Source organism: Notamacropus eugenii, chromosome 4 (genome assembly GCF_028372415.1).
Source record: "Notamacropus eugenii isolate mMacEug1 chromosome 4, mMacEug1.pri_v2, whole genome shotgun sequence".
In the NCBI taxonomy this organism is placed as follows: Eukaryota; Metazoa; Chordata; class Mammalia; order Diprotodontia; family Macropodidae; genus Notamacropus; species Notamacropus eugenii.
This window is the reverse complement of record NC_092875.1, coordinates 38546862-38681149: the sequence shown is the minus strand read 5'-3', so window position 1 is coordinate 38681149 and position 134288 is coordinate 38546862. Positions and strand designations below refer to the sequence as shown.

The following is a 134288-nucleotide window of genomic DNA, read 5'->3' as shown; positions in this document are numbered from 1 at the left end:
TACTCTGGAGTCTTTGGTGTCTTTTATGAGAGAATAAAACTTTCATCTTTTAGATTGTTGGTTGCTACATTTACCTTTTCATTTTTAACTGGTAAATGAGAGCACCGGTAGTATTTCTTAGGAAGGGGTCACCTGTCTCAGCTCTAGTTTGTATCTGTATCTGCCCAAGCTTGATGAAGTTCAGGAAATTTCATAGAATCATAGGCCCGTTGATGTTGGAAGGAATCGTAGAGATTCTAGTGATTCCAGATCTCAGGGTGGCAACTAATCCTGAAAGTTCCCTGCTCTAGTTAGATGCATTCTTGGGACTCAAGAGCCATCATTAAATGACTTGATTATTTTTAAAATAATTAGGAATTATTGTCAAACACCTTGCAAATGTAAGGTGTCCTATGGGTTCTTTGTAGGGACAAGAGTTTGTTTCAAATTTGGAAAAGTTGGAAAGATTACATGGATGTCACACTTGAGAATTCTGGGATTAGCTCCAGACAAAAATTCAGGAGAACCCCCAGGTGGCAATTAGCTAATGGTACAGCCTTAGTAAAAGAATAGGAATTCCATCTCCATTATCAAGCTATTTCTTTAACCTGAACTGCAATATGTGTTGGCTAAAGACCAAATACCAGCACTTATCTATCTCAAAGGCTACTTTAGGGCTTGTTAAAATAGCTATTCCCACAAATGTTCTCATAACTGAACAGAATACTCCAAAGTGGAGTCTGACCAGGATAGAGTATGATAGGAATATCACCAATTTCCTAGATGTGATGTTCTTATTGCAGGTTACTTTAGCCTTTGTTTTGGCGACCATGTAGCACTTGATTTGGTTCGCTAAAATTTGTCCCAGATTTTTCCAAATGAGTCTTGGAAATATAAAGCCATCAGAGAACAGTATTAGAATTTAGAAATTGCTTTTGTTCTCTGATAGACAATCAATGAATGTTACTAAGAGCTTACTTACCATGTGTCTAGTATTGTGCTAAGTTCTGGGCATAAAAAGCAATTCCACGTTCATTGGCCTCACTGAACTCTAATGGGGAAAGCAATAGTACGTGACTTGAACTATAGTGCCCATTCTGATAACCCTGCACTGCCGTTGTCCTTACAGAGTTGTGGAGCTGGAAGAGATCTAATCATAGATGGCAAAGTTTTAGCTTGGGAAGACACCTTAGATGTGACTCCTCATTTTACAGAGGGTTAATGGAGAGAAGTTATGATTTGCCCTGAGTTCAACTGAATTGTCCCGACAGTATCCTGTGCGGTAGGAAGAGACAGGCCTGAGATGGCTTACCTTCCCTGGAGACTCGACCAAAAAGTGCCAATGTGATGGCCACACTTGTTAAACGTTAACTGAGCAACTTAACAGGGTTCAGCACTATAAGGCATCAAGTGCAAACAAAAGAGACAAAGCAGTTTCTGGCCTCCATGCTCTCCGAGAGCTTGAAGTCCAGGGGAGATGAGAGATAGAACTAGGGGTGCCACATTTTCCTTTTCCTGGGGTGATAAAAAGCTAAGTCTTAATGGACATGGTGCTATGAGGTCATCGGCAGACGTAACAAAAGCTTGAGGTGTTTGATAAAGACTTCTTAGAAGCTGGCGTTAAAAGGATGGGAAAGAATCTGGTAGAGGGCAAAGGAAGTTTCAGGTAGAGGGAAGGATGTACACAAAAGTGTATAGCCAGCAATGCATAAGACACCAATTGTGCTTAACATGCCAGGCCAGGACTACTTGGTGCAGAGGATTATAAAAATGAAGCCATGTTTGCAAGATAGGGTTAGATCAATATGGAAAGAGAGAGGTCTTACCCTCAAATTCGTGTTTACTAGCTATGTAACTGTGGGGAAGGTCTCTCAGCCTCAGTTTGGTTATTTGAGCAGTGGGGCTGTATGATAGCTAGAAGAAATTAAGTAAAAGCTTTGGAGGAAAGAATTGGAAAGAGGATAAATAAGTTTAGGAAACAAAATGGTAAACTTTACCTGAAAAATGGAACTCCAACCAAATCATACATCAATCAAAGGACTACGTTAGTGTAGAAAGGTGGGACTTGCTATTTCTTATGCTTGGGGGTATTTGAGAAGAGAATACAAACATGGAGGAAGGGGAGGAGTGAACCTCAGATGAATCACACTTTTTCCCTGGAGCAAACAAATGAGGCTATCCTCATACTCAACAGCGGTGGCAGCAAGGATAGGGAGGGAGTAGTTAGGAGTGGGGAGGATGCCTGAAAGGGGTAGGTGTTAGTAAAACAAGGCTCCTGACCCTGAAGGGAGGATCAAAAGCAGGGGAAATGGTACTGGAGTCTGAAGGGGGTGCCTCTTCGACAATTGGGGACTGGGTGAACAAATCGTGCCATGTAAACACAATGGAATATTATTGCTCCATAAGAAATAATTTCAGGTAGTCATAGTTGTATGAACTGACAGTGAAGTGAGCAAAAGAATGATTTCTATAAGCATAGCAACGTTGTAAAGAAAATTAATTTGGAAAGACTAAAGAGCTCTAATGAATGCAACGTCCAGTGATGTCTTCAGAGGACCTAGGATGAAGTACGTTACCTACCCTCCTGACACAGGTAATGGATACAAGGTGCAAAGAAAGACATATTAAGTCAGGGCCCAGAGTCAGGAAGACCTGAGTTCAGGTCTGGCTTCAGAAACACACTAGCTGTGTGATTCTTGGCAAGTCACTTAACCTCTGCCTCAGTTTCTCCATCTGTACAATGGGGGTAATAATAGCACCTGTCAGGGTTGCATGAGGATCAAATGAGATAATTTGTAAAAGCACAGTGCATAGTTAGCACTACATCAATGTTAGCTATTTTTATTAATATCCAAGATAAAGAATTAATACAAAAATGCAAGACCAAGAATCACTCCCCACTAGATGAATGGTCAAAGAATATGAATAAATAGTTCTTAAAAGAATCACAAATTATGAACAACCATTTGGATAATTGCTCCAAATCGCTATTAAGAAAACTTAAATATCTTTCATTTGTCACTTAGCAAATTGCAAAGGTGACAAAAGAGGAAATACCCAGTGCTTTAGTGGCCATGAAACATTAGGCACACATATGCTAAAGGAGCTATAAAGTGGTCCAACCACTCTGGAAAATATTTCAGGTCATGTAAGAGAAGTGACAATTTTTTTTTACTCATTGATACTTCTACTGGGCATATTCCCCAGTCAGGTCAAAGATAGAATTTACGTGCACCAAAATATTCATAGCAGTACTTCAAAGCAGGACATTAAAATAGGTACCCACAGATTGATGTTTGGCTGAAAAAATATATATGAAATAATGAAATATTTCAATACATGAAAGAGCCAATATGAAAAATTATGATCCTTGGGAGGACTTCTATGAACTGAGGGAAGTAAACAATCAGGAAAACGATACACAATGGCTAGAATCATTCAGATGAAAAGGACATTAAAAAGAAGCTGGAGACTGAATAATTGTGATGGTCAGTGGACCTGTCCCCACACACACACCCCTACAAAAAAATGAGGAAGCACCTCCCTTATTTTGGTGGAGAGGTAGGAAACTAAGCATGTGGAATGTACATATTATCAGACAAGGTCATTACGTTTGTTGGTTTTGCTTAAATTACTTTTTGTTGGAGTTGTTTTTGAGAAAAGGGAGAGGATGCATACTGAGATGACTGTAATATAAAAACAAAACATCAATTAAACATGTTTAAAAGTAAATAAAAGGATAATTGAAATAAAGTAGCCCTGTATGTTCAACAAGTATTAAGTGCTTAGTCCAGGCCAGACAGCATTTGCTTTGGTGATTGGGGACATATTGGAGACATTTTATATACACACTCGGATGGTAGTAACGAGAGAAAGTACCAGAATGGAAAAAAACAGAAGCATTGCTTGGTTTTTATAAGAATAGTGTCAGGAGTGCTAAGCTTTCAATGAATGAAAGTTAACAAAGAAAACAGAAGTCCAGAAAAGGGGGTTTTCTCCTATATTGAAGAAAATGGGAGTTCAAGGAAAGGAATAGGACCAGTGTTCACAGTGAACTGAACAACAGAAAATGACTATTCACTTATTTTCTGCCAAGAGGAATGACCTTTGGACTGGAAAAGACAAAACAAAAATAGCTAATAGGAATTGAAAGCCAATACATGAAAAGGGAGAATAGACCATTTTGGTGTCTTCAGTGAATTCAAGTAAGCTGGTCCAGATTAACAAAGTCCTTGGGTACTGACAAAAACTGGCAGATGTGATTGTTGAGTGATTGTCCTTGGTATTTAAAAGACTGGAGAAGTGGAGAAGGTAGCATTGGACAGAAGTGTAGATCGCTTTATTCTTAAAAAAGGAAAGAAAATACAATAAGAAAAGGAACTTTACCTCGATTCCTGGAAAAATTCTAGAACATGTTTGCAATGGGATCTGACACATTCAAAAAGTACCTTGGATAGATCCTAGAACCCTGATAAGAAGATATGGCAGGACTGGTTCTGAGACAGTAAACCAAAGCATACTCTCACACATTCTCTCTGTCTTTATCTGTGTGTATATATCTGTGTGAATATATTATATATGCACATATACATATACTCAATGTTATTTTATTTTGTTACACTGAACTATTTCTTTCCTTCCCCACCCTGCGCTAGAGAAGTCCCCCATTTGACACAGATATGCATATGTATGTGTTTAAAACCAAGCTATGCATACTTCAATTTACCAGTTCTTCCTCTGGAGGTAATAGCACCTTCCTTCATAGGTCCTTTGTAGTTGGCTTGAGTATTTATAATACTTAGAATAACTCACTCACGGTTATTCTCTGAAAAATATTGCTGTTACTGTATACAACATTCTCTTGATTCTGCCCATTTCACTCTTTATAATTTCATACAAGTCTTGCCATGTTTTTCTAAAATCAATTGCTCATCATTTCTTACTGTCACTATATATTATTAAGATCATTAGTGAACGTTTAGGGAGGAATCACAAATACACAAGGATGGCATCATCAAGAACAGGACACAACAGGCCAATCTTATTTTCTCTCTTTTCATAATTGACCCAAAGAGCAAATTAATGGTGCCATGGCCATTTGGATGGAATTCTTCAGATCCTGAAGAATCTGCCCTTGGCCCTGTGCTGTTTGATTCCTATTTTTAGGGATGACTTGAATAAAGGCATGGACAACATCTTTATCAAATTATCACAATATGCCAGGGTGGTGGGAGAGAGACAGTGCTGAGCTCAGTGCTTGGCACATAGTAGGTACTCAATAAATATTGATTGCATTGGATAGCTAACATATTGGGTGACAGAGACAGGAGCTAAAAACAACTCTAAGTGAGCTAAAACTTTGGGCCAAATATAATAAGACAACATTTAATAGACATCTTCTATATAGATTAAATAATCAACTTCACAAGGGCAAGATGAGGAAGGCATGGCAAAACTTGAGTGTAGCCTAAAAAAGAACTGGGTGGTTTAGAAGGCTTTCACAAACTACAAGTTGACTACATGGGGATTAAGAGAATTAATACAGTCCTGGACTTCTTTAAAAGGATCCAATAATAAAGCAGTGATGGTCCCACCAGATTCTGCCTTGGTTGGACTACATCTGGGGTATTTTGTTCCATTCTAGACACCATAATTTTAGTAAGGACATTGATGAGCTTTGCGTTATCTGAAATGGCTGGATAGATAGAGCACTGGTCCTGGAGTCAGGAAGACTTAAGTTAAAAATCTGGCTTTAGACACTTACTAGGTATGTGAACCTTGGCAAGTCACTTCACCTCTGTTTACCTCAGTTTCCTCAGCTGTTAAATGGGGATGATAATAATAGTACCTACTTTGAAGGACTCTTATGAGGGTCAAATGAGATAATATTTGTAAAAAAGCATTTAGTACAATGCCTGAAAGGTATGTACTATGTAAATGCTCATTCCCTTTCCTCTATCCCACAAGGATGCTGTCCTGGCAACAACCAGAATGGCAAAGGCCTTCTCCCTATGCCAAGAACCAAGAATTTTTATCCTAGAGAAGACTTATGGAGGATAGCTAGGCGGTGAAGTAAATAGAGCCCTGGGGCCTGGAGTCACAAAGACCTGAGTTCAAATCCAGCCTCAGACACTAGCTGTGTGACCCTGGGCAAGTCACTTCATTCAGTTTGCCTCAGTTTCCTCATCTGTGAAATGAGTTGGAGAAGAAAATGGCAGACCACTCCAGCATCTCTTCCAAGAAAACCCCAAATTGGGTCACAAAGAGTTACACATGACTGAAACAAAGAAACAGCATCAAGAGCCCTATTTGAGTAACTAAAAGGCTTTGGAAGAAAGATTAGTCTGGTTCTGCTTGGTCCCAAAGGTCAGAACCAGGAGCATTGGGTAGAAGAAACCTGGAGGCAGATTTAGATTTGACATCAGGAAAAGCCTCCCCACAATGAGTGAGGCCAACCCATGTGGGCTGGGCAGCATCAGGAGAAAGCCAGCCCCCTCCCCCTCACTGAAGTTGTTCAAGAAGAGAGTGGATGATGCATGGAGTCAAGATGGTGGAGTAACAGCACAGACTTGCTAATGCTCTTCTTCCCCCAAACCCAGCCAAATACCTGTAAAAAATGACTCTAAACAAATTCTGGAGCTGCAGAACCTACGGAATGATGGAGTGAAGCAAACCTCTAGCCCAAGAAAGCCTGGAAGGTCACCAGGAAGTGTCTATTGTGCCACACTGGGAGCAGAGCGCAGTCCAACATGGGCCGCCCTGGAACAGACAGGACCTGAGTAAGCCTTGGGGGACTGATTCTTGGGCACCTGTGGCAGTTTCTAGACTTTACAATCCCAAACCACAGAGGACAAATTGGAAGGTCAGTGGAAAATAAAAACTATGGGGCCTGCGTGAGAGAGTAAAGTGATCGGGCCCCAGAGGGGAAGAGGTGGAGGTGCACCCCAGAGGGGGATCCTGCAGCAAGGGCAGCAGCAGCAGCCACAGTTTCTGGAGCTCTGGGCCCACAAATGTAGGGGAATCAAGAAGCTGACACTATACCCCTCCACCCCCAATGGAAGTAGAGTACTACCTTGTCAAAGAGCTCAAAAGTCAAGTAAATAGCTGGGAAAATGAGCAAAAACCAGAAAAAGAATCAGACTATAGAATCTCATTTTGGTGACAAGTATATGAACAGAAGACAACAAAGTCAAAGCTCCTCCATCCAAAGACTCCAAGAAAAATATGAATTGGTCTCAGGCCATGGAAGAGCTCAAAAAGGATTGTGAAAATCAAGTAAGAGAAGTGGAGCAAAAATTGGGAAGAGAAATGAGAGAGATGCAAGAAAATCATGAAAAACGAGTCAACCGCTTGGTAAAGGAGACCCCAAAAATGCCGAAGAAAATAACACTTTAAAAAATAGACTAACTCAAATGGTAGCAGAGGTCCAAAAGGTCAGTGAGGAGAAGAATGTCCTATAAGCAGAACTGGCCAGATGGAAAAGGAGGTCCAAAAGCTCACTGAAGAAAGATTAGAATGGAGCAGATGGAAGCTAATGACTTTATGAGAAATCAAAAAATTATCAAAGCCAAAAGAATGAGAAAATAGCAAACAGTGAAATATCTCATTGGAAAAACAATTGACATGGAAAATAGATCCAGGAGAGACAATTTAAAATTTTTTGGACTACCTGAAAGCCATGATCAAAAGAAGAGCCTAGACATCATCTTTCAAGAAATTATCAAGGAAAACTGCCCTGATATTGTAGAACCAGAGGGAAAAGTAGATGTTGAAAGAATCCACCGATCACCTCCTGAAAGATATTCCAAAAGAAAAACTCCTAGGAATATTGTAGCCAAATTCCAGAGCTCCCAGGTCAAGGAGAAAATATTACAAACATCCAGAAACAATTCTGGTATTGTGGAAATATACTGAGGATAACACAAGATCTAGCAGCTTCTACATTAAAAGACCAAAGGGTTTGGAATATGATATTCTAGAAGTCAAGGGAGCTAGGATTGAAACCAAGAATCACCTACCCAGCAAAACTGAGTATAATACTTCAGGGGAAAAACTGGTCATTCAATGAAATAGAGGACTTTCAAACATTCTTGTTGAAATGATGACTTTGAAACACAAGAATCAAGAGAAGCATGAAAAGGTAAACAGGAAAGAAAAATCATAAGGGACTTACTAAAGTTGAACTGTTTACATGCCTACATGGAAAGATCATATTTATAACTCTTGAGACTTTTCTCAGTATTAGGGTAGTTGAAGGGATGATAGATAGATAGATAGATAGATAGATAGATAGATAGATAGATAGATAGATAGATAGATAGATAAAGGGTACAAGGTGAGCTGAATAGGTAGGGATAATATTTTAAAAAATAAAATTAAGGAGTGAGAGAGAAATGTATGGGAGGAGAAAGGGAGAAATAGAATGGGATAAATTATCTCACATAAAAGAAGCAAGAAAAAGCTTTTTCAATGGAGGGGAAGAAGGGGAAGTGAGAAGGAAAGAGTGAACCTTACTCTCATTGGATTTGGCTTAAGGAGGGAATAATATGCACACTCAATTTGATATAAAAATCTATCTTACACTACAGTAAAGTAGGGGGGAAGGGGATAAGTGGGAGGTGGAGGGGATGATAGAAGGAAGGGCAAATGGGAGGAAGGGTTACTTAGAAGTAAACACTTTAGAGGAGGGATAGGGTCAAAAGAGAGAATAGAATAAATGGAGGGCAGGATAGGATGGAGGAAAATATAGTTAGTCTTTCACTATATGACTGTTATGGAGGTGTTTTGCATAACTCCACATGTATAACCTATAATGAATTGCTTGCCTTCTCAGCAGGGATGAGTGAGGAGGGAGGGAGGGAAAGTAGTTGGAACTCAAAGTTTTAAAAACGAATGTTAAAAATTGTTTTCACATGCAACTGGGAAATAAGATATACAGGCGAAGGGGTATAGAAATCTATCTTGCCCTATAAGAAAATAGAGGGGATAGGGATAAGAGAAGGGAGGAATATGATAGAAGAGAGGGCAGATTGGGGAAATGGTCTTGGGGTGGGGAGAGGGGAGAGATGGGAAGAAAATTTAGAACTCAAAATTTTGTGGAAGTGTCTGTGGAAAACTAAAAACAAATAAACAAATTTTAAAAAAGAAATGGAAAAAAAAAGTGAATGACCACTAGTATTGCCTGAAATAAAGATCATTGTTCAGTGACAGCTCAGACCAGATGCCTACTGAAGTGGTTTTCAAATCTGAAATTCTGTGATCTATGACTCTTCCCACCTTGTCCCTCCCCCTCTTCTTCCCTCACTTTGGAGATCTAATCATATGTAAAACCTGTTTCTTTGATATGTCCTATGTGTGTTTATTGTACAACTGGTATTCAGTGGGCAGGAAACCAAGTTTTGGATGTAAAGTTTGTCTCCTCCTTTCCCCTTCCATGAATGACTAGCTTGAACTCGAAAATCATATTCCCTACACTTAACAATGTTTAAAGGAGCAGATAAATATAATTCTGGTTTGGTACCTTCCCTCTCTGAAGACAGCAGGGTGGCCAAGCCTCTGGCCCCAATCTCCTGCTTCTCCTTCTGACAGAAATTAAAGTCTCCTTTGGGCCAAGATGGTGGAGCAGAAGCAGGGACCTACTAAAGCTCTTCCCACCCTCCCGCCCCATACCCCTCAAAAAACCTGTAAAAATAACTAAACAAATTCCAGAGCAGCAGAAGCCACAAAATGATAGACTGAAGCAAATTTCCAGCCCAAGACAATCTGGAAAGTCTACAGGAAGGGTCTATCACTCTGGGCTGGAAGCAGAGCACAGTTAGGCATGAGCCACACCAGCACAGATGGAGCTGAAGCAAACCTTAAGGGACTGAATCTCTGGTGGTGGCTGCAGTTTCCAGACTTCTCAACTACAAACACCAGATAGCTAGGAAGGTCAGTGAGAAGGGTCTATCATCTGGCTGAGAGGAGAGCATGGTCTGGCCCAGACCCCAGCCCAGCTCCACAGTGGCAGCAGCCACTGCTGAAAAGGAGGCTGCTTCTGGAGTCCCTCACTTAACAAAGAGCTCAGAAGTCAAGTAATTGGCTGGGCAGCTGCCTCTGAAGCCCTCAAGTTAACAAAGAGCTCAAAAGTCAAGTGATTGACTTTGAAAATTGAAAATGAGTAAACACCATAGATTCTTACTTTCTCGGTGAAGAGATATTTTCTTATGTCATTGGTGACAAGAAGATCAAAACACACAACCACAAAGAAAACAACAAAGTCAAAGTTCCTGCATCCAAAGCCTCCAAGAAAAATATGAACTTGTCTCAGACCATGGAAGAGCTCAAAAAAAGATTTTAAAAATAAAGTAAGAGAAATAGAAGAAAAATTGGGAAGAGAAATGAGAGTGATGCACGAAAATCATGAAAAACAAGTCAACAGCTTGTTAAAAGAAACCCCCCCAAAATGCTGAAGAAAATAACACCTTTAAAATTAGACTAACCCAAATGGTAGAAGAGGTCCAAAAAGCCAACAAAGAGAAAAATGCCTTAAAAAGCAGAATGGGCCAAATGGAAAAAGAGGTCCAAAAGTTCACTAAAGAAGATAATTCCTTAAAAATTAGAATGGAGCAAATGGAAGCTAATGACTTTCTGAGAAATCAATAAATTATCCAACAAAACCAAAAGAAGGAAAAAATAGACGACGAGATGAAGTATCTCATTGGAAAAACCACTGATCTGGAAAATGGATCCAGGAGAGATAATTTTAAAATTATTGAACTACCTGAAAGCCATGATCCAAAAAACAGCCTAGACATCATCTTTCAAGAAATTATCAAGGAAAACTGCCCTGATACTCTAGAGTCAGAGGGTAAAATAGAAATGGAAAGAATCCACCGATCACCTCCTGAAAGAGATCTCAATAGGAAAACTCCTAGGAATATTGTAGCCAAATTCCAGAGTTCCCAGGTCAAGGAGAAAATATTACAAGCAGTCAGAAAGAAATAAGTCAAGTATAGTGTAAACACAATCAGGATAACACAAGATTAATAATTATTAATATTAATAGCAACATGATAATAATTTTATTAATAGTATTAATAATTCCAGAAGTCAAAGGAGCTAGGATTAAAACCAAGAATCACCTACCCAGAAAAACTGAGCATAATACTTCAGGGGAAAAAATGGAACTTCAACGAAAGAGAGGACATCCAAGTATTCTTGTTGAAAAGACCAGAGCTGAATAGAAAATTTGACTTTCAAATACAAGAATCAAGAGAAGGATGAAACAGCAAACAAGAAAGAGAAGCCATAAGGGGCTTATTAAAGATGATCTGTTTACATTCCTACATGAAAAAATATTTGTAACTCATGAGACCTTTTTCAGTATTAGGATAGTTGGAGGGAATAAATATGTATGTATGTATGTATGTATGTATGTATGTATGTATGTATGTGTATATATATCTATATCTATATATATAGAGAGAGAGAGACAGACAGAGACAGAGGGCACAGGGTGAGTTGAATATGACAGAATGATATCTGAAAAAGAAAAGTAGTGAGAAGAATGTACTAGGAGAAAGAGAAAGGTAGAGGTAGAATGTGGTTAATCATCTCACATAAAAGAGTCAAGAAAGAACTCTTACAATGGAAGGGAAGAAGAGGAAGGTGAGGGGGGGCGGGGAATGTGAGCCTTCCTTTCATTGGATTTGGCTTCAGGAGGGAATAACATACATGCTCAATTAGGCATAGAAGTTTATCTTACCCTATAGGAAAGCAGGGAGGAAGGGGATAATAGAAGGGATACAGATTTGGAGAAGGGGTAATCTGAAGCAAACACTTTGGTAGAGGGACAGGTCAAAGGAGAGAACAGAATAAATGTAAGGTGGGACAGGAGAGAGGGAAATATAGTTAGTCTTTCACAACATGACTGCTATGGAAGTGTTTTGCATGACTACACATGTATAACCCATATTGAATTGCATGCCTTCTCAATGAGGGTTGCTGGGGAAGGGAGATGGAAGAGAATGTGGAACTCAAAGCTTTAAAAATGAATGTTAAAAATTGTTTTTACATGCAACCAGGAAATAAGATATATAGGCAATGGGATATAGAAGTTTATATTGCCCTACAGGAAAATAGAAGAGAAGGGGATGGGGTGGTGGGTGATAGAAGGGAGGGCAGATTGGAGGAAAGGGTATTCAAAATACATGGTGTCCTGGGGTGGGGAGAGGGGGAAGACAGGGAGAAAATTTGAAATTCAAAATTATGTGTAAGTGAATGTTGAAAAGTAAAAATAAATAAATTTAATAAATATAAGTAAATAAGAGAAAAAAAAGAATAACAATAGTCTCTCTTGGGAAAGGGTGGGGGGAGAAGAGGCTAGAGATGTCTATTTTTCCTCCCTTTGGACTTCACAACACCTTCATCCAATGTATGGGGGAATGGTCTCCCTATGTATGGAACACAATTTACCAGTGTGGTATCAATAGATCTACCACTGTGTGGCAGGGAGGGGAATGGGAGGGAGAGGGGCAGAGAGGTGTTAAATCATTTAACCTTTCTGGGCTTCAGATTTCTTATTTATAAAATAATGGGGTTAGACTCATCAGTCGATCTCTAAGATCTTTCTGAATTCTAAATCTCAGATCCTTTGATGATGGGTAAGTACTTTAACCGCAACAAAGCCCCAATGTCCTCATCTGTAAAGTGGGGATGAGAACACTTCCCCAACTTCATAGGGAAGTAATTTGTAAACTTTCAAATAGTAGAGATGCCTCATATTCATGTGATTTATAACATGGCTGCTAATAACACTAAATTAATCATCATTTATTGTGGTTTGGACTTGAGATTTCATTGGTATGATATGGAAACCCCGACCCAGGAAGATAAACAACTCCATTAGTCAGTAATGTAGGATCTTAGAGAATTTCCTGGGGGTGCTGAGAAGTTAGGTGAGTGAGCCAAGGTCACACAGCTAGTGGCCAAGGTCACACAGCTAATGGCCAAGTCAGCCAAGTCTTCCTGCCTTCAATGGAACATGTTCCTATCTTGTACCCCTTCCTTAGAGACAGACCTACGCTGTCATTGGAAATAGTCTTTAAAATACCAACAGGTTTTTCATTTATCCCCTAAATAGCTGGTCTGGGCATATTTGCATGTTTTCTCTCCTATTTGATTGTGACCTCCTGGAGAGCCATGGTCGATTTGGCTTTTCTTGGTATCCCAAATGCTTTGGCACATAGTAAGAGATTAATAAACCTTTACTAACAGGTTGACTGTCCTACCTGCTTATTGAACAAGTTTCTTTCTCCCTAGGGAATGCGGAGTCTCTTCTTTCCCACTAGGGCACTTGGGGGAGGATGGGGGAATGTCCTCATCAGTGCACATACCAACCTTGAGTTAAGCCTACCCAGAAAGAGCAAGGCTTGCTCCATTATCTTCAGGCACTCCCTTCCATGTACTAGGCCAGTGAGCCAGGCACTTGCTGTCCCTTGCCCACATGCACCTCCACAGCTTTTGTTCTGGCCTGGGTGTTCTCTCTGCTTGGCATGACCTTCCCTCCCTGCTCCGCCTGAGCCATTCCTCCCCCCCTCCTCCCTCTGGGAATAGTCACATATCCCCAGAGCCTCCACAGACTGTGGTTATCAAATAAGATGTGTTTTTGCAAGCTTTAGGGTGCTAAATACATACCAGCTCTTAGTATGCTTTTCTTATGTTTTCCTTTACATCCTAGTTCTTATGACTATTTTTAATAGCTGTCACCTATGGAGCATCTTAAGGCTGACTGAGTGCTTCGCATTTGTTATCTCTTGTGTATGAATGAATGAATGAATGAAGAAGGAATGAATGTAGAGGTGTTTATGAAGCACTTACATGGTGCCCAGCACTGTACTAAAGTGGGAGTGAGGGGCGATAAGGGAAAGGGAACAATCATTTATGAAGCACCTACTATGTACTTAGCCCTGTGCTAAGCAGCTTGAACAATAAACCGCAGATGCTATTATTATCCCCATTTTAAAGCTGAGGAAACTAAGGCAGAGAGAGGTGAAGTGACTTGCCAAGGATCACACAACTAAGGAAGTATCTGAGGCTGAACCTGAACTCAGGTCTTCCTGACTCCAGGGTCAGTGCTCTGTCCATTGCATCAGCCAGCTGCCTCTGAGTTCTTAGAGCTCAGACTCTAATTTGGAAAGATGACATATAAGAAAGATCAGCTATAGGATGGGTGGAAAACCCCAGAAGTCCTAAGGGTGTGGCATGGGGTCTGGGGTGTGGAGGGCATAGAAGCAGATCAGATGGTAAGGCCTAGAAAATCTCTTGCAATGTATTCATTTTGCATATATATATATATGTATGTATAATATATACGTGTATGTGTGTGCGCACATGTATATATGTATGTATGCACATATGTGTAAACCTACATGCACACACACGCACACCTATACACACATGATATCTCCCCCTTGGAATGTAAGCTCCTTGGGGATCCTGTTCTGCATCTCTGTTTCTCTCCCTGTAACTCATCATAGTGCCTGGCTCATAGCAAATGGGTGCTGAATAAAATGTTTTGACCAGTTGATCTCCCAATCATCCACTGAGGAATGTGCTACAGATATCAATCTAAGGCGGAGTCAGGAAGACTCTCAGACACAAGTTGTGAAATGAAGACAGTAACTGTAGCCGCTCACAAGGTGGTTGTTGTAATGATCAAGCAGAGATGTTTATAAAGCTCTTAGTACATAGTAGGTGTTAAATAAATACTTATCTCCTTCCTTTCCCTCCCATTTTTCTTCTTTTAAGATCATCAAGGCTCAACAGAACAATTCCCAGGCCTTCTAATCTAATTAGACTCCCTCTTTGACCTGTAGTCTGAGATTTCTGCCTTGGTTATTATTTCTCTGCAGGCGTCAGACTAGGCTAGAAGCTGGAACAGAGACCCCACTCACCTGTGCCCTGCTTTTGAACATGGTTCTTATTTGGTGCATAGGTTAGGGCCCCTGACTGCTCCTTACCTTGGAATATCTCTCCTAGGCTCAGGTCCCCTCCTCAGCCCACTTGGGATCTGTGACCCAGAACCCTAACCTTGTTAGCCATAAGAGTCGCCAGGTGCCACCAGTTCTTCCATCCTATGCAAATCTGGGTCTCTCTGCACTGGATCTCTGACCTCTTCTTGCCTTGGTGCACAGCCTCTCCCTGAACTTTGTCCTGCTTTGTTCTGGCCAGACCCTGTTCCCTCAGTGTCTGCAGACCTCTCTTTCTATCTTCCAGTGCTGACTTGAGCTTCAAATATGACTCACTGTGATTTTATTCTTGGACTTCTCCATCAGGATTTGTTTTGGTGTGTTTTCTAGCATTGTTTGGAATGGTAGCCTGAGTCTTTCTTCGGAACTCTGAGGAAGAAAGACATAGTGGTTAGTGTAACAGGCTTTGGAAAAAATGACTTCAACTTATAGCTTCCTTCCAACTCTAAATCTGTGCAGTTATCATTACCAGCTATCTACTGAACACTCTGATTAGATTTATTATAGGTATCCCAAATTTAACATCTCTAAGATGTTGTCTGAACCCACCCCTCCTCCCCCTTTGCAGGTACAATCTGCTAGGTTTGCAAGTGCAGCATCACCCTCTACCATTCTCTTTCCCTCAGGGAGACCTAAGTTCAATTTCTATCTGCAACACTTACTTGCTGTGTGACCTTGGGCAAGTCATTTCCTCTCTCTGAGTCTCAGTTTCCTCATCTGTAAAATGAGGGAGTTGAACCTGATGACTTTCTTGGTCCTTTCCAGCTTTATACTTATAATCTTATGATAACTCTCTCCTGTATCCATCCCCCTCTTTACACTTGACCAGCCCCCACCATAGGTCAGGCCCTGACATTACCTCTTCCCTGGACTGGCCCTGCCTTAGGCCTCTCCTCTCTCTAATCCAGTCCCAACTCATCTGCATGTCTGAACAGACTGTTTCCACATGCAAGAAGCAGCAGTGGATCCCTGTCTGTCATCTCTAAGAGGAACTACAAATAATTGTTTGCCCTGAAAAGCCTTTCACACTAGCTCCAGGCTTCCTCTGCACATAGATCAGATCCGCACTCGCAAGTCACAGCAGCACTTTCCTGATGCCATACTCCTCTTCCAGAATGAAAGAGAAACAAGAACAAATACAGTCTCCTGCAGGAAGACAGTCCTGCTCCATTCAGTCCCTAGTCCCAGTACTTTGTGTCTACTTTGTATACATAGATTGTCAGCTCTTTCAGGGCAGGGACAATCTTTTGCCTTTTTGGGTAACCCAGTGCTTGGCACACGCATAGTAAATACTTGAATATGTGTTTATTGATTGATTTTGTATGTGATTTTCTGTGTTTGTTGCCCAGTCATTTCAGTCACGTGTGACTCTTTGAGATCTCATTTGGGGTTTTTTTGGCAAAGATACTGGAGTCATTTGCCGTTTCTCTCTCTCGCTTATTTTACAGATGAGGACACTGAGGTAAACAAGGTGACTTGCCCAAGATCACCCAGCTAGTGAGTGTATGAGGCCAGTTGTAAACTCAGGAAAATGAGTCTTCCTAACTTTAGGCTGGGCACTCTATCCACTGCATCCCCTAGTTAATGTCCACATTAGTAAATATGTATACATATTAATAAAAATAACTGATACATAAAGTCTGCAAAGCTTTTTTTTATTTGATTCTCACAACAACCCTGGGTGCCAGGTACTATTAGTGTCCACATTTTACAGATAAGGGAACTGAGACAGACAGAGGGGAAATGACTTGCTTAAGGCTACACGGCTCATATGTATCTGAGGCTAGATTTGAATTCAGGTCTTCCTCACTCCAGGTCCACTACTCTACCCACTGAGCCAACTACTTGTCTCTGATGATCTCATCAGCTTCCATGGATTTAATTATCTCTGTGCTGATGATTCTCAGATCTACTTATCCACTCCAAACTTCTCACATGGCCAACTGCCCACTAGGCCCCTTGAAATGGACGTTTCATAGGCATCCCAAACTGAACCTACTACATGCCAGCCACTGGACTAAGTGCTGGTGCTACAGATACAAGCAAAAAGAGAGTCCCTGACCTCAAAAGACTACTGAAGTCTAATGGGGAGACAACATGTAAGAAGAAGCTACAAAGGTAGGAGTGTGGTGGGGGTGGAGGAGGGTACCCAGCAAAGCAGCATGATGGAGAATTCCTGAGTGTAGACTGGTAAGAAATGATGACTTTCTCCTTACCTCTTGCAAATTTCAATCATGTTTCCTTTCCATGTTTCCTGAACTGACTTCCCCTAGCTACCCTTCTTCTGAACCACTGAGATCTTCTCTATCAAAATTTAGAATATGTATCAGACAATACTGACCTTCATATACTTCTTTGTTACAAACTCTAGGAGGGGATTACTCAAGGTTCCCACCATTTCTATCCCAGCAAACCGTTCTCTGTAGGTGAGAATCAGACAGAGACTACAAGCTCCCCCTTAATGAGGCCTCTTCCTTTTGAAGGCAGATCATACATTGTAGCTAATCTCTACAGTATCCAGCTTGGTACACATACATGTTTTTCCTCCCCTTTCTTTTCCCGGTTAAAGCCCTTTTGATTAGACTTGTGTAACAATTTCTTGCAATATACGGGGCAAATACATTCTTACCAATCTTTGGTAGGTTTACTGCATCGCTGGCTAAGAGTCTCTCATTGTTATATTTTAAGATGTGATTCAGAAATAAAATCCCCTGCTCAGATTTCATTTTAAACAGTTATTTACTTCCTAGGTCTGTTTTTCTCTTTCTGTGTCCCTTGCCTTCAATAGAAACCAGTCCCTGTGCCCCCATGATCCTCAATTTCTTGGTTAAGATTTCATAATCTTTGGCAATTTTTTCTGGCAATATAATTTGTACCCACATGAATGAATCATCAGAAGTGGATATAAGAGTCATCCTTTAAAACTAGTCTTGAATTTGAAAGTCTCTCTCCCCTCTCTCCTCTCTCTCTCTCTCTCTCTCTCTCTCTCTCTCTCTCTCTCTCTCTCTCTTCTCTCTCTCTTTCCAGGAGAAAGTTAGACCACATTAATACAGAGGTCTGATATCACGGTGATAAATAGCTTCCACAGCCCTAAGCAAAGAATCACCAACTATCACTAAAACTGTGTATTTCTTCCTCTCTGATGTACCACCTGATAGCACCTGTGAAGTTCCTTTACCATATCTGGGAGGATAAACCTCTCCTCCTTCCATAGAGCATCTCTCTCTCTGCAAGAAGGGAAATGATCCTACCATTCTGGAAAGCAATTTGGAGCTATACCCAAAGGACTATAAAACTATGCATACCCTTTAGCCCAGCAATACCCATCATTAGGTCTGTATCCAAAGAGATAATAATAGTCTTACCAATAATAAAGAATAAAAAGGAAAAGGACCTATATGTACAAAAATATTTCTAGCAGCTCTTTTTGTGGTGGCAAAGAATTGGACATTGAGGGGATGCCCATCAAAATTGGGGGATGGCTGAACAAGTTGTGGTGTATGATTGGAATGGAGTACTGTTGTGTTATAAGAAATGATGAGCAGGATGGTTTCAGAAAAACCTGGGAAGACTTATGTGAACTGATGCAAAATGAAGAGAGCAGAACCAGGAGATCATTGTACACAGTTACAGCAATGTTGTATGAGCAACTGTGAATAACTTAGCTGTTCTCAGCAACACAATGATGCTGGACAGTTCTAAAGGACTTATGATGAAAAGTGCTCTCCACTTCCAGAGAAAGAACTGATAAAGTCTGAATGCAGATAAAAGCATACTTTAAAAACAACAACAAAAACTCTTTCTTTTTCTTTTTTTCTTGGTCTGCATTTTCTTTTGCAACATGGTTAATATGGATATATGTTTTGCATGAATGCACATGTATAACCTATATCAAATTGCTTGCCTTCTCAAAGGAGAGAAAGGAGGGAGAGAATTTGAAATCCAAAATTTATTAAAATGAATGTGAAAAAGTTTTTACATGTAATTGGAAATAAATAAAAATTTTATAAAGAAAAGCTTCACATTTATCTCTGGCTTCAAATGTACAATACTTTCTGGTTTCCCATTCTTCTCTGAGGCACTCTTCCATCCTCCACCTTCCTGACTGATCCAGGTCAGGATTCTCTCCTCTCTTTTTAGACTTTCTACTTTCTTCCATATTTGTTAAAGCCCCTATTCTCCTTGTCTAGCTTTAACAAACCCAAACCAAAACAACAACAAAAAGCTTCATACATTATCCCTTTAAAATCCCTAATAAGGTAGATTTTTGAGATGGGTCCCTCAGGTCCCTTCACCATGTCTTCCAGGAGGTAGACACCAGTGTGAATTTGGAATCTAGGCATCGGTCACTTAGGTGTGGCAGATATGGGAACATCAGGCCCCCCTCCAAAGCAGGACAAAATCAGCCATGTTCTCCATGCTTACTTACAGTGAGATTCTCAGTCCTTGTCTTCCAGAGTGGGTGTTTACAACTTGTGAGCATCTTTATAGCTTTTCATCTCATCCTCTACCCTTTTTCACCCGTTAGCCTTCAACGATCAGACTGAGCTCCCCTGCCCATTTCTCATAACCCCTGATCCTTGATTTTCCACCAATAATCTTTCTCTTCTTGTCTCCCCTTTCATTCCTTTCAGATGTCCAGCTGTGGTCATCTGCTCTCCCCAATGTTCCCTCTCCCTTCTGGGCATAGTCACCCAATAGAACCATTGCTTCTGGAAAGGGCAGGTGAATGGATTGGCTGAATCGACTCCCCTGTCCAAAATGTTCCATGGCAACCACTCCCCAATATGTGTTGTATTAGGCTTTTGGAAGCCAAGAACTGTATCATTTCTTCTATTTTTATGCCCAGCTCTGGCACTCGGCAAGCAATAAATGTTCATTCATTCATTCCTTTCCTTCCTTCCTTCATTCATTTCTTCCTCAGATCATTCCCAAATCCTTTCATCTTTTACATTGAGCTCCTCTTCAGCCTTCCCCAGAAATTTCCCAAATTTCTCTCCCCTATTCGCTCTCTGACTCTTATAAATTCCAAACCCTCCAAATCAAGGGAACTAGTATTCGTTCTATTGAAACGGAAGATAACACATATCTCCTATATTTCGGGGTTTAAAAGGTACTTTTCTGACTACAATCCGGGGAACAAGAAAACAAGCACTTATACCAGGAAAAAAAATCCAAGGTCTCCCACTGCATGGGGAGCCATCTCCAGTCATCCTGATCTTTATCTTGCCACTTGACCACATGGCTCTGGAGGAGAGAGTGAGGCTAGTAACTTTGCCCAGGCCTTCCTCATTTAGATCTAATTCACTTGCAAGTCAGGGCATCACCTTCCTGGTGTCATGGTCCTCTTCGAGAAGGAAGGCTCTGTGCTAAGTGCTTTACAAATGTCATCTCATTTGGTCCTCACAGCAATCCTGGGAGATAGTACTATTATTATCTTCATTTTTCTGGAGAGGAAACTGAGGCAGAGGTTAATCAACTTGTTGAGAGTCACACAGCTTATATAGGGGTCTAAGGCAAAAATCAAACTCAGGTCTTCTTGATTAGATATCTAAGACTATCCACTGTGCCACTGAGCTGCCTCTGAGCAGCTAGGCAGGCAGTACTTTCAAGAATTATTCCCTACACAGATTTGGCCTATGTTGAATTGCTTACCTTCCAAAGGGAAGGAGTGGGGAGGGAGGGAGGAAAAGAAGTTGGAACTCAAAGTTTTAGCAACAACTGAAGAGTACTGTTCTTGCCACTAGGAAATAAGAAATACAGGTAAAGGGGTATAGAAAGTTATTTGGCCCTACAGGACAAAAGAGAAGATGGAGACAAGGACAGAGAGGGATGATAGAAAAGAGAGCAGATTGGTGATAGGGGCAATTAGAATGCTCAGTGTTTTGGAGTGGAGGGAGGGGACAAAAGGGGAGAAAATGTGGAACCCAAAATTTTGTGAAAATAAATGTTAAAAGTTAAATAAATTAATTAATTTTAAAAAATTAAAAAAAATTAAAACAAGGCGAAAAAAGAATTATTCCCATTTTACAGTTAAAGAAACTGAGGTTCTAAGAGATGACTTGCCCAGGTTCACATAAATAATGAAATGATCACGTCAATTCTTCAGGGCCAAAGTTCTTTCTATTAAATTACAGCTTATGTTAGAATGCACCAGAAAGCCCCTTACCCTAAAACAGCCACTCTGGTGCCAAAGTACTTGAAATTCTACCATTAGAGAGTTATTTGTTCGGACCTAGCATTGCCCTCTCCAGCCTCCTTTTAAAAATGCAGCTATCCTTGGCGTTAGTGAGTCAACTAGCATTTATGTAGTACATAATATATACCAGGGAGAGGCAGCTGGGTGGCTCAGTGGATAGAGTGCTGGTCCTGGAGTCAGAAAGACCTAAGTTCAAATCTACCCTTGATAGCTGTGCAACCCTGGACAAGTCACTTAAACTCTGTTTGCTTTAATCTGCTGGAGCAGGAAATGGCAAACCACTCCTGGTATCTTTGCCAAGAAAATTTCATAGACAGTACAAGCTTGCAGCGGTCCATAGGGTCAAGAAGAGTTAGAAAGGACTGTACAACAATGTACCAGGGACTGTGTTAAATGGTCTACAAAGAAAGGCAAAAGACAATTCCTATTCTCAAGGAACTTACAGTCTGATGGGGAGAACAATAGGCAAACAGCTATGGACAAACAAGACGGAGACAAAAGAAACTGGAGCTAGTCAACAGAGACAAAGCATCAACATTAAAGGCATTCAACTAACTTTACTCCAAGAAAGAGATTGGTTCCTGGTTGGGGAAATGGGATAAAGGGAGTGATGGGGAGATTTAGGGAAATCTCTGGAAACTGGTATTTTTCTTTTTTCAAGTGAAAAGAGGGGTAGAGAAAGTAAAGTCTGGAATCCAGAGGCATTCACAAGGTCAGTCTTCCCTTAGGCTACCTGAGGACCCGCCCCCAGAGATTTGTGTCTTTGAATATTTTATTCATTTGAAATGGAGGGAGAAAGGTTTAACTATTTGAAAATTAAAATTGCTTTTTTTTTTTTTTAAAGAGCTGGACTTTAGGGTGAGGCCTCAGGGAACCCACCAAGAACCAAGGAAGCAGTTGGGTTTAATTCAATCAACATTTATTCTATGTTTACTATGTGCCAGGCACCCTTACTGGGCATTGTGGGTACAAATGGGATGGTTCCTGTTGTCTTCAAAGAACTTATAGTCTAGCTGGGGTTAAGGGATGAAACAAGTGCCCAAATGGATCAAATGAGTGTAAATGAAATTTGTCAAAGTGGTATCTGGAATCCTGTCTCAGAGAAACTAGGAGAATGATAATATAACAATGACTGGAATCTATACAGTGATTTAAGGTTTGGCAAGTGTTTTGATTTACTTGTATCATCTCATCTGAGTTTCAAAACCACTCTGTGAAGTCGTCACTACAAGGATGATCATCCCAGTCTTACAGAAGAGACAGGTCAGGGAAATCAAGGGAGCTGCCAATAGTCACCCAGCTAGTAAGCATCAGAAGCAGGATTTGAACTAGGGTCTTTCTATTCCAAGGTCATTGTTCTTTCCCCTAGAGTAGGGTGCCTGAAAAGTAGACATTTAAAAATGGTTTCAATTGTTTTGGCATTTTAATTGCTAGGCAGTGTGGTCTAAAGGATTGAGAACTGGCTTTGGAATCGAGTTCTCCGTTAGAGGGTCACCTCTGACACCTACTGGCTGTCCCAATGGGCAAGTCCCTTAGTCTTATTGCTCTAGGGAGTTAAGACTTTCAGTTACCGAGAAAGTGCCCACCTGCTATGGTGGAGGGAGTTTCTTCCACTGGGAGTTCTCTGCATCCATCATCATCACAATCCCTATTACTAATTAGGGGGTAAAAACAAACCAGTGGGAGTGATTAGGTTGATTTGGAAGGGGGAGAGGGTGCTGTTTACAAAGCTTTATTGTAAAGTTCACTCAGTAATTTTTCCTCTACAGTGTCCTACTTCCTACCCTCATCCTTTGGAAAACACAGTAGAAAAATAAGTGTGAAAACAGGAAAAGCAATCATACCCACTGTCCATTTTATCCTGTGCCAATGGCACAACTCCAAGAATGAGGAATTGACCTGAGTTCTAATCCGATGGCTAATGTGTTACCTTGGGCCAGTCATTTCATCTCCTTAGGCCTTAATTTCAGAGAGATCACGTTTTTGCCTTTCTTGGTAACCCCAGTCACTGGCAGACAGTAGTTAGTTAATAAAATGCTTGCGGACCGCTCTGTAAGAGGACTGCATGGCCCAAGAAGGTCCTTCCAACCTCTGGATCGATGCTCCTGTGACTTACTACCTGTATCCTCTTTGGCAAGTCACCCGCCCTCTCGGGGACTCGGTTTCCCTTTCTGTAAAACAAGAGGGGGTTGGACGAGTTGGACCCCTTGCAGATCTTCAGCTAGGATCTTCTACATTTTTTTTCCGGTGTGGGTTTTTAAAGAGTTCAAATAGCCATAAAGGAATAAAATACAAATTCTTCACTATTAAAAAAATTAAATTGAAATTTAAAAAAAGCCCCGGCACCCTGGGTCCCTCGTGGCCCCTCCCTCCCCACCCTGCGCAGGAGCTGAAAGCCAATGCCCCCAAAAGTTTGCCAAGTTCATCCTCCAGGGTGGGGAACATCCTCGGGCTGGTCGCAGAGAAAAGGCAGCCAGCACGCCGGGAGTGCGGGCTCGGGCGGGCGCGCGGGGCGGGGTCGTGGGGCCGCGCCCTCCCCGAACTTTGGGGCCCCCGTCCGCGACGATGTATGGAGCCCATAGCGCCTTGTGGGTGTCGGGATAAGGGACGGCCATATTTGCCGGTGCCGGCGGAGCCGTGAACAAAAAGTGCGCTGGGGAGCCAGGGCATCGCGGGACCTGCGGGCACCGGGCGCCGCGCCCCCCCGGGCATGTCTTACAAGCCCAACTTGAACGCCCACATGCCGGGCGCTTCCCTGAACCCGGGTAAGTGAGCCCCCGGGAGGGCGCGGGGTAAGTTTGGCGACCGCCGGGCTCTGCCCCCGCAGCCCCTCGCGCCCCGCAGCCGGACACAAAGGGAGCGCCGGGGGCCGGGGGGCAGCGGGGGCCGGTGCCCGGCCGGGCAGGCGAGCGCGAATCCCCGGCCGCCGGGACTCCGGAGCGCCGGCCGCCCCCCTCCCGCACCGCCGCCGCTTCCCCCCCACCCCCGCAAACTTCCCCCCGCCTGGCGGCTGGCCCCGGGGCCGGGGATCGGGGCGCGCGGGGAGGCAGCCCGGGTGGCCCCGCTGGTGGGCCGCCTGCCCCCGCCGTCCTGGCCCCGGGCGGCCCCTGGATCTGGAGGGAGCTGGCGGGGGAGGGGGCGGCCGGTGCCTCTTTTTCTGTCCCCCCCCACGGCACCCCCCCACCTCCACCCCCCTCCGCTGTAAGCTTTTGGGCGGCTCGGCGAGGGCCCCTGCCGGCGGCTTCGGGGAGCGGCTGCGAGTGCGTGTGCGGGGCCGTGTGCGGGTGGGCTGGGGGCCTGCCGAGCCCCCGGCCGTGCGGGGTGCGCTGGCCAGTGCGTGGGGAAGGGGCCGGGCGGGCGGGCGCGCGGTGGGGGCCCGAATTCGGGAAGGGATGTGTGTGCGTGCGTGTGCGTGTGCAAATGGGAAACGGTGAGACGGGGATGGAAAAGTAGAGTTAAAAAAAGCACGTGTGTAAAAGTGTGTGTGCCCGTGTGTGTGTGTGTGGGGGGGCATAGTCCAGGAGCTGGGGTGTAGGAGTCAGTGTTTAGGCAGGAAGCTGGGGGGGGCGCTGATGGAAGCGGGGTCCCGGTGGTGCCTGGGGCGGGACTAGGAACCGGCGTCCGTGGTGCGTGCATCTCATGTCGGGGGGCAGGCATGCCTTCAGCCCACCTTCCTGGGGCTCAGTGGGAGCGCAGGGTGCTGGGGGAAGAGGTTACATCTTGCCCTCCATGGATTGGCCCAGGGATCGGGGGGGGAAGAGGAGGAGATCGACAGGACTGAAAAGTTTGGAGGATCCCCATAAGTGCCCTTTCTGGTCCCCCAAGGGGAGCTGGGGCACCTTCAACCAGAAAGGGCTAAGAAATGGAGGGGGCCGCCAGTCTGCCACATGCTCCCAAGGAGGGACTTCTGCCTTTCGGGTGCCAGTTTGAGTGGGAGAGGGGAGAGGGTGGAACCCTGGAAGCCTGGGTGTGCCTCGGGAAAGAGTCATCCCGGCTGGGGGTTCTCTCCATTCAGGGGGAAAAAATGGCAACTCTGGAACTGGGCTCCAGCCTTGCTCCCCGCCTCCTCACAGTGGTGAACTCTGACCCGTTATACACCCAGGCTGGGGTCGGGGTAGAATTCTAGCCAGGGAGAGAACCGCCTTGGGGGTGGGGATGGGGAGAAAGCCCCCAGATTTGGCCCAATCCCCGTGGGGGTGGAGTGGCGTTGTCCGCGGGGATGGGTCCAGGTCAGCCCCCGTGGTTCCACCAGGTGTGGGCATGCAGTTGAAGGACAAAGAAAGTGGCCACCATGTTCCCCTTCAATATTCTTATCTCTGAGCTGGGGACCATCTCCCGTCTCTCCCTAGGAAGACAGAGGCAATTGATTTTTTTTCTTTCTTTGCTGACTCTCATTCAAGGTGGTTTTTTTGGGGGGGCGGGGGATGTAGCAGTGCATACAGAATAATCACCCTCAGTCCTGCCCTTGGTGCCCTGCAGAAGGCTGCGGTAGGAGAGGGGAAGGAGAGTGGAGGAAGGATCTTGGCCACCTCCTGCCCCAGCTCTGACAGCGGATCCCAGGATCTCCCAGATGCTGTCACTCTGACCTGCACCATTTCCATCCAGAACCTAATGTTTCCTTCTCCTTCCTCTTTGGGTCATTTTCCTTTTACACGGAATAGTCAGATGCCTCACAATCCTCAAATGACACTTGTTCTTTTTGGGGGGGAGGGGGGTGCCTCCTTTCTGCCTCTCCCTGGGGTCCTTCTTGGTCACAATCCCCATTCTTCTCCCCTGCCATCTGCATCCAAGATGGACTCTCTTTTCTCCTCTCCTCTCCTCTCTCCTCTCTCCCTCTCCTGTCATTATCCCTCACACACCAGCCCTGCCTCCTGCTAGTAGGAATGCCAGCCCGTGGCCTAAGGCCAAGAGAGTTAGACAAAGCCTGAGTCCTCCCCTCGCACATCTCACACTCCCAGTGACGTGACTGCAGCTCCAGCTCCAGCTCGGCCCCCTTCCCTTCCTTTCCTTTCCTTTCCTCTCCCTTCCCTTCCCTTCCCTTCTTTCCTCTCCCTTCCCTTCCCTTCCCCTCCCCTCCCTCCCTCCTTCCTTCACAGCTGCAGCAGCCACCTCCACAGGGGCTCTGCCCCCCTTTCTGGACAGTGCCTGCGTCCTCCCCCCTGGCTTGGCTGGGAGCAGAACTCCCTCTTGGGAGCCAGCCAGGCCCCCAACTGGTCCTGTGGGGTAGCTGGGAGGCCAGTGCTGGGGCTGGGGCTTTGTTTGGGGGGAGCAGGGGGCGGGCACAGCTCTCTCCTGCCCTGAAGATTTTCCTGTCCTTTGCCAACCCCTGTTTGGCTCCTGAGCCCTCCCAGAAATGCTGCGTCTGCCTCACACAGCGATTCATTGTCTGGTATTTTCCAGAGAGGGCTGACGTGGAGTTCAGGGATTTCTTGGTTTCCACTCTCTTCCCATCTTGACCCCCTCCCTTCCTCCCGCTCCTCCCCCCTCTCAGATCCCATGGGGTCATTTCTTTTCAATCTGCCTTCAGGCCCGAGTCCCTGGTGAGCTGTGCCCATTGATCATTGTTTTCAGGGTCTCAGCTTCAGGTCAGGGGGCCCCCCAGGAACCAGCATCCTAATGAGGACCAGACAGGAAAAAAAAAAGCCAGCCTGTTCGCTGTCCTTTCTCTGGGACAGAGGATTATGGGGACTGCTGATGTTAGTTAGGTCTGGGGAGAACTCAAAACTTCTCCCTGTCCACTGCCTACCCATATCCCCATCTGACCCCCATCCCCAGCCTTAGAAGGCTTCCTGACTTGGGTGAATGGGGGGCATAGTCTGGAGAATGCCGGACTTCATTTTCTTTTAACAATTCAGTTCATAGCCTACCCCCTGTCCTCTGAGCAGGGAGGGGAGAGGGAAGGAGGGAGAAGCTGGCTGGTTCTGTGTCACCCAGTCAGTCCTGACTCCCTCCACCTGCACGGGACAAAGTGTTCAGTCAGTTACTAACAGCAAGCATTTCTTAGACTCCTACTGTGTGCTAGGCACTATGTCCAGAGTCTGAAGTGATGGGGGGAAGGAACCAGAATTCCTAACTTTCTCCCATCCCCTCTCCCCAATCCTGATAGTCTTTCTCCCGGGACCATAAGGTTTAGAAGAGAAGGGGAAAAGGGTGAGAAGGAAGGGAAGTAAAGGAGTAGGGAGAAGAGAAGGAAGGAGATGCACCATTTAGGGCAAGCCTAAATTTACTGCCACCACCATCACCGCCCAGCCTACCTTTCCCCTTAGGAAAGCAGATCCTGAGACCAGTCACCCCCTCCAGCCACCTGACCCCATTCATGCCCTGCCTCCTGCCCTCCCAGAGCAGCAGTGAGAAAGCCCGTTCCTAGTTTGAATTGGACACTGAGGAAAGGTCCCTGGCCATGGCAGAGGGGCTAGTGTGGGTACTGGGGTGGGGGGTGGAGAAGGACCCCGGCAGGGCTGAGCCCTAAGGCTTATGGGAATTGTTACTCCAGAGTCAGAAAGACCCTGCAATTTCAGGAGAGTATCATTCCATCTCCCCATGCCCATTCCTAGATGGCACTGTCATCTCATAGAGGTGGGGCCTCAAGGTGTGCCTCCCAGCTTCCTTGAAAACTCAGCTAAGGTACCATCTACCACAAGAGACCCTTGCGCTCTCTTTCTGGTGCCAGCCCCCTCCTCCCCATTTATATAGTGCCTACTATGTGCCAAACAGTGCCCAGAGCTCTATGGTTATCTCCTTTAATCCTCACAACAACCCTGGGAGGGAGGTACTATTATTATCCCAATTTTACAGATGAGGAAACTGAGGCAAACAGAAGTTAAAATGACTTGCCAGGGGTCACACAGCCACTTAGTATCTGAGGTTGGATTTGAACTCAGGTCCTTTTGATTTCAGGTCCAATGCTTTTTCCAATCTACAACTTAACCACTCCCTAACACATAGTAGTTGCTTAATGGATGCTTATCTAATGAATGAACTGACACTTTAAAGTTTACAAGTTTTCCTCAGAACCACCTCATGAGGTAAGGTATTTAAGTACTATTATCTCATTTTGCCAATGAGGACATTGAGATATTCAGGCTCACATAGCTAGTCAGTATCTGAGGTGGGATTTGAACCCAGGTCTTTCCACTCTAGACTAGTACTTGGTACTGCCCTTGAAGGCCACCTTTGAAATGCAGAAGGAAAATTCCTTTCTTCATCCAGTCCAGAGTGAGAGCTCCCCTGCTATCCAGGCTGCTGTCCCTCTGTAGTTGGGCACCGCTGCAGCTGCCCCGGGACTGTCTGTCCCAGTTTGGGGGAGCAAAGTACCCTAGAGATGAGCCCACAAGGTGCCTTTCAGATCAAAGTTCTGCCCACCACGAGGAGCAAAATGGCAAGATTCCTGTTTACCTGGCAGAAGGAATGGTGCCAACATTCTGGTGGGAGAGGCTACCCAGGGTCATGGACAGAAAGAGCCTTGCTGTGTGATCTCAAAGAACTCCCTTTCTGGGTTTCAGTTTCTTTATTTGTTTAAGGGGAAAAAAAAGGAAAAGGAAAAAGTGGTCCCTTAGATAGTCTCTTCAAGTCCCCTCCAATTTCTAAAATTTCCTGATTTTGAACTTTTCTCCCCACCCCCCCTTCATTTTCTCCCATCCCTCCCCGATTCCAAGAGCAGACAGTCAAGCTCGCCTGGCCAGCCCTTGCACCGGGACCTGCCCTTGGGGCTGAGCCCAGGCTCTGCAGAGGCTGGTGGGTCTGTGTGCCTGGGAGTGGTGTCCTGAGTGTGTGTCTGCGTGCGGCCGTCCCACTGCCGCCTGTCACGGGTGGCGGCAGCCCGAGGGGGGAATATCGCTCTCCCGCCCACCCCCTTTGGGCGAGCTGCGGAGGAATAGGTACATTCTCCATGGTTACTGCTGTTTGTGATTCTGCAGGACATCCTTCGCCAGCTGGCTGATGGCCACTCGCGGCTCCATTATGGGGGTGCATATGCTCAGGGTAAAGTAGATCCAAAGGCTCACTCCCTGCCTCTGCTGCTGACAAGATTACACTGATGCAGGAAGTGGCATTCTGAGGGATGCCGGCTCTGCTGGGCCAGGCTGGCTGTGGGTGGGTGGTCTTGGGGTGACTGTGATGCCAAAGGGTCAGTCCTTCATGGTAAGCCAGCTTGTTCCAGGGCCTGAATTTCATACAATGGCCCTGTTTGGGAACAGGCAGGAGGGCCTTCTGGGCCTAGGATAAGGGAAAGAGGGCTGGATTTGGAGTCCAAGGACCTGCCACTTAACTGCCTGTATGATGTTAAGGCCAGTCACTCTATGCCTTGGGGGGCTCAGTTTCCTCTTCCTTAAAAGGGGGAGTGGTTGGGACTGGATTTCTCTAAGGTCACTTCTAGCTCTCAATCCTGTGACCCCTTCACTTTCCTAGACTTTGCCTTTCAGTCTTGTGGGGTTTGGGGCCTCACTTTCCCTAGGAGGAGATACTGTCAGAGCAGACTGAGACTGAGAAAGGTTCTAGACCAGGGATGGGGAACCTTCAGGTTCAGGGCCACATGTGGCCCTATAGGTCCTCAGCTATGCCCCTTTGACTGAATCTAACTCATAGAACAAATCCCTTTAATAAAAGGATTTGTTCGGTAAAACTTGAACTGAGTCAAAAGGCCATACCTGAGGACCTAAAAGGCCATACGTGGCCTCAAGGTTGCAGTTTCCCCACCCCTGTTCTAGAAAGAAGTCTGAGGAGGAATGAGCCTGCTGTCCCAAGACAGGTTACAGAGAGGCCCTCCCTCAAGCTGGGGCTATATGACTTCCTTCCTGCCCCCCTAGAATGATCTGGGGCTGGACTTTCCTGGAAGCTGCCCTGACCAGAGTCCTGGCACGCAGCTCTTTCTAGTGCCATGGGCCTCTCTGGAGTTACATGTGCGCGTGCGTGTGTGCGCATGTGTGTGTCTCTGTGTTGGGGGGTGATGTTAGCTTGGAAAACTGGGTAGGGAATGATGGGGCTGGAGGAGGTGGGGAGAGACCAAAGACTTCTCTTACCATGTTCAGGGTCCTCTCTGATACCCATTTACCACACTGACAGATGAAGGATTGGGAGCTTCTCTCTCAGTAGAATGGAAGCTACATCCCCCCTCCATTTTTCTGTCTAGACAGAAAAGAGCTTACATCTTATTGAGGGAGATTGTGTACATTTATAAGTATATTAAAAATAAATACCATGTAATTTTGGGGGGCAGGGATCAGGAACGGCTCCATGGAGGCGGCAGCGCTTGAGCTGAGTTGGGAAAGATGCTGGGGATTCATTCTAAGGGCTGGTATGAGGAGGATGTATTCCAGGCGTGGAAGAGGCTGGAGATGGAGTCCTGAGTGGAATTGAGTTGGTCTGGCTGTGCTGGGGTGAGAGAGGCCTCCCTTCCTCCACCCCCTCAGCTCAATCTGCTGCTTTAGGGCTACAGTTTCTGGAGAACCATAGAGGAGTGGGAAGGTCCATGACATCCCTTCTCTGCACTCACACCCTGCCTCCCCCTGCCTTCACTTCTTGCCTTGACAGTTGCCTTTGCTCCTGATTTGACCTCTGTGGTTCCCCTCCCTCCCTCTCTAGTGTATCCCCCATACAACCACCATATTGATATTATGAAAGCACAGGTGTCATTCTCAAGAACCTTCCATGGCTCCCTATTGGTTCTGTTTGACATTTAAAAGACTTTACCATTTGTCTTCAGATCCAATGAGATAATATTTGTAAGCAGTGCTGGGCACATAGTAGGTGCTTAATAAATACTTGTTTTCTCCTTCCTCTTCTTCAGTTTAGCCCTCCATCGGATACATTATTCTCTTTTAAATACTTTCCAGTCCAGTCAAACTAACCTACTAGCTGTTCTGTATACCTAATATTCCATGTCCCATCTCTATATCTTTGCACAGGCTGCCCCGCATGCGTGGAATGCTCTTCCTCTTCCCCTCTGCCTGTTGCAAGCCCTAGTACCATCTAAGACCTACTGCCATCCTATACATGGCATTTCTTGATCCTCCCAAAATGTAAGGGCTTTGTTCTCTCCCCCAAAGTTACTTTGTATTTACTTCTCTGTGTTCCACCCTGTTTTCTCCCAATTGATTGTAAGATCCTTGAGGACAGGGCCTGTTGTGTTTTTGACTTTGTGTGCCCAGCACTTTGAATGTAGGAGGTACTTAGCACATGCTGATTGAATTAATTTAATTGTGATGATTAAATTCTAGCATGTCCAAGGAGGGGTGGGGGTGGGGAGGGAGAGGGAGAGGGAGTGAGAGAGGTGCAGTTCAAGCCCCTCTCCCCACCTGGAAGCCATGGTCAGCAGTTGAGATAATGAGAGACAGGTGCCCCCTGAAATGGGAACATCACGGTGTCTGGTGAAGCCACTCCTAGGCCAGGTCCGGAATGTTTTGGCTGGAAGATGGCATGGGGAAGCCTTGAGGTCAATAGAGCTGATGTCTGTTGGCCACCCAGCTCTGCTGACCCCTCTGTTGCTTTTCTGGTTCATCTCATTCCAGTGAAAGACGAGGAAGCCCAAGGGAGGGTGGGTGATTTGCCCAAGGTGACACAGCAGATCAAGCCATGTAAATACCTGGCAGATTCTTGCCCTTATGGGACACATAGTTCAGTGGAGCAATTAAGTTGGGCACAGAACTGAGTGTACCTGGAATGAGTGCCGAGTGAGCCTGGCAGATGCTGGAGGCCCAGAGTGGAGGTGGGGCAGCAGGGCACTTTGGGAACAGCATTGGCCTTGGATCTGGAATTCTGGCTCTGTGACTTTAAGCAGATTGCTTGCCCAGCCTGGGTCTTGGTTTCTTCATCTCTAAGATAAGGGGGTTGGACTGAAAGGCCTCTGACCCTGCTTGGCCCCCCAGCCAGTCCCATGATCTCCTGTTGGGGGTGTCCCAGCTGGGCCTCAGAAAATGGGTAGGATTTCTCCCCTCTCCCAACCATCCTACACTCAGATGCCAATGGGATTCTCCTGAGGTTCAGGTCTCACCCTGGCACATCCTCCTTATCTCCATCTGCTTTTTAGAATCCCTCCTTTCTGTCAAGGTTCATCTCCAGTGCCACCTTCAGCAAGAATCCTTTCTGGACTTCTCTGCATCCTCCCTAAAATTAGGCTCTTCCTTCCATAATTGTCTTCTTTTAGAGGTGGCTAGGTGGCTCAGTGTTTAGCGTATCGGGACCTGAGTTCAAATCCAGCCGTGGACACTCAAATGGCTATGCGACCCTGGGCAAGTCATTTCTTTGCCTCGGTTTCCCCATTTGCAAAATAGAGATAATAATAGCACCTACGTTGTGAAGCTCAAATGAGATAATTTTTGTAAATCTCTTAGCACAGTACCTGGCAAACAGTAGGCACTTCATACATGCTTATTCCCTCTACTCCCTGTATTTTATGTATATATATGCATGTGTACATACATGAATGCATATCCACACACCTATACCTATATATGTACAAATCTCCCCCATTTATGTAAACTGTGTGAAGGGAGGACCTACTGTCCTTTGGTTTTTTGAAGTCAGCATCAAGCACAATGGTACTTGATCATCAGAGGTGCAGATTAAATGCTTTTTGATTGAATAGTTGATGGAAACAATGGCTTTTCAGGTTGAGTGGAGTGGACAAAGGTGTGGAGGCAGGAGTGCAAAATGGTTATTCAGGAAGAAGAAGGTAGCCTGCTCTTGTGGGAACATAGGATGTGTGGAATGAAGGAATAAAACAGCATTTATGAAATGCTTACAGTGTGCCAAGCACTGTGCCAGAGATATAAAAACATGAGTTCCTTCCTTCTAAGACCTTACTTTCTAATAGGGTGTATGGAGGCCTGGGAAGGGTGTCTTGGGTGGCCAGAAATGGAACACTTTGGCCCCGGTCCAGAGGCAGGGATGGTGTTGATTTGATTAGTTTTCCAGACAAAAGGTGGAAATGGTAGGGTGGCGTGAGGTACAGCAGGGTATGGCTGGTGGAGAGAGCTGAGACCCAGCTTTCCCTAAACTGGTCTCTGCTGGTTGGGTGAGGAGGGTAGAACAACAACATGCAAAATGGCTGCGTGGAGGGAGAGAGTGGGAGGTGAGGCTGGAAAGGTAGACTGGGCTCCAAGGGTGGGGTCTCTTGAATGCTGCCTTAAGGGCAGGAACTGGTTTTTTGTCTCTAACAGCTAACATTTCTATAGTGCCTACTATGTGCAAGGCACAGTTTTTATCTCATTTGACCCTCTCAATAGCCCTGGAAGGCAGATGCTGCTATTATTCCATTTTACAGATGAGGAAACAGAGGCAAACGGAGGGGAAGTGCCTTGCCAGGAGTCACACAGCTGGTAAGGGTCTGAGGCCAACTTTGAAGTGCATTGGGTCTTCCTGACTCCAGACCCTGCGCTTTACCCATGGAGCCACCTAGCTGGGCCTAGCACAGTCTGGTATAGGGTGGGCATTTTCATGCATATTTGTTTAATTTCATTCAACTGGCCTAATTAAGTAGGTGAGAATGAGAACACTGACTTGGGGGTCAAATGCTTCTCACCTTCCGGTCAGGCAGGCTCAATTTCTCTTGAGCTGAAGCTTTTTCTCATGACTTGTTTTCACTTCCTAGAAACCAATCTGTCTTTGCTGCCTTTTGGGGAAAAAAAAAAAATCTTACAAAAAAATTATTTCCGTACATGGAACAGAACGTCAAGGATTCTACAGGAAATTGTGAATCTCCATTTCATTCCACTTGCTTTAAAAAAAAGTATATAATACATTATAAACATTAGTTTCAAAACTGCTCTACTGTTACTGTTTTCTTCTTAATTTCTGTTTGCACATGTGCAGTTAAAAAAATGCTACGATGGCCCCCTTTCTTTTTTTGTATCACTATCACACCTCCTCTACATTTTCCTCATAAAACTGAGAAGAAAAAAAAGAGCCTTTTAAAGTTAATGAAGCTGAAGGAGTCAACAGAGGGGCCATGTTCCAAAATGCTGGTCTCTTTCTGTATCTTGTGTCCACCCCCAACCCCGTCTCTCGGGGACATGGGTAACATGCTTCATTGTGGGTCTCAGATGTAATAATTGGATATTACATGGATCAAAGTTCTTCAATCTTCCAAAGTTAGTTTGTTTCATTCCTTGAGTAAACTGCTCTCCTGGTTCTGCCCACTTTACTCTGTCTGTTCATAATACCCAGGATTCTCAGAAATCATCTCATTCATGATTTTTTTACAGTGCACTTGTATTCCATTACATTCATATACAAGTTTGTTCTCTGTCCAAAAGGCAGTACAATGGTGGCATCCTTTCCTTTAGATTGAAATAATTTTCTTTACCCCCTCCCCTACTTCTTTTAGTTAGCCCTTTGGGGATCAGAAAGTTTGTTTCCTTTGTGACTCTTTCCTCCCTAGTATCATCCTCTCTCTTCACCACCCCCTTTCTATCCTGCCTTGTTTCTCTTTTAGGTTTGATGTACTTCTTTTTTTTTAATTTCTAAAAAAAATTATTTATTTTTAGTTTACAACATTCAGTTTCACAAGCTTTTGAGTGTTAAATTTTCTCCCCCTTCCTCTCCTTCCACCTCCCCAAGACAGCATGTTAGTCATGTTGTAAAGAAGAATTAGAACCATGGAATGAACCATGAGAAAAAAGAAACAAAACAAAAAAGAGAGAACAAATAGTCTGCTTCCATCTGCCTTCAGAGTCCATATTTCTTGCTTTGGGATGTGGACAGCATTTTCGATCATGAGCCTTTTGGAGTTCTTAGAATCTTGCATTGCCGAGAAGAGCCAAGTCTATCAGAGTTAGTCATCATACAATGTGGCTGCAACTGTGTAACAATGCTTTCCTGGTTTGGGGGTGTGTGTGTGTGTGTGTGTGTGTGTGTGTGTGTGTGTGTGTGTGTGTGTGTGTGTGTGTGTGTGTGTGTGTGTGTGTGTGTGTGTGTGTCTGTGTGTGTGTGTCTGTGTGTCTGTGTGTCTGTGTGTCTGTGTGTGTCTGTGTGTGTCTGTGTGTGTGTGTGTGTGTTCTTCTTCAAATACTCAGAACAGTTAATCCGCCATGTGAAGTGTCCCTTGAGTGCCACACTTGTTTCTTCTCTATTCGTTTAGTAGTGCATCATCATACAGTTTCTTCCAGTTGCTCAAATACGTATCCCTTTATACATTTCTCTGGTTTCTTGTGTTTCTATTTCAAAATTCCTACTCATTTCTGATCTCTTCATCAGAAATGTTTGAAAGGCCTCTTTATTCCATTAAAGCTCTATTAAAAAAACAAAACAAAACCTTGAATGATGATACTCATTTCTGTAGGGTAAGTTATTCTTAGTTGTAAACCTCTATCTTTTGCCTTTAGGCATATTCTAGTCCAAGCTCTTCTCTTCTTCCTGGTTGAAGCTGCCAGCTCTTGTGTGATCCTGACTGCCTACTTGGCACTTGAATTGCTTATTCCTGGATAATTGCAATATTTTTTTCTGTGATATAGGCCTTCTGGATTCTGACTATGACATTCTAGGAACTTTTCCTTTTGGAGTTCCTTTCATAAGGTGACTGGTGAATTCTTTCTATCCTCACTTTGCCCGAATAGTTGAGTAGTTGTGACTTATAATTTCTTGATATGTTGAATAAAGGCCTTTTTTTGAAGCATATTTTTCAGAGAGTACAACTATTCTTAAATTATTTCTCCTTGATCTGTTTTCCAGTCTTGTGGGTTTATTCTAATATTTCTTGCTGTCTCATATAGTCATTGATTTCTATTTGATTTATTCTGGTTTTCAGAGATTCCATTTCTCAGATAAAATTTACTGCTTTGTTTTCTAAGCTATTTATTCTCTTAATTCTTTCATCTAGAGTTTTTAAAAAATGTTGTATTCCTCTTGCTTCACTTCTTCCAGGTATTCCTGTTGTCCTTGTGGAAAATTCATATTTTCTTTTTAGTCTCTGCTTGGAGTTGTATTCCTATCTCTTTGGGAGATCTGTATGTTTATAATCTTTTTTTAATACTGGTTGGTGTTTCCTTTGACTTACTTCTTCAGTTTTAGCTGGTGCTGATTGCCAGGGTCATGGTTCCCTCCCTGCTGTGCTCTTGTGTGGGGTGCTTGGCCCTCTTGGGCTCACCCTGAGCCCCCTAGGCCTTTGTACTGACTCTGCCTCCCGGAGGTAGCTCCCCTGGATTGTTGAGGTTTGTAATACTGGATATTCAATACCTTCTCAGTATAGAGAGCCCTCTGCATGTGAACACTTACTGGTCACTGCTGGGTACTGTTCTCCAGAAGCCTCCAAGCTCCCTACCTAGGGCCTTTCTTAGGGGAACTTTGCTCATGACATCTTTGGGCACAGAGCCATGCAGGCTGCACCTGTCCTGTCTTCAGAGGGGGAAGAGGTTGGCACTAGCTGTGTTGGAGGGGCCACTTTTCTTGTTGCTGTTGGGCTTCTGGCTGATGTGTGATGGCAGAAACTCATTGGATTAAAAAAAAAATCATTCCTTAGTTGCTTTTTAACCACCTTCTGCCAGGAAGTTTTATGGCTTTTGGAGATCATTGTGATTATTTTGGTCCAGGAAATGGAAAGTCATCTGATTTATCATAGCTGTCTGTCATAAGGAGAGGCAGCAATGGTAGAGGGGGAAGAATGCTGGATTTGGGGTCAAATCCCAGTTTTGTCACTTAATCTCTCCTTGACCTTGGACAAGTCACTTGATCTCCATGGGTCTCAGTATTCTTATCTATAAGTTGGACTAGATGCCCACTAATTTCCCTTCCCACTGCAGAGCTATGATCTATAAGAGACTTAACCTCCCTGTTCTTCATCTATAAAAAACATTTCCCTGTTTTTTCATCTGTAAAGGTTTGGCCAGAATGACTGCCCAAGGGGTCCAGGGCACAGACCTGTAAAAAAAATGTTTTCTTAAAGACCAGACTTCACCCCAAATCACTCTGGCTCTCATTGATTGGCCAACAATAGGTCTCAGGTCAAGCCTTGTTGGGTCATTTTTAACCAGAAACCCTGAGCATCTTCCCCTCCCAGATCGATTTTTAAAAAAATTTTGACTGGTAAAGAGGCCATTTTCTGCATCAATTCTTAATGTTGCCTCAGTCAAACTGAGATCTGTTAAAGACCTTAGCTTGAAAAGGCCAAGGTCTCCCACTGCATTCTGGGCTACCTGTAGTCGTCCTGATCCATATCTGCCCCCTGGACCCAGATGGCTCCGGAGGAGAAAGTGAGGCTGGTGACCTTGCACAGCCCTGCCTCACTTAAATCCAGTTCACTTGCAGGTCATGGCATCACCTCCCTGATGTCATGGTCCTCTTCAAGAACAAAGGATGAACAACAAAAACCACAAAACCCAGCAGAACCCGAACCTGAGGACCCTTCAGCTGTGCATGGGACCCTCAGGGTTTTGCCCAATAGCCATATTTTGCAGAATATAATGTGGGTGCAGCGATGTTCTCTCTTGAGCTAGCTTGTAACATCACTCAGTAACCTTCTAAATTAAATCAAGAAAAACCACATGAATGACAGGGGTTGGGGAAAAGTTGCAGGGTTGGTGATGAGGGTCTGGTCTGAGGAACAAGATCATAGCTGGCTACTAAGAAAGAGCCTGACAGCCTTGAACCTGGCCTCACAGTGGTGCCCAGGTCTCAGAGGCTGTATGCCTACTTGCCAAAAATGAAGAAGAGATTCATGAATCAGGAGGGATCACCGTCTTGTGGTCTCCTAGACCCAGAGGTAGAAGGGATCTCAAAGGCCACTAGTCTGACATCTTCATTTTACATGAGGGGGAAACTGAGGCCCCTTTTGAGAGATTAAAACACTTCCCCAGGGTCACATAGAAAGTAAGCAGTAGAGCCAGGTTTGAAACTCAAATTCTTTGCCTCCCTTGATTACCCTGAGGTCCTTTCACACTCTGTGGCATAATATTTGGAGAATTAAACTCAGAGTCAGGGAGCCTTGGGTCCAAGTGAATTGACAATGTAACCATGGGTAAGTAATTTCACCTGTCTCACCTTTCTCACCTGTAAAATGGTACCCATGTCACAGGGATTCTGGGAACGTCAGATGAGCTCATGTTTATTCATTCTTAACCCAGTCTGTGCCCTGGACCCCTTGGGAAGTCAGTCTGGCCAAACCTATGGACCCTTCTCAGATGTGTGTTCTTAAATGCTCATGTAAAATCCAGAGGTTTACAAAGGAAATCGATTATATTGAAATTCAGTCATCAAAATATAAAAAATCAAGTTTCTAGACCCTGGGTCTAGCTCTTAATAATTTGCCTGATAGTTTTTACTTTTGGGGGCGGGGGGTGGAGGTAATAGGGGTTAAGTGACTTGCCCAGGGTCATACAGCTAGTAAGTATCTGTGGTCAAATTTGAACTCAGGTCCTCCTGACTCCAGGGCTGGGGCTGTATCACTGTGCCACCTAGCTGCCCTAGTTTTCACATTTCAAGAATGAGTTAAGTCAGTTATTGTTAGTAGGAGAGGAGGTAAGGACTTGGTCAAGCCAGGAGCCTCTGGTATGTTTCAAATCTGTCCAGGAACCAGTCCCAGGGTGTAGAGGCAGCTTGAAGATTTCAGGTCAAAGGGGAAACTAGCCTTCATCTGTTAAATGGAGTCTGGGGTGCTTATAATGACTTTCTTAATGAGGTTGTTGTGAGGAAAGCTTTTTTTTTTAAGACTGCACCTACGTTTTCACTGATATTTAAGAAGCTCCCAGTGAGAGTGCTCCCTCTGCCAAGGTAGATCTGTATTTCTGCAGTTTACAGCCTGAGGAAGGGAGAGATTTAAGTGACTCGTCCAGGGTCACACAGCCAGGATGTGTCAGAGTGGGGCTGCTCTGGACTTGAGATCTCTAAGCCTTGAGATCTTCCAGGAGAATGGAACACAGGAAATAAACAGATTAGACCAGAAAAGGAGGGTGGAGTTGGGAGGGGGCGGATGAAGGTAGCCCAGGATTCCAGGCCTCGTGCTAATTCTTGCTTTCGTTTCCTTTACTTTAAAAGCTGGGAGTGTCCACTCTCCTTCAGCTAGCATGGCGGCCTCCACCCAGTACCGGCAGTTGATCAATGACTATGGACCCCCGTCTCTAGGCTACACCCAGGTAAGGCAGGGGCTTGCCTTTACTTTCCTTGTGGGTTATTTCAGGCCTGATTGATGCAAGGGCAGGGGAGGCAGCCTCTGTGCTCTGGGGGACCCTGTTCTGCTGGGAGAGAATGACCACCATATCCTTCTTAAAATGGTCTTGTCTCAGGGGGGAGTACTATAAAGATGGGCCTCCCTGCCAGTCCCCAAGGGATCTTTCGATGTAGGCTGAGAGAAGGGCCGTGAACCTGTAGGGCAGAAGGCACCCAGCAAGCCAGTGAGGGGCACAGTTTGGAGCTGAGGAGTGACCAGAGCTGGGTGGCATTAAATAGAGCAAGCTTGGAGGTAGAGAGTTTGGAACAGAACCTGAAAAGGGGAAGTTCCCCAGCCTTGAGTTCTTGATTTCCTGGAATTCCCACTTGGCTCCTGGTTGGTTGGTGTCCTTTGTTCTCCAAGAGGACCAGAATGACCTCACCATGATAAACTCAAGTGTCAGTGTGTCTGATCAGACCAACAAGATCTCAGAGTGCTCTACCACAGACTGGGCACAGATAGATGGTGTGAATTTTTGGGGTGGATACTCCAAATCTGAGCATCTTACCTTTCTGATGTGCTGTTTCAATTCTGCTTTGCTCATAGAGCACAGCATGCTTTCTAAAATGTGGGTGCGCCATGCTGAGCAGTCCTGTGCCAGTGTCTCCCATGTCACACAATCAAATTCAAAGTTCTTGAGAGAAACCTTGAGAGTGTCCTTGTGTTGTTTCTTCTGGTCACGATATGACTGCCTGCCCCATTCGAGTTCTCCATAAAATAGTCTTTTTGGCAAGCGTACATTTTGCATTTGAACAACATGGCCAGCCCACCGGAGTTGTGCTCTCTGAAGCACAGTTTGAATGCTTGGCAGTTCAGCTTGAGCAAGGACTTCAGTGTCTGGTACCTTATCCTGCCAAGTGATTTTCAGAATCTTCCTAAGACAGTTCAAATGGAAGCGATTCAGTTTCCTGGCATGGCGCTGGTAGACTGTCCATGTTTCATAGGCATGCAACAATGAGATCAGCACAGTGGCTCTGTAGACCTTCAGTTGGTTCACTTGGTTCCTAGTGGACAAAGGAAGGACTGGGTTGGAACAGTTTATCTGCCTCCAGATCCATGGCTCAGGATGGCTGGTAATGGGCCCGTTTCCACATTGGCCAGGATGGCAGCAGAGAAAATAGAAAATGTCGGGCTTCAATTCTGTGTTCATCAGTAGACATTTGTGAACAAAAGGACAGAGGCCTGCCCTCCCCATCTGGCAAAAGTGGCTATAGGCTTGAAAAGTGACTCTAGAACAGATTTTTCCAGTTCATGCTGGAGGTCAGAGACTTGGAGACGGTGGCAATGACCAGGACAGATCCTTTCAGCTGGCACCGTTCCTACAAGGTAACTGAGGAGTCTCCTGTGAGTTGGTGCTGTTCCCTAGGAAAACGAAGGCCTAGAATGGCGTGAGTGAACCTTCAACAGCTTTTGGCCCCTTTGGATATATAGAGGGGAAGGTCTAACCAAATAGGCTCCCTAATTCTAGTATCCTCTTTCAAGAATGGGACCCAGGTGCTCGCACCCCCACCAATGGCTGCAGCTGAGTCCCCAAGCTATAGAAGGGTAGAACTTGATTCCAAAGGCAGGGACATTGTTACATATCCAGCCATTCAGAAGTGGGGTGATTGTTCCTCGGAACACAGATGCCTGTGGCCCGGTGGGGTCACAGCTCACCTCCTCATGCCTCGTCAAGCCTTCTTGTCCCAGGAGGAGAAGCGAGCCAAGGCCAGGGAGCGAGACAGGCTCAAAAAGCGTCGCAGACGGGAGGACGTCGTGAAAAGGAGCCTGGAGAGGCAGAGGAATTCGGAGGCTATGAAACGCCGTCGGGAAGATGAGAAGGAAAGGGAGAAGGAGCGCAAGAGGGACAGAGAGGCCAAGCGGAGGCGCAGGGAGAATGTGGAGGAGAGGGAGAAGGAACGTAAGAAGGACCGGGAAGCCAAAAAGAGGCGGAGGAGGGAGAAGAGAGAAGAGAAGGAGAAAGTGCTGTATAAGGACATGGTTGCCCAGACGCAGCTGTGGGACAGGGAGCAGAAGGATGAGGACGAGGACGAGGACAAGGAAGCAATGAAAAGGAGAGTGAAAGAGCAAGCGCCTGTGCTCCTGGGGACCCCGGCTTCCATGATCTGGGTGCTTGCCTTACAGAACTCTTTCTGATTGAGCTTCAAGGAGGCGCAGAGATGGGATAGATAAACATTCCTCCCATTGTCTGTCAGGCAGTTTTAAAAACAATGTCTAGCCAGGTTTAGAGCCCAGCTCCCCCCACCCCCTCTCAGCTCTGGTCATAAATCTCTGACGTGGGGGGGCCTTTCCCCAGCTCTGGGACCCAAGAGGTTCCTACCTCTAGGAGAGCAGAACCATGCTCCTGGCAGAGCTATAATCTTATTAATTTAAGCCAGGGTGGGAATGTAGGCACAGAGAGGTCTGGAACTTTGCTCAGGGCCACACAGCAGAGCTGGGAATCCTCATCTCAGAGATCCCATAGTGTAGGCTGGTGTAGACCTGGCATGGACCTGGCAGGTGGTCAAGTCCCACGCCCTCATTTTACAGGTGAGAGAAGTGACTTGCCTGAGGTCACATGGGTCTTAAATGACAGATGCAGGACTGGAAGCCTGGTCCCATTCTGGACTCCCAGCCTGATTTCCCATCATGCCCTTCCTCACATACCATGCCCATCCAAAGCTCCGGAGACCATTTGTAATGCCCTGGTCGCCATCATGCTGCTGCCTGGGCTGGGGGTGCATGGGAGTGTGATAGGGGGGCCCATATGGTCCTGTTGTTGGCAGCTGCCAGAGCATGACACAACTCAGCTAGTGGCCCAGGCTGGCTGCAGGTGAAGTCTCAGGCTCTGGATTCCTCCACTGTCATCCTAATTAACTTCTCTCTGACTCTAGGGTACAGGAAGCAGCCAGGTACCCCAAAGCAAATATGCAGAACTCCTAGCTATCATTGAAGAGCTAGGCAAAGAGATCAGACCCACGTATGCGGGGAGCAAAAGCGCCATGGAGAGACTAAAGCGAGGTAGGTGTTGGATGTTCTCTGGGCATAGCCCCAGAGGGTGGGGTTTCATTAAGGGCATTTAGAATCATCAAATCTATGGGCCAAGAGCTCCAGAGCCAGAGGGGGGACCTTAGACCAATGCCCTTTCTTTACAGATGAGGGAACTGAGGCCTAGGAAGATGAAGCGATATAGTGCAACAGAACTGGGATTAAAACACAGAGCCCTTTCCCCATTAACCAGTGGGAATCCTAGTATCATAGTCATCTTGGAAGGGGAGGCAATCTGACCTAGTGGAGAGAGGACCAGCCTTGGATTTGAGAAGCCCCGGGTCTGAATCCTGCCTGAGACACACTTTAGCTCTCTGACCTTTGGCAAGTTATTTCACTTGACTCAGCCTCAGTTTCTATAAAATGAGCTGGAGAAAGAAATGGCAAACCAGTCTAGTATCTTTGCCAAGAAAACCCTAAATGAGGGTCACAAGTCAGACACAACTGAGAAACAACTAAACAGTTAACAACCACCACCTCTCAGGGTGTTGTGGGATCAGATGAGGTCATATTTGTAGACCTGAAAAAGCTGTTGAAATGGGAGATATTATTAGTCTAGCTTCAATTCCAAGGGTGGAATTGCTTCTACCACTGCAGACTGGCACCTGCTCTTAAAACGATTTGACTGATGAGGCAAAGAAAGGATCAGTGATTTGCCCAAGGTTCCATGGACACTAAGCAGCAGAGCCAGGATTTGGACCCAGAGGTCACTGAGCAGAGTGGTGGGATGATTTAGAGAACTACCTCCCTGTCTCACTGCCGACTTGGGCCCATGAGACTGCGTGGTGCCAAGCTCAAGGCCTTTCTCCCCAGCAAAATGCCCTGCGTAAGGGGAATTTTTAGGTCTCTCTGGAGTCCATCTGGTTTTTGCCACAGAAGCTTAACTCCAGCTTGCCTGTGGTTCATTTAGTTGACATTGGTCCCAGCCCTGGAGCAGAGAGTGCCAAGTAAAACAGACCTCCCATTGGAAACAAAGCCCTCATCTTGGCGAGGTGAGTGACCTCTTCCTCGTGGGCAGGCTGGCTTCCTGCAAAGAGGCCATTCACCTGAAATGGGCACAGCTTTCTCTCCCAAGAGACCACGTCCCTGGGCATTGTTCAGGAGGGGATGGGATTGAGGGGTTCTAGGGTAGGTATTTCCTGCTGCACTTCCTTTAGCACAGGGTCCCAGGGGAGATGAGCCTAAGTGTTGGATATGGGGCCAGTAAAACTTTGGGGATCACTTCTCCTCCAAGAGGATTAGATGAAAGGAAGGCATGACTAAAGTGAAAATATGACTGGGTGACAGCAGAGTAGGTTGTTACCTTATGTACCCAAAAAGAAGGGGGGAAAACCCTAATTTAAAAGGTACCAGTTCAGAGGAGCAAAAGTCTGGGACTTGGGAGCAGGAGTAGGATTAGGGGTGTAGACTTTCAATAAGCTGACCCTCACAAAATGACCTAGATCAGGAGTGGGGAACCTGTGGCCTCAAGGTGGCGTTGAGGCTACAGGTTCCCCACGTGAGTCCTAAGACCAGAGAGGATATCTGAGCTTAAGATTTAGGGCTAGTAGGAACCTTAGAGAGGACATCTGATTGTCTCCCCCCTGCCTACCCTACATTTTATAGATGGACATACTGAGGCCCAGAAGGGGCAGGTAAGCGCGCTGAGGTCCCTCCCAATCTTTGAGATACTCAGATACTTCAGAGACTTAAAGAAGGAGAAGACATGGCAGCCCATATTCTGTAAGGAAGGAGTGTGAGGCTATGCCCAAGATGCATTGCTCAGTGACTGCTACTTCCCTGGATAGGTGGAGGGCCCTGTGTGATTGGTATCTTCCCTATTACTTTCTTAAGTCTAGACAGTCTAGAAGACAATAAATCAAACTTGGATTTGTAGCCCTGGCAGATTTTTGAAGGGTAGATGTTCATATTGAAAATTCCAGCTGACTATGGTGAGCCAGTATGAACTGGTTCCAGCATACCCCTGGGGGAGGGGCATGGGCTATATGGGTCACTGGTATAGTGTACCATCTTTGGCACTGGTCTAGATGAAGGCACTGCTTAGGCTGCCACATTTTTACACCTGTTAATGAATCTTGGGAAGGTGATAATATGATAGTAATAGGCACTTCTATAGCGTTTACTGGGACTAAGCAGTTTTACAAATATCTCATTTGATCCTCACAGCAACTTTGAAAGGTAGGTCTGTTATCATCCCCATTTTACAGATGAGGAAACTGAGGCAGACAGGGGAAGTGACTTGCCCAGTCACAAAGCTGGTGAGTCAGGTGGGATCTGAACTCAGGTTTTCCTGATTCTAGGCCCCTAAATTCTATCCACTGAGTCATCTTTCGCATTTTTATAAATGAAGCTAAATGGGTCACTGAGAACAGGACTGGGGGAGGGAGGTGATGACTGAAAAGGATCAAGCCAAATGGAAACAAAAGATGAAAGAGGAGTCTCTTCATTCCAAGTATGACAGAAAAAGAGATACCTCCCATGGTGGCCTCTTCTTCTTCCCCCCTGGATGCCTTCTTGGCATGTGCAGGTGACCTTGGCTGGTGAAGCCTGGGTCAGTGGAATGGGGTGGGACCAGCCTGCCTAATTTGGAAGAGGTTCCTCATCGGAACTCTGGTCCTAGGGGGAATTTTTTTGGATGTAGCAGAGCTATCTGCATTAGTGAAGGGAACAAGCCCACTGACAGCTCCTGGATCCTTGACATGAAATCCAGTGAGGCTAGATGGCTGAGTGGATAGAGTACTGGACCCAGAGTCAGGAAGACCCGACTTCCAGTCTTGTACTTCCTAGGTGTGTGACCCTGGCAAGCCACTTACCTTCCGTCTGCCTTAGTGTCCTCCTCTATAAAATGGTGATGATCACAGCCCCTCCCTCCCAGGGTGGGTGTGACGATCAGATGAGATCTCTCTCAAATACTGTACAAACTTTGGGTGCTGTGTAAGTGCTCGTTGTTATTATTTGCAATAAGTTGCCATCACTGGGAGTGGAGGAAAGAAGCGTATCAGGATCACAGGTTTACCAAGCTAGAGCTGGAAGAGATCCCTCATTTTACAGATGAGACAACTGAGGCCCAGACCAGCTTAATGACTAAGCCAGCAAAGGTCATCGATTGACATAGAGCTGGGAGGGACCTTGGAGGCTGTCTGGGCTGAGAACTGAGGCTGACAGAGACCCCAAGACTTGTCCAAGGATACACAGGTTGGAAGTGTCAGAAGCAGGATTTGAACCTGGGTCTCACTTTAGAGCCAGTCTTCTTTTAGCGTACCATGTGATGTCCTTAATGATGCAGTATCTTATTCAAATGCTGGGGGGGTCTGCCTGTGCCCACTCCGAGAGAGCCTGCCACAAGAGCTACAAAATTGACTTCTTTCCTGGAACTGGCATTTCCTCCACCAAAGCCTTCTGTACAGGGGAAGGGGAGGCTCACTGGAATAGGGAGCTGGGGCAGTGCAGATCTTCTGCTGGGTTTTCCAAAGGAAGGCACACTTAGATGATGTGGATCGAGGATGGATCATACCCTCTCTGAGGGGTGACTTAGGGAACTCTGGAGGAAAGTCCAGAGGATCACAGATCTCGAGCTGGAAGGACCTCAGGCCGGTTAGCCCAGCCTCCTCATCTTTCAGGAGCTAGCTAAGTGGCGCTGTGGATGTAGCATAGACTTAAGAGTCAGGAAGACCTGAGTTTGAATTCTGCCTCTAACATTCCTGGCTGTGTGCCCCTGCATCAGTTTCCTTGTCTGTAACATGTAGGTAATAATGGCACGTAACTCCGAGTCTTGTGAAGACCCAGTGAGATAACACTTGTCAAGTGATCTGCACTGCAGACCTTAAAAATGCTAGTTCTCATTTTTATCTTCTGAACCTTTTTAAAAATAATTAACAAATATTTTCTTCCCCTCATTGAAAAAAAAGTAAGATAAAACCCTTGGAACAAATCTGTATAATCAAATAAATTCCTGCATTGGCCATGTCCACAGATGGTATGTTTCGTTCTGGATCTTGGATCCATCACCTCTCAGGAGATAGGCTGGTTATTAATACAGATGAGGAAAGTGAGGCCCAGGGTATTTGAAGTGAGGTCACTGTTAATCACTCTTCGTTTTTTTTATTTAAAAAAAAAAAGCCAGAAGTAACAGGTAGGCCTGGAGCAGTGAGATCATGGTTGTGGTGAGGTGTCTTTGGTCAGTGAACTGTGTCCCCTTGGGTTCTCCATAGCTTAAAGAATGTGGAATTCGAGTAGAACAGTAGATGTGGTGGAAGGGATGGGGAGGCCCAGGAGGTTAGGACACTTTTCAGCCAGGAGATGGCAGTGTTAGGATTTGAACTCAGAGCCTCTGGTTCCAAATCCAGCCCACTTTGTACCACCCCATCAGGACATGCTTCTTGTCTGGATGGTGAGGAACAGGTAGAAGAAACCCCCAAACCAAGGGAGAACCTCCAGGCTCCAGCTACTTCCCCAGCCCTCCCCAGGGCAGGCTAAGCAAAATAGGATTGACAACCACCTGTTTGGACCCGCTGACCCCTTTGGTTTCTTGCAAGGTCTGGGGATCAAGGCAGGACCTTCACATCCTCTCCTGGTACTGATTTGGCATGAGCAGCCATCACATGAATTCAATCATTTCCATTCTCTTGCTTCCTTTTCCAGGCATCATTCATGCTCGAGGATTAGTCCGGGAATGCCTGGCAGAGACTGAACGAAATGCAAGATCCTAGCCTCCCACTTCGCTTCCAAAGTTTTCCATTTCTTTGTGAAGAAGAAAGAATTACACTTATTCCTCTGGTGACTTTCAAAACATTCATATGAATCCCTTATTTTGAATGGTCTAAAAGTTTGGGTTCTTTCTCCTTTTCTTTCTCCCATCCCCACCACAGTCTGTAAGAATAGAAGACAAGGCAATTTTGCAGTTAAGACTTGCATTTTAAGTAGCTAGGAACAACCTAGGTCACTTTTTTTTTAAAAAGCATTGAGTACAGAAATTGCATGTAGAAAGTTTTGCTTACGTTGCTGCCAAGTCTAGTTTCCTGCCCTGCTAATCTGCCCCAATCTTTTTCTTCCTTTGGGTACACTTAAAACCACCCAAACTGTTGTTCTTTTGCACCTTTTCCAGAATTTCCAATAACTCTTAAGGATTTTTTTATGAGTCAATGCTGACTGGCAGTTGGGTATCTCCCAGTTAGGTCCACATGATAGAGAGAGACCCTGCTTTAAAAAACAACCTGGTTTTTTGTTTTTGGTGTGTGAGCATTTGCATGACTGTTCGTGCTTTGAAGTCAATTTAAAATGCATGAGTTATACAGAGGACTGATCAGCCTACTAAAAAATTAAGAACCCAGATAGTTACTTTTCAGACTAAGACTGTAGATTTCAGGTCTTGAGTTTACCATAGAATGATTAAAAAAAAATCTGGATAAATGACTAAAACTGTTACGTGCATCTTTGTATGTATTTATTACTTGAAGTAATAAAGCTTATTTTCATTAACAATTTGTATCAAAATGTATGTAGGTTTGCTTTCATTTTGGAGGTGCTGGATAAAATGACAGATTGCTGGGTAGGAGGGTCAAGAGTCAAGGAGTCACTTGGACCAGGCACACTAAAGAACGTGCATTTGTAGCATGATCCAGCTTCGAAAGCCTTCTGGGCAGAGGTGGAAACAGACAACATGTCTTTAGTGAGAGAATGATCCCTGTTGATCTGCATCAGTTACAAATGAGAGATGGCGTCTGTTTGGTAGGAAGGAGAGTAGGGTAAGATGCAGCTTTTTATAACTATTGATTCCCTAAATACTACAGGGGTTGGATCTCAGGAGTGGGCTTTCTCAGCTCCTTTCTACTGGGAGGAGGAGGGGTCACATACACTGAAAAACACGGGTGGGGCAGAATGGAGAAGCAGTTCTAACAACCTTCATCGACAGGTGGTAAGTTTTGAAATTTTTACTGATTTGACACCAAACTCAAGCTAATTCCGAAAAGTTAAAATAGCCTGAGTGAGGGCAACCAATGGTACGTGCAACCTTATGCTTTAGGAGTTTACCACTAGACTGGTCATAAATTAGTACCCATAATGCCCAACATTTTTGACACATCCTTCATTTTCACGTTTGGGAGGGGACTGAGCAGGAATGTTTAGTTCAGTTTGTCCCCAAGGCTTGTGATGTTCAGAGTTTCCATTTCTGTCACTGGTGTCCAATGTTTCCTTTGGGTTTCCTCCCACCTCCCCTTACTTACCCCTTCACCTTACGTATTTCCACTTCATATCTGTTGTTCCTTATGGCACAATAATATTCTGTTACGCTGAGGTACCATCATTTGTCTGGTCATTCCCTGATTGTGCTATTACAAATAACGCTGCTATGAATATTTTTGTACACAGGGTTTTTATCTGGCTGGCTGTAGCTGCCTTGGCGGTATATATTCAGTAGTGGGATTGCTGGGTTAAAGGGTGGTAGGAACAATTTTGTACGTTTTGTAAAAATTTCTCACATAATTTCAAATTGTTTTTCAAAATGGTTGGACCAAATCACAGCCCCACCCGCTGTGAACTGCTGTGCCTAGTTTTCCCACAACCCTGCCAACAGTGAATTTTTCCTTCTTTCACCATCTTTGATGATTTAGGTATGAGGTGATGAAGTGAGGAGTCTTTAAAAAAAATTAAAATTTAGCTGTTACAGGAAGAAATCAATTATGGTATGCCCTCTGGAAGTTATAATGAGTAATTATTCAAAATATTATTCTAACCCTAAAGCCAAACAAGAGAGGACATTTCCATAAGCACAGCTTGTTGGTTGACACTACCACTCTAACAAATTGTTGAATTGAATTGATTTTGGTTATAGACCTAAACTTAACATCCAGCATATGATTCGTCTCAGTAGAGGGGGACTTGGTCTGCCGACAGATTAAATAAAACAAAGCCTTGTGTTACTGTTGTCTCTCAGACGTCATTCTCTCCTCCCCCTCCCTTTGTGCATTAATTATAAGCATGTGCTAACAAGCTAAGCCACTAATGTTGCCTAAAACATAAATTATAAGGTGAATATCTCTCTTACCGGATGATCCATGTGGAGTGAGAAGCCAAACGAAGCCTGTGAGCACAGGGGGTCCCAGGGACGTAACCTAATTAGTGTGGACTGAGTGGGCAGCTACACACCTTGGGGAATCAGAGAAGCTACTTGGCAAGGTGTTCAGGTTTTCCATCCTGCTGGTCCTTCATTAGCTAAGAGAGTAAGTAAATGGGCCCATGACACACTAGCTCTCAAAATCTCCTTATCTTTTCTCCTATTCATTCTCTTAACTTGGCATGGAGGTAACTGGTGACTCTTCCACATCCCAGAGACATCTTCTCCCACTGACTGCCATCAACATTCAGCCCCTGCTCCCCAGCTCAGAACAAAACAGGGCTTGGGAGTTTGTCCGCAAACATTTATTGGAAGCCACTAGGAGGGTGCTGGCACCCTGCTTGCACTGACTGGCAGCTCCTGCTGCCCCTGCCACCCTCCCTCCCCCCAGCATCGTCACTCCTCTTGAGGCAATGGGGCCTCAGGCCTTGATTCCTTTAACATTAACTCCTTTAACAGTCTCTTCTTCTCTAGGGTTTCCTTTGCTTTTTTTTTCCTTTCTCTCTTCTTTTTCTCTGCCTCCAATTTGACTTTGTGAATGTGACTGTCTTCTCCTCTGTAGAAGAGATCCACTTTCCCTTGCAGAATCTCTCTTGCCAGCTTTCGATTTTGATCAACTGATCTTGTCTGATGGCACTGGGAAAACATAATGGCATTTTGCTGAGCAGTTGTGGCATGACAGGAGAAGGGCCCTCAGACCTCATTGAGCCTGAGCTCATCTTACAGATGGAGAGACCAAGGCCCAGGGAGGGCCCTGGCTTGGCCAGCGGTCTATCCACCCATCACACAATCTGGTGAACTTCTTAACTGGCTGAGTCGGTTCAGGGGCTGCCATGAGCCAGGGCCTGGCAGAGCACACACATGCAGGGTGGAAGGCCAAAGGGAGGGAGGAAGGCAGGGAGCCAAAAAAAGGGTCTCCCCGTCCGCCCTGAGTCGGCTCTAGGCAGTCTTGGCCAAGCACAAAGGATGTGGGTTGAGTTAATGTGAGGGACCTCTGTGGATGGGTCTCACTTAGCAGCCCTCACAAGGCATTACTGCAACGCCCTCTTGTGGCAGAAGGTACACAACGCATGGCCAAGGAATGGATCAGATCCCTGAAGGACAGGTCCAATCCATCCCAGGAGGGCTTTAAGGCACAAACTTTCAGATGGCTTCTCCACATCCCCCCCAGCTGCAAGCCTGCCTCCCCGACAGGCTTACGAGCCACTTTTTCAGACATAGTTTTGGCAACCAAAGCTCCTGGTACCCTCTTCTCTCCCCCTTCCCTTACCTTCACCACGATGCCAGACGGGATGTGCTTCAGCACCACGCAATTGCTTGTTTTGTTGGTTGCTTGACCGCCAGGACCGTGGCCTCTCACAAACTGCTCTTCTAAGTCGCTTTCGTTCAGAGGAAGGAGGACATGGGAATCTGTCTTACCTGCCACCTGGGGCCCAGAAACTCCTGTCCTGGGGCATAAAAATGAAGGTTTCTTCCACAGCCAGAGCCTCCATAGCACTGCGCTGAATCTGCTCAGTGAGACTGGAAGGTAGGAGAAGCCCAAAGTGTTCATGAATCTGCGAGACAAAAGAGAGGAATGGGACCACATTTTGACAAGTCTGCATCCAGGCTTGCAAAAAAACAAAACACCCAGCTCCTGAAACCTCCACCTCACAGTAAAGGGGATCCTGAGCTTATAAACACATGGCATTTCTCTCTTTTTAAATTAAAAAATTAAATGCTTTATTAGAAATTTAACAACAGCCACCACTGGCATTTATGTGGGACTTTTAAAGCGTACAAAACACTGCATAGGCTATCTCAACTGATCTTCACAACAGTGTAAGGAAGGGGCTACTATCTCCATTCTATAGATGGGGAAACTGAGGTTGAGTGGTGGGAAGTGATAGAGGCAGGATTGGAACTCAGTTTTTCCTGACTTCGAGTCCAGTGAGATAGCCACGCTACACTAAGCACACACACCATCAGCAAGAACAAGTATACTTACTTACTAAGGATATTTACATTTCTTTCAAAACTTTTCTTTGAGGGAAATCTATTTTTCCTTCATCCTCATTTCTAAATATTTCTTTCCTCTCCCCAGAGGTCACTGCGGGTTACAAAGAAAAGAGAGAAAAGGGAAGGGGCGCGATTCCACAAAAGCAACAATCAGAAGAGCCAGACAATAAGCATACGCATTATTCTACCCCCAGGGATGGGGCCAGTCACTGTCAGAGGCCAGACAGACTTCCTCCCAGACCACCTGAACTTCCTACCTCTAAGCCTTTTTTACCAGACCATCTGGCTTCCCTTCTTGTTTTCAAAAAAGAATCACCTGTTCTTTCTGAGGGTGATCCGATGAGTAACGGGGGGCTTTATCAGAGGCATCCAGGGGAGGTAAAGCCACCCAGTTTCTCAGAATTCTCCCAGCCTGTTCTTAAGCTATGAACCTGCCTGCTGCAGAAAATGACAAACCGGGATGAGGACTTCCTCAGTCCCGAACCAAAAGCACTCCGCTGGGGCTCAGATCAGACTGTACCCTTGGGGGGAGCTGTTGTAATCATAGTGACTCCCTAAAAGCAACTCTAATGTTTGTGGAATTGGAAACAAAGCACCAGAATTTTTAAAATAAGAAAGCAGCTTTTTACATCAAATACACAAGTATCCCATGTATTACATCCTTCAGCAATCCTTAAGCTGGGACTGGAACCCTGGTGGGCTGCTAAAGCCAGAACAAGGCCCTGCCCCAGATGTCGAAGTCTGGTTCACTCTGTAACTAGCATCTTTGCCAACTGCTGACAGTCACCTGCCTGTTACTTTTCAATCCCACTGGTGTTACAAGGCTGAATGGGATCTACCTTTTCTCTTTAAAATCCTTTTAGGATGGGCCTGGAGCATTTATTGACAGGGGTTTTAAATTATTGTTAGCGGTGTTGACTCAAATCAACAAGTATTTACTAAACAGCCATTGTGTGCAAAACCCTGAGCTGGACACCAGGGACACACACATTTATATGTGTATAAAGCGATAATATTTAATATAAAATTTTGGAAGAATCTCTTTGTTCTCTCTGAAGCAAACTCAGAGGGTGCCTCTTCCTATGTCAACACAAGCCAGATAGGGCTGACCCGGCATTCCTTAAGAGACCTTTAACCTAAGACACTTTTGCTGAATAATGGGACGTTTTCCGTATCTTAATATTTTGTGGACATATACTATGTTATTGCATGTTAATGGTAAAGAAAACATAGACATCTTGGGTCATAATTTCTATTTGAAACTTTGTCAAACTCTGTTATCTTATTGTACTTACAACCTATGCAATTAAGAAATTCCTTTCTAATGGTCTAGTTAATCACTTATGGAGACCATAAATCTGAAGGTCACAGAACACCTTCTTTGTCCTAAAACAGATTTAAGACTGGCTGTTTTTGGTATCTGGGAGCTAGATTAATATCTAGCTCTGTGGACTTCATGTACTGTTACTTTAAGGGGAATTTAGAATTAATTAAATAATAAAATGTATGCATTTAACCTGTTGCCTTTTCTTTAGCCAAACTTTCAGGTCAACACATGATACAATACATTTTTTTAAAATAATAAGTTTTACTTCTGTCTGGCAAAGGGAACTCACAGAGAGCCCATATGTCCCTATTTTCCTGCTGGCAGCCATCACTGGGGGGAACAGTTACTGTAGAGAAAAGGGCCTACTTTCCTTGGCACTACCACCAACTGCTAACTGACAGTCACTAACTGGTGGCTAGACCTAAGAGCCCTGGGAATAGCAGTGTTCCCCAGAGCAGCTGTCTGCTTATAAATGGCCTTAAAAGATGCATTACTATTTGCCTTGCCTCGGTGGGCTTTGCTCATCTGCCTCTCCTCCATGAGGGAGGAGCAGCTGTCTAGTGTTTCTCTTTCCATCCCTAGAACTCAATACTTCTTCACTCTTTCACCCATTCATATTTTCTACTTTCTATCACCTTTATTCCAAATATATCCAAAATTAAGAAGGGAAAAGCCAGTTCAGCAAAACAGACCCATAAATCAATCAAGTGGGACAGTATTTGCCACATTCTACACTCAGCGTACCCAATCCTTCCATCAGACTGGGAGCTCCTTGAGGGCAAGGCCTGCTTTTGCTGCTTTAGGTATCCCCGGTGCTTGGCACAAAGTAGATGTTTAATAAATGTTTATTGATTGATAATCTCCACCTTTACAGTGAAGGGAGGCAGGTGCAGCATCTCATCCAACTTGGTTATTATAACTGCAGAATTCAGGGTGGTGGCTGTTTTTTAACTTCCCATTTATGGCAGCTCAAATCCAACAGAAGAGCTGCCGGGCTGTTGTTTGGGCAGAGATTCGGGGGTGAAGAGGATGGAGCTGGCAATAATCTGATGTTCAGAGATACACAATCACCCCATGGGCATCTCCCAAGCTCACCAGAGGCCCTTCATAAAAGGATTTGTTCTGTAAAACTTGGACTGAATCAAAAGGCTGCACCCAAGGACCTAGAAGGCCACATGTGGCTTCCAAGCCACAGATTCCCTAGCCCTGGCTTAGGGTTTTCTCTCCCCATTCAAGGCTTTCCTTATGGTCTGTTTGTATCAGAAGGGTGGACCTCCACAAAGTCCCTTCCTAATTCCTCCTCCTGGTGTACAGAAAACCCTGGGTCCTTGAAGACTCTATCAGTGAAGCAGGAGCTCTCACAGCTCATTTGTTCTGGAAAGGCTCTGAATGTGGTTTCAGGCATTGGGCAGGTTTCTGAGAACCACCCTGGGTGGGCTCACAGGCTAAAACATCAACAATCCACTAGCCACTTAGATATTGCCTTTTGTGGCCACGGCTACCCAAGAAACCAAGGAAATACCCAATGTCTCCCTAGTCCTGTGTCCCCACGACAGTGGCTGGAGATGCGAAGAGGAAGTTATAGAAGGATGATAAACAGTAACTGGGCTGTTTGTCCCCTCGAGGGGACTGAGCTCACCGTGTCCTAAGTAACCAGCACGTGGACTACTGCAAGGATTGAGTGGTAACAATCTTGACATTCTTGCTATAAATGTCAGAGGCCAAAGCAAAGTTGCAGCTTCACAGAGGAATGGCTTACAGGTTCTCCTTGGGAAAAACAAATGACAGATGATCCTTAGGAGAGTAGAGGAGAGAAGAGGGGAGGGGAGGAAAGGAGAGGAGAGGGTAAAATAGCAATTGAAAGAATCTACCGATCACCTCTTGAAAGAGATCTCAAAATGAAAATTCCCAGAAATATGACAGCAAAATTGAGAGTTCCCAGGTCAAGGATAAAATATTGCAAGCAACCAGAAAAAAAAACAAGCACGTATTGCAGAACCACAATCAGGATTACACAAGATTTAGCAACATCTAAATTAAGGGATGGGAGGGATTGGAATATAATATTCTGGAGATCAAAGAAACTAGAATTAAAACCAAGAATCTCCTTGGGAGAAACAAATGATAATATTTTGGTGCTTCCAAAGACAACAAGAAATATTGTTTCATGGAACATTTGATCATCTCATACTGCAGTCATTCAGCTGACTAACATTTTATTAAATATCTGCTAAGTGGCACAGTGAAAGAATGCTGGGCCAGGAGTCTGGAAGACCTGAATTCAAATCTGGCCTCGGATACTTCCTAGCTACATGACCCTAGATAAATCACTTAACTCAAGACATGAAATGATGAAGGCTTGCACCAGGGTGGATGCAGTGTCAGAGACAAAGAGGAATATTCGTTTTGTTAGGAAGATGGAAACTACAGGACTTGACAACTGATTGGCAATGGGGGTAAGAGTGCCTGCATGCCTGGGGGGATGGTGGCACTCCTGGGGGGATGGTGGCACTCTCAAAATAATGGGAAAGTTATATCAGCATTTTCCTAAAGTCCATGAGGAAACTTGTAGTGTATATGCCAATGGGCTACATTTCAAGAAAGTTTAAAAAGTCCCTAAATCTAAAAGGTTTTTTGATTTAATTTGAATGTTCTTATCAGTGTCTTCTTAGAACTATGTGTTTTAAATGTGACTTCAAGCTGCTAAATAAGAGCTTTTTAGAATGGGGTGAGTGACTATCTAAATAGTGAGTGACCCTATCTAAATAGGGTGGTGACTCATGCAGAATTATATTGATAGGATTGATAGGCAGCCTGGTGCAATGGAAAGGGAACTAGACTTGGAGTCAGAAAAGCTGGCTATCTGTGATCCTGAATCATTTAACCTCCCTAGGTCTCAATTTCCTCATATGTAAAATCAGAAAGTCGAACTCATGACCATAATAAAGAAGCTTGTGATGGTGGATGTCATTTCAATTCCTTCTGGAGGACAAGGCCTTCCCAGAATTGTTCAAATGCAGAGAGGCATCAATTACAAAGACAACCCAAATATTTCTGGTGAAATTGAGAAGGGCGGTGATCCCTGGTTTCCTTCAAAACTAGAGAAGAGCCAGTTTCTACAATAAGCCTTTCCTGATTCCCCCAATTACTGGTACCCACTCACCTAATGAAATGGAAGCTTCCTGAGGGCAGGTACTGTTCCACAGGTCTCTGTATCCCCAGACACCTGGCAGAAGGCCTGACACGTACTCATCCCTTTGGTATCTGCAGAAGCTGCCTGCTAGTCTCCTTGCCATATCCCTCTCCCTACTCCAGTTCATCCTCCAATCTGCTGCCCAAGTGATTTTCCTATAGTGCAGATCTAACCATGTCTGCTCCCCCCCCCCCCCCCCAACTCCAGTGGCTCCCTACTACGTCCAGGATCAAATACAATATCCAATTTGGCTTTCAATGCTCTTCATATCTTGGCTCCTCTTCCCCTTTTGATTCTTTATTCCCCTGCACAGCCTTATGCTCCAATGGCACCTAGCCATTAACCAGCCTTCTGGCAGGTCCTTGCACCAGACACTCCACGTAGGTACTAATGCTGTGGCTTTTCCCAAGCCCAGAAGGTCCTCCCTCCCAAGCTCCACCTCCTGGCTCGCTTGCAGAATCCTCCTCTTCTTCTTCCTCCACTCCTTCCCGCCTCTCTCCTGGGACCACTTCTCAGTCACTCCATGTCGATCTTTTTTGCGTGTAGCTGCCTGCATGTCACATCCCTCATGACAACGTCCCTGGAGGGACAGAGGCTGGGCTTTGGTCTTCCTTTGTATCCCCTGTGTTTTGGTGATTGACTGGACTTCTAAGCATACAGATCCACTTAAAACTTTATGAAATATATTTGATATTTATATTTGACATTTAATTCATTCTTCAATATGAAAACACATATGGTAATTATTTTATAACCAATGGATCTGATTATGCTTCCTCGTATAAGTTAGAAATCGCTCTGAAATCATCAATAGATGCTTGGTGATTGACTCGATTGGCAGCTCAATACAAAACATCAACAACATGGTTGGCCATAACATGTCAAAAGTGAGGGATAGAAGACAGACAAGCATTTACAGTATTAAAAGGAAAGCCTTTCGCATATCGAGCAGATTCTCTATGAAAAATCCACCACTCAACTACGTGCCTACTCTGTGCCACCGTGGGGAGGGCTGGGATTCACAGAAAGACGTGTATAAGAATTGCAACTAGATAACAAAGGATAGGAACTCAACATTTAAAAAAAAAATGAATATTAAAAAGGTTTTTTACGTAATCGGGAAAAAATATTAAATTTTTAAAGAGGAAAAAAAAAGCAAGAAGCAGGGGTTCCAAGATACAAAGATGAAGACAGAGATCATGCTAGACGTGTCTAGAACGTAAAGGCATAGATGGAGGCAAGAGAGAATGTTACATACAGGGAACAGTAAACAGCCCAGGGTTGGCCAATGTAAAGCATATGTGACATGAAGTAATGTGTTATCAATCTGTAAAAACAGGTTAGAGGAAGAGTATGAAGGGCTTTAAAAGCCTAAAAGAGACCTTTATGTTTCAGACTAAACCGTCTTGAGCAGAAAAACAGATTGGTCCAACCTAGTCTATGTGAAGCACAGTAGCATTTATAGCATCCTCTTTGAATATAAGGGCCAATGAAGAAAAAGAAAAAAGTGAGAAACACCCATAAATTTGAATAAATTTAATAAATTCAGTCCCCTCCCCACCTCCCCCCAGGGTGAATCCATTTGTAGCAGAACCAGTGGTGGGAGTACCCATCCCAATAAAAGCATACAGATGCATTCAAGTTTTGAAATATATTTGATTAACTCATTCCTCAATAGGAAAACACATAAGGCAATTATTTTAATAACAAATATATGTGATTACACTTACTGCTATATGTGAGACTAATTGCTCTAAAGACATCAGTAAGTGTCTGGGTTTGGAAAATTACAAATGTAGCCAACCGCTTGTTAGAAGCCATCTGGACTAATGCCTTGGGGTTCTCAGTTGAACTATTACATCCACAATTTATAAATGGCTTCCTTTCTAATCTGAAATCTCCATTCTGTTCTGGTTCATGGCAACTGGTATTGAAGTCAGACTGAGGTCAACTTTAACAAACTTATAAGGCAACCAAAACGGCATCACCAAGATGGATGGATTGCTTTGGGATCCTTGAGATCCTTGAGCTTTGAATGATAGCTTTCACCGATTGGAGATCATTTCTCCTTTGTGTCCAGTGTTGGGAAGGAAGAAAAAAAGGAGAAACATGAAGGCATGCATTCATTGCTTCTTTGGTAAATATACAGATTTTAAAGTTTTCTAGACCTTTGCTCATTTACGGTGTTCTAATGCCATCCTTTGAATGAGCAGAGTGCGGTACTTCTATTCTCCCTGTTGGCAAAATGGACATGATTGAAAATGTTACAATGAGTTTTTTAGGCATCAACATCTAACTAAAGTCTTCCCGTAGCTTGTGACACATAGGTGATCCTGGCTTCTCAAAAAGGCTGTGTGGCACATTGGATAGAAGGTGGATTTGGGAGTCTGGAAGCTGACACGGCCATGACAAGTCACTTCACCTGAATCTCAGTTTCCTCATCTGTAAAATGGAGATGATACAGACAGTATCTATAACCTCACAGGATTGTTGTCAAGCTAAAATGTGAGGATTGCAAAGCATTTTTCAAACTATAAAGTACTATGGAAAATGTCAGTTATGATGAAGATGTTATGCCAGCAGGGCACAAGCTTTGACAAGTTCTACCAAACTGGGAAGGTGCCAAGCAGAGGCCTGGTAACAGGTGCTGTCTATCATCTAAGGACCAACCCAGTTTACCAAATTTCAGAATTAGCAGACTTGCTGCAAAGTAGTGAGTGATTTCTTGGCAAGGAAAACCATCAACCAGGTTGTGGAAGATTTGTGCCTTCATTGATGGAATTAGTTCTTGTAATGATAAACCAAGGAGGTTTTGAATGTCTTAAGTGCCAATGCTGTTGCTGAATGGAAAAGGAGGTGGGGTGGCTGATAACAGCTCAATAGGCCAAGCATTGTGCTGGGTTCCAGGAAATATTAAAGGACCAAGACCACCACTTTCAGCAATCTGGGTTGATCCTCTGTGGAGGGTTTATGGAAGAGCTTTGAAAATAATCACACAGGATAAGGGGATGAGGCTGGGTTGCAATCTAAACTGGGGAGGAAAGCCCTACGTTGATTAGATAATGAATCCAAAGCATAAAGGTATACCAATGCTATTATTTTGTGTGGCTATTATAATGGTCTGAACCTGTTTCTTTTTAGTTGGGCTAGTCCCATGGGATGCTAATTAGGGCATTCGAGGAAGTAATTCCATGCCTCGGAGAAGACCAACTACAGCCAAATGAAAATGAAGATGACTCACTAAACTGACTGAGGCTTTTCATGAGCTGGTAAGCTGAATGAAAAACTGAATCATGATGCCCTGGATCAAGTAGCCAGGAGATACTGTGGGCAGCATCAGCAGTGCTGTTTTCTTGTAACTTTCACAAGAAAGAACAGTGTCCACTATAAACACATAAAGATGAGATTAGATTGGGTTCTCTCATGTTAGAAGAATGCTGGAAACCTCCCCTGCTCCTACACCCCCACCCCCCCAGCTTATTTTGTGCTATCTTCTCCAAATATTCCTTGTGAAACAAGGATTCTTTGTGGAAACTGCTTGTCTCTGATTGAGGCTGGATGTGGAACACAGGACTATTCATTTTTCTGCAGTTTCTCTTCCGCCCCCTACGCAAATCTGAGCAGGCAGGACAGTGAAGAGTCTAGGGCACTAACAAAGAGGGGAAACAACTCTTACACAAAGGAGGGAGCCAAGAGTGCTTTTATCAGCTGTCACTAGACTAACCCACTGTGTTTCTTCTTCAAGCCTGCACCTTTTTGTCCTGGTTCAGTGCTTTCAGATGCCCTGGAAAGACTCCCACCCAACAGGAGTTCAGGAAGGTCCCCAGTGTTCACTGACTGGTTGCTGTGTTTGGCAGCTAATTCTAGTAGCCAATCAGACTCTTCTAGGCACTCCCAGCATCTTCTGGAGCTGTGGCCTGACTCCAAAGGCTGCTAAAAATGACCCACACACCTATGGTTCCACTTCCCCAAGCCTAAAAGAAGGATCCTGATTGGATCTTGGTTTTTGTGACACTCACAGAGGGAGCCCAGAGTCTTTGGGGAACAATAAAAGCAGCTCAAATTTTTGTTCCTAATGACATTTAAAAAGGAAAAAAGGAAAAAAAAAAAGCTCCAGTAAGAGGAAACCAACACCTATGGCAGCAATGACCCATTTCCTACCGTCTGTGTGGTAGATTTTAGCAGAGAGTTGGTTCTCTACCTGAATCTCTCCTCCCCCCAAAATATGAACACTTCTGCATAAAACAGCTGACTTCAGTCTAAGTTGAAGCTTCTCACATTTGATTATCCTTTTTCAGAAAGTCTGACAGAATCTGCCCTTTTTACCTTGCCTGAGCCTTGAACAATTCTGGATCTATGACAAAGGTGGTTAGTTTTATTTGCAGGTTGAAACTGATTCATTTGGTATACTTATCTGCAAGGCTGCTTGGAAAAAATGATGTGGGATCTCAGTATGACATCATTCACTGCAGAATTGTTATTTGTTAGAAGTTTATCCTGATCCACAACCAAGGACTAAATTTATGATGTCAAGAGCTTAGAACTGTGGTGCATGAGTAAGACAGTCTAGATGGACCACACACTTGAATTGGCAATGGAATCCACTGTCTTTAAACCTTGGGGTAGGGACACAGGTAAGCAGTGTCTTCCATCTCATTTCAGTGTTTCTGAAAGAGTGAAAGCTACACAGGGTTGGAAGAGTCTAGTCTCTGAGCTCCTTATCATCTCTAGAAGCAAAGCCTAACTGCTCTGTTACGTATTTAAAGCTCTTTCTAAGCTTGCTCCAAGCTATCTTTCCAGTCTCATTATACACTGCCCCCATTCATGCAGTCTTATGTCTAGCTGAATTGGTGCTGGTTCTTCCTCAAACAGGCCACTCCATCTCCTGGTTCCTGGGCTGTGCACAGGCTGTACCTCATGTTTGGAACACAATCCTCATCTGTCCTTCAGACTGCTAGTGGCCTTCAAGCCTTAGTTCAAGCTCTGTCTTCTCCCCTGAGTCCATTCCTTATCTATTCAGTTACTAGGGCCTCCCCCCACAAATTACCTTGCATTTATTTTGCACATGAGAGTCCATGCCGCTTAGGGGATAGGGAGCTGACCTCAAAGGCCTAATTCAAGCTTTGCTCTGACAGGCCGGGCTGTGTGATTGCTCTTACCTGCTTGGAGGTAACTCTTGAAGACTGTCAGTTACAGCAGTGTCCACCCATCAATACTGATCCTGGAAGTGAGTTACCTAAGGTCCACAGCTAGAACCAGATTAAATGCAATTGGGAAATGTTTAACAAAGTAAAAATACAACAAATAACAAAGTAGATAAAAATACAACCAACACAGAGAATGTTAATTCCTGGTTTTCTCAGTCGATATTCTTCTGGGGTTTGATACCACTGGCCTAGACCAATCAAATTATAGGTCCAGTCTCTATTCCCCATCCTACGTTTATTTATGTGCACACTAACAGGGTAAAGAGGGTGCGATTTTTGTTTCTCTAGGAACTAACATAGTGCCTGACACATAGCAGTTGGTACGTAATAGATGCTTGCTGAATAAGCCTCCCTTCTGTACACATTTCATTACACAGTCACTTAGAAAGGTAAAACATCACCTTTTAACTTTAACTTTTCATAAAAATGTTCCATCTTTGTAGAAAGGAACTCATCCAAAGCAGGGAGGATGGGTATCTTAGTTGAAATCAAGTGTGTTACAGAAACACAAAGTGTCTTCCACATGAGGGCAGGGACTGGAACTGCACTGTCACTGACTCGCACAATGGAGGGGGAAGGCAGGTCAGTATCTTCTCTGTAACGTATGGGCTCACAGCAAGTGTGTGTCAGAGGTCAATCAATCAATCAATAAACTATTATCAGGCACCTACGGTCCCAAGTACTGTGCTAGATTAGGCTTGAAGCAGATCTTCATTTTGCATGTAGCGGGCATTAATAAATCTGACTTCCATTGCAAATAAAATGCTGAGAAAAAAAGTTATACTCAAGTCAGGAACACAGGATTTAACTGCTTCCCACAAGTGGCAGTTGTTTTCCTTATGGCAGGCTCTGGGATTTACTGGGATTCTGCAGAAGTTCTTAGGACCAAAAAGGATGACAACTACCACATATAAGATTTACAAAGTACTTTCTCCATAATAATCTTGAAAGGTAAGCAGCATAAGCATTATAATCCTTATTTTCCAGATGAGGAAACTGAAGGGGCTGAGAAGTGAGGCAGCTTTCCCACAGTCTCAAAGCTACTAAGTGTGGTAGCTGGGGCTTAACCAGGATCTTCTAAGCCCAAATCCAACAGTCCTTCCACTCAAACACAGTGTTCACAATAAATCACAATAAATCAAAAGGACTGCTGGGGTCCAAGAAAAGCTCAAGAGATTGTAATGGGGTCAAATCAAGTAAGAGATGAGTAAACGTTTGTAGGGAATAGAGAGGGAAAGAAGGATTGATGGAAAAAAGCCAAAAGACATTTAAAATTAATGCAAAATTTAAAATTTCACCAAATGCCAAGTGAAGATAGACAAAAATAAGGTCACCACTGCATTATGGTGCTAGAATGAGTGGTTCTGACAGGAGAACTGTAATAGTTGGGTTGGGTATGAGTTATTTCCTCATATTTAATAAAAACAGCATCGATGCAACAAGCAGCTTTTTCGCCCATCAACTATTCTTAAAGTGACATCGGAAGGTATTGCTACTCACTGCAGCAGGAAGATTTGCTTTTAAAAGATATACAATGCCTTCTATGATACTGTTACTGAAGGGATCAGGACTGGTGAACCAATACAGGGTCAGCTTGGCCTCTGCCACTTCTGGTTCTGAGAGCTGTGCAGAGTAGAGATATCAAACTCCAAGGGAACCAGATTAGTTTAAGGATCCCTGAAGACACACGCTGATTTCAATAACCACATTAACATGATCTATGTTTTAGTATATTTTTATTCGTTTTGTTCAATATTTCCCAACTTCATTTGAAATTGGTTCCAGGCTCGGAAGTGATGTGGGCTACCTGCCTGTGGGTTGCTGTGTGTTTGACCCCTCTGGGGTAGAACACTGAGGCCTGAAGGGATTTGCCCCAGATGTGAGAGAGGTGGAAATGGAACTCAGGTTGTGTTGGCTCTGAGGATGACTCTCTGCTCACTAGGCTATGCCACATCTTATGCTTCAATAATCTTAAAAAACAACAAACAAACCTAATCAATGAAATAGAACCAGCAGGCAAGGCAATGCAGCAGTATTCAGATGAAACAAAATGACCGGCGGATGGCGCCAAAGGCCAGATGATGGGAGGGGGCTGGTTCAGCACTTCCTACAAGCTGTATTTAAAATAACCATCAAGGCAGCCCCATAAAAGAAAAGTCAGCCCGAAGAGATCGCCTCTGCAGTCTGCTTGGAGCTAAGGCCCATCGCTGTCACCGTATAAGCAAGCGTAGGATTCGGATTTTCAGGCTGGGAATATAGCATTTTCTCCCCAACTCAAATGTGTTTGCAGAGAATTTTTATTGAAAATAGGAAAACCACAAAAACTTAACCACAAAATATAGAACTGTTATTTTAAATTTAAATGGATAAAAGGAAATAGGACCACTGTGGCTCTGGTCTGAAATTCACAGCCTTCTAGCTTTAGTCTTACCAAATAGAAGGAAAAAGAACAATTTTGACAGAATTTCCCCCTCCACCCCCCTTCAAGAAAACATTCTGCTTTCAAAATCTGGACAGAAAGCTTGGATCTTTTTGAATTCCAAAGATGATGCAACTGTCCTATTTGAAAGCACTATAGTGATCTTGTCCTATTTAAAGCATCTAACAGTAGCCTTGTGACATATTGACTCAAGTATAAGAACCGAACTGACTAAAGCTCATCTCAAAATATAATACTATTTTGAAAGTCTTATAAAGACTAAAAACACTTGACATTTCTCATATCATCTTCTGATCTCAAAGCACTTTTTATACCTATTATCTCATTTGCTCATATAAATAAGGAAACAGAGCTACCATGTGATCTAGCTAAGGCAGTTACCTTGCTAAAATGGAGGTTGCTTTTTTTTTTTTACACCTAAATTCCTCCTTCCTGAAGGATGAACACAATTAGTGTTTACTTTCTAGCATAAATCCAAAGCTATTAAATTATCTCTTAATGGCCAGATCTAATATTCTTTTCTCAAAGACACAAAGGTCTCTCCTGCTTCTCCTCCTACCTGACCAATCCTTCTCAGTTTCCTGTCCAGGCCTCATCCAAGGCTCTATCCTGGGCTCTTTTCTCTTCTCTCTCTGTACTATTTTGTGTGGTGACCTCACTTGCTCCCATGGACTCAGGGATCATCTGTGTAGAAGAATCTCAGATCTATTTATCTAGCTAGCATCCTCTCCTAACTTCCAGTCTTGCATGTCCAGCTCTCTATTAGACATCTTGAACCGTCCCCTGAACATCTTAAACTCAACATTTTTGAAACAGAACTCATTAGCGTTTCTCCTAAGCCTTGCTATCTTTCAAATTTTCCTGTTACTATTGAAGGCACCACCACTCTCTCACCTGGGCTGGAAACCCAGGTGTCATCCTTGGTTCTTGACTACTACTCAACCCCTACATAGTCACTCAGTGGCCAAGTCTTGTGGATGGATACTACCGCCACAACATTTCTTTTACATGTCTCCTGTCCTAGCACTATTACCACCCTGGTGTAGGCCTTTCATCACCTCATACTTTCCACATTGGAACCTTTCTGGTTGGTTTCCCAAACTCTCCTCTTCCAATCTATTCTCAACTCAGCTGTCAAATTTATTTTCTTTAATTACAGAGGTGACCATGTTATGTTCTCCACCCCCTTCCCCCATACAATATATACCAGTGGTGCCCTATTTATTCCGGGTTCAAATATAATAACCTCTGTCTGGCTTTCAAAACCCTTTCTACCTTTCCAGGCTTCTTATACCTTATAATTCTGCGACACTGCCTCCTCGTTCCTCACACAAAATGTTCTATTCTCCCAACTCTGCATTGTTCTGGCTGTCTGCCATGCCTGGAATGATGTACCTCCTCTTTACATCCTGGTTTCAAATCTCCACTAAAACCCCACTTTCCACAAGAAGCCTTTGCCAGGTTCCTCCATGATACTGGTGCTTTCACTCTGAGATTCTCTCCCATTTATCCTGTGTAAATCTCGCCTGTACTAGGTTGCGTGGGTGTTGTCTTCTCCACTAGATCCCTGAAAGCAGTCACTGTTTTTGCCTTTCATCTTGTCCCTAACTCTCACCACAGTGCCTGGGACACAGTAAGTGTTTAATAAATGTTTGACTTGTTGATGATTCTTTTCCCTCTCCTTCATTAAACTTATTAGCCTGTTTTCCTTAATCTCTGTCTTATATCTCTCCCCACTTCTCAGTCACTTATTTCCTCTTTTACCCAGTAATACCTTCTATCTCTGACAACCTCTATGTGAACAGCAGGAAGCTGGCTCACAAGTGCAGGTAAAGTGACTACAGTATGACTGTTAAGTGGTGGTTTTATAGAACAAGCCCAATCTGCAGAATAACTGGACAGTTTCATCACTTTCTGTGTTGATCAATCACCATATTGATATCTGTTGTGTAAAGATCTCATTGCATTGAGTGTGAGTTCACAGCTTTCATTTTTATTCCTTGAAAATAAATTACCATACAGGGCACACATATGCGTCCAGAAATGGAAGCAGACAGTTATGATAGCTAGAGAGAGGGCTAGCAAACAGATGCATGTCCTGACTGTTGCACTGGTAAACACATTAAAAGAACCAGAAACGTCCTAGAAAACACTGAGCGGATGCCCTCAAGAGGATTTACACACATGGCTAAGAATCACAGGGGATGACGAAGACTTGAAGGCCTACAGTCTGCACCAATGGAGAAAGTACTCACATCAGAGAAATCACTGGCCACTGAAGTACTCAAAAAGCTACTTAGGACAACTTTACCTTAGAAAAGTTTTACTGACACCTTTTATTTTTTAAGTAATTTATATCAATAATAATTTTCTGATACAATCTTCTCACGTGGAACCCTCTCTTGAACAAAGAAAAACTGAAACAGACACACTGACAGCAACTGCACCCCTAGTTCTCCACCCCCTCTACCAAGGGGAAAACTGTATTTAACTAACTGTTCTCCTGGATGAAGATTATTCCCTGGATTTCTGAAAGATCATAATGGACATACTGGGGGTACGTTCTTAGTAAAGGATCATCCTCATACCCCTACTTATCATTTGCTAAAATCTTTGGTCAGATCACAGTTCAATGATTATGAATTCAGTTGCTAAAGAGGTAATCATGGCATCAAATAGAAAGGATCAAGTTTTCTCAGGGATCATACAGGAAGACAAGACCACCAAGATCAATGCAAGCATAGTGGTTTAAGCACTAATTATAAGAAAAATTATGGCATAGGAAATTTCACAATTCACACTTACCCTGAAAATGTCATTTCATGTTTAAATTGTAGATGTCAATTTATAATGTTTTATTTTTATTTTGGAGAGATGAGCCACCAAATAGCACTACTTGAACATGAAAATTAATGAAATCTTTTCATAAGCATTTACTAAACACCTACTATGTGCATGACATTTTGGACACGGAGACAAAAACCCAAGTCCTTCCCTTCAATCTTTTGTTCTTGTTGCATGCTAACAGTATAATGTAGTAGATGGAATGCTGGACCTGGCCCAAGAGATGTGTCATTATGGGTAAATCACAACTTCAGTGTTTCCTTATCTGAAAAATGAGTGTAAATAATCCTTTACCTCACTCTCCAGCCTAACATTTGCTCACCCTCACAGGATTACGAGAAAAGCACTTTGAAGACCTTAAACACGACTTTATAAGTGAGTTACAGGCAACTGAGATATTTCACAATAATGTGTACTTTGCCAATCTCCCAGATGTTGCTTTTAAGATGATCTTCCCTCAGAAGTGGCCATGTGAAGCCTTCAGACAAAGAAAAAGCCTTTCACTTTGAAAAACTTTATTTTGCAATAAAAAAAATTCTATTACAATATGCTAATCATCACCATGTAAAGCCACAAAGTAGTACTTAAGTAATGAAAGTACAAACATCCTTAAGCCTTCTAGGCTTAATCTGTTTAGATCAAGCTACAGTTAGAAATAACTTTTTACAAGTTTTCTTTCAAACTGTATTGCAGCTCTAGAGGCACAGTATGTCTGACTTGGGACTCATGAGTAAATGGGTTAAATAAAAAATTCAGTTAACATGACCATTATTTTCTGAATAAGTTGGGTCAATTAAGATGTTCAGTAAAATATTTTATTGGGTAAGGAGTTCTCTAAAATTTCGTTATAAAAAAGGAATTTTTCTAGTAGAAACTAACCAGTTACTGTACAACCATCATTAGCACTTGCTACAGTTAACATGCATTATAAATTTTATAGACAACATGGGTTTTTGCCACAATAGTACATCTTTTGCTTTTCTATCAAAGTAGCTTACTAAGTCTTTTAGGAGTCAGTGGTTTTGTCTCACTCTTGTATAACTTATTGATGTTTATGGATGAAATGATATATGATTCTGGACTCCAACAGAAGGTACTGGTTGCGCAGCTAACAGAAATGGGAGGTAAAAGAACAAATCTTATTGGCAGGATTCAAACATGTCACTGCTTGGAATAATCTCAGTTCTGTTAAGAATATATATAAAAATATAATGTATTACATATGCTATATAATATTTATAATATTATATGGCATAACAGAAAAAGTAAACAACCTTAGAGAGTCAAGCAGTTAGTTTTGGTTGACTGGTACACACAGACAGAAGTCAAGATAGGACAGTTTATTTGGTTCAGTAACATATTTCTATGGAAAAACCATTTATTGCTTATCTATTGATGTAGACAGTGTCTAATACGGGACAGACAACCAATAAACGTTTGATTTGATGGATAACAAGGCTGCCCCCACTTCTGCGCAGGTATGTCATTCACTGCTCACACACAAAAACGGGGAGTGTCTGACTCTTGTCTGGCTGGACAGATTTCAGGAAAACAACAGGTATTGGACGTTATAAAAAAGTGCTACTTTTGATCACTAAACCCAAAAATTTCTACTGTAAGGAGACTGATTTTTTTCACTGGCCAAAAATACAGCACCAAAACAAACAGGTTTTGCTGCTGACAAAAACACATAATAAAGACTCCACTTAGCTCACAAGTCATCTTTATTATGTATAGGTCTATCAGCAGCAACACCTGATTATTTGGGTGCTACACTGTAGCCATCAAACTTGTCTTCACACTTACATAGTATCTATAAGATGAAAAGCCTGAGATAAGTTCTGCTACCAGCCCGGCTTTCAGGTTCTCCAGGAGACTTGGCAAAAGCCTCTTTCTGTACCGCCCAGAATGTACAAAGGTCAGGCAAGCTTTCAACCCCTCCAGATTCAGAGATCCCTCAGGGTAATAAACTGCCCTTGGACCAAGATGGTTTTTTGGTCGAGATCTGCGATGCCATCAGAGTAGGGAACTCCAAGTGAGGAAATTGCCTCTCCCTCCCGCCGCCGGAAGATCAATAACTGTTCTCTAAATCATAGTTGGAGAGAATCGCCAGGGGTGGTCTGCAGCAGAGGCAGGTGTGTTCCGAAGTGACAGACGTACTTTACACATCAGGCCAATCTCTTCCATATCTGTATACACACACGTATACACACACACACACACACACACACACACACACACACACACACTGTATAGAATGCGGGTTCCTGAAGACTACTTAAATCTCTAGTACTTAACACAGGGCACTGCACGTCAGAAGCGCTTAATAAGTGCTTAAGACCCGAGAAGAAGAAAGGGGCTTCACAACAGCTGGCAGAATAATTCTGGTTAGATATCCAGGTTCTCTTGGTTATTTTTTCTCCCAAACTGACCCCTGACCCACAGCAGGCGCCTTAATAACGGTTTCGTGGCAATGGAGCGGGGGAGGGCTGAGCGGAAATGTGTCTCTTTACCCATCTAGGAGGCACTTCGTGAAGGTGGAGGTTCTGTAGAAATTGGGGAAAAGGAGGGGGCAGGAAGGAAGGAAAGGAGGGGGGAAGGGAGAAGGAAGGGGAAAAGCATTTATTAAGCGCCTACTGCGTGCTAGGCAGCTAACACACACGATCTCCGGACGCAACGTCCAGCGCAGCGCCGTGGGGCGGGCCGGGTCCTAGGGCCCGCGGAGGTCCCGCTACGTGCGGGGAGCACGATGGACGGCCGTCGTCCGTCAGCCTCGACGCGGAGGCGAGGGCCAGCCAAGCTCGCCGCGGGGGTCTCTTACCTGGGCCCGAGAAGGAGCAGCCAGGAACACTCTAATGGGAGCAAGCCAAGCAACCGCCGCTGGGGAAAAAGTCCCGTTGGCGCATGCGCCTACGCATGCGCTCATACTTTCCCCGCCCCCAATTCCTTGACGTCTTTCTTGCGCTTAGGAGCCGTTGTTGTTCCCTCCTACGTGAATGCGGAAAAAAATCGGAGCAGGCCAATCAGAGGGGGGGCGCGGCGGAGCCCCGCCTCTCTTCTGCGGGCCGGTTCCACACTCCCCACAATCAATCCGCCGGGAGTGGGCGTGGCTACTGCGCGGGCGCGCGCCTCCCCTCCGCCGGGTCCCCCCGCCCCTTTCCCAACGCCCGAGCGGCCAATCGCAGGCGGGGCGCCGGGCGCGCGCACTCGAGTCTTAACTGTCGCGCTGGGCGACTCGCTTGGCCCTCACCATCGGCTGGGGTGCTCGCCAGGTAAGGAGGTTCCGCGCTTTAGGAAGTCGGGCATTGGGGGCCGTACCCTCCCCCGCCCCGGGACTCCTAGCGATGGTTAGCGGGTGTGGCATCCCTGGCAGCTGGGCCGGGGGACCGGATAGGGGAGTGAGGGGCGGGGGGGCAGGGCGGAGCGTTGGCCGCCACAGCCCAGCCTCCCCGAGGCTACCTCACGGTGGGGGGGCGGGGCCTGAGGCCCCTTCTCTAGGCCCCTCCTTCCCCCGTGCCTCGAGTGACGTTTCTGTGGTCCAATTACAAGGCGCCTGCCGGGGGCGGAGCTTGCGGAGGAGCCTCCTGGAGGGATTTCCGTGTCTGCGCTGGTAGGAGCTGTCAGTGGTAGCCAGACTCGCTCCTTGGTTCTGTCCTTGGTCGGCGCGGCTGACTGGGCTCTCTCTTGTACCTTACCGGTTCGCCATTCCCGTCCCCCTTCCCCTTGGTCTCTGACCCCTGCTGTGGGTGACCGATGAGGCCGCTCCCTTCCCCCTTCCTGCCCTCTGGTGCGAGGTCAGCTCTTGGGGTGGGGGGTGGTGGCCTCCATTCCAGCCGTCCCCTCCCCCTCCCTCGCCCCCATTCCTTTTCGCAGGATGAGGCAAAAGCTGCCAAACCCGCGTTCTGTGGCTGAGGAAGGGACAAAACCCCAAACCCAGCCGGACCGATTCCCGGATCTAGGTTGGCAGGATCAGAACTTCCAGTCCGGTCAATTGCATGTCGAGCACCTGGTTATTCGCTTTTCTTTCTCTTTTTTCTTTGCCTCCTGACTAGAAAAGCACCTTTGAATTTCAGCTGCATTTACATCTCCATCCACTGCATCAGGATTACCTCACTGGGAAAGGAGTAGCCTGACATGCAGATCCATCTTCTCAGAAGACTTGTTTTCCAGATAGAAATCCAGCACTCAGGAGGCAAGCTGATTTGAATCCGGATTATTTTTTTCTTGACCCTTTTTTTTTCTTTTGTAAATATGGTGTTGGTCAGCTGGTTTGACTGCCCAGGCCGTTGAGAAGAAATCCGCTTAGCTTTTATTTTTAAATTTGTGCCTTCAGGAAATCTCCCTTTTGTGTGCTGGTGTTCTAATCAAGTCCTCTTTGTGAAGAGGTTTCAGGGTGGAAAATGGTTTAAAAAAACCCACTAGATAACATTGTTGGATAACTGTAAGAATTTGCATTTTGCAGTTGTAGGTTATTAATTTGGGTTTTGTGTGTGTCTTTTAAGGACCTAGGGTTACTCAAGGAGGCATATTATTTGAATTGACGTAGCAAATTGAATATTTATATGCCTCTCTTTGTAGCACGAGAAGCCTTTGGTACCAAATAAGTAACTAAACAAAGCTATGTTGGTGTTTTTGCAAACAAGTATCTATACGCAAACCACAGATAGCAAAAGGAGTTACTTTTTCATGTTCCCTGACTAAATAGCTGTTGTTATTTGGTTATGTAACAGAGTGGAGTCTAGGAAATAGGGTGGTTTTTTTAGAAAATTCAGTAATATCACTGAAAAGGTGATGTCATTTTCTAATTCCGTCATTTGAAATGTGGATTTATGTGCAAAAATTAAAATGTTTCCAGTCATGGAGGAATAGAAGATGATATTAGTAGCTTTTAAGTCTTTCTCATTCATTTTTTCAGAATCTGTTGGAAGCTTAAGACTTTATGCTTCTGAATGTTAGGAACTGAAAATGTCCCTAGATGATGAAGTACCTGAAGATGAATCGGATTCAGTTTCTTCAAACAATGAAGTCAAGCTACTTTTTCAGATAAGAGAATGTAACCACATTCCTGTTAGACATAAACTATGGAAGATTTGGACTTGGTGAAAACTAAACAAGAAACCTTTCCATCTTCTATAGAATCTGATGTCAGAAATACTCATGATTCTATTGGATATAGCTTAAATGCGAACAGGTAACAATGGAAAAGTGACATTTTTTTAAAAGCAGTTACATATCGCATTGTATGTTGAGTTAAACAGTTCAGCTCACCAGTTTATTAAACATCTCGAACAATAGGTGTTATTTATTATGTATATTTGGATAGTACCCCAATTCACCCTAAATCATAACCTTTTTGGCCTTTGAATTCTGTAGATTGTTAGTTGCGTAGTTTCTATAGTTATATAATTTCTTATTTATATAACCAGTAACTGTTATCTAATTAGTTTATGCACTTTATCAGTCTGGTTTGTTGCCCACTTTTTCAAGAGATATTTTAAGATCTTACTTTTATCTGGGGAACAGATAAGTAGTAACTTGCTTTTCTATCTGTGGTTTTAAACATGAGGTGTTTTTTTTTTTTAAATCACATTTCTTTGAAGTCTTATGTCTCAGGCCCAAAGATTACTTCCAAATTTTGATTTTAAAGTTACAAAATTGGTGGTTTATATTATAATAATACTTTTCCATGTTTGAAACGACACAATTCAGCAATATCACTTAGCTACAATGTGGCTGAAATTCAAAGAAATGAAAAAGATCTTTCAGCATCAAAAATAGATGTCACGTAGTACACAAACTTGACTCATAAGAGGGTTGGTAGGTCCTCATTTAAAGTCTGTTCTCCTCATTTAAAGTCTGTGTGTTTTATTTAGAACTCTGATCAACTTTGTCAAATCTATAGCAAAATAGAAGTTGAGAGAGAGAGAGTCCTCTGGCAGCCTCATTGATAGTATGAGTAGTGATAGTTGATGTCCTGACACCAGAGGAAGGGGCAATAATACTGCGAAAACATACACACACTCACACACAGACTGTAGGGTGCTCAAAGGATAGTAGGTTTTTAATGAAGCATCTAGTATTCCTTATACCTCAGGGCCCTAAGGCTATTAATCTCTTTAATATGCCATAGGGCAAATGAAGTAATTTATGTAAAATGTTTTAGAAATCATAAAAGGACTGCAGTACACACCAACTATATGACACAGTTCATAATAATTTTTGACCCTGAGACATCAAGAAAAGTTTAAATTTTGTTAGTTTGAAAGGGTGGGAATTGTAAAACATTTTGGAGAGATTTCTACTTAATATGGCTAAAGTAAATATTTTGATACTTAAAAAGGATGAACCCTCAACTTACTGGAAGACTTGATTATCCACAATTGTTCGTTTCCTAAGTGCATAGGATGCTTGAGGTTTTAGTCTACACCTCATGTTGAAAAATATATCTATCATATAACACCTTGTACATCTTAAAACATCATAAGTTAGTTGATTAATTAGCTTTAAAAAATTTCATACTTAAAACTATGCTGTTGTATGCCACCTACTTTTATACAACAATTTCGAATAGATCTGATGTTCAGTGTGGTGAGCTGTTGATTTCATTGATGTGGATGCTCTCTCATTGTAGAGGTTTAGATGGAAACTCTCTCCTGTTATCTCATGTAATTTTTGGCCACAGATTTTCATAAATCTTCTACAAAGGTTCTAACCTATGAGTTTAAGACCTTTAATTGTTTACTACATGTGTGTATATATGTGAAAGTGTATACATATGTATGTAAATATATACCCACTTTGTATGTGTGTATATATACACATATAGGGAAAATGATTAAAATATATTTTGTGAGGGACATTTTTTCTGCTGTTGTTCCCTCATTCTTGCTCATGACTGATCATTTCCTTTTCTGGTCATACAGGTATTTGAAAAAATGTCTCTTTGTTGTTGCCAATTTATTCTTACCTTGTAGCTTTCCATTTTCCTTTTGGATTTATAAATTTGGTGCTTTTGAGGTCACAGTATTCTATGACACACAGCCATATAGTCATGTGGAGGATGCTCGTCTTGAAGAGATGACGTTTTGAAGAACTTGAAGAGATTGTGTATTTCTCAAAGTTAATTCAGCCTAATCTCATACTGGAGTTCTGGGTCCACCTCCTTTTCCAGCTGTAGTGTCTGTCCATGGTATACATATGCATTGGTGAACTAACTTCACTAGTTCCCCATTTGACTGCCTTAGTTTGAGTGATATGCACTTTTGTAGTGTGGATGGTAGGACAGATTTCTTTTGGATGACTGTAGAGAAGGCTTTGTAGTGCTCTGCAGCTTGAGTGATGCAATTAAAAGTCTGAAGCAAGTTATCCTAGTTTGGACTGCAGCACTAGGTTTGAAAAGCTTTTGTGTTATAATAGCTTTTTAAACTAATATTAAGTGGGCTAAGTATTTTTGTTTACACTAGTAATGTGCTTAGTACACCCATTCATAGATAATGCAGATAAATTTCATTTTGATATATTTATTAAACTAAATTAGTGAATTCCAATTGATGAGGTTTTACTGTAATTCTAAAGGATGTTTATAAGTTTATAAGTGGTATAAGTTTAATGATCATTGGTAAAAAGATTCTCATAATACTTTTGAGAAACTGGAAGTTTTACCATACAGTTGCATTGATTTGTTTTGTTTTGTTATTTTTTTATTTTCAGGAAAGCTGACACTTTTGAGGAAATATTTGGGTTTTGTTTTTAAAAATAGAAAGCTATCAGTATTTCTTTCTCTTGTATTCTTATATATAATTCTCTGATCAGATTTTCAGCAAATGAGATCCTTTTAAATAGAATTAAATACTGTGCTTTTGTGCTGCTTATCTTAGTCTGAACTAGAGGATCATTCAACAGTTCAGTAGAATGAAGAAAACTTTTGCATTATTTATATTTCCACAGAAGCGGACCCAATCTCCTTAGTGCCAATGGGTTGTCCTCTTTCTCAGGGAAGAACAGTATCTCTCTAATTCAGACTGCTGTTGAAGTCCTAACCTCTTTTATGCAAGATCTGCAAAACTGCGGCAAGGCGGATTCTGAGATTTGGAGGAAGTGTGAGGTAGCTATGGAGGGTTCCACAGAATTCTTCATAGAGAAGAAAAGAATTTGACTTAATAGCTTTCTTTCCTTCTTTCCTTCCTTCCTTCCTTCCTTCCTTCCTCTCTCTCTCTCTTTTCCTTCCCCCCCTCCCTTCCTTCCTTCTCTTTGTGTAGTTTGTTGGATCTTTAACAAATGAAAGATAAACAAAATGCTTGCTACATCACAATAATTAGATGTATTTTGCAATACTAATTTGTTCTTGTACTGACTTTGTACTAGTATGATATGTTTTTTCAGAGCAAGCATAAAAGCCCTTAAAATTTTAAATTTGGTAATCTAGTTTTTAAAAAATCATGGACTTACATATCTCATATTTTAATTAGTTGAAGAAAAATGACCCAAAGTCTGCTTTGTTTGAAGTAAAAATTTCAAAAATAATTATAAAACAAAGTTTATATTTAGTATCATATCACATTTACCTCTGGTCTTCCTGTTTCTCATGTCACTGAATATTTTTTTCTTTAGAGTGCAGATTACATATAAACTCATAAATAACAATAATGGTCTTAGTTTATTTGCATATTGAATGTTTTTCTCAAAATACTTATTATTAAATTGACATTTAAATTATAGTAAAATTTTCAGTCCAGCAGTGTTAGAGTTGGATTCTTCTTTTTGGCCAAAATAGTGGGTTTGCTTTAAAACACTAATGAGGATTGTAAAATTATTCATTAAATTTCATAAGAAAGACCTCAAGCAGCAAGTTCTTATTATAATGAAAGAGTAGATAAAATATGGGTTATATTGAAAGATCCATGAAAGCCATCACTAGGATCTGTATAAGTAATTATTGAAGTTTTGTCAGTAAAGTGCATTATAAAGTTTAAAAAGCAATATTTTTCAAAAATTTCACATGTGGATAATGGGTTCAAATTGAACCTTGAGTTCAAATTCAGCCTCAAACACTTTATAGCCTTGTGACCCAGGGCAAGTCTTAACTCTGTTTGCCTCAGTTTCTTCATCTGCAAAATATGTGTGATAGTTATTATTCTTAATGTTCCCCATTAATATTTACTAAGGTAGGTCTGCACATCTTGTGGCCAGCCAAAGTATTTTGGGCAGCTTGGGGGGAAAATGTAAAGGAAAACATCCTTTGTATGTAGAGGAAATCCTTTGGTGAACCTCAGGTGGCCAGAGCCATCTGTGGACCACAAGTTGTGGCAGGCCTGTGCTGAGGTAAAGACTTTTCATTTAGCATTAAAAATATGAAACAAAACATCTTTTTATTTGCTTGAAATGATAAGGTATCTATTGAAATGATTTAAAGTAGATGAGAATTTATTAATTTTAACAAACTCCTGTGTGTTTCACTGGGAATTGCTGCTTTTAATTTTTTTGCCCTGTGCATAGCTCAGTTTTAAATCCCAAGGAAGCATCTAAATTCATCAACCATATTGGCATTCAAATTTTTCTTTGTTTCTCAGTGTAGTTAAAAACAAAATAAAAACACATGTTGTTAAAAACAAAACAAAAACATATTGTTGGCATATGTAATAAGCATAATTATTTGAATGTGGGAGAACTGCTTGGTTCTGTGCTTAATTTACCAATTCAAAGAAGAATTGTTTAAAATGTTTTATACTTTTTAACATGAATTTGGAGGAAGTGGACCTTTGTTCAAATCCACCTCTGGTTCAAATCTGAGCCTTTCTTCCCTTCAGGCTGTTGGGTAAGTTTCTCATCCTTTCTGTGCTTCCACTTCCGTGGTTGTAAAATGAGGGATTTTTAAGGTCCTTACCAACCCTAAATTTATGATCCTTTCATATCCTTTTCATCTATTTGAGTGAGATTTTGAGAGTGCTGTTAATGTTTTTATTCCTTTTGTGCAAATAATTGATACAAAGTATAGATAGCCTGTTTTCATTTGAGCAGTGTGATATGATACAAAAGATTGTAAATACAGCAGAAATCTAGTTCAGAGTTAAGTAGCTGAGAATTAAGTGTAATCTGAGGGTACCCAGTAGTTATGCATGTCTTGCAAATATATGTAAGATGGAAATAATGTTAAGATTTACCACAAATAAAGGATAGGCCTTTTAAGAATATTTTTTAAAAATAGCCAATATTATATTTTTATTTTACAGTTTAATTATACCCACCTCTTTACATGCTTTTAATAGCAAGTTTTGTATAAAATATTTAATAGAGGATACTAATAATAGGGAATATAAGTCATGTCTCTCTGAGATATTTCATATCAAATAAAGTCTGATATGGAAAAACAATTATCTTTTCAGTAGTCTGTATCCCAAAGTAATAAATGTGTAGTTGCAATATAGTGCCATGACAAGTGTAGACAAATCATTTTGGTTTGGATAATAATAATAATGATAATCCCGGCATTTTAGTGCTTTCAGATTTACAGGCTGCTTTATAAAGGTATGTTATCTCAGTTAAACTAATGTACCACAGTTATTATCTCCATTTTATAGGTGAGGAAACTAGACATACAAAGATGAAATGACTAACTCATGGACACACAGTCAGTCACCAAGCATTTATTAAGTGCCTACCATTTGCCAGGCACAATGCCAAGTGCTGGGTATACAAAGAAAGGCAAAACTACTGTTCTTTCTCTCAAGGAACTCCTTTTTTAATGGAGCAGATAACAAATGCATAGATTTATAGAGTGGATTGAAGGTGTTAGAGGAGGAAGTGGAAGGTAGTCCCTATTCTAAGATCAGCATGCTGTCTTCTATACTTGCTGCTTTTCCTCGCTCATTTCCCCAGGCCTGAGTAAAATATTGCTGTTCTGACTTAGTTTAATTCACTGAATTTCAATAAACATTAATACAGTTTGGTTTTTCATTTGTAGAAACTCTGTACATCTTACTGCATTATTATTAGCTCCCTTTTTTGTTAAGTCAATCATATAGTCTATATGTCTTTTCCCTATTTTAGTTCATATTGCATACTTAGATTTTAGTCTAGTTAAAAAAAAAATAAGGTTTAATTTGTATCTTCCTGTGAAATATTTTCCCTTACTTCTTATGTTTTGTTGTCAATTTAACTTACAAGTTAGAAAAAATATTTCTCTCAAATTGGGGAGTAGGAGGAGAATTGAGGAAGAACACAAATATGACCAAAGTTAGCCTGAAAGATTGGTTCACTAATACAAAACACCAGAAAAGTTGAAACTGCTGATAAGAATGTCCTTGATTTTCTTATTATGTCATTATTATTAATTGATTTAGTCAAGTAAATTATTCTTACCCCAAGGTATACTCTGCCTTGATCAGATCACACCTACAGTGTGGTGTTCAGTTCTATCTGATACTTTTTTAAAAATTTGATTTATATCATTCCTCAGTTTATTGCATAGAGCTAAAGTGTATATTTAGACTTGTTGGAACAATGGTAGTCTTAATGTTGGAAAGATGAGTTACTATTGAACACATTTTTGATTTTTAACACTTTGTTCTACTGTGGACATAATCATTTAAGTGCCTCATTCCATTATAACAAGGGGTGGTGGAATTTCAGGAAAATGTAAAGTTACTTGAGGGAAAAACCATTTAACAAATAGTTTTCTTTGTAGCTTTAGAATCTGGAACATAGTAGGTGTTTAATAAGGGCTTTTTGAGTTCCGTAGAAAAATCTAAAGGAAGCTACAGGAGCTATCTGTCATTGTACTCCAAGACCATGTATGGCAGGAATTAGATTTTAGAGGGTCCATGAACCTGGATGGGAAAAAAATTGCATCTTTATTATGACTAACCTCTGGCTTTCCTTATAATCCTGTGTATTTTATTTTATGCATTTAAGAATGTTTAAGATATTCTGAGAAGAGAACATAGGCTTCCCCAGCCTGCCGAAGGGGATCTACAGTTAGGATCCCCTGCTCTGTGAAATAGCCTATTTATCTCTGTTACAGCTTGTTTTACTTAAACAAACAAACTCTGTGGATGATTGTATCAACTTAAAGAATATACTTTGGAGTAATTATTCACAATGTAGAAGAATTCTTTGGGTTTATGGTATAGGGTTTCTTTCATTAGGAACATGTAAGTGTTCAAAAATCATTAACTCTTTGATATGAGTGGAGTAAGGAGAATGAAGCTGGAGGAAAACTTCAAGTTAAAGTATCAGTTGCCTCCAATAAGTGAAGAGGCATCAGAAATGGAACATTTCTTATTTTTTAATAGTAATTTATTTTTAGTTTTCAACATTCACTTCCGTAAGATTTTGAGTTCCAGATTTTCTCCCTGTCCCTCCCCTTCCCCTTCCCCAAAATGGAACATTTCAAATGTTAATGAAGGTCATTTTGAAGATATTGTTCTTATTTATTTTCTCCAGACTCGTTTAAAGTATTGTAATAGTTTTGAAGGTTTCCTGTATTCAGTCATCTTTATTTTTAGAAATTCTTTATTGTAGTTTTTCCAGTTATGACATATTTTGGTAAGAAATGTTGCTATTATTGTAGCTTGGTGTGTTGCATTGTCAGAAAACTAAGATAAAGTTTTCTCTTTTGAATCATTCTTTTTTTTTTTTTAAATTTCCTAGGCTAAGTGGTTACAGCTCTTCAGTTTGGTGGAGGAACAGCGACAGCAGCAGATCGTTGCGCAGCAAGAACAGTTCAGTAACCAAATCAAAGTGAGAACTTGCTGCATGTTCAGCTCTCCTTTGCCTTTGTGTATTTTCACTTTGTTGTCCCTCTGAACTACAGTGACTTATGTAATATGTCTTGTACAAATAAATGAGTGTTCTAGAATCAATATTTCAGCCAGAGCATATTTCATCACAATTTGTAAAAATATATGAATATTGTGATAAGTTCAGATGGCATTATTTCATGTGCTTTATTTTTCTTACACATTTTCCTGCATTTTATTTCCAGCATATTGAAGAAGAGATAAGAAATTTAATTAAATTCCAGAAGAATAATGCTCCTTGGCCTTCCGGTAACAGACCTTCCCCTGACAAACTGATAAACAATTTTTCTACATTAGAAAGTCAGATGGGGTTGTGTTCTGAAAGCTGTGAAAGAAATGAGTACGTTGCCAATTATTCTATACTTAGAGAAACTGAAATTCGGCCAAAAACATTTTCTTCACATCAAGACAGCATTATGGATAGTATTCCAACGAACAATGGTGGGTACAGTAATTTTTTTATCTCAGAACGAAATCCTTACAAATCTAAAGACTTGAAAGAATTCAAGGAGCACAAAGACACTTCCAAAGGCAAACATCCAACCCCTACACCCCAGAAGGATGCATTTGTAAGTGATGGCAAGAAGAGCCTGTGCGTCCAGACTACAGAAGAGTATGCCTCAGCACTCAAAGAGGATGTTTCTATTTTTCCTGGCGAATATGAACATAATTTTACCAGTGAAAATAAGATTTCTGAAGCACATTGTGGAAAACCGAACAGGTGAGTAATCAGTGTTCATGCTTTGAAAACAATTTTATTTCTTCATGTATTAAGTTGAGCATAATTTATAAATACTTTCAGTTGGAGTATCATCAAGAGTGCTGATCAATATCTGAAATAATGATTAGATAGAGCCTTTCAAAACAGATGTGCTGGTTGGCAGATTACAGGTAATGTTGAAGTTAAATCAGTCAGATTACTTGAATGCTTCAACGATTTGTGATTTCATGGCTGTAGTTGCTCCCTCCCAAGATGCAGGTGGTACTCTGTCATAAGCCCTATGTTGCTAGCTGACATATACATACACGCTGCCTTGTATCTGAAGCCTTTGCAGCTTAGTTGATACGACTTGCCAGATCTGGCCCTTTGTGCCTTGCTGGCATAGACTGTGAGAACCCAGGATCATTTCTGTGTCACTGTTAGACATCAGAGTAGGACTCTTTAGTAGAGATAGTCAGTCAAATTACCCCAAAGTATCTCTAGCATCTTGATAGAGCTAACATAGTGATTGGATGATTGGCACATGGTAAATGTTTAATAAATGTTTGTTGACTGATTAAATAATTTTTAAAAATTCACCTTATAAAATCTGAATTTCTTCCAGTTTGTGCTAGCTTGTTACAAGTTGTACTCTCAAAATAGGAATGATTAGAAAGTTCCTGTTGTATTTTCCAATAATTTGACAGCATTAAAAATGCATTTCTACATTTTTTCAGCAGTGGAATTTTGTTATGCATATGTTTGAAGTAGAGAGCTGTTTATAAATGTACCTTCCTTTATATACTTGATGTCTTAACAATATGTGTGTAACTATAATTTTTGTAAACTGGATTACATTTCTATTTCTCTAGGGAGTTAATTATTTAATAATGGAACTTTATGGTAAATCTGTTTTGCAAAGCAAATACTCTTGAAAAAATATGAAGTTAATCCCCAATTTATCTGTTTTGTAAAGCTCAGTTTTATATGTGTATATATGTATGTATTATATATTATACATGCATAAATACAGACCCTTTCTGTTGATTAGTATAATAATCTTAAAGACATTATTGGGCAGTGTCAGAATGTATTTTTATTTTAGGTCAAACTTTGGTCTGCATGGACCAATTTGTTATGTGTATTCCATGGCCACAAAATGCATAGTCATCTCCAGGCAGTGTTTTTATGCTAAAGTAAACAAAAAACTACAGGTAGAGAAATGCAAGTTAATGATGCATCATTTCTCTCTCTCTCTCTCTCTCTCTCTCTCTCTCTCTCTCTCTCTCTCTCTCTCTCTCTCTCTCTCTCTCTCTCCTTAATTCTACTTCCAGAAGGCCAACGCTGTTGTTCTCTGTGGGAGATGACATATAAAAAGGCTAAATTTTTTTTTTTTTACTACTTTTTAATAGCAAATCTTTAACATCATGGGCACAAAAATTGAAACAAAATCAACCGAAGAGAGTACACATTGAAGAGGAATACATCACATCTGTTCAAGGAAGTGAACAAAGAAAAAAATCAACAATTGAGAATGTAGGTAATAACTTCAAACTGGCACATTTCTGCACTAGTAATTATATTGGGATCGTGCTATGTTATCATTATTTCTATTTGTTTCTATCCTATTTTATTGTTAATTTGCTCCACTGGCAAGCAGTTCTTCTAGACTGTGAAGATCGGAAATAACAAGTTGCTATAAACGTTTGTTCTGTAGCTGGCTGCCAGTAAAAACTAGGAGGTGAGGGTATTAGTTTTAAAAATCATTTTTAAAGGCACTGTCATTCCATGTGTTACAAGTATTGACATCTAACAATATAGTAGTCCATTTAACTTTGAAAAATTTAAACCTAAATAAAGATTTTTTATTGGCAGGCATATTTATTTAATTACTACATTAAAAATATTTCATTTTTATTAAATAATTTAAAATTGCTTTGTAAACAAGTCTATCAAAATTTTGGAAATACTGAAGCAGTTTGTCTAAAATATGAATGTAATTTATCTGTCCTGTTTCTTGTTGTAGCACTTACTCTGTTAAAAGCTAGCTAATAAGTCCCAGGACTTAGAAAATTTTTAAAATACCTTTTCTATTATACCTACCTTGTCATTTGGATTTCTGTGTATCTCATTTATGTGGTTAAAATAAATAAAAGTTTCTTTTGACCTCAGTGGTCATAAAAGTACCAGTTTTTAGTGTAGTACATATAAATTTCAAAGCTTTATCTCTTTATAAGCTTTTGGAAAATTCCTTAGTTGTATTCACATTACATGTATCAACTTTGCCATCCCTGAGAGCTTTTTTCATGACAGGAATCAAAAAAACTGTTCCCTCAGCCTTCATAAATAAGGCACTATTTATTCTCTTTCCCTCTTGTAATTTTTCTTCTCTTCAGTCTATACAGATTTGCCAGATCTTCTTGGTTTCTAAACATTTTTCATCCTTTTTCAGATTTTTTTTAAAGGGAGAAAAATTAAAAGTATAGAAAGCAACATTAACCTTCCTTTTTGGAATTAAAACAAAGTAATGCATATTCAGAAAAATCCCTTAATACATTAGTGGTTCCAATATAACGTTACATGATATGGGATGAAGGCATTTTGCCTAGTCTAAAGGGAATTTAGATTGATTGAATAATAGCCAGATTGAGAGAACAACCAAAAAAAATGCTCTCTCTGTCACCTAGTGATTGCCTTTTTTTTTTTTTTTTTTTACCAATCTCCAACTTTTGTTGGAGAATTTTCCACTTCTGGCAAACTTTTAAAACAACCTGTTTTGTTGTTTTTATGCAGTTCAGCTGAGGGACTGGATTTTCTTGTGGGTTGTTTCTTGCTGAGTATATATCATAGCGTGTAGCATATCGTAGCTGTATGCTGGTCTGATTGATGTTCCTTTGGTTTTGTGGAGTGTAGATGAGACCAGCTGCAAAATGATAAGGAGTCAGTTACTTAAGGAGAGTCACACTGAATCGGATGGATGAGTTATTAGGCCAGAATTGGCCTTTCTGGGGAGCCCTAATGTAGTTAGTGTGAACTTTCACTGAGAGAAAGATTGAATGCTTGAAGCACTCGGGTGTGGATAAGGTACTAGTTTTGTTCCACTTGGTCCCAGAGAGTAGAACTAGGACCAAAGTACCATAGACAATGCAGTGTTAGGTTTAGGCTTGATATATAAAAATACTTACACTTTATTGTGATTAAAAATGGGCAAAAATAGAATGAACATGCCTCTGAATGGAGGGATGAATGGATTCTCTCTACTAGGAGATGACCCTAAGGGATTGGGAGCAGTGTTGTAGAAGGCTTCTTGCTGTGGTAGGAGCTGGCCTAGATCAGAGGTGTCAGACTCCCTGCCCACAGGTAGGAACCAGACTAAAATATCATTGAGAAATATTTAACAAAATATGTAAAGATACAGTACAACAGAGATCATGTTAGTTTGTGGTTTTCTAAGTCAATACGTGATCTGCAGGAATCCAGATTCTCTCTGAGGTTGAGGGGAACTGTACTAGATGACCTGGTATCACTTTAGGCTTTGAGGTCCTGTGGTTTTGATGATTTCCTTTAGGATTTCAATGAGTTCCAAAGAAAAAGTTTTTGTTTAGATAATGCAAAAGGTATCCTGTCTTTTCTGACCCAAACTCCTCATATAAAAACATATTTTGTGCTGAAGCTGTTCTGAAGCCCATTTTTAAAATGTAGTTTAGTTTAAGGATCTTAAGAGAGTTTGTCTTTGTTTCTGTTGCTGTTGTAGGATAAGCTTTTCAAGATCCTTCATCTTAATGGATGAAGGACTTCGTGGGGGTTTTTTTCTTTTAAACGCTATTATTGAGACTAAGGAAGGGTTCTTCTACTTGGATTGTGATAGCTCCATGGGATGAAAGAGTTGCCCTTTTAAAAGGGTTGTTTATTGCACCATACTTTTATTTCTCATTGAAAGTCAGGCCTTTTTTCTTCAGTGACTGCCCTATTTTCTAAGAAGAGTGAAGCAGGCAGCTCACCTTTCAGTTCCTGCAGGATGGCAGCTGAGCAGAATTCATTTTTTGCCGCAGATTTCCCTAATCCACTTTTCCTGACTTTTTTGAATTATTGAATATGATAATTAGAAAGGTGGTTTTGAAAGAGGCAAAAGATTGCTTGTAAATTTTCTTGACTGATTAAAAAGGGAGTTAGTAGTACCTTATATGGTATGGCTGAGGTATATTAATCCTTCCTGGCATGTATAGAGTTTTATTGATTCAACATAAAAAAATTCTCCTCCTAGGACTGGAGTTTAAAGAAAATCATCTTTAGAGTAAATGGTTAAGTAAATTCTGGATAGTGTGGAACTATCTTCAACTGCTATGCACCTTGGAGTACTGAGATTTATAACCAATTTTGTTTTAAAGTATCAACCATAAGTATTTTTCCATTTAGGCTTTGATTGGCATTGATTACTCCTTTTTTTGTTTTTAAATTTAATTTTGTTTGATGTTTTATATTCATGAAAACAATTTAAATGTTGTTCTTAAGACTTTATATTCATTGCTGCACTAACTACTTTAGCTCTCCGCCTCTCATCCATCTTCATAGAGTGAAACATGTCCCAGTTAGACATTGGAATAGACATCATGTGGAATTAGTCCTAGACTGTTAGGGATGAACAACTTCCATGTTTTACTCCTCTCCTCTTGTGACTTTTTGTAACTGTGCTGAATGAAACCAGATTTTCCTACTCTTTTGCAAACATTTTGGGGGCTTCCCTGTGATACTCATTCAGTGGACTGGAGACTTGGGCTCAGTAAGTTTTAGCTTGATTTCATAGTAACGTTTTGTTTTTTTGAATTGTAGTCTGACTTCAGTGCTGCTGCGTATCCTCATGTTTTTTACCTTAATAAACCAAATGAAAGCCCAAGTTCTTGGGTATCTGAAGGAACAGGTATGGTATCTTCCTGATTTGTTATTTTTAAACTTTTCTATATTCTTTCTTAGTTAAGAGACTTGCCTGTAGCAGGGAATGATATCCTGTTCTGCTTGAATGCTCACTTGTTAGAAATGAGCTTCAGTTGCCTCAAAAACATAATATATTATTTTATAAAGATAAAAGGAAGTCGTGTTTTGGGAGTTATTTAAAGCAACTAAGAAAGGATTGGTCATCTTTTTTTATCTGTTCCTTAAAGGAATTTTGGGAATTTAATAATTCAGCTTGTTATGCATTTGTTAAATGCTTACTATGTTCAAGGCTCTCAAAATCTCTTCTATGTAATTAGTTTTTTATCTGATTTGATGAAAAGTCTTCATTTATAATAATTTAGTTTAACAAACATTTACTAAGCATCTACTATATATGCAAGGCAATGTACTAAGTTTCTCTTCTATAAAATGTTAAATCTGTGAATTTATATATCTTTAAAACATTTAATTTCCTTTTATATAATAAGCATTTCACCTTGTGGATGCTTAAATCTCATTCATTTCTGGGCTTTTGTTAACTATTGTATTCTACATTACTTTTTCCTCCCAAATGTTTTATTTATACATCAAAATAATTTATGTATTCATTTCCTAGACACACATACTTTTCATTTTTCAATGATTTAAAATTTTTTTTCTTTTTAAATTTAGTATTTTGTTTTCCCTCAGTTACTAATAGTGATTTTTTTTTAAAAAAAAGCATATCACCCATTTCACATACTCTGCTGTCCAATGTAATGGGCCATTTTATTTTTCCCTACCCTTGATATCCCATCTCTGGTCTCTATATCTTTGCACTGGCTTGGCTGTCCCTTATGCTCAGAATGCACACCCCTCTCGCTCCTACTCTTAGAATCGCAAGTTTCCTTCTTAGCTCAGCTTAAGCCTAGCCTCCTTCATGAAACCTTTCTGGATCCCTTCCTCCTCATTCCCCAGCTACTAATGACTTCCCACTGAAATTTCCTTGTGTATATTTTGCCTTTGCTTGTGTCTACATGTTGTTTTTCCCTGGTAGAATGTAGACTTCTTGAGCTCAGGAACTATTTCATTTTTGTCTTAGTATTCCCAGTTCAGAGTGGAGTGCCTGGCACAGAGAGGCTTAATAAAATGCTTGCTGGTAGATGGACTGATAGTCTTATAGAATTTCATGTCGGGAAGGGATCAGATCATCTTGGCCATTTTACTGAGAGGTGAAGATGAGACTCAGTGGGGGGAGAAAATGTTCTTAAGGTTAGGCAACGAACTGGTGACAGAGTGCCTAGGTCAGTGTATGGCACATAGTAGCCACTTAATAAATGCTTGTTGATTGAGTGAAAATAAATTATATGGCATGCTATGGTTACATCTGTGATTTCCTATAGTTAAAAAAGCCCCATAAACTAGGAACTCTTCATTTTCTTCTCTCCATGTCTTATTTTTCTTTTTCTTATATACTTTTCTTCTCATCTTCCTTCTCCTTCACTAGCATCGTTCTCTTTTTCACTCATCTTTCTTTTACCTGTTAGGAATGGATTATTGGAAACTAGAAGAAAAGGATATGTATGACGCTTTGCCTGAGACTTTGGAAAAATCATTTTTAAGTATCAACCCCATGAAAGTGTTACCAAACCAGGTATTATTTTGTTGTTCACATTTTTAAATGTTTTATAACAATTCAAATTTTGATTTCCCCCACTATGCTTTTATCTCTTTGGTTCAGCCTACTTTTTAATCCTTATCAACTTCATTCGTTTAAGCTTTGTTATCTACTCAAACTAAAGAAAGATTGGAATATGAATATGCTAGTAAGTTTATGATCTTTGTAACTTTGCTTAAAATAATCTCACTTTTTCAATTCCCTGCTGAACCATCTAAATCACTTATCAGATCAATGAAAGGGCAGTATTCTCATTGGAATACTATTTCTTTTGAATCTGTAGTAACAATTCTGCTTTAGCTTTAAATCATTTAATCCTGACTTCTAGATGTTGTAATTATAGGCCTTTAATTGAAAAATATTTGAACTAATTGGTCTCCCCATGGTGGGGAAATTTCCACCTGGCCACTGAATCAATCAATCAACAAATATATGGGTAGTGCCTACTCTGCTGAAAGTGGTGTGTGTTTGTCCTTCGTTGCCAAAGAAGACCATGCCATCAGAGAAATAATGACATGACTTGCACTTGACTTTGTTTTGAGTGAGGGAGGGCTGTGCAGGTCACTTCTCCTCCAGAGCCATCTGAATCCAGTGACCAGATATTCATCAGGGTGACTGGAGGTGACCCAGGATGAGGCAATTGGAGTTAAGTGACTTGCCCAAGGTCACACAGCCAGTGAGTGTCAAGTGTCTGAGGTGAGATTTGAACTCAGGTCCTCCTGACTCCTGCAGTGGTGCTCTATCCACTGCACCACCTAGCTGCCCCAATGGGAAGTGGTGGTGCAAAGAGAAAGATGAAAGGACTCATCCCCAAAGAGCCCTCTCTCCTTGGTGAGGGCAGACTATAGCATGGCAAGTATTAATGAAACAACACATGATCTTAAAATGTGACTAATTAAAGAGGAGAGGGAGAGGAAATAAAGGAAGTGAAAGTGACAAGGCAAGGCAGAGAAAGACAGAAGGGGGAAAGGAGAGAAATAAGGAAATGGACCTAAGGGCCCAGGGAGAGAAGCAAGTACCCGCATCTGCAGAGAAGTACCAAAGACTAGACAGCCACGCTAAGAGATGGTGGTAGTGAATGTGAGGTAAGGAGGAGAGGAAGGCTGATGAGGTCTTACAGTCATTCTGTCCATTACGTATTGTGGTCTTCATTTTAGCTGTGAACATTGAAATGATGTGTCACAGATTGGTCAGCCAGCCCTAAATGGAACAGTGACTGCGAAATCTGGGAGTGATGAGCCTTTGCCCTCCATAGAATCACAGACCCTAGGAGCTGAAAAGGGTGACCTGTACATATGCTGTACTTGTACAAGAATACCTGTCACAGCATTTCCAACCACTGGTTGAGTAACCTTTGTCTGATAGCCTTCAGTGAGGGACAACCCACAAAGTATTTCACTGTTGTTGGATACCTTGAATCATTAAGACAGTCTTTCTCATATTAAGCCTATATCTAGATCTTGGAAACTTTCGCCCAACCCTGTTAGTTCTTGAACCACACAGGCTTAATCTATCTTCTGTCTGACAACCTTCAAATATTGGAAGATGGTTACCTTGTCTCTTCTGAGTTTTTTTAATAGGGACATTTCTTAAACCATTTGTCCTATAGCATATTCTCCCGTCTCCACAGTATTCTGATCACACTCTTTTGAACATGCCTCTAGTGCTTTTATGATTCCCTGGAAGCTATTTATGGACCAAAAATCTATGGTACATCACAGCCACTCAGTGCTGATGGAGCCATATTGATTAGTGATAAGAACATGACCCTAGAGAGATGGGTTGAATACTTCCATAGCGTTCTCAACAGACCATTGTCAATCAATGCTGAGGCCATTGACTGTTTACCTCAGGTTGAAGCTGAACTTCCAACTCAAGAAGAGGTTTTGAGGGCCATTAGGCTCCTTTCACGTGGCAAAGCACCTGGTGCTAATTCTATTCCAGCTGAGATTTACAAGGTAGGGGGACCATTGCTCATACAAAAGCTCACTGAAATTTCCAGGTTACATGGCAAGAGGAAGTTATCCGCCAGGAGTTCAAGGATGCCTCCATTGTCCATCTCTGTGAAGGTAAAGGGAATAGATTGTCCTGTGACAATCACCAGGGGGGGTCTCTCTCTTAGTCATTGGTGGCAAGATTCTTGCTAGAGTCCTCTTTAATAGGCTGATCCTTTACCTGGAAGATGGTCATGTACCTGAGAGCCAGTGTGGCTTCAGAAAGGACCGAGGAACAGTCGATATGGTATTTGCTGCCTGAAAACTCCAGGAGAAATGTCAGGAGCAGAGCAGAGGTCTGTACACAAAGTTTGTAGATCTGACCAGGACTTGACACTGTTAGTCGTGAGGGCTTATGGAAAATTATGTCAAAATTTGGTTACCTGAAGAAGTTCATCAGTATTGTATGTCAGTTTCATGATGGCATGTTTGCTTGGGTTCTGGATAATAGGCAACGCTTTCGTGCCTTCCTAGTCACCAGTGGAGTGAAAGAGGGCTGTGTGCTTGCTGCCATGCTTTTTAGCATAATATTTTCAGCCATGTTGACAAATGCTTTCAATGAGGACAAACACGGCATCAAGGTCAACTACCATACTGATGGTAAATTCTTCAGTTTGAAAAGGCTACAAGCCAAGACCAAAGTGGAGGGAGTGTTGGTGCATGATTTTCTGTTTGCAGATGATTGTGCACTCAATGCAGCCTCTGAAACTGAGAGGCAACAAAGTATGGATCAATTCTCTGCTTCCTGTGCTAATTTTGGCCTAATAATTAACACCAAGAAAACACAGATGCTCCATCAGCCACCATCACACCATCACCATCCATACTTGGAACCATCAGTTACAACAAATGGAGAAGTTTTGAATGCTGTGGATAAGTTCACTTACCTTCGTAGTGTACTTTCCAGGGATGTACACATTGACGATGAGGTTGATGCACGCATTGCCAGCTCAGTGTTTGGGAGTTTCTGAAGAAAAGTTAGAGAGAAGAGGTATTAGACTGACTACCAAACTGAAGGTCTACAGAGCCATTGTGTTGACCTTATTGTTGCATGCCTGTGAAACATGGACAGTCTACCAGTGCCATGCCAGAAAACTGAATCGCTTCCATTCTGAAAATCACTTGACAGGATAGGTACCAGACACTGAAGTCCTTGCTTGAGCTGAACTGCCAAGCATTCAAACTATGCTTCAGAGAGTGTAACTCCAATGGATTGACTACATTGTTCAAATGTAAAATGTATGCTTGCCAAAAAGACTATTTTATGGAGAACTCACATAGGGCAGGCAGTCACATGGTGGTCAGAAGAAGTGATACAAGGAAACTTTCAAGGTCTCTCTCAAGAACTTTGAATTTGACTGTGCAGCATGGGAGACACTGGCACAAGATTGCTCAGCATGGTGTGCCCACATCAGAAAGGGTGCTGTGGTCTATGAGCAAAGCAGAATTGAGACAGCACAAAGTAAATGTAGGATGCGCAAATTTGGAGTAGCCACCCCAAATAGTCACATGGACTATCCTTGCTCAACCTGCAGTAGAGCATTCTGAGCTCGTATTGGTCTGATGAGCCACAGTTGGACACAATGAAACTTCACTTTATTATGGTGATGTCATTTTGGTCCTCTTTGAGAATGAAGGACAACAACCAACCAACCAACTAGTTCATCTATGTTTTTCTTAAAGCAAGATGCCCAGAATTGCACACTGTACTCCAGGTATGACCTGACTGAGACATAATAGAGCGTTTTTTGATTGCTGCATCATATTGACTGCAGTCTGCTAAAACTTCCAAATTATCTTACATGATTCTCTTGACTAGGCATCCCTTTTCTGTGTATTTGTGAAGTTGACTTTTGATTCACTTATTCCTCATACTGACTGTTCCAGATTTTGCTTCTCTTACCCACTTTGATATCTTCACACATATTTTTAGCAGATAAAGTAACTTGACTGTTGCATTAAGAGAGACTGGGGCCATCAGAAGGCAGTTCTCAGAGGTTTTCTTCTTCAGTCTGTGTAATTTCTTAATCCCATCATTTCATTACCAATACACTCCTCCTTTCCTTAAGTTACAAAGTGTTTGCGCTCTGATCCCGGTCACAGAATCAGAGAATTTCAGGGTTGTGAGGAACCTCAATAGATAGCCAATCTAACTCACACCTGAAGAGGAATATTCCAGTGGCATAATAAGCTTTTATTAAGCACCTACTATGTGTCAGGCACTGTGCTACTTGCTAAGAGGTAATACAGTCTTTGCTTGAAGACCTTTTCCTTAAGCGAGAAACCATTATTCCTCAAGTCAGCTTTCATTATTAGATAACTCAGTGTTAGGAAGTTGTTCCTTTTACTTCAGACCTAAATTTGCCTCTCTCTGACTTCTTCTCCTAATTCTTTCCTCTGTGGCCAAAAGGAACAAGTCTAATCCCTCTTCAAAACATATTCCCTTTTCTAATTGTCAGTCTATCTCCTATTCCTTTGCTACTTCCTACAAACAAGCCCAACTCAGCATTTCTTAAAAAGCCTTAACTTGACCCCACCATCATCTCCTCTCTTTCCATACTTGTGGTCTGTACTCCCTCCCATCTAACTGATTAACTTTTTGCATTTTGGCTTCTAAACTTCTCACTCAACTGACGCTACTCTCTCCAAAGTTACCAGTGATCCCTTAATTTTCAAATTGATGTTTTTTTTCTCAATCCTTATTCTCCTTGATGTTTGGGGTTTTTTTTTTTTTTTTTGGTCTTGCTGTGTTTGCTGCTACTGACCAGCTTCTAGGCTTCTTTGTGTTTTCATGAGACTGTGGTCCTCTTCCTACCTGTTTGAATTCATTTGCAGTCCCATCATCCATATCATGTCTGTTGGTACCTACTATTCCAGGGTTCTTTCCTGGGTCATCTGCACTTCTCTTTCTTTACTTGATCCCCTGGGAACCTTGGCTGTTCCTGTAGATTTAATTATCATCTTCATGCAGAGGACCCATAGCCCTATATTTCCAGCTTCCAACATTTCTCTCTACTCTTGCATCACCAGCTGCCTACTGAATATTTTCAAACTCAATGTGGCCCACAGATATTTGAAACCCATCCTACCCAAAAGAGAGCTCCTTATTTTTCCCCTCCAAACCCACCCTGTCTTCTGAATGCTTACTTTCCAGTCTCCCAAATTAGTAACTTCACTGTTGCCCTTGACTCTTCACTCAGCCTCTGCCCACATTTTAGTTGTCAGATCTTGTCTTCCACAGCATCCCTTGCATCTGTTCCCTTCTGTGTATGTGCATGTATGCACGTGCGTACACACAGTGCCTTCATCACCTCTTGCCTTGGTTATTGTAATAGGCTCCTAATTGGACTTCTTGCCCTCAAATTTTTCACTACATCCTCCATCCAGCTGCCAAATGATTTTCCTCAAGTATAGACTGAATGTTTTACTTCCTGATTCAATACACTACAGTGGCTTCCTATTTAATCTAGAATAAAATATTAATATCAATGTCTCTTTGAAGCTTTTAAAACACTTTACAAATTGGCCCTAAACTGCTTTTCCAGCCTCACTGGATATTATTCCCCTTGTGACACACTGTGGTCTAGCCAAACTAAGCTCTTTGCTCTTCTTCATACACAGTACTGCATCTCCTATTTCCTCCGTTGGCGCTGGTCTGTACCCCATGTCTGGAACGCTCTTCCTCCCCATCCTTCCCATCACTTACTTGAAGATTAAGCTTTTGAAGCTTCTACATGAAGTCTTTAATGGTTATCTCCAACTGCTAGCACCCACCCTTCCTAAACTACCTTGTGTTTATTTTGTATTCTGTATATGCTTATATATTGTTTTCACAGTGAAATGCAAGCCTATTGGGAGTAGGAAATGCTTTTAAAAAATTAAAAATCCAATTTTATTTTTAGTTCCAAATTCTCTCCCTCTCTTTCCCTTCCCACACACTGAGATGCAAAGGGGAGAAAAATTAACATTTCTATGACACTTACTATGTGCCAGACACTATGCTAAGCTTTTTACAGTTATTATCTCATTTGATCCTCACAAGAACCATGGGAGGTAGGTGTTCTTATTATCCTCATTTTACAGATGAGGAAACTGAGGCCAGCAGAGAGGTCCAGTGACTTTTCCGTGGTCACACAGCTAGTAAGTGTCTGAAACTGGATTTGAACTCAGGTCTTCCTGACTCCAGGTCCAGTGCCCTCTCACTGTGCCAGAAGAAAGAAAGCAACAGAATAAAATATGCTTCAACTATCACTAAATAGTGATATCAGCTCTGTTTTGGGGGATGGATAGCTTGGGAATGTTTCATCATGACTTCTTAGAACCGTGGTGGGTTATTGCGTTGCTCAAAGTCACTGCCTTTTTTATCTTTATGGTATTGCTGTTACTGTAAACATTATTCTCCTCGTTTCATTCTGCATCTGTTCATACAAGTCTTCCCAGATTTTTCTGAAACTATACCCTTTCAACATTTCTTACAGCACCATAGTATTCTTTCACATTCACATGTGCTGTAACTTACTCAGCCATGCCCAACTGATGGGCACCTACTCAGTTTCCGATTCTTTGCCACCACACAAAGAGCTGCTATAACTTCTGATCCTTTGAACTCTTTGAAGTATAGACTTAGTAGTGACTATTGCTGGGGCGAAGAATATGCCTATGCCCCTTGGGCATAGTTCCAAATGGCTCCTCAGAATGTTGAGACTAAGTCACAACTCCCCCAGTCTTGAATTAGTATGCTCATTAATGTACTACATCCCCTCTAATGGCTCTTTGACACTCCTGGGAAGGGAATGAAGGAGGAATGACATGGTTCCTCATTTTGGCTTTGACTTTTTCAAGTAGATAAACATGATCAAAATTTGTTATAAACGGTTTTTCATTCCCATATGAAGTTAGGAAGGAGAGGCATTTTTGAAATTCTTTCTCCCATTCACTAAAGAATATCCTTAACTTCCTACTCAGGAAAATGGAGAGTTCTTTTAATGGAGAAAAAAAGTAAGATTCTTTCATGAAGTAACATCCCTTTCTTGTGACTTTTTATGATGCTGCTAAGATTTTTTTAAAGCTTATTTTTATTGTTTTAAAAATGTGTATATTACCTTCATTTAAAAATATAACCCTTCCCAAAGCAATCAGTATGTCATGTATGCATGAGAGTGTATTCAGTTTCACATACTCCTAGTCCCCCACCTTTGCAAAGATGGGTGTATGTGTGATGGTGGTACTGGGAAGATGCATTTTCTTAAATTTTTTCTTTGGGGTCCAGCTTGGCCATTAAAAATATTAAGACTTTTAAAATTCTTTTGTTTTTACCCAACTCTGTGCAAATATGATAACCTCTTTTTGGAACTTGTATTTCTGGCTAGTTAATTGATCTTTCTCTAGTCATTCAGTACAAAATCTTGTCTATTCTCAAATCTTGGACCTTTTTTGAAGGGGAAAAAAATTAATAAGGTTCAGTAAATATATTGGTGAAGATACTCTTGTTTTTTCTTTGGAGATTGCTGAACACTCGAATCAGCCTTGGTTTAAAATAGCACAAAATTAACACTTAGCGAGTTTTTGTTTTTTAAAGATAATTTAGTTCTAATTGTTAGAGCAAGAATTGAGAAACTGTAGAATCACAGAATTGTAGAGTTGAAAGCACTTCCATGGCCATAGAGTATGATTCATACCTGAAAAGGAATCCCCATTTGAACATCATCAAAAAGTTATCATACAGTTTTGAACAAAGGCATGTAACAAGGAGAATCCCATTACATCCTGAAGCAGCCTTGTCGACTCTTAGACAGGTCTCATTGTTAAGGTCCTGACATCCAGCCAAAATTTGCTCCTTTGCAGCTTTTTCTTACAGTTTCTGGTTCTTTTTTCCTGGGACCAAAAGGAAGAAACCTTTCAGGAAAGATAATTTTTCCTTTAATCACAGGCTTTCGTTCACAGTGAATGATGATCTATAACTATTTTCAGTACTTTGCTAATCTTGACAATCTAGTTTCAAAATCTTTAAATTGCAGGCCAGTATTTTGATATAGTGTCTTAACAGCAACAATCGTATAAAAACACTGACACATATTGTTTTATATTTTAAAAGCCTAATTCTACTAATGAAATGAAGCTGCCGTCACTGAAGGATATTTATCATACAAATCAAAGGAAAAATAAGCAATTATGTGAATGGACTCTTGCATCTACTTCTAACCCTACTCATCCACCAGAGGTAATGGCATCAAATGTTCTCCTGTTGTCCTTTGAGTCATGTCCATTTCCAGTTCCATGTCTCATGCACATCATTTCTAGAATCTTATTGTTAAGAAGTTTGGGATTGCTGAAAATGCCTGTTTAGTTTCTTGAATGTGATCGAGCCTGATTTCTTCCTTCTGTACTCAGTTCTGGGCCCAGCTAATTGTCTCTTTGCAGAGTCCATCTAAGATATATATCTTCACTTAGTGAGCGGTCCCTGACAGTTACGTGTCTGAATCTGGGCAGTGTGCTTTCTTCATCCACTTGTTTTTTCCTATATGGATTGCAATCTGAATACTACAGACTTTGGAGTCTGTATGAGGTGCTTCATGATTCTAACTTTTATGATAAGCTCTTTGACTTTTGATAATCTATATATGATATCAGTAAAATGTTTCATTATAAAAAGAGCATTAAATATCACTGCTTCCTCTTGTTTCTTTTACTTTTAGGTATTAACTCTAGATCCAGCCCTACACAGGAAGCCAAATCAACAAATTTCAGGGATTCAATCCAATAACTTCCGATGTAATCTTGAAAGATTGTCTGTCTCACCAGAGTCCATATTAGATCCTAGTATTTCTAGCCATTCTGACACAGACTCATTCTCACAAACAAGTAACCTTACCTCCTCTCAGTTAGATAGATCCCCCAACTATCCTTCAACTATTAAGACTTTGCCTATAGACTCTTGGCCAAGTCACGCACTCCAGAATGAAAACAGGACCAGCTCTGCTTTTCCTTTAGCACATACTGTTGCTAGCAATGAAATTTCTTTCAACACTGAAGATGAAGAAAACAATTCAACCACTGTTACTCATTCCCGAGTTGCAAGTGTAGACAACAGTTTGCCAGAAGGCAGTGTTTCAGTGACCTGCATAGAAGACCCCGTTGCATTATCCAAGTAAGTAGGATTTTTTAAATGCAATGCAGTAGTTACCAGTTTCGTTTGTTTGTTCTCTCGTGTATTGGAGAGTCGATAGTGGATGCAGGCCAGCGTAAGAGTCACATGTGGGTTCGAGTCCTACATCTGGCATGTACTAGCTATAGTAGTGACCTTAGCATCAGTCACTTAACCTGTTGCTTCATGTGCTTGGGTCTCCCATGATTTTGTTATAGGTGAATTTCCTGTTTGTACGGGCAAAGTGTCCCACATCATGGGAACAAAAAAATAAAATGTATGTTGACTGAAGGTAGAAGACAGTGAAAAAGGTTTTAATATCTATATTTTATACCTCACATCTTAAAAAACAATCAAATTTAAAAAGTAATACCTTGTCCATAGTGAATACTGTGTATCCCTTTTCTCTTTGTAGGTCTCTGTCCACCCCTTGTCTGTAGAATGAAGGTATTGAGCGAGATGATCTCTCTATATGCAAAAAATCTCGGAATTTTTAGGAGACATTTTAAAAATATTAACAGCATTTGTGATCTTATAAATTAATTTATCATAAATTACATTATTTTTGTATCCACTGTTGATAGAGAAATAACCTGTGTGTTCGGGTTGACTCAAACTTAATTCTCTTTTGTTCCCTGTGAACAGAATGAGGCAGAACTTGAGGGAGAAGCATGCTCGACATGTAGCTGATCTCCGGGCTTATTATGACTCCGAGATACATAACCTGAAACAACAATTAGAGAGAAGTGAAGCTTCTGCATATGGAGATTTGAAGAAAACTAACCAGAGTCTTGCAGACAGGTAGAGTGTGTTATTATGACTTGCCTGTAAAATGAAAGTTTCTCTAACTTGAAATATACTATTCTTCCCCTAAATATATGTGTCATAGATAGGCACTTTTAATTATAAAACTGGGATGGGGTGCCTGTGGTCTTGAGGCCATATGTAACCCTCTAGGTCCTCAAGTACGGCCCTTTGACAGTCCAAGGACCTAGAGAGCCACATGTGGCCTTGAGGTCTCAGGTTCCCCACCCCTGTGTCTTCTTCTCTTTTTCAGAAAATTCTAGCGTGAATCCGTAAATTTTCATTCAGCAGGGTTAGACTGTTAAGCTTAGTAATGTTTATGATATTTAGCTTTGCTATCTAAAACTAAGAATTGAAAATTATCAAATTTCATTATGTTAGGATGATAGGAATTAGTACTACTGGCATCTTAAATGTAGTACTGACGTCTTACGTAGTTGTTATGGCAGATGATTGCTATAATCACACTTTGGCAGTAATCTTTAATCACTTTTAAGTAAAATTGAGGATAAAATCTTTCACTCTTTCAGCATGTTTTGTGAGACACCTAGCAGATAATAAATTGTTCTGCTTAATTTCTCCCCCCTTTCTTATAAATTATTTTTCTAAATTGACCTTGCAGTTAGAAAATCTGCTTCATGTGGACTCATACTGTTACTTTCTCATGAAACATTTTTTTCTCTTTACTCACAGTATTGGGGTCAGATTCTTGTTTCATTCTCTTAAGATTTTTAGTAGGCTTTTGATTTTGTATATATGAGGCAGCAGATGGGTAACTTTTGTCAAGATAAGAGTCCAGTGATTGGTTGACTTAGACAAGAGTTCAACCCAACTAAAGCCAGTTCTTTGACAGTGCAAATCTGTTCTACATGTGACTTCTACAATGACTTCACGATCCTATACAATTGATGGCATCAGGGTAGATTGATTTGTTATTATGTTTAAGTAGTTTATGGTTTACTCTGTCTCTTAAATTTTGAACAAGATATCCATACACATGTATCAATTAAGTAACACATTGAAAGGTAATTTTTGAAATACATTTGTTCCTCACACCATTAGAATATCATCATTTATCTTTGGAAGTATCTTTTGTTAAAGTAGTGTCTTAGATTTTAGCTAACAGCTGACAGTCAGTTTTAATTCATGCTGAAAATCAACCAGCTTTATGTGTAATTCCTAAGGAAAGAGGTTTCATTCTCTAATTTTTAAATTTTATAGTCATTTTCTCCTGATTGTTTTATGGTTTTAGATGTGATCAATTAGGTGGTGCTCTGAATGAGGCCAACGCTCATATGAAAATTCTGGAGAACAAAAATAATTTGCTGGAAATGGAAGTGGTAAGTAATTCATGTTGTGTTCTGCTAGCTTTATGTTTTCTGTATTACACAGAAGAGAGATAATGAATGAAGGAGGTTTTGTGAGGAGAGCGACTTGCAAACTTTAAAATGTAATTTAAGTTGTAATAGTCACTATTTTTAGCATCAAATCTTTTAGGATGTCTTCTTGCAAAGGCTGATTATTTTGAGTATTACAATCTCAGAATAATGAATCATAAAATTTAAGAGTTGAACGGGATTTCAGCCATTTAGTTCCAACCTTTATGTTAAAGGAACTCCCATGTGACATGTTAGTACTCTAATTTTCCATTGCTTTGAAATAAATCTTTATATCTTTCATGTATTGCCCAAGGTTTATCACTGTAAACATTGCATTTAGGTGTTAGAGTGAAAAATATTTGGTTTTATTTGATTGGTATATGTACTAGCTGGAGATTTTCAATTTTATTTTACATTTTTATAGAAGATAGAAGGGGAGAAGCAACTCTTAAATCCATGGATTCATTTGCATGTAATATGTATGTAAATGATAAGCATCAAATTGCACCATGCATTTAGAATTTCTTTCTGCCCCCAGGATTATTCATTTTCACCAGAGGGTTAAGGAAACTGTTATTTGTTTTGGAGGGCTTGGTTTCCCAAGTCTTCCCCAGTGGTTCTCTCACCTTCCCCATGGGGTGTTTAAATTTGATGCTGTTTTCGATTTTCCGTCCTCAGTGATGACCTTGAAGTTCTGTCCTCTTAACACTTATGCTGTATTTGGCATTTGAGGTAGAAATGTGTTCATCCATTAAGAATAACTTATGATTATCTTTGTTTTTGTTTTTTAGAGTGACTTGAGAGAACACCTCAATGCAGCCAGTAATACTTCCAAGATTTTGCAGGAGCATATTGAGGAAATGAGGGCAAGTAACAAAGAAAAAGATAACACCATCAATCGACTCAAATCTCGACTAAAGGATCTAGAAGAAGCATTTGACAAGGCTTACAAACTCTCAGATGATAAAGACGCTAGGATAAAACAAGAAAACAAAATGTTCCAAGCTGTAAGTGGGAAACAATGGGAACTCTTTCTCATACTTTTAGTTAAGGTTTTAGTAATGCTTCCTTTTGGTACAGTATTTTTAACAATTAATTTGATTTTATTATGTTTTTCTCAAAGTACATTTGAGTTTAATATAACTTTGCTCTAATTGCATTTAAACTATACCAATCCAGACAGCTGGGTCTTATCTTCTTGCAACAGCAAGGAGACAGAGCTTTAAAAGACTTTGGTAGCCAGTTGTTTTCTGTCTTCAGTTTAAGCGTTGAGGTCTCTGACTCACCATCTGTGTATCTGGGAAGGTGGAAATATTGGGAACGAGACTGAGAGCAGCCTTGGGAGGGCTTGACTTTCTTCTTCTTCTTTTTTTGTGTTTTGTTTTACTTGAGATTGATTTTAAGTCTATCATTGTAGCTAAGTTTGGTTAAAACTTTAGGTTTTATTCTAGTCTGAGTAAAAGAATTTTCCTTATCAGTTCATTCTTTCTGTCCTGGCATGACATTTGAAAGAACTTGTTGACAATTTATTTTTGTATTGATTTTTTCAGATTCCTTTCTAAAGTCATAATTATTGTATGAATATTTTTATTAGAAATTATTAATTTTATTTTGTAAAAATTTGTATGTGTAGCTTATTATGAGAAAGAAAATCTTATTTTTAGTAAATGAATTTTACTGACTGATTATAAATTGTAGTTCTGTGATATTTTGTAACAGGTAATGTTATAGTAAAGTTTATTCTTTTCCTTGTAGCTTCTAGGAGAATATCAATCCCTTGGAAAACAACATGAAAGAGTAAAGGTAGAGACTGATCATTTATATTTTGAATAGTGGACAGAGCACTGAAATCAGTCATGTAAATTTGACTCCAGGCCTAAGTCACTCTGTGACCTTGTTTGCTTATCAGCAGAATAGGGATAAGGCCATACCTCTTTCATAAGGTTGTTGTAAAGATCAGATGAGATGAGACCTGCTTTGAAAAGTGACCAAGTGACATGTTGTTAAATAGTATTGGAAGATGATAATAAAGGCGTTATTTTCTAAGAGCTTCTTCGGGACATTGTTTCGCTGGTCTTCCACAGAACTGTTTGCTGATTGTGTTTGAATGTGTAATTGAAGCTAAATTTGAGGAATACATTTTGGGAAGATTATTCCACTAAAGAACAAGAACATTTAAGCTTTTGTAGTTTATTCATTTTCTAATCAGGTGGTTTCTGCCCAGTCAGAACATGTCACACCTGATTGATTTGGGATAAGTACCAGAGTTGTTCATATAATTTGGGCAAAGACCATGTCTATTGTTAGTCAGAATCTTCTGAAGTAGATATGTGTAGGATTCCACATTTATAGAGTTACATGCATTTGCATTTTTAAATTGTTTAGTAAAACATTAGGGTAACAGTATTATAGTAGTGCAAAGAAGCGTTTATCCACAGTTATCTAAGTTTTCCTTTATCTTCACAGGATACATTAAATACAACTGAGAACAAATTGTTTGATGCAAATACTCAGATTTCTGATTTGAAAAGGTAAAATGTGGTACCACCTTTAATGTGATGGTAACAAGTACTTCTTAATTGCATGCGTAGCACACATGACTTTACTTAAACTGTATAGCAAAAATGAGATTTTCATTGAAGTATAAAAATTTCTGCTATCATCAGTTTCTGAAGACATGAAAAGATAAAGAAGAATTTAGTATGAGATCATGAACTTTATAGAATGGTTGTATAGCTGTTACTACAATACTGCACATTTTTCTCTGTTGTGCTTTTTATTTTTTTTTTTTACATAGGTACAGCTTTAACTACTATGTAGAGTCCCAGCACTAAAAAGAACTTTTTTTTGAGGAGGAAAACAGCCAAGGTTAAGTGACTTGGCTAGGGTCACACAGCTAGCCAGTACCTGTCTGAGGTCAAATTTGAATTCACGTCTTCATTATGAATAAAAATTCAGCTCTTCCCTGGATCTGTTTCATTCTAGAAGCAGTTTGTTTAACTAATTTAAACACCAGCCTAAATAGACTACCCACCCTTTCTCAGAACCTCCCTTCAGGGAAGGTGATGAATTTTGGTTTAAAAGGAAATAGAGTGTGAGTAGATAGAATGACGCTCCTGGAGTCAGGAAAACCTTGGACATTTCCTAGCTGTGTGATCTTGGGCAAGTCACTTAATGTTTGTCTGCCTCAGTTTTGTGCTTAGTACAGTGCCTGGCACATAGTAGGCATTATATAAATGTTAGCCATTTTTATTCTTCTTCTTAGAGTATACATGTTAAGATAACAGAAAGGAGATTATTGCTGTTTTTGGAAAGTGCCATTGGAAGCAGGGCTGCAGTGAGGAAAGCCACCTTTAGTTAATTCTGTTGGATCAAAAACTAGGAAAGTTTTGTTAATATCTCACCTGAGTGCCTCTTATTTGTGAGTTGTTTTTCTCTTTAGTGAAAACAGGAAAGTGTCTAATTGATACTTAAAAAATTCTTACTTTTGAGACTTTTGGATTAATTAAAACAACTCTAAGATAATATGAAATCTAAGTTTTCAAACAATGTTTATTTGAATACCATATTCAATTTTACTCAATCTTTTTGCCTAATTGTGCACTGTGTTTTTATCATGGATTATATTTATACTTTAAAATACATATAATGTATTTTTTTTACAAAAATTCTTACATTAATAAACTATTCCATATACAGTTTAAAGCTTTAATAATATTTTCTTCTTCCATTGTAGCCTTTGAAATATTCCTTTATGGAATTTAATAGCTATGATTATTTTTTCGTTTTCTCCCCTTTCCCTCATTTTTTATCTTTGTCATGATTTTCATAGTAAACTTAAAGTCAAAGAACAAGATCTCTAAAGCCAGGGGTATTGTTAGGTATTATATTTCCCCTCCCTGATTTTTTTTTTCCCCCAAGAGTATCTGTTTCTAGAAATAAAACAAATGAAATAAAAGGGTCTATATCTTAAAGTATTTGAATATATTTTATTACTTTTGAATTAGAACAATTTCAAAACTGGAAGCCCAGATCAAGCAAGTAGAACATGAAAATATGTCAAAGCTGCGTATTAATACCAAAAATCAAATATCACCATCCCTTACGAGGTAAGCTACTCCATGTCATCTGTGTATGATAAGATACGGGTTATGCCCATTATTAGAACTTCAGTATTTTTCTCTTGGGAGGAAATAAAAGGTGGGCTTTAAATTTTAGTAGAGGGCTCATCTAACCCTGGCATTGGTGTCAGATTTTTCACAACCAGGTCTTAACATGACCGTAATTTTTGTTTAAATTTGACATTTCTTATAAGGTTTTAGAACAACTATTGTTGTAGTAGATTATGGTAAACATAGTTCTACAATATTGTCTAGAGAACATTTTTAAGGTATAGTAATTAATTTTTAAAAAATTTGGTCTAAAGTAAACTGAACTTTAGCGCCAAGACAGAATGCAAATTTGTTTACTGGCAGCCTTTAAAAATAACATGAACGCTGAGTCCATTCTTTCCAAGTATTTATTTATCAGCTTGTTCTATCATGTTACTGTGCTGTCTTTTTAAATTTCATTGATCAGAATATTAATTTTTTCATTAAAATGAGCAAGCCACAAACCTCTCAAAAAAAAGAATGCCTCACTTTACCTTGTTTCTTAACCACCCTGACGTTTTCCTCTCCAGTACCACGGTAACAGCTTCTGACGTTAGCAGGCGGAAGTGGTTGATACCAGGAGCAGAATATTCCATCTTTACTGGTCAGCCTTTAGACAGTCAAGACAATTTGGTCGATAACCAGCCTGGAGAAGCCTATACTCTTAGGTAGGATGACTTCAGAATACAGCCTGTGTAGGGAATGCTCTATGTTTTCATTTATTTGCACAACATTTTGGTGAGCTACAGAGATTTTCATGGTCATATTTTAAGAGGTTCATTTGCCTTTCGTTGCTGGGAACATGTTGAAGGGTCATCATTCTGGGCTTTTTATGTCTTAGTTTTGGGAACAGGCTTTAATTGGCAAAGCGTGTCATTCCGTTTCGAGTGTAATCGTTAATTGGCTCTGTTATGCTGTAAGATAGTAATTTAAGTAGTGATTAGTCTTACTTATGTGTTTAACAAAACTTTTTAAGGTACCACACTCCTCCTGAAAAGGACTGTCCACTCAGAGACTCAGCGCCAAGTTTAAAAGAAAGAGATGCTTCAGATACACCGGTCATCAAAGTGTATAAAAATCACGAAGAAGGAAAAATGTTTAAAAATTGGGGCACACAAACAGAGAACGAGGACACATCGAATAGTAAATATTTATTCCTTTCCTCGCTATATGTTAACTTTATTTTTACAGATTACATTTCTTTTTTAGCATTAAATTGCTCAAATAATGGAGTAAAATTACAGTAATTATAGTTTAAGGCCCATTTTATAGATGAGTAACTGAAACAACTTTTCTATCATATCTGACAGTGGTTTAGAAGGAAAAAGTATAAAGCGACAGTAAAATGCTATAAAACTGAGATTAATTACAGTGATCTCTGTTGGTTGGTCTCAGAGAAAAGAAGAGAAAACATACCTCCTCCTTGCTGGTAGAGAATTGTGGGGAGGGACTGTGGGGGTGGAATGAGGCCTGTTGTCAGAAACAGTCACTTCTCCATTTGGATTTAGCTCATATTTTTCTTTATTACCAGGGAAGATTCATGAAGGGCTAGTCGTGTATATTGGAAATGATTCTGATTTTTTTTCAAAGGCAGAAGTAAGAGCTATTAATGGGAGTGAAAATGTAAGGCAAATACAATTTCTACTTTTCTCTGAATATGTCTTGTTGATTTAATTCATGGACATATTTTAAAAATTTTAGAAATATCATGCCTTTCCATCAAAATGCACACCATGGTTTTCACTTATTGGTTACTAAAGTTTGTATGTCATTGTTATGGATATTTGAATAGTTTCTGTTTCATAATATATTTTATTCCTCTAAACAATAGAATGGTATAAAAGAAATTTTAGTCATAATAATATAGGAATAGTGACAGTAATGAAGTATGTATAGCAGTGCTTAAGTATTGTTCATTTGCATGTCTTCATCAGTAGACATCTTTGGAAAGGAGAGAAATGTTAAATATCGTTTTTATTGCCTCCATGTCTTTTTACTCCCCAATGTGCCTAACGTGGTCATGTCTCTTTCTTAATTGATGAGTACCTTACTGGCATACTTAGAAAAGCAACCTATCCTCCTGGATTAAATCAGTACCTCATTTTTCTAAAGAAAGAAACAAATAAATAAAATTATTTTGAAGACTCTATGTTTGCCATATGTAAATTGAGAAGAGAAATATATTTATTATAAATTTCACATGTAAGATTTTTTTCTCTTAAATGAATATAATTGTTCTCTACAATGGGTTAATGATTAATCACAATAATCCACTGTAATACCATTGTTATGGGTAAAAATAGTATTCAGGGCAGTCGTACAAGAGCTAACTGAAAGAAAGATTTTCATAACCACTTGTTAGTGAAGACAGAAAATGTAGAAACCAGATTTCTTTATGTTTGCCTATAATAGAATTAAATCGCCGTCAAACTGTAGGATTTGTTCCTGAGACTACTTTCAGTAGAAATCGGTCCCCAGAGAAAAGTTCTCATCACAGATCAAAGAAATATCATTCCTCATCTTCACAAAGATCATCATCTCTCCCACCTTCAAACCGAAAATCAAGTACTTCAAGTAAGGATTAAATTGATACATTTCTTGTGTCCTAAAAAAATTAAATGTGATTTGTACCTCTTTCGAATTGAATATTTTTACCTAGGTTTTCTATATCCAGTACAATTTTCTGATCACAGCAAGCGTTCAGTAAAAGCTTGCTGAGTGAGGGAGCTCCTGGGATGCTTACACTTACCATGAATGTGACCAAAGAGCTAAGTGCAGAGTTATTCTCATCGAATTTTCTCAAGTCAAGAGAATTTCTTGTTCCTTCTCCCATGTAAAAAGATTAGGTGGTTGCTTTGATTGAGTATTCTATATAAGAACTTAAGCCATGATGAAAATGGAGGCATCTGTTTATTGGAAGCATGGGCACTTGAATAGCAATCACCTTCTCCCTTGTCGAGCAGCAAAATTCTATACCTGAGATATGCTTTTTAGGTGATAACTAAGCAGATGTCTGGATTATTGTGTGGTAGACATGTTCAGTGTTCCAATGATGTTTCCAGCTTATTTCCAGTTTACTTCTAAATTCCTGAAAAAACCAGTTTTGGTTAGTGTTGCAAATGTATTTTGATAATATGAGATGATCTACATTCTACAGAAAAAGCTCTTCTTTTCTCTTCTCTATAGCTAAAAGAGATATAATGCTAACACCAGTGACGATGGCATACAGTCCAAAGCGATCCCCTAAAGAGAATTTCTCCCAAGGATTTAGCCATCTACGTAGCAAAGATGATAGTAATAGTTCAAATCGGTAAGTTCTTTAAAATAGCATTAGACTCATAAAGATCAAACTTAGCTCTAGAGAAGAATTGAGAAAGTGGACTTCCTTTTCCTCTTTGTATACGGAGAGGGGGAGCTGGGATGAGAAATATTACAGGTATTGTTAGACATGGATTATTTGTTGGTTGGTTTTGCTGAATTGCTTTTCTCCCCTTTCTTTTAAAATCTTTATTAGAAGGGATGATTGGCTGGGTAGGCAAGGGGACGGATAGATGTGGAAATGAAAGTGCTATTAAAAACAGATACAAATAAAACTAGGATTTTTAAAAGTCAACAAAATATTGTTAGGTTGTAATATAATTTATTGATAACAATTATTTTAAACTACTGAAACCAATATCTTTTTCATTAGTTAGTATCCGATTTGTTAATGGAAAAGATTTGGATTTAAGCTGAAATTATTCAGTTAACGGCATTTATTAGACTTGTGCTGGGTGCCACAAATGATGTTGAGCTTCTCAGGATACAAAGAAAATCCAAACCACAGCTTCTTCTTCCCAGGAGCTCCCATTCCAATGGGGGAATTAACATGCAAATAACTGTACATGCAAATTATGTCCAGCGCAGAGAGAAGGTGGTTTGGGTGGTGGGAGGAGGAGCCCTGAGAAAGGCAGGCTTTCACACAAGTCTTGAAGGGAGCCCAGAAGCTGAGAGGTGGAGAAGAGGAAGGGAGGAGGTGTATTTGAGTTACAGTGGATAGCCAGGGAAAAGGTCTAGGGATGGAGTGGGGAACCTGGAACCTTGAGGCCACGTGTGGCCCTCTAGGTCCTCAAGTGCGGCCCTTTGAATCCAGATTTCACAGATCAAATCCCATAGTAAAAGGATTTGTTCTGTAAAACTCGCACTCAGTCAAAAGGTCAGGAGGTGGAGCACAGCCAGAAGGCTACGGTCTCATAGCTATTGTCAAATGTAGGAAGACTGTTAAAGATGGGCAAGGGTGATAGGGAACCACTTAGTGGATATGTGGTCCTAGGCAAGCCTCTTATCTTCTCTCAGCCTCAGTTTCTCCTTCTGGATAATGGGGATAATCATAACATTTGTCTTCTAAGATTGTTGGGAGGATCAAGCGAGACGACAGATGCAAAGAGCTTTCCAAAACTTAAAGGACAACATAAATGATAGTTATGGTGATTATCGAGGAGGGTGGAGAGTGACACAGACCTGAGAATTAGGAAAATCACTTGATAGCCAAATGAGTGATGGTTTGGAAGGAAGAGAGGTGAATTCGAAAGCTTTTGTAGTGATTCAGATGCGGACTGATGAGGAAATACTAGGAGAGGTGGCTGTATGAGTGGAGAGAAGGGAGGTTGTAAGGATAGAAATGAGAGAAGCTGGCAGCAGCTTGGCTCTGCGGTGTGGAGATTCTGAGACTCTCAGCAGTCATAGGGAAGTGAATCTTTGAAGCTCACCTCATTTGGGGGTCAAATATCCAGTTTGGAAAGATCAAAATCTCAAGAAACTTGCTTTGAGTAATAAAATACAGTAAAATATGTACACTTTAATGCTGCTGGATTGTGAATGCTTCAGAATCCCCCCATGATGACGAGGCATCAGAGGCATCTAGGCCAACCTGTACATAAACAAAATTTCTTCTTATAATTCCTCCACAGCAAGTGATCATTTAGCCTTTGCCCAAAGACCTGTTGTTGAAGGGGAATTCACACCCTTTCCAGGCTGCCCACTCTGTTTTGTGACCTTGCCAGTTATTAAGAGGTTCATTTTGATGCGTTTGACCCCTTTTGTTCCTCCTCCTGCCCTCTCAGGCTCAGAAAAACAAGTAAAGCAAGTCTAATCTCTCTTCTACAGGACAGCCCTACAAGCACTGGAAGACAGCTATCACTTCCCCCCTAAATCTCCTATTCTCTAGGCTTCCTTCAGCTAATCATCACATGGCATGATATTAAGGTCTCCCGTCATCTTGGTTGCCCCTTCTCTAATATTCTTTGCTTATCAGCATGCTTCCTTAATGTGATGCCCACCATTGAGCACCAGCATGCCAACTCTGGTCTGCCTGGGGGAGATGACCTGCCCTGGGCACCAGGCCTTTCTCCATGCACCGTCGCACAATATTAGTCTTTTGGTTGCCATTATTATTCCTTTGACTTATTTTGAGCTTTCAGTCAATTCAGCCAACATTAATTGAGTGTGGAGTAGTGGATAGAGAGCTGGCCTTGGAGTCGGGATGCTCTGGATTCTAACAGACATGGTGTTGTGACGTTGGGCAAATGGCCTCACTTCTCTGAGCCCCAGGCAACTTTCAGAGACCCCTAAGTTGCAGAGCACTTGCACTCTATACTGGTAGAGGAAGTTCCTGAACTCTGCACTAATGAAATCACAGGTCCAGTTCAGGAAAAAGCCTTCAAGCTATGAAATCAGCATGGGAAGGTAGGTTGGCCCCAGAGTGTCAAGGGTTTTAAATGTGAAGCTGAGAAGTTTCTGTTTTACCTAGAGATAGTACAGAAGCACTGAAGATTTTTGAACAGAGGGGTGACATGATCAAGTCTGTTTCTTAAAGGTGTTAATTTCACATTTGTGTGAAAGGGGAAAAGACCAGAAATAGGGAGACTGATTAGGAGGATTTTTTTCAGTTCAGAGGTAATGAGGGACTGAATTAGGGTAGTGTGAATGGAGAGAAAAGGATGGATGTGCAAGATGATGTAGGATTAACAAATATCAACTAGTTTGCTATGGACCTGAGGGCAAGTGAAGAATTAAGAATGGTTCCAGGGTTGTAAGCTGTAAGCAGTGTAAGCATGGTGGTGTCCTTGGGTGCTACAGGGAATTCTGGAGGTGAGGAGGGGTGATTTTTAGTGGGGAAGATAATGAGTTCTATTTGGAATGTATTTGAGATGTTAGTGGTACATCTTGGCAGAGATGTTTAGTAAGCAGTGAATATTTTAGGACTAGAGTTCTGAAGAGAGATTAGGGCAGGATAGTCATCAGATCAGATGATCCTATGAACTCATGGGAAGTAGATGAGATCACTGAAAGTGGAAAGAGACAATGAAGGAGGTACCTGCTTAGCAGATAGAAGATCTAGAGCTGGAAGAGACACCTAAGAAGCCATTAAAAAAAAAATCCAAACATTTATTAAGTACCTACTACATGCCAAAAGGACAGGAGCCTCAGACACTTACTAGATGTATGGCCCTGAATAAATCACTTCACCCTGTTTGCCTTAGTTTTCTCACCTGTAAAATGAGCTGGAGGAGGAAATGACAAAGCACTCCAGTGTCTATGCCAAGAAAAGTCCAAAAGAGGTGATGAAGAGTTGGACATGACTGAAATGCCCAACAACACCAGCTCTGTGCCAGGCACTGGGCTACACACTTTACAAATATTACCTCCTTTGATCTTCACAGAACCCTGGGAGCTAGTTTCTATTATGATTCCTCTTTCTTAAATGAGGAAACAACTTCCTTGTCCAGGATCACGTGGCTAGTAAGTGTCTGAGGCCAGGTTTGAATGGAGGTCTTCCTCATTCCAAGTGCACTGTACCACTCAGCTGTCCCTGGATCATGGTGATGACCCAGCAAAGGGGACTGGAAAGGTGTGGTTAGATATGTAAGAGGTGAGCCAGGAAGAAGCAGGGTCCCAGAAGCTAAGGGGGAAAAAAGAGTGTCCAGGAGGCCAGGGAGGTTGACAGTGTTAATAGGAAGGTCAGGTAGAAGGAAGAAAGAAAAACCATTGTATTTTGTGCTTAAGAAATCATTGGTTTCTTTGGAGCAGTGGATTGGAAGCTAAATTCCTGAGAGGCAGGAAAATAGAGGCAACAAATGCAGATAGCCTTTTCTAGGAGTTCGGTTGGAAAAGGGAAAACTAAAATAATTGCTTGAGAGAGGACAACAGAAGAGTCAAGAGAAGTTTTTAAGGATAGGAGGAATCTAGGAATGTTTGGAGGTGACAGGGAACTAGCCGGGGATAAAGAGGATTGAAAACGAGAGAGAGAGAATCGTTGAGGGAGCATCCTCTGAAAGGAGACATGATGGAATGGGATCACAAGCACACATACATCAAGGAGAAAGGCAGCCTTTTACTTGAGAGACTGCTGCAAAGGAGGAGAGAATTAGGGACTGCATGGAGGAGGCATGTGGCAGACAGGCTCTGTTTTCTCAGTCATGTATCACAGAATTTCTGAGTTGGAAGGGCTGAACCTCAGTGGACTGTACTTGAAAACTAATCTCCTCTCTCACCCAAAAAGTAGTCGTTCAACTTTTGCTTGAAGACTTCCAATGAGACGCCACTGGGCAGCCTATTCTGCTTTTGACCCTTTCTTAGACTTCAGTTTCCATTTTTGCAGTTTCCAATCATTGTTCCTACTTTGGTTTTTTTGGGACCAAAAAGAACAAATTTAATTCTTCTTTCTCATGAGAGTCTTTTTAGATACTTGAAGACAGCTGTCATTTCCCCCCAGGTCATCAGCCTCTAAGGCTAATAAACCTTCCTAGCTCCTCCTCTTGATCCACTTATGGCATGAACCTGAATTTCTTCATCACCCGGCTTGCCCTCTTGTGGACACTTCATTTTTCCTATGTCCACTTTGAAATGTGGCTCCTAGAACAGATCCTGTGTTGAGAGGGAAGAGGGGAGAAGGTTGGCAGCAGGGAGTTTGAAGAGAGAAGGGAGGGTTTGGAATAACCATTTTGTTGTAGTGTGCAAGCAAGTCAGTCAAGGAAAAATAAAAAGATTTCTGTGTAGCAGTGAGTGGCCATTTGGGATTCGATAACAGATTTGTTGTGGACCTCACTGGTGTGATTATATAACTTTTCTCCATCAGTGTTCAATTGCAAGGGTAGAAATGAAGGTGGCTGCTAGTATGGTTAACACCAGCTGCTGGAGTTGGACAAGAGGATGAGGCAGCAAAGGGTTCCAGAGCAGAGAATGATATACTATTGATTTGGTCAATTCTAGGTTCTATACTAAAGAGAGGCCTCCAGAGGCCAGCTTATCCAACGTTATCAAGGAAAACAGAAACTTAGGAAGTCTTAAGTGAATCAGAGTGAGACCAGAGAAGTGATGTAATGGAAACACAGGGAAAGGCCAAGGTGCTTGTTAGAGGTTCATGTTTGGGAGCAGTGAGAAGTGGAAAGACAGGAAACTGTGAACAGAGATGAATTGCAAAGTTTTGTACTTGGAGGTAGCACAATTATGACAGGTATGGGAAGCTTGGGTGGAGGGAGGAAATCGTGAGGTTGATGGACTGGGAGGCCAGAATTTTTGAGGATACATGGATATTTATATTGAGATCCCCTGAATCTGAAGGTAGGTTTTAGGATGGAGAAGATTGTGAGCCAGGGATGTACTGAACTCCTTGAGAAAGGATGGAGAAAATGAGATTGAGGCCTGATGCAGATGACTGCAGCCACGGTATAGCAAAAATAAATACATACGTGTGTGTGAATATGAATGTATGTGTGTGTATGTATGTAGGTGGAGAGGATGGACAAGGAACAATGGTTGCTCAAATGAAGGAGGAGGAGGATATGGCATCCTCCAGCAGGTCCTGGGTGCTGGGGAGGGTGTGGACGGGGCTGCAGTGTCTTCTGGTGGAATCAGGGTTGCTTTAGTGCCAGAAGGCAGAACTTCTGGTGACTAGAACGAAGGTGAAGAGGAGATGATTAACAGCAGAGAGTGGGTTCCAGAAGACACAACAGCCTGGAAGACAAAGGTGAGAGGGACTGTAAAGAGATTCTAGAGAGAAAAGGGGGAAAACACTCACTTCAGCACAGAGCTAAAGGAAACAAGAGTTGGCACCTTGGCTGCCGTAGAATTGGGGAAGGATTGTATGCAATTGACAGGAGTTCTTGGGTCCTTCGATGTGGCGATTCAGGAGGGAGGTGATGTGGTACAGAATACTGGATTAGGAATCAAGTACCTGGCTCTTCAGTATGTGTGTGACATTGGACAGGTCACTTAACTTCTGTACATCTTCAAGTTTCCTCATAAAATGAGGGATTGTATTAATGTTAGGTGGTCTTCTAGCTTTGATCCTGCAAGGGGAATGGTGTGACAGCAGTGACTTGTCACTAGAGAGCATAGGGAAGCTATAGGAGGTAGTAAGGAGAGGGAGCAGGGACTTCTTTCTGTGTGGGTCAGTAAATAAACCAGGTTAAGCTAGATTCACACTTGGTTACATCCTTTAGACTATTCAAACATTTCAGCTCCAAATCATGTAAGTCCCTAGAATCACAGGCTCATGAGTACCTTTGGGATCCCTAGAGTTATCTGTTTAGGCCTTTAGATGGACCTACATTGCCTTTCATACAGACCTGCTACTGCTTAGCTCTTTCTGAAATGTTGGGTCGCTGATAGATGGGATTCTCTTTTTGGCAATGCCTGGCTGGTATCTCCAGCTCCTTCAGGCTTGGGATTTCTGTGTGCCCTAAACTCGGGGAAGAGCTGCTTAGGCTTTACCTAAGAGCATCACGGTTTAAAATGCATAAAATAAAATAAATCACTTTACAGAGGAAACCATTGACATGGGATAACAGTTTTCAAAATGTGAAAAAAAGTTCCCAGATCCCTGGTGAAGGCTGCTCTAGCTCTTTAGATCCCATCGCTCAGGGGCGTCCTTCACAGTTTAGTTTCTTGATCTTGATGTTTTTGAACCAAAGTTGTGAGGATTGACATTTATCTCATTACATTTCTTCTTATTAGATTTGACCCATCATTCTAACCAACTGAGATCTTTTTGTGTCCTTACTTGGTTTCCTTTTCTCACACTCCGTGTTCTAGCCATAGTGACTTGTTATCCCTTGCTTCAGCATTCCTGAATCTGCAGTTTGTCCCCTATGTTGGGAATGTACTCCCTCCTCGGCCTCTATCTTTAGAATCCTTGGATTTCTTTAAGTCTCAACCTTAGTACCACATTTGGTGTAAAGTCTTTTTTGGTCTCCTGGTTACTAGTGCCGTCTCCCTTTAAAAATCTCTTATTTTTGCTTAACTGTGTATGTCATATCTCTCCTCACCTAAGAGAATGTCAATTCCTTGAAGAGTAGGGACTGATTTTGTCTTTGTATCCCTCCTGCCTAGGCACCTTCAACATAAATGCTTGTTGAATTGAACCCAGCACGTCACTTGTCTATCCTATCTTTATGTTATCTGTAAACTTGATAAGCATGATATACTTTCAGCTAAAACATTAATGAAAACTTTTGGAGCTGAGCATGTGTGTGGGGTCACTCAGCTGAAGATCCCCCTTCAGATTGATATGAGACCATTAATGACTGTCGTTTGTGTGTGGGCCGTTCATCCACCTTCTATAACACTGTGTATATATGTGTGGGGTGGGTAGGGGTAGGGGACAAGGTGCCTGTGTGTCTTTGCTTCCTTGACAGAGCATTTCTAGGCAGAAGGAATAACATTAACCAAAGCACGACTTATGCAGAGAAAGCAGTTCTGTCTCTACTACCTCTGTGATTTGGGCCATGTCACTTTCCCCTGTGTCGGTATCAGTTTTCTCATTTGTAAAATGGTGTTGGACTAGACCTTGTAGCTCTAAAGCCCATGACGATTAGGAAAGACAGTTGATTCCTTTATGCTGTAGAGGGCTGTGTTGGTGTTGGGGTAGTCCTGGCCCTATGTTTAGGTCTGTCCTAAGCCATGCTATGAGAAAGTGGAATGAAGGCAGAATGTGACCCTTTCTGTCCACTTTCTGAATAGCCATTAAGAAGAGTGTGATGTGTGGTACAATGGAAGGAGAGAGGGAGTGCTAGACTAGAAAGGAGGCAGATTGGTCATTATTTTTGGCCTGATTCTGCCTTTTCTTTCCTGTGTGACCTTGATAAGTCATGTAAATAATCTTTCTAAGCCTCAGTTTCTCATCTGTAAAGCAGCCCTAATGGTACTAATCCTGAGCACTTTTTGAGGCTCTAAGGAGGCAACTGTGTGTAAAAATGCTTTGAAAATCTAAAATCATTATAAAAATATGTCATTTCCTTTTTTTAAAAAAAATATTTGGATAAAGATCTAGGTTTTTAGTTTCAAGGAAAGTGTAACTAGTGCTCTGATGTTTTATAGAATTTTAGAATAGCAAGGGACCTCAGAGGTTATTTAGTCCAAACACTCCTTCCAACTGATTATTGGCCTTTGCTTGAAGTCTTCAAGTTATGGGGATTCCCCTACCTCCACCCCTTCCAAATCAGCCCATTCTACACTGGCTAACTCCCTTGTTGGTTTTTCTTTATATGGATTCTAGCTCTGCCTCTTCGCAACTTCCACCGCCCTCCAGGGCCTAGGAGAGATGATGGCCCTTAAAGTACTTGAATTTCTCTCATATCTTCCTTAAATTGACTTAGGCTAAACATATATTACTGCTCCAGATAATCCTCATATGGCTATGCCCCTTTCTGGACGTGCCCCGTTCTATGTCCTTAAAATGTGACGTCCATAGCTGATGGCTGGACTTCACCAGTGGAGAGGACAGTTGTAGTAGAACCTTAATTTCTTCTTCTTTTAAGGAAACCTGTGATAGCATTGGTAGTTTTGGCTGTCATATCATACTGTTGACATGTATTGAAATCACAATCCAATATGATTTATGAGTTTACTGTTACAAAAAGTGTGGGACTCAGTAGAGCAAGATAGCAGAGTTCTCCTCCAACAAGGAATCTCCCTGCAAGCCTAACAAATTTAAGATTATAAGATTCCTTGATAGATACAAACCCAGAAATAACTTCATCAGTCTTCTGATTATCAATGTCATAGGCATAAAATGGGGAGGGAGACATTGTTGTCAGTGGTGTTCCTCATTAATGTAGAAGCAGCTCAGCTCAGGTTCCTCCAGATAGTGAGGCTCTTCTGGCATTCCTATTTGCAAATGCTCCAGAGTGGCTGCAGGACCTCTTCATTCAAAGACACTGGCCTCATGGTGGACAAAGGGAAGAGCCAAATGGAAAAAGAAGCCACACTGCCCATATTATGACATGCCCTTGAATGAGTGGCCCCGCTGACTTAGTCTGTAGATGGAGAACTGGCACTGCAAAGGGACAGGAAACTGCCTGGAATTGACTAGAAAGAGGATAGTGGGCAGGGTATTTGGGAACTGAGCTGGACTGCTTCTTGACACAAAATCCCAGTAAAATAATGCCCTAAAAATAATGGAACAACATCTCCCACGAGGCAGAATTGTAGACGACCCCACAATGGTGAAGAATATATAGTGTTTATTAATGAACATTAATTCAATTCAGTTAACATTTATTAAGTTCCTGCTATACGCAGGACTAGGGATAACAGTCAAAATGAAAAACAATCCTGTCCCTTGAGGAGCTGATATTCTGTTGGGGAAGAGGGGGGAGGAATAAGATGCTCACACAAGGAAAATGAGGAAGGGAAAGAAATCAGGAAAGTCTCCATAGAAAAGGTAGCATCTGAGCTGAACCTTAAGGGAAGATTAAAGCCTGAGAGGTAGATGGAAAGGGAGTGGTGCTACATCTAGGCAACATCAGGAAATGAAGCACTGAATTCAGGCAACACAGTAATCCACTTTGGTTGAAATGTAGCATTCATAAAGGGAAATAGTATAAAAGAAGGATTGAAGAAGATGGACCAGCTAGTGGAGCACCTTAAATACTGACTGAGGCAATGGGGGAGCAACATGGTAGAGCTGGACCTTAGAAAGATTGATTTGGGTAGCTGTATGGAAGAGGGATCAAAGTGGGGAGAGACTGGAAGCAGAGATACCACCTAAGAGACTTTTGCAGTCATCCAGATGAGGTAGCAAACAGGCTGAGTTGACAGTGGCCACGTGAGTGAGAAGGGGAGAGGTGGGAGATATTTTAAAGGAGAATTGTCAAGACTTGGCAAATGATTGGTGACTTCAGTAGAAATAGGCTGAGTGTGGGTGCCATCTCATATGTGAAGCTTTTCTTGAGCTTTCAATTATTAGTGATCTCTCCTTCCTGAAATTATTTTGTATATATTTGTGTATGTCATAGCCCTCCAGTAGAATAAAACTCCAGGGTAGAGCCTTATTTTTGTATTTTTGTATCCTTGGTACCTGGTATCTTGCATCTTGTAGACATTTAATAAATGTTTATTGAAATTAATTTAAACAGAGATGATTACAGAAGGAAACTGGTTTAGGTAAAAGTTAATGAGCTCTGTTTTGGACCTACTAAGTTGTAGATGTCAAAGAATGAGATGTCTAGCAGATGGTTGGTGTTATGGGACTGGCCTTCTGCCAGAGAGATTAGAGTTGGATTTATAGATTCGGGAGTTATCTGTGTAGACATGATAAGTAAACCCATGGGAGAGGATGAAATCGCAAGAGACAAAGTCTAGAGAAACTTGTGTACAATAAATGATGTAAGTGATATCACCCAGGAAACGTATGATTGGAGAAAGGTATTGGGCTTCTTGTGTAGTGAGAGCTAAGGATAATATAGGTGAATGAGCTCGAGTGATGCTCTAGGCCCCAGGGAACGTTCAGAGACCAGAAAAGGAATGTCATTGGCTCTGCAGAACTTCAGTGGCAATTTGTGGGAGGATATGGGAGTCCAATCTATAAGATGAGAAGGGTGTGACTGGGCTGTGATCCGTGCCAAGAGAGAGGAGGACCCCCAGCCCTGAAATCATTGAAATGCTTCATCTAGGGTCAAGGACCTAGAAGAAGGCAAAGGTGTGCCCCTAGGGAGGCAGACCTCTTCAAGAATTGAAATGCAAGTGGTCATTGCTGGTGCCCTTAAGGAATGTTAAAGGGGAAAAAGAAATAATTTCACTAGTGCTATTCAACCCTTTTATCTCATAAATGATCAAATTATTTTCATCTTTTAATAGATTTGATGTACTTATGGATGATTTAGATACTGTTCCTGTGTCAACAATGCAACTTAACAGTTCTAGGAAACAACTCCAGTTTCTTCCTGTAGATGATTTGGAAGGTATCTTTTCTCAAAATGTTTTTAAAAATATGACAGTTGTCTTCTCTTTATGATTTGGTATCTTTGAAGGGTCTGAATTTTACATTACAATGTCTTGCATTTAAAAACACTTTATATCTTAGGTTCTTTAAAAATAAGTTATAGTTAAGCTTCAAAGCTTTGAGTTGAATCATTGCTGTCCTTGCTGAAAAGTTGTGAGACTGAAGAATCAAATTGTTAATGTTTAGTTAGCATTAAGTTAACATTGAAAGGGAGTATAGTTTATGTAGAAGATCAAGAGAATAGTCTTACTTTCTGGATGATCTGAATTCAAGTCAGTCTTTCACATATCCTGGCTGTGTCGTCCTAAATCACTTTACAACTCAGTGCCCCCGTCAACTTTTAAAATAGAATATGTTACAGAGTTGCTGAACCACATAGGTGGAGAGAGTTTTCATACTAGGAATTCCTCACAGTCATTAAATCCAGTTCTGGACCAAAACCCCCCCAATTAAAATTATCTGTAATCCTTCCTCCTGGGCCCATACTCTGTCCAATTATTTCTCAGTAAAGTTTGCAACTTAGAATAGAATAGTTTATAACTTAGAAATGGAATGATTTCCTTACTCTGAATATTTTAGTTTTCAAATGAAAGTTTCCTAGTCAGACATTTTGTAAAGATAGCCACAGATTCTCTAGAATTCTTTAGAGAAGAGGCACCTATAAAAGAGGTGGTTAGAGCATGTTTTTGTTATATCCTTTGCTGCTGAAGAAAATGTTTTCATCAAACAATTGATATTTTTCTTTCAATCAATGTGACACATCTTTATCTAGCTCTATTGTAATTTAATCTGTATTTTATTCAAGATTGCTTTAAAAGTAACCTTCTTTCCTCCTGTTAGAAAGTAAACATTCAAGCAGTGCTACTACTGATCACCATGTTAAACATAGCTCTTGTACTTCTGAACAATCAATGCCAAATGGGACGAAGAAAATGTCACTATCCTCGAGCTTGGAAAAGAATAAGTTGCCCTATGAACACTGTAAAACTAAGTCAGCAGCAACATCTTTTGAAAATGATTTTGAGTATCTGGCAAATGTGAGGACCCTGAGTGAAACTGAACAGCTTTTTGATGACCTTACAAAAGAAAAGCAACAGGTAAAAACAGTCCTTTTAAAAAAGAAAATGAGACTTTTTGGTGTCATTTTAGTGCTTATGACTAAGGAGTGGGACACAAGAGATTTCAGTATAAGCTTCACCTTTTATGGGAGGGAGAAGTGCTGTTAACCATTCTGCCTGAGTTTTCCCAATAGGCCTCAGTTGTTTGAGCCTGGGCCCCTTTTTCTGGAAGTTACTGCTCCCGATAACTTGAGTCACTTGGAGACAAATTGGGCAAGGGAACGAAGATGGGGATAGAATAGATTTATTTTAGTTCACTTTAAATATTGGGAAGTAAATAGCCTTGAATTAAAATTAAATAAATTAATTAAATTAAAGCGGAATTCTTTTTAGAGTGTTGTTTTATAATGTTGTTTTATAGTTTTTTGCATATCTTCACAGATAGAAGCAGCACTGAGTCGAATGCCCACTTCTGGAGGAAGAATGACCTTGCAAACAAGACTGAGCCAGGTGAAAGGCATAAATGTGCCCAGAGGGCAGGCCTGCCTGCCTGCCTGCCTGTGACAGGTTTTCTTGTAACTCACTTGGGACTTCCGTTTTCCTCACATTAGAACCTCTCTATTGAATCTGTCCAATGTTTCTGTTTAAACCCAAAGTAAATACCAAGGCCAAAGTGTCCTTTTTTGTAATGATCGCTTTTTATTTGAGAAAAATTAGCATGTGTTTCGGTGGGTGTGGGTAAGTAATAGAGTTTTGGAGGATTCCAAACACGTGCTTCTCTTTAAGATGATCTTTTTTCAAATTATAGTTCTGAACCATTTCAAAACAAGATTTTAAGATTTTCCACAGACTCTAGCATATCTCTGGATCCCTGGATTTAATAATCACTTCAAATAGGTGCGCTTTGCAATTGGAATTGTTTTGTAGCTGTCATCCCATTGATTGGCCAGAAGGGGGTGCATGTTAAATAACCCAAGGCATTTCTCCTGGAATCTTCTCAAAGTAAAAGAGAAATGCTTATCATTATAGGGCTATTTTAGCTCTGTTCTGTCTTCATTATTCTGCTTTGTAATATTTTACACATTACAGCAAGAGTCTTAGCTCTTAAGTTGGGGAGTGTTTCTGTTGTTAAATAATTCCCCATTCTGGCTTCATGATTTCTTACATGATTTCCTAAGCCTTTGGGGAAAGCTCCTCTTAAGCTCTTTTTTGTTTTTAAGTTATTTGCGAAATCAAGGTTGGCAAAAATCCTGCTGGCCTGGCACCCTGCAGAATAATATCACATGAAATATTCAAATCCCTGGGGCCTTAATTTAGCTTTTTCTCCTACCCTTCAGTCTTTTGTTCTGTAATAGTTAACATTTCACAAGATGTAGCACATACTTTCCTTTTCAATGCTTCTTTGGGTTGTCATAGAGAGAATTTTTCTCTCTTAATTAAAATCCGTTCAAATCTGTGGGCTTTGTGTTTTCTCAGGAGAGTGGAAGCTTCTTGGGAGCAGGGACTGTTTGTTTCATTTTTGCCTTTGTGTTGGTAGCACATGGAATTCAATTGAATTTCAAGTGAGAGCAGATGATGTAATTCTTTGTGTCTCTTAAGGTAAAATTAAAAAAACCTGATTTTTAGGACAGTATTCTAAGTTGATAATGGTGTGTAACATTTTAATATTCAAGATAGTAAAATCAATCTACATATATAAAGTAACTAATTGATTTTTAAAATGACAAATTTCAAATTCTGGCAAAACATTCTTTCCATATTCCAATAAAATCTCCCTTCCTTCCCCTCTCCCCCGCTTTGGAGATAGAGTAGGGGCTTTACTATCTTCAGTGTTGAAATGTTACATACCATTGCACATAAAATAGAAAACTTCCAGTGGCATATTATTTGGTGTAATAAGTAGCTCACAGGTATGTACTGCTTTGCAAAAGGCTTTCTTCACAAAATCCTATTCCCCCATAGGTGTGTTTTACAAGTGCTATTTTCATTTTACAGATGGGGAAACTGAGACTTAAGTGACTTGGCCACAGTTATGTTGTTTGAACCATTACTCAAACCCAGATCTGTCTTGACTACAAACCTGGTGCCCCTCAGTTACATATATGCCTCTACCTGTCTCTAAATTTCTTTCTGCCTATATAGTTGGTCTAGATTTAAAAAAAATACTAGCGTGGACATGTAGGTGACAGTTGTTATTTCAAAATCCATTGTAAAAACAAGTCACTAAAATAAGTTTCTTTGTTTTCATTGGAATGAGAAGAGATCTCTTGTAATTTTCCTGTAATGATAGTCTTCTAGTAAGAGCAGCTTTTCAGTATCCTTATTCAAAATATGAGATCCTTTTTGAAAGTACATAGTTATTTCCTGTGGATAGAAATTTATTTTTTATTATTCAGTTAAAAGAAGAAGATATAAATGATCAGTGAGGTTTGTACTGAAGATGAAATAAAACATATTAATGATTTCAGTATCTGTAGTTGTTCCTTTGCAGAGGGAATGGTAAATTTAAAAGCAGTCTAGAAACAATAGCTTTGCTACTAGTTACAGAACCATGGAACTAATTGCATGCTGCTAACCCAACATTTTTTCTGTGTTTGTTCAGGAGGCCCTAGAAGATCGTTTGGAAAGGATTAATAGAGAACTGGGTCCAATTCGCATGACACTGAAGAGATTTCATGTTTTGCACTCCTCTGCAAATCTCTGAGATTTGTAGCTATTAAATTTTGAGACATTTTTCTTTGCACTAATGTATAATTATGCACTCAGAAAATGCAAATCATTTTATACAGTTTGTAAATCCTCAACGGCAGTTTGAAAATCATGCTCTTTACACTTAATATTTTATACTTCAAGTAGCCAACATAAATTTTAAGCTATTTTTGTTATGCTCAGGAATCTCTTAATTGTATATTTTACTATTTAAAAAGTCTTATTTTTAAATAGTGTATGTCTCCAATTTATAAGGATAAGGAAGAAGAAACAGGGAGACTTTTTGTTTTCTAAAAAAAACAAAGTGTTACCCTTTTCAAATGAACTTTGCACACCATTTTTCTAGACTTCTATTGTAAATATGAACTTGGGGTTTTTTGGTATATGTACTTAGCAGCACCCAGCTTTTTATAGTGGCAGAAGAACTGAAAGTCAACATAAAAAAGAATTTCAGTGTAACATTGTGCTTAGTTGAAAAAATTTTGATGCAAATTCTGTTTCAAATACAGGTGAGGGAAAATGACCAGCTTATCTGTTGGAAGATTAGAAAACGAATAAGTAGTTTTAAAAATGAATAACACAAGAATAACTGTCATTTCCCCCTCTAAAGTGTATTCTTTGTGAGGAAGTAATGAGAGGGATTTAATTCTTTATTTTGCCACATCACAGTGCTTGAAAATTGTAAAGATTATTTATTTACTATGTAGAAGAGAAGCCTGGGCCTATATAAATACCTAGTATTGACATAGACCATCTTCTGTTTTAGTGATGTTCTTGGGGTCCCTTTGTTGAATGGAAGGCTTTGCTGGCCCCCCCTACCCCAGTCCTGGAAATAATGCTGTGTGTACCTACACACCTGAAAATTACTTGCCATCACTTCAAAGGGATTAACAAAATGGCAGGTCTGGTTCCTTTTATCTGTGGTGACTTTTAACTGGTCACCTGTTAGCAGAGGGTGGTGGTAAATAACAGCCCTCCAGGTACCCCTGCTTCCATTCAGCAGACTCTGGTAAAAGCACAAATCTTAACTGGGCCTTCATTCACAGCCATCTCACTGCTTGGCATATGACAGGCCAAGTGTGTAGACAAAGCTTAGTGTCTTCCCATCTGCTCTGGCAGAGGGCACCATCCAATTGCTCTTGGCAAAACCTTGCTGTCGGCAGTAGTAGACAAGGGATAGCCTCTGCTGTTGAGGCAGTTATCAGTTAAGGTCTAATGATACCATTATTCAAGCTCTCTACCTTTATGAGCATCCAACTTTCAAAATTAATATATAGTTCTACCAGAAAGTTCAGGTTTTAATATTGTCTTTTGCCTTTTTTTCTCTCATATACTTATTGACAACATCTAATTTTATTGAAGCACTTCAGACTCAAGATATGAAAGACACACACAAGTATACACACACACACACACACACACACACACACACACACACACGCGCACACACACATACAGATACACACACTCTCAGGGTTGGGGGCGGAGGGGTGGAAAAATCTTGGAGCAGGGTTCCAATCCAGTGTGAAGGAATTCTGTCCTGGGAACAGAGTGTGCCTGACTGATACCATTTTTGCCTGTATTTGTGGCTTACTCTCAGTACCCTTTCTCCTCCTCGCCCCCAACAAAGCATTTAGGAGACAGAAATCAGAAGTTACCTCCCTTACTAGTAGGAATCAAGTGCCTTTATTTTTCTTTATTCAGGTGTTTTCTTTATTCAGACTCCTTTTACCTCCTAGTAAGAGATAAAAGAAAGGAATAGATAGATCATCTCATTCATCATGTAAAAATTTAGTGAAAGGATTGGCCTTACTCTTGATATCTCTGGTCTATAATATTCCCCCCCCCCCAAAAAAAAAAAGATTGATCCTCTGGACACTATAAAGAAGTTGCATTATATCCTGCTTTTCAACTGCATTTTAAAGAAGAAAGTTAACAAAGCAGAAGAGATTATGGTTTTATCTTGTCCAGTATTTATCTCTTGAATAGCCAATATTGGATTATTCCAAGAATGATATTAAAATTCTCCAGTGAATACACTTTGCTCTATTTGTCTCCTGGAAAAGATATACTTGACTTTGAATAGTGTAACAGACAGTTTATACTTCTTATACGTAACAAAGGAAAAAGGAAGATTAAAGAAAGAATATTCGTCTTTGGTGATTCTCTGATCTCCTCCGTGTGGCTTCTGCCTCCAGTAGTGTAGATCACATCACATGTAAATGTTCTTATCTCGCCTGAACCCTGTCTACGTACCCCCATAAATATACCAGGGAGGTCTCCCCCCAACCCAAAGGTGCTTTTCTCTGAGTCTCTTAACATTCTGTAATATTGGTAAAGCAGATAGACTGTCCATCTGTTATCCCTTGCTCTTGCTACATGACTTGACCATGCCTATCACAGATCTCTTTGGGTGGTATCTTTTATGCTGCTTCATGTGGACAGTGTGCCATACATTAACATATGTTTATGTCCATCATATGTCTCTTCATTGCCTTTTGAGTAACTTGCATTTTCTAATTCTTAAGGTTAATAGATTTTGATCTGGAAAGTACCTTTAGGTCAGTTGTCCAAACTTGGCATTTTATAAATAAGCAAATGGAGCCCCAGAGATGTTAAGTAGTTTGGTCAAGGTTACGTAGGTATTTAGTGACAGATCCAGGATGTGAACCCAAGTCAGCTGCATCCAAATCCAGTGCACTTTCTGCTGCACCATGCTGCATCCTCTTTGCTTTCTTCCCTTTTTTCATACCTTCTGAGAATCAGTCCTTCAAAGCCTTTAAAATCATGTCACTTCCTTCATGGACCTGCCCTGTAGTTCATCTTTTTTTTCTGTTAGTACCAATTCTACTTCCTCATGCAACACGTTGGGAATGGTGATGTTAGAATCCAAAGATGGTGGTTCCAGTGCTAATAGAAAAAAAATTGTCTTGGAAATCTTCATAGCTTTTTCTTTTCATTTTTTATCCTTCCTGGTTTCATCTTTGAATGCTTTGAGGATAATCTGGCTTAACTGGTTGTCATGCCATACTAATTTTTTTCCTCCATTGCTTTTTGCTAGTTTAGGGAATATTATGGCTCATCTTCTTACACTCTCTGTAAGGTTTTGCAAATGAGTTTATGCTTTGACCTGCTGTTGCTCCAGGCTGCTATGTTTCTGTGCTTGATAAGGAGAGCAAGTGTTGCATTTTGACCTCGTTGTGATGATTGCTTTATTTCAGTTAAAATTCATAGAAAATGGTGATACCTCATGTGGGTGTCTGTTCCTTCATTTCACACTTTTTTCCCTGTCAGTAATCTATTTAAATGTTGGATTGGAGTTATTTTAATTGCACATTATAGCTTCTATCTTAACCCTTATTTGTAAAGCTTAGCACAGTTCTTGGCACATAGTAAGCACTTACATATTAGCTAGTATTGGCTATTGTTATTATCCTTCAGATTTCATGTTGATTCTCTACTAAGTCGGTAGTCTTCCTGCACAGACAGCTGGTTTTGGAAACGACTCCTGCATTTGTAATTAGTCATTTCCTGCTTTTTAAAGATATAGTCAGTTTCATTTTTGTGTGTGATGTTTGGACTTGGCATGTCCAGTGCCTTTCAACTCTCTTCCTGAAGGAATTATATGGGAGCTTTGGGTCCCCTTTGCTTCTTAATCCTGTCCTTTATTTTCCTAAAAAAGTTTTGTAAGCTTAGCACAGTGGCTTGGCATGAAATAAGTGCTTATATGTTAGCTAGTATTAGCTGCTATTATTACTACACATCACTTTCATGTTGATTTCAGTCTTTGCTCTAATAAGTCAGTAGTCTTACTGCACAGACAGCTGATTTGGAAATGACTCCCACATTTGTAACTAGTCATTTCCTGTCTTTTTAAAGATATAGTCAGTTTCATTTTTGTGTATGTGGTGTTGGGTGCTTGTCATGTCCAGGTGCCTTCCAATTTTCTCTCTTCCTAAAGAAAATACTCCATTATATGTGGCTTAAAGAAGTCCCTTTTGCTTCTTAATTATGTGCTATATTTTCCTTAAAATGTTTTGCTCTCTTTATACCTGCTTTTGCATTCAAGTCAGCAAGTATTAGATGAGATGTGAGTCTGATTTGGAGGGTTTTAGCAAAGTCTTTGTAGAACTTCTCCACCTCCTTATTCCCTCTGCATTTGCTAGTGATCTTTTTGCTTATGCTCATCAGGAATACCACTCATAATCAATGAAATATCTCTTATTTGTGAATCCAGGAGAAAACCAACTCCTGTATCGCCCTTTCCAAGATGAGCCAACCTTCCATTTTGGTGCAACTGGCTTCATTTGTGTCAGTATCTATAAGATTGGTTCCGTCCAGATGTATGGATGCTTTCATTGGTCAAGGGTTGGACATTTAAGAGTATCTGTAGTGATTGTGGATAGTGTAAAATAGATTGTGTTTGGGTTTTTTTGCACCACTCTACCACCATCACTGAAGCAGTGGAAAAGGCCTGCATAAGACTGGAGGCCATTTTGTATTTTGTTTTATGAATTGCCAGTCCACAGAGTTCATGTCAGAATTTCTGTCCTTCAAGCACAGCCTGGATGACCACTTGTTGGGGATATTATAGTAGAGGTTTCCTTTCACGAATGGGTAGATGGCCACTAAACTCACTTCCAACTTGAAAATTCTGTGATATTTAACTAGGTCAACACAGTTTGCTATAGGTTCCATACTTGAAACTTTTCCAGTAATGGTAGAACTTTTCAGAGCTTGTGTACTACCTGTTGTATAATCTTTGAGAACCCAGGGTTCTAGCCATGCTATGATAAAAAAAAAAAAAGAACTTTTGTGGTGGTCTTTTATCTGTGTACCTTGCACAAGAGGGAAAATCAGAAAAGCTCTATCAGGTTTTTTTCCTTTGCTACTTTTTATACCCTGCAAGAAGTTTCAGCAAGCAAGAACAGACTTATTTAAAAGCTCTGCATCTAAGTCGAGGGAGGCCTACTCCGATGGTCCTTCATTTCCCAGGTCTCTATATTGTTTATAAGTGGCTGGTCTTTTGCCACGGCTGCATTTTTAGGCAAATACGGAGAATTCACAAATTGTTGGTGCCCAGTAGAAATCTTCCCCACCCTCATCTGGTGTCCCTAGCATGAACTTGCAATGCATTTTTTTTTCTTACAAACTAAAAGCACTGTGTAGTGTACTACAGACTTTTGTGTGCTGGTTGGATAATGTAACTAGTATACATTGGTTCTAAGAGAAAATGGATTCTAAACTCTGGACAACAAACTTTTAAGACAGAAATATACTTGATGGTTGAAATCTGTATAAGCTTTGTCTACACACACATACACACACACACATTTCCTGTAACTTAAGACCTTCACTTTGCTGCTTTGTGCCTGGCACATAGTAGGTGCTTAATAAATGCTTGTTGATTCATTGAAAGTAACAGGAAAAATTATCTTGGAGAGTACAGGTTCAGATACTACCTTGATTCTGCACAAAGTTGGTAAATTTTAACCTATTTGAAATAATAATAAATGCAGGACGACTTTTCCAAAGAATAAAGCCAAAATATTTTTCAAAAATAAATTTTTAAACAAATTTCAGAAAAATACACCTGTTTGAGAAATGTTAAATGTACATAGGAATATACAAAGGAAATTCTTTATACTTAAAATGACATTTCTATTTATCCTTTTATGAGTATTAGAAAGCTTTGATATTAGCACTGTACAATTATTATTTTTAAAATAGTGTATATGACCACCTAGAGTCTAGAAAAGCAACATGGGCTTTGCTGGAAGTTTTCATTTTGAAGCGCTTTTATTCTTGTAAAATTTACTTAAAATGTTTTGCCTTCTAAGTTCCTTAAAGACAAAACGAGCAAATGTCAGTAAATCTTCATATGCTGCAGATCTTTCAGAAGCTTTACAAAAATAAAATGCAAACCTATTTACCGTCTGGAGTGAATGGGTATTGTTGCCAGGCCTCCCTGCCCCTTTGGTCACTGCTGATTGATTATACTTCAGAGAAGCTGCTGGAAAGATTCCCATCTTTTCATGATCAGTAGCCTGGCTTGACTGGATATTAAAATGTAGGAGAACTCCTGGGGTCTCCTGTAACTATTACTCTCAAGTTTGGAGGGGGTTTGGATTTTTTTCAGCCTTCCCATTTGAAGTTTCAAGTCTAATTACAATTTCTGAATTTGCTGAATTACCTAATCTCTTGACCTTCCTGGATAAAAAGAATTGTTTTGTTCTCATGTAATTGCTTTTTTTCAAGATCCAGTAATGCTTGAGCTGTTTATTGTTGGATCTTCAATCAATCTGACCTGGTCCCTGTGACCTTAGCCTGTAGGGACAGCTTTGCAGAGCACTAACAACCTGCACGTTTTTGCTCTCCCCATGTCTGGCCCTGGCAAGTTTTATGCTGAAGGCCCACCCATCATGTGATGGTTTCATTACATTAGTGAAATACTGATGAAATGGCAAACACTAGAAGTGTAGTTTATGCTGGTGATAAGTAAAAGAAGGCATCCTTGGTGGTTCTTTTACATGGTTCAGATTCGGAGGTCAATTTTCTATTAGATGGTAAGCTTTATGGTGGGGGGTGGGGTAGGGGGGTTATGACCACATTTTCTTCTTTTCTATATGAGCTTAGCTTCTAGCACAGTGCCTTACACGTAGTAGTTACTCAAGTTTAAATACTTCTAAAATAGTCTGTTCTATGGCTTGCCTGTTAGGAATACTAATTGGTAGTATCTAACTGCTATAAAATATATCTATTTTAATAGGAATCTTTAAGCCCTATAGACAATGCTTTGGAGAAGTTGGAATTCCCTTGTTTGAATCCAATAATTGCTTTGCTGTTGGTGGTATCAGAGCATGGGCTGCATTTTGAATGAGCTAGAGAATAAGAAGTTTGGGGTTTTTTTTAGTTAATCTTTTAGATAGCTCCCTATGCCCCTAGAAAACCCTAACTGATCCTAATGTATTTTTAAGAGGTGGTTGAAAAGTAACTTATGGTGAGGACTGGGCAAGTCACTTTCCCTCTCTGAGCCTCAGTTTCCTTATTTGTGAAATTGAGTTTAGATCACTAAAGTTTATTCGAGTTCGGATTCTGTGACCCATTTGTAAGTTCATCTTGGTTTGAATCTTGTATGATTAGAATAAAAAAAAAAATCATTTTTTTTTCACGTAAGACCATAGATGCTCTACAGGGACACAATGTCCATCCTCTTGACACTGAACCTAAGCAGTGAATAAATAACCTGTTAGGTCTCTTTTAATTGATGGGTGTATTCCAAGCCCTTTTGGAACCTCTTCATAGTCAGCCTGTATCACTCCTTAGAATACTGATACCCATATATTTACTGCCTGCCACAGAAAGTAGTCTTTTTTTTTTTTCCAAAATAGTTTGAGTTTTTAGTGCCTCATCAGTTCTATATTTCAGGATTTGGTGAACAAGCCCAGATTCACTGTAGTCACATGCCGCTATGGTCTCTTAAACACTGCTCCTGTAGCCTCTCAGCTATTGTAGTTGCAGGTTGATTTATCCCAATTTTTCTTACTCTCTCCTTCAGTTGAAGCCCTTTGATCATTTAAGCTGCTCTTTCTTGGACCTTTTCCCATTTTGTTGTCTCTGGGGGGCTGGAAAGAACAAATTCAATATTCCTGGTCTGGTGCATCTAGGTTTTGTACTGTTAGTAGGGATAATTATAATTGTTTGGTTTCTAATATGTTTTCTTAATTTTACCCTATTTTTTACTTTTGGACCAAGGCAGCTCATGGTGTCATTGTGTTAAGCGGACTCCTACATCTCTTATTTGTAACTCGTAACTTGAAGCCCATCACTTTATGTTGTTATATATTTTGTTTTCCTAAATAAATTGCCTTACACTTGCCCACACCAAAACTCATCTGCCACTTTTCTCTCTATGCACACAGCCACCTGAGGTTTTGTTGAAATTTCTTCTCATTTGCCTGACTTTCACTACCCAGAAAAGCTTAATGCGATGTGCCAGATTGGGGATTACCACTCTTCATTCAACTCAGTATAGTGAATAAAAAGTGCCTTTTGTGTTAGAGACATCATGCTAGGCAGTCGGGGCTACAGAGACAAAAAGTTTCTGACCTTGAGGAGATGCCATTCCATATGGAGATGAAGAAGATGTAAATGGTAAATATAATACAGTCTGAGAGGAGAGCATTAATTGCTAGAGATGAGGTGAGGAATTAGGAAAGACTTGATGGGAGGATAGAACTCCTTAACTGAGCCTTGAAGGAAAGCACTATAATTCTAAGAAGGAAAGGTGAGGGAGTGCTTTCTAGCATGGGGGATGGTCTGAATGGATCTGATAGATTTGAGGTGATAGCTATAGTAGTCCACTTTGGTTGGAATGGAGGTGGGTGCAGAGTAGTACTATAAGATAAATTTTAAAACATACATTGTAAAGGGCTTCAAATGCCAAGATGAGTTCGTACTTCATCCTAGAGACAACAAGGAGCCAGTGATGATCTCTGAGCAGGGGAGTGACTTGGTCTGACCCATTCTGAAGCTATGTGGAAGATGGGCTGGAGAGAGGAGAAATAGGAATTAAGGAGGCAATGGCCAGAATTAGGTGTCTGAATGGGGGAATGGGTTGTTGGTCTGGCAGTCGTTTAATAAAGAGGGTGAAGAAGGAAGACTCAACGATGAATCACAGATTGTTAGCCTGGGTGAATGTTGATGTCCTCAACCAAAATAAGAAACTTTGGAGGAGAGATGGGGAAAATGAGTTCCATTGTGAACATACTAAATTTGAGATGTTGATACCTCCAGAGAGAGAGCGAGAAATGGTCAAGTTGTTCAACATGCATGACTTAGGAGAGAGATTTGGGGCTAGATATATAGACTTAGGAGTCATCTATGTAGACATGATAAATCAAGGGAGGAGGAGTGAAGTGAGAAGAGAGCCAGGTACAGAGCCTTTGGGACATATCTTCTTGTGATGATCCTCCAAGGAGAACTGAGGGATGAGAAAAGTCAGCCAGGTACAAGGAAGGTCAGAAGAGAGCACATTAGTATCTAGGAGAAGGGATTTCCTTAAAGGACAACTTAATGATTTCTGAAAAGGTTAAGTCTTTGGAGGGACCTCTCTGGGACAAGACTGTTCAGACTTGCACATTACAAAATATTTTTATTCCTACTTACCAGGTGTTTAGTTTTTCACTGGTGTCTTTTTTTTTTTTTTTAAGTCTTGTTTGGAACTCTGTGAGGTATATTGGAAGTCTGAAAAAAAGTAAGTAGGGCCACACCTGAAAGAATGCTCTAAATCACTAATAAAGAGAAATGCACATTAAAAAAAAAAAAAACAACTTGTAGTTTTATTCCACACCTACTGGCAAATAAGGAAAGATAAAATATTGGAAGACAAGTACACTAATACACATAGTAGAGCTGTGACCTAATACACATAGTAGAGCTGTGACAGTTGTGAGGTGTGATTTGGAATTAGATTTAGGCTAAGGGGGCTAGAGCTGGAGGGCCCCCACAGAAGGTCACTGTGTACCAATTCCCCTCATTTTAGAAGAGGAAAGGGAGGACAGGGGTAGCAAACAGAAGAGGCCACATTACAGTCAGATTACTGTTGGCTTGTCACTGACTGGGACTTGTCACTAAGCTGTATGTGCCCTTTGATAGTGTATCAAGGAGACAGATACAAAATGAGCTTTTTATAGAGGCTGTGGGAATTCCATTGACAGGAAAAGATGAACAGATCGTGGTATATGAATGTATTGGAATATAGTGGTGTAAGCAACGATAAAGAGGGAAGCTAGGTGGCGCAGTGGATAGAACGCCAGGCCTGGAGTCAAGAAGATTCATCTTCCCGAGTTCAAATTTGACCTCAGACACTTTGTGTGACCCTGGACAAGTCACTTCACCCTGTTTGCCTCAGTTTCCTCATTTGTAAAATGAACTGGTGAAGGAAATGACAAACCACTCTCTTGTGTCTCTTTGCCAAGAAAACCCCAAATGGGTTCAGGAAGAGTAGGACATGACTGAACAAGAAATAGGAAGGATTCAGAAAAGATCTGTCTGGAGGCACACTGTAGTAAATAAAACAGCTCTGATCAGAGCAGTGACCAACGATGACTTCAGAGGACTGATGCTGGACCGGTTCTCAGCAGGATGGTAGTGTGTTGTAGGTTACTGAATGAGGCACGGACGGCTTAGGATGGGGCCGATGTGCTTTCTTTTGCTTGCCTTGTTATAAAAGTGAAGGGAAGTGAAATTTAGCTACGCTTTGCTCTGAAAACGTGCGAAGTTCTTTCAAAGACTAAAAGGCTTTAAAAATAGCTGACCCCAAGTGATGCGATCGTAAATTTCCCAAAAGGGAGTGAAAAGATGACAAAATAATCTCGAACTCAGGAAGCCAAGCCCAAGTGTTTGGGGCTAAGCACAAATGGCCCTCGAGGTTTCCAAGGTCTTCGACCCTGGATGGAGAGCTCGGTCAAAGACACCCCAGCTTCAAAGGCGCTCCTGCAGCTGAACTTGTTTCTCCAGAGTCGGGGTCCAGAAGTTTAGAGCCCGGACTCCTCCTTCTGCCTTCGACCAGTGTGGCCGAGGTGCCCCCGGTGGCCGCCCGGCAGATCGGGGGCGATCGGGGCCGGCAGGGACCCCGCGGGCCGGTGCTCCCCAGGCCGGCCGCCCTCCCCACCCCCTCACCCCCCAGCCCTGGCGCCGCCGCTCTCCCGCGTGGCCTGACGGAGGCGCAGGCCGCTCGCCTTTCCCCGCCCGCCCCGAGTGAGGGAATGCAATCCCCTCCAAGCGCAGACGGGCAGCGGCTCCTCTGCAGCGGCAGCGGCGGCGGCGGCGGCCCGGGCCGGGGCACGGAAAGAAAGCTGTCAAGGGCGCCTGTGCCCTGGGCTGGGCGCGCCCCGGGGCCCGGGCCCCCGTCCTCAGCCTCCAGGTAGCCCGGGAGCGCGAGCGGCAGGGAGGCACGTGCGCCCCGCGCCGCGGTAGCCCCGGGAGCGGAGCGGAGCCGGAGCCGGAGCAGGAGCCGGGGAGCAGGGGAGCCGGAGTCGGGCCCGGCCGGGGGGCGCACGCGGCGGCCAGCAGCCCCGCACCTCGGGCTGCCTCTGTGCCCCGCGCCCCGCGCCCAGGGCGGACTATGCCATTGGGAGCCGGCCGGGGCCGAGGCCAACTTGCATCGGGCAGCGGCGAAGCAGCAGCGGCCGGAGGAGGAGGAGGAGGTGCCTGGGGGGCCAGAAGGAGCTGCTCCGGGGGCCCGGGCCCGGGCCGAGGCGGAGGGGCCGGCCGTGCCCGGGGGCCGCCGCCCCGAGGGGCCCCGGCCGCGCAGCCTTGAAGCGGAGGAGCAGCCGGCCCCGGCGGGCTGGGGCGAGAGGAAGAGCTCGGGGCCGCGCCAGGCCGGAGGGGAGCGCCCTGCCCCGCTCTGCCCGCTCTGCCCACTCTGCCCCGCACCTCCCGCACGCACACAGCCCCAGGCCAGCAGAGGTGAGTGCCCCCCGGAGGGCTGGGCAGCGGGACACTCGCGGCGGCAGCCCGGTCTCCGCGCCTCGGGTGGGGAGGTGGGGGGGTCCCTTCCGCCCCTCCTGCCCGGAGCCCCCCGAGCGTCCTGCCCCTTCCAGAGGCTGCGGGCACCGGGGGCGCGGGGCAGAGGCCCCGCCGCTCCTCTCCAGGTGTAGGGGTAACTACTTCCAGGTGTTGCCGAACCCGGACCTAGGGGAGTTGGGGGAGGGGGAGGGGGTCCGTGGCCAGGGGTCAGTCTCCCTTTCGTGCCCCACTTCCCCCCCTCCGCCCGGGACAGAGCCCTCCTCTGCCCCGCGGCGACCCCAGGAGTGGGGAGTGCCCCTACCCCTGGAGATTTTGTTCCGGGCTGTGTGTACGGCTGCAGAGAACGAGATGTTTGGGTGCCGAGCCCTGGTATTGGGCTCCTTGGGCGGCCCTGGGCTCGCGGGGTCCCTCCCCAGCCCGCGTAAACACTGCCCACTACGAAAAGGTTTCCCTCCCAGGCAGAAATCGTCCAGTTCCCCCCCCTCCCAACCCCTCCCCCCCGCCGCCATCCTCGGGCTAAGCAGTGCCGTAAGAGCACCTCTGGACTGAAGCCCTGTTCCATCCACCCCTCACCCCAGGGGTTGGCCCTTGGGTCTCTGTTTCCCCCCCTGGCCGGGCCGGGTGTGTGACTGTTAAGATCTCCAGGTCTACTCCCCCCCACACCCCCCCAAACCTGCTGGAGCTTGGGCCGAATGCTAATGTGCGGGGAAGCAATTGTAAACACACAGAAGTGACGCCCGCCCGGGGAAGAATGCACTGGAGCAGGAAAGGAGAACATGTCTTTTTGCAGAGGTTTTGGTCCAGGGGTGAGGGAGTGAGTCACGGGCCTGCCCCTGCCCCTGCCCCTGCTCGTGCTCGGGCTCTGTTCACGTCATTTGGATTCCACCCAGTCATGGTGGGCTCTGGTCCCTGGTGTTATACAAGTAGTGTTGTGGTCATCGGAGTGTGTGTGTGTGTGTGTGTGTGTGTGTGTGTGTGTGTGTGTGTGTGTGTGTGTGTGTGTGTGTGTGTGTGTGTGTGTGTGTGTGTGTGTGTGTGTGTGTGTGTGTGTGTGGTGTGTGGTGTGTGGTGTGTGGTGTGTGTGTGAGAGAGAGAGAGAGAGAGAGAGAGAGAGAGAGAGAGAGAGAGTGGTTTGGGTGATTTCCCTGGAATGCTGAGAGTTCGTAGTCTCCCACTCTCGATTACTGAAAGCACAGGCTGGAGAAGGTGTTGGGGTGGCGGCTCCAGCCCTGTGCATGGCGAATGGAAAGTCTTTCCTTTCCTCTGCCCAGTTGGGGTGGCTGACTGTTTTCTGGCTCTCCTCAAAGGGCTGCTTTCCTGGGATGTATGGCCTGGGGGGAACCCCCACAGAGGAGCGGGGGGGGGCCACACAAGGCAGGAGAAGATCCTAAGGGCAAGAGTAGCCCCCTCCCCATTCCCATGCTACTGCCAAAGTAGCTCTCCATATGGGAAACGGAACTCTCTCCTGATGACTCCCTGCCTTCCCTGAACCTGCTTTTAGTAGCATGGATCATAGGATCATAGACTTGGAGCTAGAAAAGGGCCATGGAGACCTCTTTGAGGCCAATCCCAGAATTTTCCTGAGAGATGAGGTGAACTGACTTGCCACAGCAACTGTCCAAGGCTGAATTGGAACACAGGTCTGTCTCCCTGATGGCAAAGCCAAGTTCTGCCCACTACCAGAAAGTTTCTTGGAATGCCCTCTCAGCACACAAGTTGTGAGTGTTCTCTCTCTTGAACAACATTTTTCATAGATTTGCATTTACTTTTCTTTGTAGTCCCCCTTAAGAGAATATAAACTCCCTGAGGACAGGGACTTTTTCACTTTTTTTTAGTGTTGGTGTCCTGCAGTGCTTGGCCTATCACGGTGATCCCTTTACATGTGTTGGATTGAGTCCATTCCTCTCATTTGTTGATGCCCCCCTTTTTCCTGGAGGTGCTTCACTCCCTCCCTCTGCCTCACTTCACTTCCTGTGGTTGACTCTTTTTCCCTGCTGAAATTAACCTTCCTACTCAAAGAATTCATCCCTCTCCATCCCTTTTCAGCCCTCTTGGAGACAGGTTGACTGACCTCAGTAAGAAGGGTCAGTCCTAGGACTGTCAGGGACCTCTGGATGATTATGATCTGTGTGACTTGAGGCTCCCGCTGTCTCAGTTTCCCTTATCTCTCCAATGAGGCTAATATAATTGAGAGTGCCCACCCCCCAGGGTTGTGAGACCTAAATGAAATGATTCATGTGAAGTGTTTGGCAGACTTAAACGACTGTAGGGTGCCAATAATTCCTGTTATTATCACTGATGTGTGCACTCCCACAGTAGCTGCTTGAAACCCCTCCTTGAAACTTAGACTGTTTTTAGGAGTTGCTGTGAGCAGCTTGTTCTTCTGGCAGCCAGCCTGACCATGAGCCACTGGGTAACTGGCCCCCAGTCCACTAGGCCTGAACCTGAAGCCCTGGTAGCTTGGTCAGCCATAACGGCCTTCCCCAAGATTTTCTCCAGGTCAGGGCTCTGGGAGCAGAGCTCTGGTAGAGAACACTGACAAGAAGATGGAATGATGGTTCTGGGCACTTGGTGGGACAGGAGTCTTGGGTGCCATGAGTGGGTTTTTGAGTGCTTTAAAAGTGGCTTAGATCTAAATGCCTCAGGAATTCCCAGGAGCCTTGGGAACCATTGTCCTCCACCCCCACCCCCCCACC

At 41.8% G+C, this 134288-nt stretch overlaps 3 protein-coding genes and 1 long non-coding RNA gene across 18 annotated transcripts; 2 read left to right on the top strand and 2 right to left on the bottom strand.

The window, feature by feature from the left end:
• Positions 1–23569: 23569 nt before the first annotated feature.
• CDK2AP1 (cyclin dependent kinase 2 associated protein 1) lies at positions 23570–47842 on the top strand. 3 transcript variants are annotated; one of them, XM_072600644.1, is made up of 4 exons: positions 23570–23954; positions 39151–39248; positions 42196–42322; positions 46991–47842. In XM_072600644.1, exons 1-4 carry the CDS (start codon positions 23900–23902, stop codon positions 47056–47058), a joined length of 348 nt encoding a protein of 115 aa, XP_072456745.1. In that variant the 5' UTR covers positions 23570–23899; the 3' UTR covers positions 47059–47842. The 3 variants fall into 3 exon arrangements, with proteins under 3 accessions (XP_072456745.1, XP_072456746.1, XP_072456744.1); XM_072600645.1 differs by lacking the exon at positions 23570–23954 and adding an exon at positions 28959–29066; XM_072600643.1 differs by lacking the exons at positions 23570–23954; positions 39151–39248 and adding an exon at positions 40695–41431.
• Positions 47771–49729, bottom strand: LOC140499350 (uncharacterized). Its single transcript, XR_011965405.1, has 2 exons — positions 49395–49729; positions 47771–48069 (listed from the first exon to the last, which is right to left on the bottom strand). It is a non-coding gene; the product is annotated as an uncharacterized lncRNA (long non-coding RNA).
• Positions 49730–49752: 23 nt separating this feature from the next.
• On the bottom strand, positions 49753–69929 carry MTRFR (mitochondrial translation release factor in rescue). Of its 5 annotated transcripts, XM_072600640.1 has the most exons (7): positions 69723–69929; positions 69294–69460; positions 61141–61230; positions 54428–54555; positions 51468–51552; positions 50734–51019; positions 49753–50099 (listed from the first exon to the last, which is right to left on the bottom strand). In XM_072600640.1, exons 4-7 carry the CDS (start codon positions 54486–54488, stop codon positions 49860–49862), a joined length of 672 nt encoding a protein of 223 aa, XP_072456741.1. In that variant the 5' UTR covers positions 54489–54555; positions 61141–61230; positions 69294–69460; positions 69723–69929; the 3' UTR covers positions 49753–49859. The 5 variants fall into 5 exon arrangements, with proteins under 5 accessions (XP_072456741.1, XP_072456742.1, XP_072456739.1 ...); XM_072600641.1 differs by lacking the exon at positions 69723–69929 and having other exon boundaries at positions 54428–54552; positions 69294–69383; XM_072600638.1 differs by lacking the exons at positions 61141–61230; positions 69294–69460 and having other exon boundaries at positions 69723–69793.
• MPHOSPH9 (M-phase phosphoprotein 9) lies at positions 68277–120085 on the top strand. 9 transcript variants are annotated; one of them, XM_072600630.1, is made up of 25 exons: positions 68277–68607; positions 70525–70664; positions 71388–71663; positions 74420–74576; positions 79121–79210; positions 79455–79990; positions 81382–81505; positions 84800–84887; positions 86428–86534; positions 94647–94772; positions 95248–95699; positions 96342–96497; positions 97753–97840; positions 98671–98886; positions 99635–99682; positions 100346–100410; positions 101887–101988; positions 102561–102698; positions 103007–103173; positions 104443–104604; positions 105217–105340; positions 116149–116252; positions 117134–117390; positions 117793–117861; positions 119954–120085. In XM_072600630.1, the coding sequence occupies exons 3-25, from the start codon at positions 71554–71556 to the stop codon at positions 120053–120055; spliced, it is 3588 nt and encodes a 1195-aa protein (XP_072456731.1). In that variant the 5' UTR covers positions 68277–68607; positions 70525–70664; positions 71388–71553; the 3' UTR covers positions 120056–120085. The 9 variants fall into 9 exon arrangements, 8 of the variants coding, with proteins under 8 accessions (XP_072456731.1, XP_072456730.1, XP_072456735.1 ...); XR_011965403.1 differs by lacking the exon at positions 68277–68607 and adding an exon at positions 69555–69744 and having other exon boundaries at positions 117773–117861; XM_072600629.1 differs by lacking the exon at positions 68277–68607 and adding an exon at positions 69555–69744.
• Positions 120086–134288: the final 14203 nt, after the last annotated feature.

Bases quoted from the DNA above. Each gene is read 5' to 3' on its own strand.
- MPHOSPH9 (XM_072600630.1), top strand. From the start codon at position 71,554: ATGGAAGATTTGGACTTGGTGAAAACTAAACAAGAAACCTTTCCATCT. The intron at 105,341-116,148 runs GTAAGTTCTTTA...ATCTTTTAATAG, and splicing joins GATAGTAATAGTTCAAATCG to ATTTGATGTACTTATGGATG. The intron at 116,253-117,133 runs GTATCTTTTCTC...TCCTCCTGTTAG, and splicing joins TCCTGTAGATGATTTGGAAG to AAAGTAAACATTCAAGCAGT.
- MTRFR (XM_072600638.1), bottom strand. From the start codon at position 69,778: ATGCCCGACTTCCTAAAGCGCGGAACCTCCTTACCTGGCGAGCACCCC. The intron at 54,556-69,722 runs GTGAGGGCCAAG...GTTTTTCCCAAG, and splicing joins GGCGAGCACCCCAGCCGATG to GAGAACCTGTAAGCCATTCC. The intron at 51,020-51,467 runs GTAAATATCCTT...TTTGTCTCGCAG, and splicing joins AGAAAAGTTTTGAAAGAAAT to ATTCATGAACACTTTGGGCT.
- CDK2AP1 (XM_072600643.1), top strand. From the start codon at position 40,835: ATGGCTGCAGCTGAGTCCCCAAGCTATAGAAGGGTAGAACTTGATTCC. The intron at 41,432-42,195 runs GTGCTTGCCTTA...CTCTGACTCTAG, and splicing joins CCCCGGCTTCCATGATCTGG to GGTACAGGAAGCAGCCAGGT. The intron at 42,323-46,990 runs GTAGGTGTTGGA...TTCCTTTTCCAG, and splicing joins CATGGAGAGACTAAAGCGAG to GCATCATTCATGCTCGAGGA.